This window comes from Phycodurus eques, chromosome 6, assembly GCF_024500275.1.
Source record: "Phycodurus eques isolate BA_2022a chromosome 6, UOR_Pequ_1.1, whole genome shotgun sequence".
NCBI classification, from domain to species: Eukaryota; Metazoa; Chordata; class Actinopteri; order Syngnathiformes; family Syngnathidae; genus Phycodurus; species Phycodurus eques.
This window is the reverse complement of record NC_084530.1, coordinates 24815248-24928712: the sequence shown is the minus strand read 5'-3', so window position 1 is coordinate 24928712 and position 113465 is coordinate 24815248. Positions and strand designations below refer to the sequence as shown.

At 41.4% G+C, this 113465-nt stretch overlaps 5 protein-coding genes and 1 long non-coding RNA gene across 10 annotated transcripts; 2 read left to right on the top strand and 4 right to left on the bottom strand.

The window, feature by feature from the left end:
* Positions 1-3909: 3909 nt before the first annotated feature.
* Positions 3910-57115, top strand: npnta (nephronectin a). Of its 3 annotated transcripts, none has more exons than XM_061680106.1 (13): positions 3910-4192; positions 13009-13109; positions 25044-25136; positions 30551-30634; positions 36352-36471; positions 39778-39897; positions 42333-42467; positions 42897-43019; positions 45084-45512; positions 50031-50114; positions 50918-51016; positions 52977-53236; positions 53528-57115. In XM_061680106.1, exons 1-13 carry the CDS (start codon positions 4119-4121, stop codon positions 53636-53638), a joined length of 1833 nt encoding a protein of 610 aa, XP_061536090.1. In that variant the 5' UTR covers positions 3910-4118; the 3' UTR covers positions 53639-57115. The 3 variants fall into 3 exon arrangements, with proteins under 3 accessions (XP_061536090.1, XP_061536089.1, XP_061536091.1); XM_061680105.1 differs by having other exon boundaries at positions 30548-30634; XM_061680107.1 differs by lacking the exon at positions 30551-30634.
* A 919-nt stretch (positions 57116-58034) lies between these two features.
* On the bottom strand, positions 58035-69932 carry LOC133404085 (arachidonate 12-lipoxygenase, 12R-type-like). Of its 2 annotated transcripts, none has more exons than XM_061679690.1 (14): positions 69752-69932; positions 63276-63480; positions 63104-63185; positions 62901-63023; positions 62493-62596; positions 62128-62294; positions 61863-62006; positions 61229-61432; positions 61045-61131; positions 60791-60960; positions 60443-60564; positions 60217-60317; positions 59955-60125; positions 58035-58792 (listed from the first exon to the last, which is right to left on the bottom strand). In XM_061679690.1, the coding sequence occupies exons 1-14, from the start codon at positions 69890-69892 to the stop codon at positions 58613-58615; spliced, it is 2001 nt and encodes a 666-aa protein (XP_061535674.1). In that variant the 5' UTR covers positions 69893-69932; the 3' UTR covers positions 58035-58612. The 2 variants fall into 2 exon arrangements, with proteins under 2 accessions (XP_061535674.1, XP_061535675.1); XM_061679691.1 differs by having other exon boundaries at positions 69815-69932.
* A 4985-nt stretch (positions 69933-74917) lies between these two features.
* On the bottom strand, positions 74918-86034 carry LOC133404469 (arachidonate 12-lipoxygenase, 12R-type-like). Of its 2 annotated transcripts, XM_061680386.1 has the most exons (14): positions 85858-86034; positions 84209-84413; positions 84038-84119; positions 83854-83976; positions 83446-83549; positions 83087-83253; positions 82822-82965; positions 82188-82391; positions 82000-82086; positions 81746-81915; positions 81388-81509; positions 81166-81266; positions 80904-81074; positions 74918-78622 (listed from the first exon to the last, which is right to left on the bottom strand). In XM_061680386.1, the coding sequence occupies exons 1-14, from the start codon at positions 85996-85998 to the stop codon at positions 78443-78445; spliced, it is 2001 nt and encodes a 666-aa protein (XP_061536370.1). In that variant the 5' UTR covers positions 85999-86034; the 3' UTR covers positions 74918-78442. The 2 variants fall into 2 exon arrangements, with proteins under 2 accessions (XP_061536370.1, XP_061536371.1); XM_061680387.1 differs by lacking the exon at positions 80904-81074.
* LOC133404470 (uncharacterized) lies at positions 78401-84633 on the top strand. The gene is made up of 3 exons (XR_009768833.1): positions 78401-78481; positions 78569-78645; positions 84509-84633. It is a non-coding gene; the product is annotated as an uncharacterized LOC133404470 (long non-coding RNA).
* A 4974-nt stretch (positions 86035-91008) lies between the features above and the next one.
* Positions 91009-99403, bottom strand: LOC133404138 (arachidonate 12-lipoxygenase, 12R-type-like). Its single transcript, XM_061679776.1, has 14 exons — positions 99263-99403; positions 97360-97564; positions 97189-97270; positions 96975-97097; positions 96727-96830; positions 94354-94520; positions 94080-94223; positions 93163-93366; positions 92972-93058; positions 92728-92897; positions 92347-92468; positions 92127-92227; positions 91865-92035; positions 91009-91188 (listed from the first exon to the last, which is right to left on the bottom strand). Exons 1-14 carry the CDS (start codon positions 99401-99403, stop codon positions 91009-91011), a joined length of 2001 nt encoding a protein of 666 aa, XP_061535760.1.
* A 7444-nt stretch (positions 99404-106847) lies between these two features.
* On the bottom strand, positions 106848-113095 carry LOC133403736 (polyunsaturated fatty acid lipoxygenase ALOX15B-like). Its single transcript, XM_061678927.1, has 10 exons — positions 113072-113095; positions 111027-111221; positions 110741-110884; positions 110053-110256; positions 109856-109942; positions 109612-109781; positions 109255-109376; positions 109050-109150; positions 108788-108958; positions 106848-107028 (listed from the first exon to the last, which is right to left on the bottom strand). The coding sequence occupies exons 1-10, from the start codon at positions 113093-113095 to the stop codon at positions 106849-106851; spliced, it is 1398 nt and encodes a 465-aa protein (XP_061534911.1). The 3' UTR covers position 106848.
* Between the last annotated feature and the right edge of the window lie 370 nt (positions 113096-113465).

Here is a 113465-nt window from a genome sequence, read left to right as displayed (position 1 = left end):
ATTTTCACCAAAATGCCTTCGGCCAACAATTCTTACTTACTTAGACTTATTAACTTGCTACCAAACAACCATCAAAACTACAGGTGTTTTCTTTATCTAGGTTTTCACTGCAATTTGAAAATTAATGGTATAGGTTTTGCATAATGCTGCTACTTGCTAACAAACAACAATGAAAATTACAGTATGTATCATATCCATATTGTTATCTAGATGTAGATTGATAGATGAGGTACTTCATTAATCCTGTGAGGGAAATGAAATAATGTAAATTTAGCGGAAATTGGTTGTGTAGTTTTTGCGTAATCCTGCTAACTTCCAGAATGACCGCAGTTTTATCCGGACATGTAATTAAATATGGGTTCTTGATCATATGACAACTCTCCAAATAATTTGTCTGAAAGGCAATGTGGTAGCTCTGGCGTAATCCTGCTGCTAACTAACAAACAGATATCTAAATTGCAGTTTTTCCTCGGGCTGCATTTTAATCCGAATTTAAACAAAAAAATTTTTTGAAAAGCAGACGTGAACCACAGTCAACACTTGAAAAGTGGTTGTGTCAATGATCAAAACTTACACTGGCTTTATTCGCGTGCCACATTTTTGTCATAAAATGAGCCACAACGCAATTTTCTTCCATGTGGTTTTGCACCAAATTTGGCTTCACAAAATCAACCGGGAATCGATGTTGTGGTTTTTGCTTAACCATGCTAACTAACTAAAATGTTACTTGAAGTAAGCAGACTCTATACTTCAGGATCGCAATCAGCGTTAACTTCCAAAATTTCTAATGGGAAAATTATTTTCAAATGCAAGCGCAAAAAAATTATTTTAATCTCATAGTGTATTTCTAGCCTGGTCTGTATTAATTATAGTAATTGGGTTGGAATTATTGTCTTTATCTTCTATTGTCTGCTGTAGCTCTAAATGTAAAAAACCCCAAAACATTTCCCCTCCCCCTTGAGGCTTCATTACAAAGGAAGCGTTCACCCAAATACCAATATACACCAACGATGTTTCCTCAGTTTTTTCCCTGTGAGAGTTGAAATCAAGTGCTGATCCAAAATAACCAGTACGTGATTTCCGGGGACACATGGCAGTGATTTTGAGTTTCACAAATATCCATCGTAATGAGGTTTGCACCAGAAATGTCAATCAGCCTATTTTGAACCAGTAAGTTGATCAATTGCATTAGTTGGTTGAATAAATCACAATGCACATTGAGTCTGGGCGGGTGATGAGATGTCTCATTATACACAAATGGAATTTCTGGATTTATGGTCATACGTGTCATATGTTTCAAATGACTGGCGCAAATGTCAGCCAGGAGAACCTTTCAGCTCCATTACTGACACTCACTATCGTCTATTTATTTCTGCTCTTGTTACTTCTTTGTCTTAGTACCTGGGAAATAAAAGATGAAAACTCTCAAAATTGGGAGATACATGCTATTCATTGGATAGCAGCACTGTATTTTTTATGTATTTATGTGGGCAACAAATGCTAGTGTTATATAATATATGATAATTATAATTAATATAGTAATATATAGTCACTGATGTTGTAGTGGTACACTCGCCAGACTTTGGTGCAGGCAGTGTGGGTTCAGTTCCCACTCAGTGACTGCGTGAATGTGAGCGCGAATGGTTGTCCGTGTCTATATGTGCTCTGCGACTGACTGGCAACCAGTTCAGGGTGTAGTCGACCTTTCGCGCGAAGTAAACTGGGATAGGCTCCAGCGCCCCATGACCCTAAACAGGATAAGCGGTGTTGAGAATGAATGAATGGACGGACGGATATTAATATATTTAATATATATCATTAATATATTTGATTTATTCTTGGTGGCACGGTGGTCGACTGGTTAGAGCGTCAGCCTCACAGTTCTGAGGACCCGGGTTCAATCCACGGCCCCGCCTGTGTGGAGTTTGCATGTTCTCCCCCGTGCCTGCGTGGGTTTTCTCCGGGCTCTCCGGTTTCCTCCCACATCCCAAAAACATGCATTAATTGGAGACTCTAAATTGCCCGTAGGCATGACTGTGAGTGCGAATGGTTGTTTGTTTCTATGTGCCCTGCGATTGGCTGGCAACCAGTTCAGGGTGTACCCCGATGACAGCTGGGATAGGCTCCAGCACGCCCGCGACCCTAGTGAGGAGAAGCGGCTCAGAAAATGGATGGATGGATGATTTATTATTTAAACGGCGGCACGGTGGAGGACTGGTGAGCACATCTGCCTCACAGTTCTGAGGACCGGGGTTCAAATCCCGGCCCCGTCTGTGTGGAGTTTGCATGTTCTCCCCGTGCCTGCGTGGGTTTTCTCCGGGTACTCTGGTTTCTTCCCACATCCTCAAAACATGCACGGAAGGTTAATTTTACAATTAGGTTATGTTTAGGTTATGTTTACAATGTTTAAGAAAAGTGAATTTTAATTTCAGTGTGTGTGGAAAAATTAAACTTTTTTTTTTTTAAACAATATTTTTAGCAATTGCAGATGGGTCTGGAACATATCCCCTGCGGTAAATGGGGATTCACTCTATATAGTATTTTGGTATTTTATTCAAATGCATTTTTTTGGGTTGTTTTGTATTTAAAAAAAAAAAAAGATCCCCAAAATTCACATTTACATGCAAAAATCGTGAGCAATTGATATATATATATATATATATATATATATATATATATAAATAAATTGTGAAGATGAAGGTCAGTGAAAGTGAAGTGAAAAACATTTTTCAAAAATGTTTTCTTTACATTCTATTTCATTGTTAGTACTGTATTTTTACACATATAACAATGTTTCTGAAACCTTTACAAGCCAGGAACACTTAAAAAATATTTCACTCTCAAAGTACCACCATAGTGACAACATTCAAATACAGTAGTTTAGTAGGCCCAAATGTTCATCAAAAACAAGGCAGAGATTTTATTCCCAAAAAGTATATAATTGTAAGCCACTGTAACATGATGCAGTTCAAACAAAATTTCAAATAATTTTTTGTACTTTTTACTAATGTACATGTTTTTACTAAAATTGCACAAAAAATAAATAGTATACCTAAATAAATGTTTGAAAACAAACAGTTTTAAAAATGTTATGTAAAAAGGTCAATACAACTGAACTGTACTGAACAAATGTACTGTACTATACTGTATTTATTATTAATTTATTTTTTATTTTTTTAGTTAAAGCTATGGAAACTGTTCCCTTAACAGTTCCGCTAGTTTAATGCTAACATAAATGGAAAATACCGTTGACATGCTAACTGTTAGCATTGATAGTTGCGGTTTCTTCAACCCTTTAAGCAAAGGATATTTGAACACAAATGGTGGAACAACACACGTAGACAGCTAATATAACAATACTCAACAATACATATTCTTTATCCTCTACAAAAAAAATTAACTATTACATCAATTTATTGAGTACTTGTAGAAGAAGTCTATTCTTCGTTTGTGTCTCTATGACTGTATTATATAATGGTGCAATAACGATAATGTTTTTATAAAAGACAATATTACAGAGTGATATTTTTCCTCGTTGAAAAACAAAAATACAAAAAAATAATTTTTGTGGAACAGATTAATGGCATGTGCGTTCATTTCAATGGGGAATCATGATTTGTGATCACGGAATGGATTAAACTCACATCTCTTCTATTGTCAACGGAAATGGGCCAACTCATGTCTTAATTCCTGAAATCTTTATTGTAATTTATTCTAGACAACGGAAATTCTTTATTTCCGTAGCATCATGCTAGCTATGTTAGCTAACAGCTTCTCTACCTGGGTGGTCGCACGCCCGCGACTTTTGGCACCTCGCCCGTGACGTCACTCTTAAAGCGACAAGCGCACGCACGCCGGCCACTTTATAAGGTGCGACTGCCTCAACTTGCGAGGAAGAGGAGGGCGAGGGAGAGGCACGCACGCACGCACGCACACACAGAAACAGACTGCGAGAGAAAGGAGGCGCAGCCTGTGCGCTCGTTCTTTCTCCCCGCTCCACACACTTTGATATATCGCACATGAACACACAAGGCGTGTGGTTGTTAGCGCAACACCGAAGAAGAAGACGCGTCGGTTTGGTCTTCTCGTGGACGGACTAGCGAGCGGGACGAGGCGTCATGGACTCCTGGATGAAGTTCATCTTCATGGTCGCCACCTTCTGCTGTGGAACGCGAGCCGAGTTTGACGGCAGGTAGGTGCACACGTTTCGGATCTAATCCCGTACAATTGGTTTGTTGGGTTTCTCCTTTGCGTGAATGTTCATATCACATCCGTTTGGATGTGATATGATCGGTCTCCGAACAAGTTGCGTTAGTGACCGAACGCACCTGAATGCATCTTTTTTAGTCAACTAAGTTGAATGTTGAAAGTGAAAATGCATCCACCACTGTATATATATATATTTTTTAATCATAAGGTTTTTTTTACGACATTATACAATAAAAAGTATTGTCTCATAGGAACTAGAAACTACAAATGATCATAGAAATATTGCATCTGAACGTATCATTTTGTTCACTAAGTTAACATGCATTTCTGGTTATGGGTAATTAGAAATGCGTATCTTTGTAATCATAATGTAATGTATTCTAAAACATAAGACGCAAGACGCTTTTTTTAACTTCTGAATTAAAAAATGATCATAGAAATATTGGTCCTAAAAAAATGCATCATTTATAACCATTTTGTTGCTCACACATGCATTTGGATCTACCTATTCACCATGTATTTCATACACACACACACACGTATCATAATACAGTGGTTTTGTCCAATTTTTATACTGCTGCTATTATTAATATACTACAAAAATGCTTTTTGAACTTCTGAACTAATATTCGTCTTAAAAATATTGCACCTCAATGTATAGTTGATTTATCTACAACCAGGTTGTCTCTTACCTGCCATTGGAGTTTTAAAAATCATAATACACTTGTTTTCTACAATATAAAACTTCTATTTGGACTATATTATAAGATACCATTTAGTCCTAAAGTCTGAACTAATAATGATGATAATTATGGAACTATTGCACCTATCATTTTTGTTGCATTTTGATATAAAGGCAAGTAAAAATTTATCCACTGCATCTAACCGGACACTGGATTGTTTGGATTAAAAAAAAAAAAATTATTATGCTTCCATTTTTTTTACAGGAAGAACTAAGTTCGGAGGTTCTGTCCAATGAAGTCTCTGTTTTGTTTTATGCCAAAAACTCAAAAGATTTTTCATCATTTTGTGGCTGATTATTATACTGTATGGAACAAATGAAACAGCCCACATGCGTCAACCCCAAGCAGTGATAGCACAAAAGTAAGCATCCAGCCGTCCATTTTCTGTGCAACCTTTCCTCATTAGAGACGGGTGTGCTGGAGCCTATCCCAGCTGACTTTGGGTGAGAGGTGGGATACACCCTGAACTGGTCGTAGGGCTAGGACACATACAGAGTCTTTGATGAATTGAACATGCATGTCTTTGAAATGTGGGAGGAAGCAGGAGAAAACCCAAGCAGGCACGGGGAGAACATGGAAACTCCACACAGGGAGATTCAAACTCAGAACCTCTCGACTGTGAGGCAAACAAACTAACGACCATGCAGCCGGAAGTAAATGTTACATAAATAATACAAATATAAAATTTAAGGTGCAACGATTAAAAGACAACAAATCGATTGTTACATTAATTGATAACTTTTTCGATCGATCATTGGAAAACGTACCACGTAAAATTGTCCAAATCATCTGAATTTCATCCTCTCAACAGTAAATATTAATAATTATGTTTATTATTATAATACTCAAGCAGTAGATATTAACAATTACATTTATTGTTAAAACAAAGCTGACTTATCTTTGTGTGTCATCAAAATACCACATTTGCTTTTACATTGGAAAACAATTATCAACATTTTTGCCTAATTTTTTACGTTACGGACCAAACCAGTAACTTAAGTGACTTAATTATCAATTTATGCATTTTCTGCACTGTTTTTGAATAAAGGGTTAGGTCTCTGATCAACTGTTCCTGTCGCAGCAGGACGCGTTTTAAAATGATAAATCAAATTAAATTGGAGGCATAAGATGGGCCAGAAAAGGATGGTTTTTCAAAAGATAATTTTTCATACAGACAGTTTTAACATCTATCCAGTTTCTGAGCCGCTTGTCCTCACTAGGGTCGTGGGCGTGCTGGAGCTTATCCCAGCTATCATCGGGCAGGAGGCGGGGTACACCCGGAACTGGTTGCCAGCCACTCGCAGGGCACATACAAACAAACAACCATTCGCACTCACATGCACACCTACGGGCAATTTAGAGTTGTTAATGAACCTACCATGCATGTTTTTGGGATGTGGGAGGAAACCGGAGTGCCAGGAGAAAACCCACGCAGGCACGGGAAGAACATGCAAACTCCACACAGGCGGGGCTGGGGATTGAACCCGGGTCCTCAGAACTGTGAGGCAGATGCTCTCACCAATGGTCACCGTTCCGCCAGTTTTAACGGTCGACGAAAAAGTGTTTTGTGTTTTCAACTGCAAACCCCACCTTTAATGCTAACAATGCAAAACACCATTGACAGGCTAACTAAACTAGCATTAATGTTGCAGTGTTATGCAATGGATATTTGAACACAAATGGTGCAGCAACACATGCAGATGGATAATCTAACAGTCCTCACAGGCGTATATTCATCATCCTATGTGATTTATTACTATTTTTATTTATTATTATTGTTAAACGCTTCTTCATGTGTACACGTATGCATTTATTACGTTCCATGATGGCCCATGTGCACACACCAGAAGGAGCAGCATGTTTTTTTTTTTTTTTTAGTACAATACTGTACAGTGCTATTTTTCTTATAAAAAAAAAAAAAAAAAAAAAAAAAAAACTCATTACACTTTTTGTCAATCATTTGAATGGAGGAAGATTATTTGAGATACAAGTGTTTTGATTTACGAGCGTTACTTGTAAGTAAAGGCACCACTAAAGTAGGAAAGAAAAAGAGGCCTGATTCTGATCTGAATGAACTGGATCTGAATTATTGTCATTTGAACCGTGGCGTGCAAATCCCTCCTAAGTGTTACTGGGGAGGATTGTGGACCTCCAGAATTTACGGATGAAAGCGCAACAAGAGTGTAAATTGTAACCCAATGGGGTTATATATATATAATGACATATTTGCTACATGGATAAAGGAGATTTGCTTTTTTTTAGACCCGTGCCAATATCTCTTTAATTATTACTATTAATATTATTAATAATAACACACACATAACAAATTAAAATGTGACTGGTATTTTTTCCCATACACAGTATGTCTCCGAATGCAAGGTGTCTCATGCGGACGCAACAACAACAATCTGGCGCCGACGCCGTCGTTCATGTTCAGACACGAAGCGTTATCACGCAAGTATGGAAGACGCTGCGCTGCATCCCAAAGAATGCGTTCGACCGAGATCTCCATCTGCCTCTCCATAGCTCCAGTGATGGATGATGTTTGTTAGTTGTTGATGTTTGTTGTTCATGATATCAAAAAATGAGACCAAAATAAATAATAAAAAAAAAAATTTCCACCATAAAAATATCCTTTGGATATGGATATATTTAAATACATCCCATTGGGTCGTCACAGGGCTTTTACAGGGGGCAACACCGAGGCGCTCTAAAGCGGCTACGATAGCGTGTGAACAGGGTCTTCACGCTGGCCATCCCAACTGATATTTTTTATTTTATTTTATTGTTGTCCCTCGCTCTTCTGCCTTTTCTCCGTGACGTACAGGCACTCATGGCCGACGACGAGGCGCTCTAAAGCGGCCACGCCAGCGGACTATCTCAAGGCAACGTATTTTTAGGGTGTAGGCATCGCTAGCTAGGTAATTTCACATTGCAATCGTGCTGGATAACCGCTGAAGGTGCGCAAGTTCTTATATACGGGGGAGGGGCGACTCATACCGGGGTCAAGGTGCATCACTGGGCCCTGTTTTAGCCACGCCCCAAAAATCTGGAAAACCAAAATGGTAAAAAACACTAACATTATACTGTACCTCCACAATTGAGCACGTTGTCAGCAATATCTTCAAACGTGTAATGTATTAAGAAACATATGTCTGAATTCACTTTAGTGTTTTTAAAGTGTCTTAAGCAACAATTGTTGCAAGTCACTGGATAGAGTTGTATGTTTAGTAGAAGTATTAGTATAGTAAGTAGGATAATAAATAAACCCCCACATACAGACATTTAAGAGTTTACTGCTGTGCCTGTTTGAATTCTTGCTAACCAAAACAGCAGCACCTATTGAGGCATGTAAACAGTCTCTCAGTTTAATTAATAGGTAGGTTTTTAAATGTATGTTGTAAATGAGTTTCTTGTGTAGTTTGTCTTTAACGAGGTTTAGCGTTCCAGTAGATTCTTACTAGTGGTCGCGTCACAATGTTGTGTCCTGCTCTTCACTTGACATTCTCATGGAAATTTTCCAAAAGCAGGCTGTTAGACGGTGAAGCAGTACGTCTCTTTGAAGTTATTTTTGAACGCCCAGTTCCGAGTATCATTTAACAAATGTATGTTTGTGGCTCATGTTTAGTACAAGTGGGACAGCAGCCGCTGTGTTAGTCAGAAGACCTTGTGTACTGCATTCCGTGCGTCTGCTCTGTACAACTTCTCTTTTTATGCCAGAAAGGAACACTCTGTGTTTCCCCGTGTTTATTACAGTTGCCTTACCCCCATCTGCAGTTGAGTAAATAAATACAATACATTATCACTGCTCCGTCATCGTCGGCTTATTTTCACCCAAGACTTATTAAAAATGAAAATGTATGTGGAAGCGAGGGAACAGAGTGGAACACATTCTAATTAATTTCCGTCCGTCATATTGTTTACGACACATCATCTGTAATCACCATGGCGACCGGCGGCGTAATAACACTGAAGGATTTCTTGCATTGGCCACGGTGCGCGCATGTAATGATCATTTATGTACGCCGCCATATTGTACGTTATTAACGCCGCGGCTGACTGAGCGGTCTGTCGGCGTGCTCATAATTTGCCCTTTTTTACGGCTCATGTCTGATATGAATTCATTGAGACTACATTCCCCCTCCTGTGTGTGTGTGTGTGTGTTATTACTTGCTCTCCCTCGCTTATTGCCTTTTGGAGAGCGCTCCTAACAGGCTTATCCTCGTGGCCCTGAAAGGTCCTTCACGGCCCACATCATTTTGCTCTGGCACATGCACCTACACACATGCACAAAAAAAAAAAAAAGGCCGCCGCTTTTCATTCCACCCCGGGCAGTGGTGACAGCTGATTTCCTGTCTCGTTGTTTTGCCGTGCAACAACTCTACACCAATAAGACGACGACCCCCGCCGGGTAATGCTGTTGTCGATATACGGCACGTTTGGGCTTTCCGAGGTGGAGTATAATTATGCAAAAAGGAACTATTAGAACCTGTATGTGTGGCTTGAGAGGCAGCGTGACGCTCCAAAAAGTTTTAGCACTGAAAGTTAGAGACAAACAACTATTCACAGTTATTCACACCTATAGACAATTTACATTCTTCGATTTTTGTCGAGAGAAGTGAGGTATAGCCTTGGGGTTGAACCGACTAGTCGATGCGTCGACTTTACCACCGTGCAATGACAAATGAGCTTGAAATCGACTCGAATGATGCGTTTTGGCACCAACACGGACGCCTCTCACAAAGCAAACTAGCAGCGGTGAACTATTTTATCTAAAATGACACCAGGAGCATGGTCACTTGCAAAATATTCAAGTGTCTTGCCCCATCTAGGGATGTCCAAGATATAACATGAAGGCAGGGTCCCCAACTCCTTCAAGTCCCAAGCAGCCACTGAAACACTTACAGTATCTTTGTGGCCCTGTGGACCCTTCGGTGATGGCATCGCCAAATGCACCTGTGTTGTGAATCCTTTTATATGCTTATGTTATTTGAGGGTCCCCATCAAATGCTGTTTTTGTCTTGTTTTTTCCCCCCTCTTTTTACTTGTTGGTTGTTCCTATTCTTTTTTGTTGACATAATTGTGAATATGACTGCAGTGACAATGTAATTTCACTCACGGGCTGAGTGAAGTATCTATCTAGCAAGCTAGCTATCTACTTAGCTGAATTCTCAAGAGAATTGCAAGGGAGTATTTGAGAAGTGTTTGTCATTAAAGAGGTCGTACCATCGAAGCCCCACCACTTCCTCTCCCCACCGCCGTCACTTTTCATCCTTCAGGTTTTTTTTGCTCCCAAGCGACGTGATTGGCAGCTGGGGAGACTGGGGGGCTCTCATTAGCAATTCATCATGTCGCCATAAAGAAACTTGCAGGCGTCCTGAATGCTGAGTGACAGTCGCACTTGGCTGCGCGCCACAAACAAAGTGGCTTTTGTCTTCCGGAGCTATATAAAGACGACCTGGTGGTGGATTAGTGTTTGCCCACTAAGGGCTAAGTGACAAGCGGTACCCTTTTGCATCTTGCAATGGAACATCAAAAACTAAATTAACGTCCCTAAAGTCAGAAATCAGCATGTCCTGCTATACTTCATTACAGTGAGCAAGTGTTGTGCTGTTTATTTGGGGCTGCTGGTATCGAATGATTTTTAGAATTGACTATGCTGTGGCTTATTACATCGATGAACATTTATTTTTGATTAAATTTGATTGCAAAACCTCTGAGGCTGCTTCAGTTCAACTACATGTAAATTACAGGTTATTCATACTACTACCGCAAATAACATAATACTGATTATTTTTTTCCATTAATTGATTATGATTCAGTTACTGGTAGGGTCCATCACGTCAGAAAATAAGGAAAAATTTTTATTTTTTATTTTTTATTTTTTTCCAACTAAAAGCAGATGTTTCCAAAGGTTTTATTTTGATTGAACACAGGTAATCCATCTGCTTTCATTGAGGACTACAAAAATCTAATTATTTAATGTCGAGTGGGTGAAACTAGAGGATTTGGACAATTTTAAGTTAAACAATGGCTCTAAACGATTACTTAATTATCAAAATAGTTGTCGGTTAATTTGATCAATAAGTTGTCAAGTAATCGATTAATTGTTGCACCTGTAATTTTGTCTGGCACCACTGACAAAACTGAGTTTGACGACATGCGTCTCTGCTCAATACATTACAGTATGGCTATTACCGTATTTTCATGACCATAAGGAGCTCTTAAAAGTCTTAAATTTTCTCCAAAATGGACGGGGCGCCTTATGTGTGCACCAAGTTCCAAAATCTGTAAATGTTGTGTGATTTTAATGAGCGCTCCGCTTGACTGACTGGGAGCATTTCCTGCCGACATGCTGCTTATATAGAGGAAGGCAGACGTGACTGCGTACAGCATGCGGACGTAAAGGGGGAAGGGTGCGTGTGACAGAGGACGCTAAAGACACGGATAAGGACCCCCGAAAATGGCACCTACGAAGAGACACGCTCACGAAGCACAGTTTAAACTGCAAACTATTAGTTACGCGGAGGAACATGGGAATCGAGCTGCCGCAGCCACGAGAGAATGCAAGTGGAGGAAGCAGGAAAACGAGCTTCGCCAAGTCAAGAAGACGAAGCTGAGTTTCCGCGGGAATAAAAAGAAAAACTAAACGCGGAAACAAGGCGAGGTGGCCCCAGTTGGAAGACCAACTCAAGCAATGGATTAATGAGCAAAGAACAGCCGGGAAAAGCGTCTCTACAATCACCATTCGACTGAGTGCAATAACTCGGAGCTTTCCATCATTCCGGGAGGCTTGATGAAGGAACTCCAACCGCTGGACATCGGTGTAAACAGGGCGTTCAAAGTGAAGTTGTGAGCGGCGTGGGAGCCATGGATGACAGATGGCGAACACAGCTTTACTAAGACTAGGAGGCAGCGCCGGGCGAGTTGCGCCACCATATGTAAATGGATTGTGGATGCTTGGGTTAACGTGTCTGGTTGCACTGTTGTTCGAGCTTTCGTGAAAGCCGGCATTATTCCTGAGGAGCCGCACGGCAACGAGACTTGACTCCGACAATGACGAGAGGGAACCTGGCGTGTCTGATGGAGAACTTGCCCAGCTGTTCATTTCGGATACTCCCAGTCAGCTTTAGAATAGATTTTAAAGTTCTGCTACGGGTCTATAAATCACTAAATGGTTTAGGTCCTGAATACATGAAAGAAATGCTAAACCCAGTAGGGCTCTGAGATCGACAGACTCAGGCCAAAGCAAACACGCTGAGACAGCATTTAGCTATTATGCCGCACACAAATTGAATAAGTTGCCAACAGAAGTGACGTCAGCCCCAAGTGTAAATGTTTTTAAGTCCAGCTTAAAAACTTTTTTCTCATTCTTTTTAGAGCGTTTTGACTTTTAAATGATATTTGTTGAGAATTCTCATTTTAAATGTTCAAAAGCTGTTTTTTTCTGTTTTTAACTGCTTTTAATCATGTAAAGCACGTTGAGTTACCTTGTGTATGAAATGCGCTATATAAATAAATTTGCTTTGCTTTTGCTTTGCTTTGCTTCTTTTTACAGCTACAGTATTTACAATACCCAGGTTACACTGGATTAATTTATTTGTCTTTTAAGGAAATCGACATAAAAAAAAACTAAACCTATTGGGGACTATCTGGCAGTGCAATTCCAACCCCCACATCTTTTATCAACATTTTAAGTTTAGATCAGCGGTAGTCACTCATCTTCTACCCCTCGGAAGTACTCTGGCGCCTATTGTTAACAAACATGATGAAAGGTTTTTTATAGGGGCCTCAACCTACAAAGATATTTTTCCCTTGTAATGTCTGGGGCTCCAGTTTCTCGCTCTGGGAAAGCGAAAACACGAAAAAGCATACAGCTGTAATGTTATCCTTTCGGTACATAATTGACATGTAAACTGACTCGCTCTGGTTCAAAAAGACAAACCCAAAGTACCGTGAGCATCTGCCTAATGGAATAAAAGCATGGACAAACCCCCACTGCCCCATCCACACATCTTAATTGGCGCCAAGCTCATCATGTGGCCTCGTTTTACAGGTGGCCACGGCAGATGGCGTCGTCCAACGGGCTGTGCCGCTATGGCGCCAGGGTGGACTGCTGCTGGGGATGGACACGCCGATCTTGGACTCACTGCCAGCGTGAGTGCCGCGATAATGCCTGCTGCTGCCATTGTTGGAGGAGGAGGAAGGGGTTGGGCTGGTGAGGTGTCAAGCTGGGTGGTAAAAAACAAAAACAAACAAATGGATAATATGAATGAAACGTGAGGTGGCTTTAGCGTTAATACTGTCAATCAAAGGGCTTGGAGAGGCACAGGTACATGCTCAATGGTGTTTTTAAATGGAACAATTGCCGCTTTTCCACTGCAGGGTAACTATTGGCTGTGACCAGAGGTGGCAAACGTACCCTGACGTACAGATAATTACAAAAAGAAAAAGAGTGGTAAAAGCAATAGTCGTGATTCCACTCCTGTGTTTAAGTAAAAATTATGTACAACATAGCGAACCCCTGCATTGTCGCGGTTCAGAATATGTTAATGATTTTTTTGAGGGGTAAATTATTCGCTGAAAAACTCACCAACAGTATTTGTTTTTTTGTGCACTGGCCAAAGCCATGTCTAATATTAAAATATTACTTTGGCGCCATACAGTGGCATCTTGTTGCCAAGTAACTGTGTTGAACTGAGGGGAGGAGCTAGCCAGGGCATAGACTTGCTGTCAATTTGTGGCATTTATAAGCAATTACAAACCTTTTTGCTATCTGATTTTCGCTATGCGCGGTAAAAAATTAATTTAAATTTTCCATTTTTTAATTAATTTTATTACCGCTTGTACTGAGAAGTAAAAACATTTTAAATCACGTCATATGTTGTTATTCAAGATCCAGTAATACAAAAATTCTGCATTAGATAATAACTGAAAAAAATGCCTTATTTGTATGTGTGTGCGTGTTTTTTTGTTGCTGGTTTTCTTTTCTTTTTTTTTTTTTTTTAAGATAAGACAGAATTTTTGAGCGCTAGAAGAGGGTGGGGTTTATACACTGGCACAAATCATTCTTGTAACTGACAACATCAAACAATTCTCTTGAATAAGGCCATAGATTTGGAATATCTTGGCTCTCTGAATCTGTCGTTGTCGTTAATGCTGCCTGGTTTATGTTCCTTCATGGCGCTGCTATCAATGTTTTTTTTTATAAGAGCACAAGATGACAATCAATCAATCACTCAATCAAGGTAGTAACTGCAATTGACACTACCTCTCTATTTAGATCTTTTCTGAGGTTGGAAAAAGTAGCGTGCCTATTTTTACAAAAAAAGGACTAGGAATTAAATGTAGGGAGTAATCGTGAAAAATCGTCAGCAAAATGAATCTTCAACTAAACTACAGATACCTAAAAATCTGCTTACGTACCGTAGCAAAGTATTTGTACTTGTTACTTCCCACCACTGACTGTTGCATAACCCTGAAAGCTACACCGCTAGAAACGACCAAAATAAGCACACACTCTAACGTTGGCCATCCCTGTCACTGCGGTATTATAATTCGCAGTTTCTGCTTTCCTGCAGCGACTGCAGTCTCCTCGCGAATTAACTTGAGCCCCTTATCCTCAATTGTTGTTTGTTCCCTCGGTATAATTCTGAAGTGGAAAAGCGGCATTACTGAGTAAATTCCAGTTTCTCCACCAATGGTAAGGTTAGAAATTGCACACTTAAAATATCCTTTGAAATCCGTTACAAACATTCACTAGTGAAATCAAATTCTAGCTAGCGAGCAGACGCACATTTTGGCGACCGGTTGTTGATAGTCAGAAATCAGTCATTCGAGGCTCAAAGGCAACTGAATAGAATTACAATTTAGGGTCCGATTGTGCTAAGGACATTTAGCCTGAAATGGCACAATTTGGATTATCAGACATGTTTATTCATACATGTTATTGTCACAAATATTACTGCCCTGTATTAAATGTAAAATACATACAAGGGGGAGAAAAATTATGGACTGTAGAACATGCATATGGTAGGTTGCTAGCATTGTTTTGGTGGGGTTGAAGCTTAGGCAAGACTGGGGTAACACCAGTTAGCCTGCAACATCAACAACAGTCCATAATGTCGCCATTAATGCCTGAAAGTGGCACACACACACTGCAGTATTCACCTGTGCTCTCTGAAGGATCTAGATAGTGTATCCTTCCGTAGTTTGACGATTCTAGCGCTAATATGCTAACATGCTAATGAAGACTGTATGGTGTTGCTGCTTGGCGTGTACGGTGCTCTGCTCAACCTATAAGCCTTCTTTACTGCAGGAAATGAACAACATGAATGAATTGTTTGTCTTAGTTGCTTAGCAAAGTAGCTTCACTTAGCATAGCTAGAGGTAAAAGGTCTAAATGTGGTGGAAAAAATGTTCACTTCCTGTGGTGGGGAAAGGCTTACAGGGTTCATAGCGCTGCATGTTTTTTTTTTTTTTTTTTTTTTTTTTTAAATCCATTCCATTATTTTTATGTTGATTGAATTTAATTTTGTGTACATGGGGAAAGATTTGACACACTGCTGTTTGTGGTCAAAAGCTGGTCTCGTTGATGAATTTGTGGCGGTGGGCCGTCCTCTGGCTTGAAGAAAAGAGTGAACTCACCCTGGCCCCGTTCAGTTTTACATTCTTTTGGTCTTTCTTTTTCGTCCAGATTTAATTTATGGTCCTTCCAAGACAAATCTGCCTTTTTAATCCTCACCCTGCACCCAAAACAAAGCATGATGTCCCCTTTCTTCACACTTGGCATAGAACAGCTCTTCCTCGTGAGAATTTAGTTAGAAATGTCTCCAAAATAAACAAACAACCTATTAGTTTGTGCGTTGTTCTTGTTGTATCATCATTTCTCATGAGAAGGTGTTGCTAAAAAGTATGCTACTATAATTATTCATTATCCTTACATCTGCCCAAAGGAATAGATATACTTTATGAGATTATTAAGGAATTAACAAAGCACTCCTCAGGATGACCAGTAAAACAGCAGTGTGTGACTCTCCATGCTGTTCCGGAGTCGCATGTGTTCCTTATTGCTCTCGTCCATCAACAGAGTTCAGTGGGAGGCTACAGTCAGTATATTTTTTTTCTGCACTACAACAGTGATTCCCAACCACTAAGAGATCAAGCCTGCCGTGGGGAATGATCCAATTTCATTTACTTGGTCAGAAAATGTGTATTTATTTATTACAAATAATGCATCTTTGTTTATCCATCTATGCCAGCGGCATATAGTGACAAGCAGGAATGTTACGTGCTATCCACACTTGATCATTATTTCAGTATACAGTGAACCCCCATTCAACGAGGGGAATATGTTCCAGACTCACTCGCAATTGGTGAAAATCAGCGATATAGAGAAACTGTATTAACATTTTTCTTTTAATACATTTAGACTTACATTTTAAACACATTGTCAACATATTTGAGCACACACACGAAATTAAAGCAAAGATATACAAAAAATACTGTACGTATTGTAGTATTTATGCGTATGATATGTGCCTTTAAGAGGCGGGGCCTGGTGCGGTGGCGTTTAACGTCACAGGTTCAGTGCTGAGTGTTTGGGCGTGAGCTCCTGTGTGAGTGTGCACAATGTGTTTGTGGTTTACTGTTCTCAAGGCGTTCAATAAAAGGCTAAACAGTGCACTGGGGACAGTGGCTCTCTATTCTCACATGCAAAGGCATTACAGTAAGTATATTGCAAAAAAATAAAAAATACAATCGCTATGAACAGCAGATGCAATATAGCGAGGATTTTCATGACAGGCAAATACAACACAAAAAATCTTGGGTATAGTGGGAGGAACAATAAACCACACTACTCTTTGATCTTGTTTCAATTTACTCACAAAAGTATGTACTGTATGTATGTAAAATCCAAGCCTGTTAACACAAAGCTATTATTTTGTTGTATGTATAGCTTTGGATGGATGGATATACAGGTTTATTGTACCTTCTGTCATTGAGTGGAAGAGCATTGAATTGTTCTGCTTGTCATACTGGCATAGATATACATTTTTTGTATTTAAAAAAAATAAGTGAAATTGGATAATTTCCCACGGCACACTTGATGATCTCAGTGGTTGGACATCATTGCTTTAATTTGTACGCCGCATCACAAAGTTTGACAGAAATCCTGCGAACTAATTAACGAACAAAAGGCAATCAAGACCTGTTGGTTCAATAAATGTAACTTTTTTTTTTTTTTTTTAGTAAAACAACTTTTTAAATTTGTTGTTTTTGTGTAACTGAAATATGATGTTTTGTTAGTGTGGACATGGCCTGACATCCATTCACTTCAGACATGTATCAGTATTCCTTGGAAGTCCAAGAAAGAGGAAAGAAAAGGAGAGCACTAATCACAGCAGTGCGTACATGACAAGCTGCTGCCGAACTCCACCTCTGATGACGAGCTAGTCTGTTCATGCAACTCCTCTACCAGGATAAAATGGATCACCTTTTTTTCATTTCTATAAACTAAAAAGAAGGCAGGAGAGAAGAGTACAAACAAAAGAAAGTGAAGGGAAGGAAGCCCGAGGTGTAAGATTTAGAGGTTTAGCGCACAAGAGACGGAGGAAGACGAGCTACCGAAATCCTTTGGCAAGCTTGAGCTTCATGTTTAATGTTCAGACGCTCCGGAAGCCGCGCTTGGAGCTTCTTATTCCAACCAGCTGCTGTCTGGATTATTTGACCGCAACGGAACGTTTTGAATGAAACTTTAGAGGAAATCGTCCAAAGATTAGCACAGCGGAAGCTCTGATGTCCAGCTTAATCAACGCCTTCAGATTTGTTGGGATTCAGAAATCATTTTCCTTTTGAGAAATAATGGAAATAATCTGTTCCAGATAAAAACTTTTAACTGTATAGATATTTTTTAAGTTGCATTTCAGCCTTTTTAACTGTCACACGTATAAAAAAAATGAGTAAACTACTGTAGTACTACATTAGCTTTAAGGGCATTGTGTTGGAAAAATGATGAGCGTGTCTGCCTTACAGTTCTGAAGTTCTGGGTTTGAATCTGTGTTTAGGTTTTCTCAGAGTACCCCGGCATTCTCCCGTGTTTCAAAAACATGAGTGTTAGTTTAATTAAAGACCCTAAATCAAAGATGTCAAACTCAAGGCCCGGGGGCCAGATCCGGCCCGCCACAGCAATTTAGGTGGCCAGCGAAAGCAAATCATGTGCGTCAACACCCGTGATTCTTTTTAAAATTTGTGCCAAAATTTCAAATTGTCATATGTAATAAATAATGTTGAGTATTTTTTGTTGTTGTTACCAAACCCCTTTTTACAGTAACTTTGACAATAGCTAAACAAACTATTATCCTCGACTTCTGATTAGTAGTTATCAATTTGTTGTGTATATGTAATAATATGATAAGGTGTAGAAACATTATATCGTTTTGCAGTCATACCAGGACCCTCTAAGGGAAACCATAACTACAGTGTGGCCCGCGACAAACATTAGTTACAGGTTCTTCTCTAAATTGTCCATAAGTGTGAATGTGAGTGGGTATGGTCATTTGTGGATATGTGCCCTGCGATCAGATGCCGAACAGTCTAGGGTTGACCCCACCTCTAGTCCATAGTCAGATGGGATTGGCTCCAGGTCCGCCACGGCCCTAATGAGGACAAGCGCTATGGAAAACGGATGGCTGGATAAGCATTAGGTAACCACTGGTAATATTAAAATGGAACTTTAATGACAAAGGCATAATGTGACGGTGACTCATGAAGCTGAATTTTGAATTAATTCAGTGATCATAGTCTAATAAAATTCTTATTGTCTCACAAGTATTAAAAGAAGCTAAGCACTATGAAACGTGAAAACAATAAAACCGTTAAAAGGAAATGCGTGCCACGGAAGGTTGATTTTGGAGGTGCGTATTATACTCGAGAGTTTATTAGACACGAGAAATTACGGTATGTTAATTTTATAATAAGTGACAGCACATATGGATACGCTGTAATCTTGTTTTTTTCTTGAGGCCCCATTGTTGCGGCTGGTTCTTCTTTTGGAATGTGTGTCCTGAAAAGGCCAAACACATGCAAGTTAATCATTTGATTTGTGGCTATAGATTTCTTTTTTATGAGGATGTTGGCCAAATACCAATTGTGCATTCCACTGAAGGGTTACATTATTTGCAATAAGCCAAACCATTTACCAACGGTCGCAACTTTTCTTATACCCCTGGTCACGTGATCCCTTTGTTGTCGGAGCAAAAATCAATTATCGGTCATTCTAACCGCGTCCTATCCATTAATGTCACTCCACTGTTGTGGTTACAGGAAAAGAACACTAGCAGGTCCAATATCAATATAGAGATGAATAATATTGACCCGTCTGTAATGGTGGTGTAACCACACGTAGGCGTATTAGAATGAGGTTAATTTTCGTCCCAGACAGGCCACATATTGGTTTCCTGGTGGGCTCCAAAGCTACTGGGACCAGGATTTTGTTTGACTGGCTTTGTTTGGACACACACAAAGATTGTGTTTCCACCCGGTCACTTGAGCTTTGAAAGCAGTGATTAGGAAAAATGAAGAAAAACCAACAATGGGGAAAGCGATACTGTTTTAGTTTCACTTAGTCGTGATGATCTGTGGACGGCCTTTTTATCGCTTCATTTTTCTCAGGTTCCACTTTAAAGTGTGTCCGCTGCTAGTAATGATAAACAGAACAAATGGGAATAGGGAGATCAGTGTTGGAATAAACCAGCACGTTTATATTTACTCTTGCGACCTTTCGAATGAATAAAATAGTCGTAGAGCCATCCCTGCCAATTAAACAGTTAAAATCAAATCTCTTTATGTACAAAAGTCATGATTTATCAATTAAGAAAAAATATAAGAAGGTGCATTGCCAAGTCTCAAGGGAGGTTATGAAATAAGAAGGCACACCAGAAGCTAAGGTACTGTAACGTAAAGCACCTGCAATATTAATGATGATGTAGTGTAAATGGGTCTGTACAAAGCAAAAAAAAAAACAACTACTTCATAAAAATGATGATGATAATTAAATCTGCGAGGGGTGATGAACGCACCCTCGCACCCCTTCTTTTCATGGCGAATCCTCAAAATGATCATCGAACCAACTAACGTTGTGCTCCACCCACGTTACATGGCGTTGCCATTTCACATCGTCTATCTGCTTCTGATTTCAGAGTACAAATCCTGGAATTCGGTCAAAATGGCTGCGTCAAACCACAATGGCCGACTTCCTGTTCAGTTTCATTGCTGGGTCCTGCAGACTTTTTCGTGTGCCCTTTTATGATAGAAATGTTCACCCAATTTCAGGTTAATCAGTGAAACTAGTATTGAGGTATCATTTTTTTCTCACTTTCCAGGGGGCTCGACTAAATGAATTTTGGTAGCAGTCGTGTTCTGGAACTCTCTGGAATCAGCGTTGTTGGCCAAGTATGCAACAAGACACAAGGAATTTTTCTGCGGTACTTGGAGCGATTCTAGTATCACAGCAAACAGCCACTATGACAAAATCTACTTTTAGGACATAAAAAAACACTAGTATGGAGAGTCATTGAGCAATGAAAGTGTACCACTAGTGTGGTGATACTGATATAACGGCAATTGTGCAAAGCATAATGCACGTGAAAATTTGTGAGTTTTCAGGAATGTTGAGGTCCCCCAAAAAGCTGGTTTGAAAGATTAAGATCATGAACAACAATTTCAAGAGGGCCTTTGCAGTGCGTGGTTAGGTCACTAACAAAAGGTGCGTGGTTAGGTCACTAACAAAAAGTAAAGCTCGACAAAGTTAATGTACATCAAGTTATGGTTAATTTTGTGAATAATGTAAATTTGTCCGTAAAGTTTTACAGAAGTCTGTGTTGTTTTTACATAACCATGCCAACGAACTAACACATGTGACTCCAGAACTTTAAGGTTATTTTTTTGTTTGCTTGGGGGGGGAGAGTCGCGTTTCCACTGAGCACAATAGTTCGGTTGACAAAGGTGCAGTTTAGACTGTTAAAAAGTAATTGTAATACTATTTATGCTAAGGCAAGTCTGTCCGCCTATCAATGCAATACAGCTTGTCTAGCTGCACCCTGTTGGTACTGTTCCATTCCAGTTAGTACTAGGGATGGGCATGATAGTCTATTAATTGTTGTAATTGTGAAACATTTGGTCAATTGAAAACAACTGAGGCACAACAGTCATCCACCTGGCTGCAACCTACTATTCATTTAATTTCAACTAGTTTGTCTTCTAAAGAACAACATGACATTCACGTAGTCCAAGCTATGGCATTACTTGTTGCCATAGCTGATTAAGAAATTTTAATCAAATGCCCATGCCTAGTTGATACCTCAAAGAAAGTGTGTTGAATGGTATGGCACAAATCATTTATTTGGATACCCAAGTTAACTGAACAGTTTGGTGGAATTGCGGCTTTAAAAAAAAAAGTCACTAAACCTCTCACATCACGTTCAATGCCTGCAACTGTGTTCTTGTCTGTCTGGCTGTTTGTCTTGCAGCTCCCTTCGCCTTAACTCGCAGGCTAGTCGGGATAAGATGCCAGCCCCAAGGTTAGCTCCACATGTTGCTTGGTCGTATGATGGCTGAGGGAAGTGGGGGTTGGGGGACACACGTCCTCTGAATCTTTATTTATAGATCCAAAGTCACCCCGATCACCTCGCCACTTAAACTCTTTAAACCCAACCGTAGTGGAAGTCCCAAAGTGTACTGGATGGCTTGACACTGAACTGTCCTGCACTATCAATGAAACACTTAAGTGGGGAATACATAATTTAGTACAATGCATTTCAAGTGAAACTGGAGTTGAAAACAAAATTCTGAAGGATCATCCCCATGGTTGCACACAACATTGTGAAGCAATCAGACCAAAGTACTGGAATGCGAATTGTGGCTAAAGAGAGTGTCTCAACAAAATGGAAGATCATTTTTAATACTGCACAGGGAACACATTTACAGCAAGTCTCCACACTTGTATCCATAGGAGAGACTGCTTGCATGCTTCAGTGCTGCTGTTCAGACTTTCAAATTTGGGCTACGTCACTGTAGAAACGAAACTTGGTGGTAAACCAAGAATCCCCTGTACATCTGTTGCTGATGCTTTGAGGATTCTGATTGGCAGTTGTCAATTTTATTTTTGTACATCATTTGTAAAAAAGCGTAGTTTTAAGTTTGCATACCGTTTGCCGATTGAATATCTTTTACCGCTGTTATTTTCCATCCATGCCTTTTCGATAGCGCTTGTCCTGACTTGGGTCGCGGGTGAGCTGGAGCCTATCCCAGCTGACTTTGGATGAGAGACAATCGCAGGGTACATACAGACAACCATTCACACTCACATTGACACATACACTATGGACGGTTTAGTCTTCAATTATTTTAACATGCATGTTTAGTGAATGTGGAAGGAAGCTGGAATACCCGGAGAAAACCCACACAAGCACGGAAAGGACATCCAAACGCCTAACATCAGGACTGTGAGGCAGACCTGTTAACCACGACTACACCGTGCTGCGCTGTTATTTACTGTCACCTAAAAATGGAAATGAAGGACTGATGATCTCCAAACCAAAAATAGCCCTTGTTCAGTCTGGTATTTCATTCCTGTATCGATCACACGCTCACTTAACCTAATCAGGATGTTACCATAGTTGTAAAAATAATGGCCAAACAGTCCTCCCCGCACCGCCCAGCACAGTGAAAGTGTGTCACCACTTGGATGTTGGTGTTAATGGAACGTCGGTCCTATGCGCTATCTTTGGCCTTCCAGCTGTTGAAGCAGCTGCTTTTTTTAAAGTCCCCGCCATGCTTGATCAACGCTGCCGGCCTCCCTGATCCCTCCGCCGGCTCCGACACTTATAAATACTCTCGGAGGCCCTGCCGATGGCCACCTCTGATCTGACTTAGCATTCCTCTGCGTTGAGCTAACTCAGTGGCAGAGGTTCCTTTCGTTTGACCTGCTAACAGAGTGCTTGGTTCCAGGTGACTTTCCAACAGCACCTTGATGGTCCACTGGACATTTCAAGCACATGAAGTGTTCATCAGTCTTTGTGTTTACGCAAAATCAATGACAAAATGAACCAATTGAACTTGCTAAGCCGCACCCCCCAAACGCAGACTTGCCAATCAACAGCTCTCATTTGTGTTTTTGTCCAATGCATGCGCCCCATACACGAATCTGCATAGTAACTGGCAAGGATAATTTAGCTGCTGGGTAATGAAGTGCCGCATCCTCTCATTACTGTTTTAATGGGAGCTCGTGCGCACTGGACATTTCACACCCAGTTTTTCGATTACAAGCTCAGCAAGTAGCTCCTCCCCTAGTCGTCATGGTTACCTAAGCCATGCTCACAATTGACATTGCAGTAGAGGGATGGTGGGGTGAGCAGTGTCTCATTTGCGTCTGAGTATTAAGAAAAGCGCTATACAAATCTGATTTATTAGTTATATGAGACAGGACCGCCACTTCAAAACAGGCTAATTTAAGCGAGGCTAGAAAAAAAGAGTAAAAGTGTACTGTAATTACTGTACTATTACTGAAATACTGTAAATAGTGTTTATTAAAATCATTCATTAAATTATTCAATTTATTATTATTAATTTTTTTTTCATGTAATAAAATATTCAAAATATACCTCCCTTAAATGACAATTATGCTTATATTATGTGCTTGGAGCACCCACAAAAGTGTTATTTGGAGGGTTTTTTATGTTGTTTGGTTTTTTTGTTTTTGTTTTTTCCCCAAAACTGATAAATTAAGAGTCTGGATAAAGCTAACTTCAGCTTGTGGAATCTGTCAAAAATCAGGCGCACATTTGTCTTCTCCAAGGTAAGTAAAGTACTCATTTTAACCATAAAATAATGTTGTGCTGTTCTTAGCGCATTAAGCAAAAATGCTATGCCACTAACTCAAGGTCTTGTTGCCATCTGTGGCGCTAGCAAGCTTAACCAGCTAAACTATCGGGGCTAGCTTCAAGCGTCTGGTTGCATATTTGTATAATTTTAGTAATAAGCAGAAAGCTCTTCAGCCTCAATGATGTCCTTTAGATTACCATCTTTTTTTTCTAAAAAATATTTTCACATTCCTTTTCAGACAAATAAAATTTCAAAATTAAGAGATGCATGCTTTTTATTGGACAGCAGCTATACTTATATATATATATATATATATATATATATATATATATAAATATATATATATATAATGTAACCTATAAAAACAAAAACATACCCTTTTTTATCATTGAACAAAACATACTGAAACAGAAAAATAATTAGCTGAGCATTCACGCTCTCCCACCACAGTTCTAATTAAGCCTCCTGAATAGAGTGTCTTTGGAAACGTAGCAGTTTAAACATCAGGAATCTAAGACTTACGTTTAAATAATAATAATAATTGATCGCTTCAGTCGGCATAATAATCAATTAATTGATCCTTAAGAATTAAATGTTTTTTTAATCACATCATGAAGCAATTGTATCAAATTAGAGTACACCACTTGCCTCCTGCAGCGGTGCTGTTGATTCAATCTCAGCTGGCGTGCTGTCGAAAGAAAAGCAACATGACGTCAACAATGGGCAGCATTATCCTGTACGATACGATACTGGTGTGGAAACAGGAGTTCAGAACATTCAGATATATTCTCCACTCCAGCTGCAAATAATACTTTAAAAAGCTAATTGGTTAATTAAAAGCGTGTGATTTTAGGTTGAAAATCCTCATTCATTTTGTTAAAAAAGACAAAACTTCAATGACTCGCTGAAAATGGAAGAGTCCATATTAAAGCACTTCATTATGCTGGATGGTCTCTTGCTTTTATGACAGGTGGTCTAATAAATTTAAGCACTGTACTGTATGCTCCTAACCTCTAAAGGTGTCAATAGAATTAAGCATTGTACCCTTAAATGTCCATCAAACCACTATAAACTAGTTTACAGGATTAAGTCTTGTCCTCCATAATTGCGCCGTACTGCTGTTTTACTGCTGTAAAGTGTCACGCTTTTAAAAGCCTGGGTGATGAAGCGGTATAATGAAACTCCTCTTCCGCTCTGAATTCCCCTCAGCGCTTTGCCAGTCGGGTTGCAAACACGGAGACTGCGTGGGGCCCAACAAGTGCAAATGTCACCCCGGATTCACGGGGAAGACCTGCAATCAAGGTGAGTGGGCTGAGCCCTGCATCATGTAAGACTCACTACAACCAAAGCAACTACATGGTTCAAGTGATGCAATTTGGATTATTTCTTTTTGTCCACCCCATGTAGCCCGGTTCTGGTAACACAATCAGTAAGGCCAATTTCTTTGTGTTTGATGAAGACTGAAGGGGTTTTATTTTGATAAAAAAGATGAATATGAGACAAGAGATCAACATTTCAGTTTATATTTCAAGGTGTTTCTATTTGGACCTGACACAACTTAAATAAGACTTTATATTCAGTTACAAATCCTTTGCTTGCAGCAACTGTGTCAAGCTTGTAACCAATTGACAACGTTTTCACCTGTCAATTTCAAGACTTATATCCTATAAAGCATTCATTTTATCTGCAAAAGAGGAGACTGAAGGAAGTAGCCACCAGAACAATTACTAAACTAATCTCTAAACTTAAACAAAATAAAGCATGAATTTTACCTGCAGCAGAGAATACTGACGGGAGTAACTCCAAAACAATTTAGATCTCCAGACATAAACCCAACAGAAGATGCATTTTGCCTGCTAAAGAAACAGACAGGAGTAACCACCAGAACAATTTTAATCTCCAAATTTAAACCCAATAGCGCATGCATTTTACCTGCCAAAGAGAAGACCGAGTGGAGTAATGACTACAACAATTTCAATCTCCAAACCTAACCCATAGAGAATGCATTTTATCTGCAGAAGACCCCCAAAACTATTTGAATCTCCAGACTTAAATCATATAGAGCATGTATTTTACCTTATAAGCAGACAAAACTATAGGGAGTAATCCTCCAAAACAACAGTCTCTAGACTTTAACCCTGTAAAGCATGCCTTTTACCAGGGGAAAAAAAACTCAAATGAAAGGAAGAGACCCCCAAAACAATTCAACATTCTCCAGAGTTAAACCCTGCGCCGCATGCATTTTCACCTGCTCGAGAGAGAGGAGACTGAATGGAGATACAGCCAAAACGTTCTCAATCTACAGACTTAAACCCAATGGAGCGTGCATTTTACCTGTTAAAAATGAGACTGAAGGGAGTTACCCCTAAAACATTAACAATCTCTAAACTTAGACCCTAGAGAGCATGCATTTTGTAGTCGGCCTTGACAATAACACACACTCCACATCATAGGAAAACCTCTCAAGATAACTTTTTAGAGACGACAACTGTGTCCTAGCTGAATTTGACCGGAAGAGAGCAAAAATGCCCAAGTTGGTCCTGACTATCACTTAATGCTGTCCTGGTAACGAATTCTGTCATCGTGGGTCTTAAAGTCCACAGCCTCAGTGTGGTAGTGTTTGCTCACTGAACGAAACTGTCTTTGTTTTTATCACAAAAGTGTGGCAAGGAAATGCTGATTGGATTCAAATGGAAATGAGTGTTTCCTCTTTCCCACCAAGATAAGATCTCAATCACTGATCCCTCATCTCAACCTTTTGTGCACTTTTTTCGCTCTCTCCTCACTGACATGTTGTAAGAAAGAAACTTGCTTCACGGAGGAATTTACGCCCTCAGACGGGAAAAGGTTAATGTGTGTCATTAAAAGCCAAGTTGGCTCGAGGGGGGGAGATGTTCAGCTCCTTTTCGGAATGTTCCCTGAGTCATTGTGCATGTCAGGCACATACAGTAGATGGCTCCCCATCCAGATGGCTCGTGCTAATCTAACCAAAAGGATCTCATGCCAGACCATCGATCCATCCATCTTTTATACCATTTATCATCATTAGGGTCGCAAGTGAGCTGGAGCCTATCACAGCAGACTTCGGGTGAAGGATGGGGTACACCCAGCCAATCACAGAGAAAAGCCACACACGCACAGGAAGAACATAAAGAGTTCAAACGCAAAGGCCATCAAGCTCCATATAGACAAAAATAGAGCCACGGCTACTAGCAGACTGCCTATCATAGCATTTATCTTTTGAACAGCACATTGTTACGGCTGTTTGTTTTGTACAGTTGCTCTATTAATAAAGTTGAGTTCAGTTTTACAATATTTCACTATTTCCGTAGCATTCTGTGTATGTACATTAAGAAAGCAATATAAATAATGCATATTGTACAGTATATAAAATATTTTTTATTTATTTCACACAGAATTTGGTGATAAATTATTTGAAGCAACAAAACAATTTATGGGCCACTTGGGCCTAAAGAAGCAGCTCTCCAAAAAGCCCAACTTCCAGTCACTACTTTGGTGAGGTTAGTGTTAAGTGATCAAGTCCGCAGATTCTACCAATGTTGGTCGCATTTAAGTGGGTCGACAGGATCTGGAGGATAGCAGCAATGAAAATCGATAACTGACTCTGTGCAATCAATATGACTTTTCTCTCCCTTTGAAGGGTTTGAATTAAGTGTTAATCTAAGTCAATGTAAATTATGGCTTAGTTTAAGAGATTGTAGTTTTTGTATACTCACCTGTTAGTAATTTTTATTCTTTTCATTTCAAAGCATAATATCATTTCAGTGTAATTTTATAATTATGTGAAATTTTGGGATTGTCTGTTTTTAAAATGAATAATTTTCTCGGAGCTGTCTGGTTTTGCAATTTAATGACATCAAAGACCTCTTTCAATAAAAGTTAGATTTTATCCAAATAAGCCTCTTAATTGCTTAATACATATTAACTTAGAATACTCCAATTTAAAATGATTAGCCTTAACCTGGAATGAATCAGGAATTAAAAAAAAAAAAAATGTCATTTTACTCACTTTACAAAAATTGGAATTGTCTGCTTTTTGCATTTGAACTCTTCACACGCGAACTCCACACAGAAAGGCCGGCGCCCAGACTCAAACGCCCTACCTTAGATCTTTGAGATCCACTGTGACGCTCAAGGCCAGACCGTTTAATCGGAATAACTCACTGAATCCACGTGCCATTTAATTTCTGGAGACAACCTCGGGTGTTTTGAGCCAGCACACAATATGGTAGGGGAGTGAATTATTCATGAGCCATAGATTAAACTGGCTCATTTACATGCATGCCTTCATTAAACATTGATTTGGGGTTTTCGATTGATGTGCGTCGCAGCCTGCGCGCCCCTTATCAACCCAAGCGCTGTAAGTCACCCAACAGCTGGCGCGTGCCAGTAAAGGAGGTCAAAATGTTTAAATCACATGATGATCTGAGAAATGAAACCGTAGCTAAGAGCCTTGATCAGTAAATGCAACTGAAACATGTCTGTAGTGCACCTGCATTAGTAAATGGACACGCATTCCTGTGCTTTAAGTGGGAGGTGAAGACAGACACATGACCCTGCAGGCGCTCTGACCAGTAACGCTGCTAAACACTCTGCAAACGCAACACAGGAAATGTTGAGCACTTACGCCTCACACACGTGTACCAGATGGGCTGGATTTTTTACAAAACGTCATGGGCTGTTAGATAAGAACTAAATTATCTCATTGAAAACCATGTGCTTAAATACTGTGCTCCCTACCAACTGCTTATGACTTGGGTCAAACATTTTAGTATTATGTAGTATTTTAATGATTTCCCTACAAAGGCCTACAATCGCATTCAGCCTCCCTTAGAGCCTGTCATTATGCATGCCGAAATGCCTTTTTTTTACCCCAAGTCCTATCTTAGTATTTATACGACTTCCTTTGCTATTACTGTGCTCACCGTCTAGATGGGATTGCATATAAATGAATCGTTAAACAAACGGCTGTCAGGATCCTCCTCCAGATGCCTGCAAGCATTTGAGGATTTTAATCACACCGCGTAAAAAAACCTATCACCACGATAATCTGTGCCGACAGTTTGGCGTCACGGACCGGTGATAGAAGCGAACCTTCTAATTAGATGATTATTGCGTGTAGGTGACTTTAATGAGGTTGAGTTGAACCCCTATTTAAAGACTTTGCTGGAGGCGCCATGTCTCCACCTCCATCTTGAATGTGGCTTTCCAAATCCCTGCCTATTGTTTACAGTCAAACACCTGACAATGTTTCACATATATGGTGGGCCAAAAGTTACTTACTTACTTAACGAAAGAAGGAAGAATGGAATTTGAAAGGATGGATAGATACAAGCAAACAAGGGTGGCGTGAAAGGCGCGAAGGGATGAAGGTAAGAAGGAAGAAAACCTTTCCTTTTAAGAACAATAACTTTTTGGGAACTGAGGAAACAAATTGTTGAAGCTTTGTCGGTGTAAATCTTTCCCATTCTTACTTGATGTACATCTTCAGTTGCTCAACAGTCTCCGTTGTCGTATTTTGCATTTCATAATGTGCCACTCATTTTCAAAGGGAAACAGGTCTGGACTGCTGGCTTGCCAGTTTAGTATTTACACTCTTTTACTACAAAGCCACGCTGTTTTAAAACGAATTTGGCTTGGCATTGTCTTCCAGAAATAAGCAGGATGTCCCTGAAAAAAGACGTTGCTTGGATGGCAGCATATGTTGCTCCAAAACCTTTATGTACCTTTCAGTATGAACGGTGCCTTCACGGATGTGCAAGTTACCCATGCCATGGGCACTAACACAGCCGCATAAAATCACCGATGCTGACTTTGGAACTTTACACTGACATTGTGACATAGTTTTCTCAGTTTAATTCAAGTACCTGCCCACTTGGTGTTTAGTACCTACCCACTCTGCTCAGCTAGATGACAACAGGGCATTTCTAAGTTTTCAGAGAGCGAGTTTCAGCCGCTGCTGAGCCGTTAAAATACAGTCGATAAAGTATACAGATGTTATGTTTTACAACAATACTTAAGTTGATTAATAATTTATGCTATAACAGTTGTGGATGGAATAGCGAAGCTTGCATTCATGACACTCCTGTCACTCTTACAGAACAGCGACCTGGTTAATGCGGTGTAAAAATGCTCTTTTTCAGGTAGTATTCTCTATATTTGGAATGATGGAAACTAGTCACTTTCCACGGGTGTTTGTGTAATCATTGGTGTCCAGAGCAGTCAAGTGTAGCACTATCGTCTTCCCTGTCCATACAAACAGGTGTATGGTGCCCGAGGAGAACATAGTTTGACAGGGGGAAAGCAGAATGCCTCAAATTCCTCGGGCTTAAGCGTTTGTCGTCAGGGTGATGATTTTCTTCTTTAAATGGAAGTAGCGGTCTTTTAGCCTCCTGATGCGCTTTACTGAAGGATGGTACAAATCCGTAAGATACTGTAATTCCCTCAGATCCTACTACAAAAAAAGGAGTGGATGAAGGGCTGGCAGGAGAAAGAGACCACTTTCTCCCAAATGGCCTTCTTCCATGTGCATTTCCACAAGTGTAATCCTCTTTACTGCATAATGTTCCTCTTTACTTTCCAGGAATGTGGCGGTCAGAGGTGTTCTAATCCATTGCCTTCTAATTCTCTTGTCCCTCCACCACTCTCTTTTAAATTACCTTCTTTCTTCCTAAACCATCTTCTTTTGCAAGAAGAACAGCTGGACTATTTGACTCCACCGATGTGGTCCAGTCACCTACCCATTTATCTACCGGAGGACCATCATCCGGTGACGGAGGGTGAGATTTATCTTTCCGACGTGCTGCATGGTGAAGGAGTTGACGTCACTCCCCATCTCTACCCCTAAAGTCCCCTTCTTTGAGGGGAGGTCACAAGAAACATCAATCTAGAACCAAATTAGAGGAATGCCCGCATGAAATGCAGAGCATGTGTTGATCCTAAGCCTTCTCCTTTGTCATCTTGCGCTCCTTAAAGGCTATTCTCAACCCTTGGATGCCGCTTGCGACCACTCCTTCACCGTTAGAACAGTGCCTGGAGAGCTAATCCTTGAGAAAAGGAGCCCATTGCTGAGATGTTTGTCTGTAGGGAATGCAGCACGGCATACCTCAGTGAGACTTGTTTCCCCAGTAAATGACTCCACTTCACTTCCAACCACATGGCAAACACCTTATGATGGGCATACACTGTGAGAATTAAGACAGATTATAGCTCAACTCACTTTCGGTATCTGTTTTCCAGTGTAGTCGGTATAAGAAGTAGTACGACTGTTGGTTGAATTTGTAGTACAGTGAACCCTGCCTATTCTCTGTTTGCTATTCACAATTATTTTTCTATGAAACCTATGTTTGGTTATTCGCTGAAAAACTGTTGTGCTCTTTCTGTAATTCTCAAAGATGCCATAACAAGGCACCAAAGCCCAGGATAATGGGAAAGTAGTAATTGTTGTCATGGAAGAATGTTAAAGTGATGCATCTCTACTGAGAGACTAACATCTTTGTATGATGGGGAGGAGTTTGGCGAGCCTTGAACTTAGGGAGAGTCTTCACTGCATGTGATGGTACTTGGATACTTGAAGATTTGAAGAATGATTTTTAATATAGATATTAGGTAGAAATGGTCCTTAAAAGCATATTCCTTTGTGTTTAAGGAATCTCGATAATGAGTACATACACCTGTATGTATGCATTTAAGCGTTCCTTTAAGTTTTTGGCACAATCATGGTACAGAAAGTTAATAAAACAATTTATTTTTGTTGTTTCTGTTTTACCATATCCTTTTTGGCTGCTTAGTCATGCAGTATTGTGGATCTGTGTGCCTTATCATGCCAGAAGAGCATTGCTGTGAAACACAAGTGTTTGATATACTCCCTTTTGTTATTATTAGCATTGAGATATTTATTGGAAATGTAGAAGGAGGTTTGAGAGGGAACAGACAAAGATAAACAAGCGAATGGAACTAAAAACAACAATCGTATAAGACAACAATAACATTGTACGGGAGTTAGAATTTATCTGTATCTGAACTGGGAATGCACCCCGTAAGAAAGGGACGCGATGAGTAACAAATACTGGACAGGACATGGGTAGTGAGCTACCAAGAAAGCACTGCACCTGTGAAAGAAGGGATGCGGCAAGTAGCAAATAGGGAAAGGAAAAAGGGGTGAGTTGGCCAGGCAATGCTACACCGTGTGAGGAAAGAGACACAACGAGTAGCAAAAAAGACAGGACAGGACATGGATTGTGAGCTTGGTAGTGTTACTTCCTGTGAAGGAGGGACATGATGAGTAGCGGATGGGACATAACAGGAGCAGGCCAATACCTTGGACACTGCGGTGAATTGGGATATGAAAACAACACTTGTAAAATGGTACAGTGTATGCCCCCCGCTTTAGAGCTTCACCACCACCCTCCAGCCGTGAGGTATCACACTTGTAGACTTTTCTCTTTGTCACTTGTATCACAACCTCTTAGTATCTTATTCTTTTCTCCTCAAAGGCTGTGTTTGGCATGTTCTCTCCATCATTATTGGGGCAAAGGCCCTTTTAGATTGGCTTCATTCTTTTTTTGAAAAATGACAACAATCCTGAAAACTCACCAATTTTTGCACACTGTGTGCTGATGAAAATCTATGTATCATAGGGATCTCCAATGTGATGCTTCAAACAATAGCCCCCCCCCCCCCCCTGAAATGTAGAAAAAATATATATTTATATAATAATTATAAATGTATATACATTTAAAACATAATAACAAATTATTGACATGAAATTGGAAGGACATGACTGTCATAACAGGATGCAGACTCATGCCCAAAATTGAAAAGAAAGTCGGTCATTTTGGTTTGAAGCAGACATTATAGGCAAATTGCAGAGCTCATATTTTGACAAATACCTACGAAATGATTTGCCCAAATGAGCCCCAAACAAAAGCAAGTACTGTATATTGGTCATGTGGTCAAGGTTTTCTCACATAGGCAGAGGATGGCGTCAAAGTTTAACGATCATTTAGAGCAGTGTTTCTCAAACTGGGGTCCAAGTGCAGTAGCTAGGCGGTTTGCAAAATAATTTGCATTAAGTTATTACGTAGGCGCATTTTAAAAACTGGATACCCTACTTATGGTTAATGACATGCCAATAAAACAAAAATAATAATAATTCGTCCCTACCTCAGATTTGGGCCAATTAAAAGCTCCGATATGATTGTGATTTATCACATAAATCTGACATCCCTGCATGATTTAGCTGCTGGGGTGGAGTGGTTTGAGAACAAAAAGCATATTTTTTTGAGAATATATTCCTATTTTTTAAAGCTGTGTTTTTCTGAATAAAAAGGTTAATGGTATGAGAATTCAGTATTTTTTAAATCCACTGGCTAAAATATTACTTTCTTCTCTCAAACGTTGACATTAAATGCATAATATTATGACTTTATTTTAGAAAAATACGACTTTATTCCTGTAAGATGTTTTTTTTAAAATCCTGACAGTCTGTTTGTTCTTGTAAAGTAAAATATTTTTTTCTTTCTCGAAAAATACAACTTTATTGTCATTAATCATTTTCTTTCCTCAAAATAGTGATCCGTCATTTTACAAAACAAAATTCCTCAAAAAGGTTTAATTCCTATAGCAACCAGGGGTACACGTGGTGTTTATGTTTAACTGGTGGAAGGGTTACTAGGGGATCCTTTGAAAAATGTCTCCCCTGAAACAGGTACCTGTCCCCAATAAGTTTGAGAATCCCTGATTAAGAGGATTTGCCATTTAAAAAAAAAAAAATAATAATAATAATAAAAGTGTTGCAAGGGTCCGTTCAACATTGTTTGCAGCTTTAGTTTCAGTTTGTTTTGAGCTCGGTTTTCAGCGCCACGGGCAAGCAAAGACCCCGCTGGACGGCGTCGCTTTTGGTTCTCAGTTGTCACAGTAATGAGAACACCCGCCGTCAGCTTTGCAAGAAACGCGCGTTCCTTCGGTGGGCAGACGGCGCTAATTAAAAAAGTGAAGAGTGAGGTTTTTATTTTTGACGTGCATGAGTGTGCACAGGTGTAGAGCGTTAAAGATGAAGCTGTTAAATGTTTCCCACTGACAAGGGCAGGGCAGCGTTCATATGAAAGTGCAGGTGAATTATTTTAAGGGCTTTAAAAACATAGGTGTTGTGTGTGGCCCTGCAGTATGATTTATTATTGGGAAAATATGACCTGTCGTTGACCTGTTACTATTTGTTATACAAATAAAGCAGTAAAGTTCTACTCAGTTTTCTCATGCAAGCCACGAATAAGGGTGCAAACAAAATGGTTGCTCATGCTTCCACTGGTCAACTGTTTCACTTATTGTAATTGTTTAAGGAGTTTTACTGAGATTTGACAGAAACGTCACTGTAACTTAATGAAAAAAAAATTATTTCAGGCACTTTGAATTTTTTTTTTTTTTTTTTGCTTTGCATTTCTTGCGACTGATATGGTTGATGTTTGCTGAAATGCTGCCCCCTATGTGTTTGGAGTGCAGACAAGGAATGCATTCCACAGCTGCATTCAAAGCTTATGCCAACTGTAGTCACCCATTATGCAGCGAGGCTTTAGCAAGCTGCTATTAATAGATGTGTTCCATCATATGTCCAAATGAACCCATGGTTTACTAAATTTAGACGGTATGCAGAAGTCCCACCAACAAAGCACTGCGCACGTGTCCTTTACAAAGCATTCATCTGACCCGAACACCTTGTGATGATGGAATCTATATGAGCCCATGATACTCTATCCTAGATAAGACTAATTTTTTTTACTGATGTCATGGAGACCACTGTTGATGTTCTGTTTGCTCCCAGTAGATCTTGGGACTGCGTACACTTTGTGAGCATGTGAACTATCCCCTTAAGCTCTTCTTATACGCTCCATAGAACTGACTGAAGAAAGCTAATTGGCTCTCCCTTTACCAAATCTGCTGAAATAATAGTCTTAAAATGTAAGCCCTTTAATTAATGGAAAAATATCATTATGTACTTCCTTGTTGGACCTGTGTGTCAATGTAAGTTATGTTCAACAAAGAATCCTCACAATGCAGTTTAAGTATTGGATCTGGGCAAGATGCAGAGGCTAAGTCTGGCAGTTTTATTTTATAAATGTTTTTAATATACATATTTCTGGGGTTGAAAAGCTCGGCTTTATTACATAATATAGCATTTTGAGGGAGGAACTCAAGAAATATAGCCCTTAACGGATATATACACTTTTCTACCAAATCATGTCAGGAGGTCATGCTGGTTTGTATCCAAGTTACTGTAGTTCCTCACAATATTGTGTGTGTCAATGTCTATGAAGCCATCCCCCTTAAAAGCCACTTCCCCATCTGCAGTTGAGTAATTAAAGCCTCCAATGCAATTTACGTTTGTAGGGCACGATTATGCTGCCAGTTCACTAAGGAGTTAAGTTATCAGGCCTATTAGTCCCACCTGTGATTTTTCACACTGGGAAATGTCAAAATCATCCTCCACCAAGTCACCCTGGGGGCCGTTGGCCATAAATAAGGAATAAAGCTGTCACATTTGCCTGGTTAAAGCATTTAGGAATCAAGCGTAAGAAGAAAATGAAGTTGTATCAAGATCGTTTCTCAGCTCGGTGACAGGTACAAAGCAGCAATGCCAGTGACGCGATTGCAACGAGGGAATGAAGATTTATAAAGTTATTAGCTCCACCTGTGCTCCAGTTGTCAAGAAGACCTAGTGAAAAAACCGACTAATTCTTTCTGATGGGCTTTTTTACACGCCCTATGGGTGGCCTGTCAACATGAAAGAAGCCAAGAATGACACACTGCTTCTATGAAAGACAGCTGGATGGCGTCCTGGTGAACTTGAGTCAGCGGGATTTAATAACATCTATCCATTACATGCAGCTCGGTTTGAAAAATTCAGTGAATTTTCGGAGTTGGAAACTTTCTATGCGAAGCAATGGAAATAATCCAGCAATCCCGCCCTAAATTAAAGGTTAGCTCTTAATAGGGAATTTAAATATATAGTACCTGAGTAATATATATTTTAGCATAATCCTGACTAAAACAACCAGATTCCATGCAAGTACACTTGAATAGGAAAGTTTTACTTACAAATCTGTTGAAATGTAGGATTTTAAGTTGCATTATTGTACATGGATGTCTGCTTATGACAAAATACAATGTTTATATTTGGTTGAATATGATACCTGTCCATTCACGCTTCCAATATTTTAAAAGTTCCCTATCTTAACTTCCTAAGGAAATTTAGCAGATATTTACCGGAGATTTGATTTGCAACCTCCTTACAACCCTACTTGTCGCTGACTTTCTTCCTTCCTGTCGATGGTGAACTTCGAGGGCATGTACAAACATGTCGTCGTCCCCCCCCCCCCGCTCCTTCTCCACAAACATAGACAGCTCCACCTGAGTAGATCCAACCTCTTCACCTCTGCCCACCCTGACTAATTTCTGCTCCTCCCTCATCCTGCTTATGCCGTCCCCGTCTTGTCTGCAGATTTGAACGAGTGCGGGCTGAAGCCACGGCCCTGCAAACACAGGTGCATGAACACCTACGGCAGCTACAAGTGCTACTGCCTCAACGGCTACATGCTGATGCCCGACGGCACCTGTGGAAGTAAGTATGTCTCATAAATGTGAGGCTAGTACAATATGTATCTGGGATAATACAATACAATTTAAGCAATCCCAGAAATTACGGGATAACCGCAGCAAAGTGGACAGCAGCACCACACAAGAATATCCAAGAACTGAACAAAATGTATGCATAAATTTACATCAGCTACTGACAGCTGAATTCTCCATGGAAACTGTACCTAAATACTGTAAATGCTATACAGTACTTTAGATATAAAGAAATCAGTGATTAGCAGCAACAATAGTCAGCAGCATTGTATGTAGTGAAACAAACTGTACATGTATTAAAAAATACTTATTCAATACCACACTATGCATATGTTAATGTATATACAGATTTCAATGTCAACAAAAAGTACTGAGTACTAAATATATACAAGTAAATCTGAGCAGCAGTGAGAATAGTCATCAATGACTCAGCATGGAGCAAAAATACTCTACCAGAATGTGAACAAAAAAGCAGATATAGTCAACAGAATTTTATGTAGAAAAAAAATTAGGTCTCCAAAAATAGCAGCTGAAAATTAACACCAGCAGTATTAACTCTGACAATTATGAATAATGATGTATAGAAATTGAATGCTTAAGTATGCATACTATACTGTGCTGTATATGCAAATGTGAATATTAACAAAAGCAGCACAGTTAGTCTGCAGCATGACGTATTTTGAATAACGCAAAAGTCTTGTCTATGTTGCCTTCTTTCTTGATAAATCCAATATGTAGCTCAATTTAGTGCAAAAGTAGTGGTAGCAGTGTTGTGTGTAGATCAGTAGTGCTGTATAATGATTGACACATTAGACATTACAGAGATCATTTGAGCAGGGTCTGAAAAGCTGACACAGTACAATCAGATCATATAGGAAAGCAGGACTTCGAAAAGCAGCTCGTATGAGGAGGTAAAAATAAAAAAATTAAAAACTCTTCTCACCGAGGCACTGTCCTGACTGAGATTGTTAGATTGTAATCGGTATAATATTTCCAACACAGTGTGTTCGAATACAATCCATCCATATAGGAGTGTAAGAAACCCAAAACCTTTAGGGACAATGCAATCTTATTGGCTGCCCTGTGGTGTTTCGCAGCAAGGTAGTAGATGCCTGTGCATGTCTCTTTATAAATTCCGTCACATCGCTGAATAAACATTCTCTCCTCGTGTTCTTCCACCTGAGCCTCCTGTCATTTCCAGTGTCTGAGTTGTTTTTTTTCAACGCTAACCACTTGAGGCTGTGTTCTGAAGTGCTGCGTGAAGGACGGTATTAGAATTGTCTTGGCCGTTTGAGCTCTGATCAATAGATAGCGCAGCATTTAATCAGCCTGCTCCACCTTCCTCAAACTGCGAGACGTCGACAACCGCTCTAGCAGAACAGGCCTGGCTTTTCAATTTTCTCTTCACAGTTAGAAGTTATTGAGATGACATGAGCAAATTCCATTTGATCGTGTAATCGTTTTGTAGGGATTCCATGCTTTTGATGTGGACACTATGGACCAACAACGTCGAAGCTGATGTTGACGATGGGCTGGAAAATAGTCAGTTGTAATTATAGATTAGGTGTAGGGTAGATTAGATTATGTTGTAGGCCACATTTCAAACCACTGGGCCACAGCTGCCCTGTTAAGTGTTACAATTTTCTGACTGAGAAATTAATCCAAGATGCAGTGCTGAAAGCGCCAAATGCTAGGCAGTAGATAAAAATAGAATCTATTTAGAATCTATGGACAGACAGACTGATGATTCGGTAGGTAGGTAGCTCGGTAGGTAGGTAGGTAATTGGATGGGTATCTTGTTAGGTTAATAGGTTGTTCATTCAGTAGTTGGTTGTTGGTTGTCTTGTGGTGCTGATAAATGATGGAGAGGTAAGTAGGTGGTGTAAGTAGATAAGTAAGTCAACAACCAATACATTTGCGTTCGCTCACTGATGAATGAAGTATATGTTGATAGTTTTGGTTATGGTTAGTTGGAAACGGTTGGTTGGTTTTTTGATAAATTCACGGATTGATAGGTGTTAATATTAGTTGGTTGATCGACAGGCGGTCATTAATCGTTGTCCTGAATGATGGATAGGTTGGTAGGTACAGTTAAGGTTAGTAGTGGACATTCTGAAAGTTGTACTGATAAATAGGTTTGTAGCTAGGATTAGTGTTAGGGCTAATGCAGCAATTGTTGGTCGACTGTTAATTGTACTGATAAATGATAGGATAGATTGGTCGGTTGGTAGGGTTAGTCAGTTAATGGTTGATCGACGGTTGATTGACAGTCAGTCAATGGTCAGTCAACAGTCAATTGACGGTTGGCCATTTTCTCTGACGATTGACTGCAAGGTCAGTAGGTAGGGTTATAGTTAGTTTTCAAAAGTCTGTCTACAGTCGGTCAAACAATCAGATAAATAATGGACAGACTGATAGGGTAAGGGCAAAGGTTAACAGTTGATTGTTAGTTGGTTAACAGTTGGTCGGTCATACTGATTAATTATGGACAGATAGATTTGTAGGTAGGGTTAGCAATAGTCAGATGACGGATGATCGTCAGCTAGTCAACAGGCAATCATTCTGACAAATGATGGATAGGTAGGAAGGTTATTCTTGGGATTAATCATTTACAGTCTCAACGGTTGGTTGGTCACAATGCTAAATGATGGATCGGCTGGTAGGTAAAGTAGGATTAGGGTTGGTGTGTTGATGGGTGATTGACAGATTATTGACAGTTGGTCAAGGCTCAATCAACAGTCAATTGAAAGTCAGTCTGTCCATTCTGATAAATTACTGATAGGTCTGTCTGTAGGGTAATGATTAGTTGTCAACATTCGGTTTACATTGGGTCGATCGTTCAGCTAAAAATGGATAGGTAAGTAGGTAGGGCTAGGATCGATTGTCGATTGTCAGTTGGTGAATGGTTGGTTGGTCGTTCTGATAAATGGGTTAGTCATCAACATTCAGTGGATGGTCAGGCATTCGTTCTGATAAATGATTGGTGAGGGGGGCAGGTAGGAACGGTTTGTGGCGATAGTCAATTGTCAGGCGGACAATGGAAGGTTGATAAATGTTGGATGAATGAGTATGTAAGTGGTTAGGTAAAATAGGTAGAGAGATACAATATGTAAGTAAGTTGGTCAAAGTCGATAAATGCAATTGTGGTTTGAGCACAGTCGGTCTGTGAAGCACAAGAATGTAACAATGTCAGTGTGTTTTGTTCCTTTGTTTGCGCCCCACAATCAACCTTATCCTGTGTGGGATAGTCGTGAGAGCACTTTCTGTTTGGGCTGTTTTTTTCCTTTGTAACTACCAGACCTTCGCACTTGCGGCATGGCCAACTGCCAGTATGGCTGTGAGGTCCTGAAAGGAGAGGTCCGATGTCAGTGTCCGTCGCCAGGGCTACAGCTGGCTCTGGATGGCAGAACCTGCGTGGGTAAGTAACGTCACCGTCTTTATTTACCTCCTTTGGCTTGAAAGTTGAGCCGCTAGCTGCTCCTCCCTCTGTAGAACGACTCAAGCAATACATCACCAACAGGAATGCTGTGTTTTTCTCCTGGGTTCTGAGAGAAAACATTGTTTCATTTCTTTTACATAGCACGGCATATAAAATAATAAAAAGGGATTAGTAGAGCAGAACAGGCAGCAAAAACAAATCAGATCTGGACGTCCTCCAAAATAAAGGCCAGAATTTTTCACCACAGCATTTAAAGAACTTGATCAAGAGCTTGAGCTACCCTACCCTGTTCTTTCAGTAAGTTCCCCCTGACTAGTTTTCATTTCTGCCCTACGGCCCCATATAAATTTCGGGTTGGGTAATTGTAGGACACGGAATGGACATCAGTCATAAAGACAGGGCGAGGCGAAGCAAAGCCTGCTGCAGGTGTTGCATGGGATGAGCATGAGCAGCTTCCCCTCTCAAAGCTTTTACGGCTGGGTTTTATGACGTCCCTGTTTTGTTTCAGGAGAGACCGTCCACCAGAGCTCATGACAAAGGTCTTTGTTTCGATGGTTCTATTTGGCAAAATTGGCTGGTTCTTAGCATGTGAACCTCAAAATATGAAGTTTCTGGCTTTGAATTGTTGAACGTACTCCCCTAACAAAATGTATGTTAGCTTCAGTGAAGACTCTTGATCAATGTTGTCTGCCTCTTTTGCTGAATTTACACGACATGGTTTAAGTGACACAATTAGGATATGATAAAAGATGTCATAATACAGGGGGCAAATGCATTAAATGCCCTGCCCTCAAATCGGAAACAAGCTCTCCAGATTGTAAAGAATGGATATCTGCCAATGGGACTGCAACTTAACCAGACAGATCATATCTACCCCGTCAATATGAGCCTGACGGCATAGATCATGGATATTATTCTTGTGGCTCTGCCTAAGTGCCTTCTCACTCTGGGAAACCACTAGCCACAGTGGCTGGTAAGCAAAAAAAGTTAACTTCAAGTCCTGATTATATCATTCTACCCATCTCTGTAGGCTTTAGCATTGTAGAACCTGTCTATTGAGGCATGAGATGTTCCAGAATTAATATTTTATGCCTTTTGTTGTTACAGTACTCTGCAAGCTCGACTCCCAGCAAATCTGTCACAAATGCTAAGCTATAGGTTAGCAACGTGGAATCTTCTAAATTGTTTACTTCTGTGATGTTGCTGCCCAATGTTGGCATATTAATATTATGAAGTTGTGTGCAGTGCTCCCCCTCTATAGCACAGATTCTTTTATGGAATGTATCTACTTATGTTGTAGAAATCCCTTTTATATTGGGAAAATTTGCAGTTCTTATTGCGATTGTTTTAATGTATTTTTTGCATCTTTTTACATTACAGATTACATTACAGATTCAAAAACAAATTAAAAAATTAATGCACTAAAAAGTCAATATAAAATAATGAACATTTAAGCAGCCGCACGGGATTTACATTCTCTTTCGCTCTGATTGGCTGCTGATTACATCATACTGGGCTTTCTCGGATAGAAACATGTTCAGCTTTGTTTTAAGTCCTATAATGGCCCTCAAGAATCCTACATCTTCGAAGGCTTCTGGTAATTAGCCTAAGCACCAGAGGAAGATCCTGACCATTCAGGAGTTGATAAAACCCCTGGATATGATTCGAAGAGTTATGCTGCCGTTATATTGAGAGCGCTTTATTTCCATTCCATAGCAACTGGCTATGGAAAGCCATATCTTAGGCATTACAGCCATCTATGGGTATTCACAGCACCCAGCTCTCATCAATACTAGACAGTATTTTCTATATAATGTGTTTTAAAAAGTGTGTTTCAGTTTCAATGTGTTTAAAGTGTGAGGAGGGGTAAAATTAGAGGGAAGAAATTTTTATATCGTGACTTTGGGTCTGGAACGTATCTCCCACGATAAACGGGGGTTCACTGTAATGCATTTTGGGTGGATGTTTTCAGGTGTTTTGTAAATGTAAACAAAACAATTCCAAATATGAGTCACCTAAAAATACATGTAAATAGACAAAAAAAATATTGCAGGATAAGTGGTTCTGGAAAAGGATGGATGGATGGATGGTAAGATTGACAAGGGAGGGTTGAAGTTCAAGCAGAAAGTTGTATACGAGAGAGGAGAAAGTGACAGGGGCCTCACAGTGGTAACAGGAGCTGTGACTCTTGGCACCGAAAGCCACACCACGAATATTCTAAGAACAACATGTGAGGTCCATTCCCAGACGAACCCAGAATACAGTCACTCTAATTCGGACTCTTTTGTGGCTGCGTGATAACATCCTCACGTCTACAAAAATGAGACGCTCGCGTCATTGAAAAGAAATCACAATGAATGTCGGGTACGAATGAGTAATAGAGATCATTTATCCTCTTGTCGCCACTTTTGCAGACGTGGATGAGTGTGCGGCCCGGACCGCCGTGTGCCCCAGGTTCCGGAAGTGCATCAACACATTCGGCAGCTACATCTGCAAGTGTCATGATGGCTTTGACCTGCAGTACATCAACGGGAAATACCAGTGCATCGGTACGCGTCACTCACATTATTGTTCTGTAATAGTGATAAGGTGGACATTGGGATCGCCAGCACATTCCAATGCTTGTCATCAGTCATTTGGTAAGGATAAAAATCTACAAATACGTCTATAGTGCACCATACCATAGAATTGGATTTATCAAGCTGTCCATCACAGAAGCATTAATACAGTCCGTTAATTCAGTTGTAGCTAAGGCTTTAACAACACAAACAGCTTGAATAAGCATGTTGGGCTATTGAAAGGATTCCTTGAATTTAATGGAAAATAACAAACTCTATGTTGTTGAAAAGGCTTTCGTCACACGTCAAACTTTTGCCTTTGACGCCATCGTAGCTTATCACAACTGGCCAGCTACTAAAGCCTCTGCAGTCACGTCACGATCGCTCATTCAATGTCGCCCCTCCCATATTTCCTTTCAGACGTGGATGAGTGCTCTTTGGAGATCGGTCGCTGCGGTGGCTATGCCACCTGCTTCAACACGCCGGGCTTGTACAAGTGCAAGTGCAAAGACGGCTACAGGGGGACGGGCCGCGACTGCAAACGTAAGACAACACATGAAAATGCGCTGGGATGTTTTCTTTGGGGAGGTATAGCCTCAAAAGCCGCCCCCTCGCTCCCCAATAAAACTGCGAGATTCTTTTCTTTGTAAGGGTTGCCAGTCACTGCCTATAGCCCCCCTTTTTATTTTTTTTACAGCCTTATCACATTTACCCAGAATGTTGCTCTTCTATTCTGTCTATTTTAATTGGGCCAAAGAGTCATTGAGCTTGCAAAATGTATTTATTTTACATGGGAGTTTCTCCCGACTCTCGCACAATCCATTAGTTCCTGGAGAATTATAATCATTGAGTCCTTCGACAGACAGTAATGGCGTGGCAGTCCAGTGAGCAGGAAGGACGCACCACGTCTTTTCCCCCTCATTGAGGGCGTCAGGTTGGGTGTTGGAAGTAGGCTGGGTTGGGGGGAGGGTCTTGTTGCAATATCCAACGTGGGCATCACATATCTAAGTAAGATGAGGTGACAACTAAGGTACAGAGCTTTTGTCCACACACATTCCACACACGTGAATCCCGGATAAAGTGCCCCCACCCCACACACACACACAAACACACACACACACTCTCCCTTACCCAGACATCACCACAGACCCCCATCTCGCCTCTTGATGCAAAGAATGTGCAGGAGAACAAAAGGACAAGGTCCATGACATCATCACGACTTGGGTGCATGTTGCCTGTGTCCCAGAGGTGGGAGACTTATGTCGACAATTTTAGGAATTACTAGGCTAAAATTTACGAAAGACTCGACTTCACTCTGACGTGGTATTCATGACTCTCTACTTGACTTGAACTTGAAGTACATGACAAGTCTAGCCTGTTTACATTTAAAATCAGCATTTTCTAGATAGTGTTCAATAGTTTTGTTTTTGAAAGAAACTTTATTTTTTGAGTAGTGCTCGTGAACCTGGCAACAGACCAGTCGGCACACCGCTTCATGAAACGCATATAATGGAGTTAGCTACAAACTGTATATTGTTAAATTCGGAATGAAGAATTATGTTTTTCATAAAATCAGGAAAAAGAGAATCAACAACAGCTAACATCAACCATCACTACAAAACTGCTACCCTAACTTCACCGTTTAGCTCACAGACAGCTAGTTAAACATTAACTAAGCTTCAGTCAGTTAGGCATTTAATTGAAAAGAATATACTTTTCAGAGACTCTTCTTGGTACCATTGGAAAAAAACTGTGATTGTGAATGGGTAAGTTTCGCTAACTAACTCAAGTAGAGATACTGAGTGCAAAGTGGCTAATGTACAAATATACAGGGTTTCTCAAAAGTCACAGCACAGTTCCTTTTTTCTGTTTCATTTCAGGTATCATTCGGACAGAAGTGAGACCATCAGCATTTGACAGATTAGGCATTGCAGTTTTTGAAAGCATATATTTTCCTTGCCCATGGCTCGCAAATAGGTATATTGGAGCAGCTTTGCAAAATTACCACCTGGCCACAAGTTTTTTTTTTTTTTTTTGTTTCTGACTGCAGTTCAGTGTCAGCTTGAGAAGCTTTATGGCCATCACACTGCTCCAATACATAGTGCAGTTTACACTATCCATGGCAAGTTTCTCGAAATAGGATCGTTTTTTTGATAAACAATGCCGCAGAAGAAAAAAAACGAATCACTGTTCTATGTACATACAGGTGCAAATCAATTAATAAAAATATTTGGGAAAACTCCATTTAAGTAGTTCAATTCGAAAAGTGAAACTCATATATTATACGGATCCACTCTACACAGAGGGAAATATTTAATGTTTAATGCCGTGGCTGCGACTGTGACTGTACCCTGCTTCTTTCGCCAAAAGTCTGCTGGGATTGGTGCCAGCTCACCTGTGACTTTGAACAGCCTAAGTGCTATAAAACTGCCCATGGCTGTGAGATGTGCCACTTTAGTTAGAGAGTCATTTGAGGGGCATCACAGGTTGGAGGAAGTGATTCGATGCATATTAAAAATGTCGTTATGACACTTAATGGCCAATTGTCTGCCTCATTACGTCTTCAGTACTTGTTAGCGCTCCATCTGCACTTTCTTGTCATTCCAGCCATTCCCAAGGTGGCCATAGACCCGCCGAGGCCGGGCAAACTGCCTCCCAGCTACCACAACCACCTGCCTGATACTGACCAGAGGAGAACCACCACCACGCTACGGCCGCCGGTCACCCATAGGAGGGTGTTCACCGTCGCCCCCAAAACCACAACAACCGCCGCCCCAACAACGACGACTGTGCTTCCGAAGAGGACGACGATATCCCCGCGCAAGCCATCAACTCCGACCCGGAAGCCCTTCGTCCCCACCAGGAGGCCACCCCCACATACTCGCAAGCCCTACGTCCCTCCAAATCCGGTGACCCCCACCAGACGAACCCCGACAACGACCCCGACAACGACCCCGACAACGCCATCTCCGCGGGTGACCACTGTGGACAACAGCATCCACAAGGACGTGACTAAGCAGCGAGGAGACGTGCACAGTAAGTTTTTGTTTTTGTTTTTTCGCCCACAGCATGAATAAAAAAACATTGTGCGGCTCTAAGTGGAATTATAGACCATTTAGCAAATGGTGTTAGTGGATTTTATGACCGTTCAGAGGCAGCACGAGGCTTTAAAAGCTACTTTGTGATAAAGGTTATACATATGACTTTGAAAGCACTTTCAGATACTTGGATATGTTTGAGAGCGGTTATAAAGCACAGTTTGGGCAAATACTCTCCAGTATTATTCATTTTAGAAGACTGAGGAAAAAAGACAAAGTAAAAACGCTCAGTGATGAATTCCTGACTTTCAATCATGATGTCCTCATTCAAAACATAAGTGTTGGATCCACAGGTGCATCGCAATAGATTACAATATTATTTTAGGAGTTCATTTCCACCCAGGAAAAACTCTATTACCATGTCAGAATTTGATACAGTTGACCAAAACACTGTAGAGAAAAGGTTCAGCAGCTGAAGCCATCAATGAGTTGTCTTGACTCAATACCATCTGACTTTTTCAAAGCTATTGCGAAGTCTGTGCGAAGTCTGATTTGCATTAAATAATTTGATTTGCATTAAATAATCAATTGCTCACTTCAGTCAGGCGAGTTTCCTAAAGCTCTTAAAGTAGCTGCCATTAAGCCTTTGCTAAAAAATAGAACGCTGGACACTTCCATGTTAGCAAGCTATAGACCAATCTCAAATCTCCCTTTCATAGCCAAGATTGTTGAGTAAGTTATTTTTAATCAACTCAGCAATTTCTTGAACTTAAATGGACTTTTTGACAAATTTCAATCAGGGTTCCGAACTCATCACAGTACAGAATCTGCTCTTATCAAAGTGCTAAATGATATGAGGTTGAATACTGACTCGGGAAAGGTGTCAATTCTGGTCTTGTTTGGCCTCAGTGCGGCTTTTAATACGGTAGATCATAATATACTGCTGAACAGGTTGGAAACGTGGGTAGGACTAAATGGAACAGTCCTTAAATCGTTCAGGTCCTACCTCGAGGAAAGGAGTTATTTTGTAACTATTGGAAGTGTTCAATCTCATCGAATGGCAATGACCTATGGGGTGCCTCAAGGGTCAGTTCTTGGACCCCTTACCTGCACCTTTGTTTTAAAGGTTTATAAGCTGTTTTTTCTTTGTTTTTAATCATGTAAAGCACATTGAGTTACCGTGTGTATGCTATATAAATAAATTTCCTTTGCTTTACATTTAACCGTTTGTGTATATCAAATAATTTGTTGTAATTTATTGAATTATAAACAGTTACATTTAAAATAATTATTCTATTATTCAAATGATTTTTTTTTTATCCAATCTATAAAAATTACCTGACCTATCTGTCCAATTTAAAAAATCAAATGTGGTCCTTGAGCACAAATGTTTTCCCACCCCTGTAAAAAGGGAGCTCGTCCAAAGCAGCCCTAATCAGAAATGACAGATGTGCGACACTAAATTATAAAACCTTTCTATCTCCGTCGTCTAATGTAGTTGTAGCAAGCCCTCAAAGATTGATGATCCTTTTGAGGGGGTTGGCAAAAGGGCCCGCTGAGCACTGCTCGTAGCTTTAATTAAAAATTTTATTTACCTCAAATCACCTAACAAAGAATGGAATGGCGTGAGTATTGGAGTGAGGCCGATACGAGCTGCACTCGAAATGCGTTCAGCTGCAAAGTTGGGTGTCGCAGGTGAGATGTTCGCACGGGCAGATGGCGGCACATAATTACAAATTGCGGTGGTGGAGGCGAGGCTGTAGGAACGGAGACGATTTCATTAGCACCTGTCTGCAAGTCACAGCTTCCAGGAGCTGCTTTGACGAGGTAACTCCCCCCACTGAGCAATTATTTATATAATCGCTCCCAAATGAAAAGAAACGAGCCTCAAGCATCCGTGTGTGAGGATATTTACAGATTCATCGTTCAGTGCAAATTGTCAAAGCTATCTACACTATAATCTTAATGCAGACTGATCAGAGCTAATGTTAGCGTCAAGGCTAGTTCGTCTCAGTGCTGAAAGAAAAAAATGTGCTCAGTTGCCGAGTGTGTCCTCCATTCTGATTGTTAAACACCGCACCCCAAATGAAACAGTCGAGGAAATAGACGCAGCATTTAATTTAATGCATTTCCTCAAACAGTTTTCTCCATTCTAGTAGTAGACACTGTAGTACCAATTAATGTCTCTGTGGATTATCCATTCTAATAGATAAACAATACTTTTTACCATATTTCCCACAGTAGTGGCCTCCACTCTTATAGGCAGAACTCCCTAATTAATTGCTGAGCATGTACTCTTCGCCACTAAATAAACACTGCCCCCCCCGAAATGAAGTCTCTCCAGTTGGGCAAATACACACAGGATTTATAGTTTTACCATATTTCCTCAAATGGTGTCCTCCACTGAGATATTGTTATAATCAGCTCTTGTAGACACGGCAGCGCTGATTAATCACCAGGTACGCCGTCCACTCTAACAAATTGCTCCCCAAATGAAACACCGGGGTTTCTCCGCAGTTGAGCAAATAAACACTGGATTTGTAGTTTTACTTTGTTTCCTCAAACACTGTCCTCCATTCTAATAGACGCCGTGGCCACAATTAATCACTAGGTGCATCATGTACTGTAATAAATAAATGTCACGCAGCTAATGCCTGATAAATTCTGCAGTTGAGTAACGAAATGCAGCATTTAAAGTTTTGCAATACTTTTTAAAATATTGTCCTTTGCTGTCATAGAGGCAGTACCCCAATTACTCACCAGGTGCATCGTCCACTCTACTGGTGTGCTCTGCTCTTATAGACACCATGCGCCATCCACTGTAAGAAATTAAACCTGCGGCCCAAATAAAACACCTGCTACTCAAGTTCAGCAATCTAATAACATTCAGTTTTACCATATTTCGTTGAATGGTGTCCTCGGTTTTAACGCATTGGATCCAATTCGTCACTAGGCCCCACTGTCTACTCACACTAATAAATAACAAAAACACTGCACTCCAAATAAAACGCGTGGTACTCAAGCTGCTTCAATAAACCCAGCATTTATAGTATTACCGTATTTCCACGAACAAAAGATGCCGTGCCCAAATTCATCACTGGGTGCATGATGAATTGACATCAGGGTGTGTCCAAATATTACAAGTAAATCTCCTCAGGGGTTGTCCATTAGAAAGAGGATAAATATGTGCACACGTCTAAAATAAGAGGATGGGTGTAGGTCTATTTTCAGCTTCCTGACTGAGTTCAAGTTGCACTTTCGTTAATCAGGATCATTTTATTTATATGTTTTATGACAGGATGCATGATACCCAAGTAGGAGGAGGGGGCGGGGGTGCTGTGGTTTGGGTACATTCCTGCAAAGACCATCTGCATGTATACACACACGCACACGCATACACACACGTTGAGCCCAGGATGCCAGGGATCGCTGGAGGTTCTGGTGCGATCGCGTCCGGCCTCCACCCCCTCCTCCACTTGAATGCGTTTAGGCATTCAGACGCCCTGCCAGCTTCTGTGACTCACTTGTTGGACCCAATGGAGGTCAGTTGAATCTGAAACGAGCTCAGTGTACGGAAGGCCCAGAGTTTGTATTATTAGCTCATTAAATCACGCTGAAAGCTTGAGCACAATTTTGCATCTTTGATTACTTTTTTCACAGAAGTTTGAAGGTTTTAAAATGTAAACTTATACAGTGGTGCCTTGAGATACCAGTGACCCGACTGTAAGTGACCGAGATATGAGTCGTCATTTGGCCGTTTTGTTTTTTTTGCTTTGATTTGTGAACTCGAACTTTATGTTGGCAGCCAACTCAATTCAACTCACTTAAGCAGCACTTTGGCAAATAGTGAACAATTTCTCAAAAGAGGTTTCAAGATGGGCAGTACCAGTCTCATTTGAAGTTTAATGTCAAACTAAACATCAAACAAAGAGAATTACATGATGTGTATTTAAAAACCAGCAACCTGTGTGGCTTTAAGACCAGCCTTTAGATCAACCAACTAAATGCTAACATAAATGGAAAATGTCATTGACATGCCAACGTTGGCATCGATAGTCACGCTTTTACAACCCTTTAAACAATGGCTATTTGAAAACACATGGTGAAACAACACATGTAGACAGATAATATAAGAATATATATATATATATATATATATATATGACTATAGTCACAGGCATATATTCTTCTTCCTCTACTGAAAATTAGTAATATTACAGCAACTTTAGTTAGTAGATTAGTCGTACAGAACAAGTAGTCGACTGTTCTTCATTTGCGTCTGCATGACTGTTATTATACAGTACTGCCACCCGGTGGCCAAGGTGGGCACACCAAAAGGTGCAACACACTGAATTGGATTGCAACATTTAATCATGTTGCACAAACTACTTAATGCTCTACATTCTATTTCATTAGTTTATCAATCTGTTTTTATAAAGTATAATATCATAGAGTGCTATTTTTCTGTTTGTCTTTTTTTTCCCACATATTCATACAGCTCCGTTTGTTTCCTCAGTCCCGCGGAACCACAACCACAACACGGTGCTGGACTTTGACATCGAGCTGGGCAACACGGCCGATGAAGCCAAGGACGACGCCGGTAAGCTACTGCACGTCACGCATTTTAATGAGTCAAATGTGCAGCGTTCGTACTGAGTCACGTATCGCAGAAAGCTCTTTATACTGGCCTCAAAAGGCAAGTTAGTGAAAATGTTACTTTGAGCTTCTGCTGCTGGGACAAAAAAAATAAAAAATCTGTTCTTGAGTCATATCATGCATTAACTGTAAAGGCAATGATTTAAATAGTGTGTTTCACTGTTATCCAAGTGTAAAAAGTACAAGTCTACAAAGATTTTCACCGCGTTGATGTAATAGGATAAGAAAGGAACCACAAGCCATTACATTTTATTCTTGCATGAAAGAGGACAAATAGGGCAACTGTGAAGAATGCAGGATAGAATGCATTATATCTTCTGACCAACAGAAGAAAAAAAAATATTTTTTCAATGAAATATATATTGATAAATGGATGGGTAGAACTTAACGACTTGGCTTTTGCGTTCAGGTTTGTGTCACTGGACATTCATTTAGTTTAATTTACCACTTTTGTAAAATAGAAATAATTTTTTTATAATACTGTGAATTTATTCTCATAACTTTCAAACTTCTGTTGCATTAAAATTTGGTAGGGAAATTTGACACCGATTTTGAGAGATTTGTCTTTTTTTTTTACTCCAGATAAATCTTTTTTTCTTTCTTTTCTGTTCTGTAAAATAAATCTCTCAAAAAAGAAAGGGATTATTTTTCTTGTCCCGTTGTGACTTTATTTTGGTATATTCACAACCTCTGTCTCTCTTTTGAAGTTCTGTTTTCTCAAAAGTTGTGCGTCTTCCTCCTGGTCAGATTCAGGCTTCCTGAGCTGCTCTTTCGACGACGGCCTCTGCGGATGGATCAGAGACAAAGACGGAGACGTGCACTGGGAGACCACGCCGGACCCGGCAGGTAATGGAAGGCCAGGGACCTTGTTAAGCAATGTAAACAATACATCCATCTTGGACTCTATGGCAGGAGACAAGATGGAGACTCTGGGATGCCACTGAGTGACACTTTCGACTCAAATTACCGTCATTTTTGTTCTTTAGCTTTACATAAGGCGGACATGTTTGAACTGTGTTGACGTGAGTCAGTGGTGGACAAACATGAAGTTACAGTGCCTGGCGTCCTCGGAATGATGGATTCAATTCTGCCAGACTGAAGCGTGCTATTTTAAAGTCGCACTTTAAATGATACAAATAGTCTTTTTTTTTTTTTTTTTGCTCTCTCCCAAAAGTTATATTTTTTCCTAAAAAAGAAAAACCAAGAAAACATATTGTTCCTAGAAAAATATATAAATTTTCTTGAAAAATACACATTTACTAATGGAAAAAAAAAAAAAAAAAAACACTTTTGCAATTTATGGCTTTATTCACGTAACTTTCTGATTTTTGTCTCTTGTGTGCAAGTTCATGTCAGAATTGTGATATTCACAAAAGAATACAACCTTTTTTCCGCAAATTGTTTGTCATCAAAAACATCTAAAAAAAAAAAAAAAAATACACCTGTTGTTAAATTCAACTGAATAATTGAATTAAGATACGATATTTAAAAAAATTATAATATATCCCCAAAATAGTAAAAACACTTGTTCTCAGTTGTTGATTCCAACTTTCATCTTTCAACTTTCATCTAACTACTGTTTAATCCAGTAAATGACACTTTTCTCTTGGGGGGGAAAAAAATCCCCAAATATTGTCCATCCATCCATCCATTTTTTTATACCGCTTGTCCTACAGCTGGTTTTGAAATCCCAAATTAACATTTTTATTTTTTTTTCAAAAAAAATTTCTGAGTAGTTTGAATTTGAAAACCTACCTTTGTGATTATCTAATCACGTTCAGGTCTATGTAGGAATTATAACATTTTCTAACGTTGCAATTTTTCCTATTTCTCGATTCAAAATGAACTTCAACTTATCTTCACATACAAAAAAAAAAGTGTTTCCTTATAAAAGACCCGAAAAAGAAGATGGTTCACATGAAAACATATTTGCAGACTGTCAAACACATGCCAAAGTAACAGGTGGCGCCATAAGCTTTCTAACAGTTCATCCATCCATCCATTTTCTGAGCCGCTTCTCCTCACTAGGGTCGCGGGCGTGGTGGAGCCTATCCCAGCTGTCATCGGGCAGGAGGCGGGGTACACCCTGAACTGGCTGCCAGCCGATTGCAGGGCACATAGAAACAAACAACCATTCACACTGACAGTCACACCTACGGGCAATTTAGAGTCTCCAATTCATGCATGTTTTTGGGATGTGGGAGGAAACCGGAGTGCCCGGAGAAAACCCACGCAGGCACGGGGAGAACATGCAAACTCCACACAGGCGGGGCCGGGGATTGAACCCGGGTCCTCAGAACTGTGAGGCTGACGCTCTAACCAGTCGCCCACCGTGCCGCCCTTTCTAACAGTTCGCCCAGTGATTCTCACTGTTGTATGGGTACAACTAGTGATACGCAGGCTCCCTCTAGTGGTAAGAATCACTGCTTAAGTCGAGTTCAGTTGTATTTAACTTAAGTTAAATACATTTTCATTTAATCTTAAATAGCTGTTTGTTTTGATACAATTATTATTTTTTTTTTTTAACTTGAATTTGCAATACATTTGAATAAAACAATTTATGTACATTTTTATCTTCCTATATTTCAGTGATGTGTTAATGTACAAACTGCGCATAATGTTACATTTACTTACAATCATATAAAATATGTTTATATAATTAAAACATCTCTCATTTTTGGTGAATGCAAATATTTTGTATGTGGTACTTCGTGTAAAAAGTCCAAGAACCATTGAGTTCGTCAATCAGAATCCTGAAGTTTCCGCATGTTTTATATGGACTGAAACATGCCGTTTCACTGCCCAGGCGGTCTCTACCTTACCATCCCCGAAGTGGGCAACAAGAGGACGGGGCGGGGGGCGAGGCTGGTCCTCCCGTTGGCACCGCCGTGGAACGAGGGCAACCTTTGCCTGTCATTCCGCCACAAGCTGGCGGGCCACCATGTTGGCATGCTGCAGGTGTTCGTGAAGAAGGGCGCCCGCTACAGCCCGGCCGTGTGGGGGAGGACGGGCGGCAACAGCTGGAGACACACCCAGATAACGTTATGGGGAGCGGGCCTGGAGAGCGTAAGTCTTTAAGGCTTTAATCATTTGTCACGCTTGGAGGGGTTGAACGACTTTTTATAGTTGACGCTAAGGTGATAGTTGTCAACTCGCTGTGCACGCCTCCAAACACAATTTTTGTCTTGTCACATTGTTTTTTTAATGTTGCTTTCAAAATTGTGTGGAAATTCTGACAACATTTTGAAATGTGTACTTTTGGCTTACAGTATTGCAAATTTCTTACTGCAACTAAGGACTTTGGTACCTCCCCGTAATGACTGCGATGCGCTGCAACTGTGACCGTGCTCCCAACAGGTGGTGCTGAAGGGCGAGCGCGGACGGGGACGAAGCGGAGAGATGGCGGTGGACGACATCTCGCTAGCAAAAGGCTCCTGCACGGACGATCGCAGCCCAACGAGTCTCTGACGCGGCAGCTCAAGGGAGAAAACAATTAGAAGATTATCTCGATGAGACGTGACCCCTGTTTGGACTGCTCTTCTCATTTGGCGCCCCCTTGCGTCCGAACCAGCAAACAGCAGCACATTGTGCTTCTCGAAATGCAAAGACTGAACTGGACTTCAGCCTCGTCTGATTTGGAGGCCCGTGCCCGTGTGGTTGCCATGGTAACGTCCGCCAACAACCCTTCCATCCCACTGCTGCCCGTTTAGTCGCTCTGCTTGTCGCAGGGGTCATACCAGTGGTGGCCACTTGGTTTCTTTTCTTCATCTGATTAGATCAACAATACAATAGAGTATCAGGTCCACGAGATGAAAACAAACTAGAACAGGTCGAGTTAAGCTGTAACTTTGACAAAAAGTAATTGTACATGAAAAAACGAAAATGCGGCTGTAATTTTATGACAAGTAATGTTTTGAGAATCAAGTTGAAATTTAATGAAAAAAGTACAGTTTATCTTATTTCTGTCCCACACGTGGTAGGTGAAAATCTGCAATACAGAGAAACCATACAAAAATTTTTTTTGTTTTTTAATAGTTTTACCCCTCCCATATGCTTAAAACACACGGATTTATTACAAACACGCTTTATGGAGTATTCCTTAGCCCCTGTCAAGAATTGGGAGACTATTGTAGAAAATCACTTTGAGGAAACGAAAAGATGCACACTTCTCCAAATAAGAGGCTGTTTATTTGTCACTCTCCATTGGAGTTTACTATAAATCTGACACAAAAACATTGTATATTCAAACAAAATGTTCAACCAAACCACTAAACTTCGCTAGCTTAATGCTGACATGTAATGCAAAACGCTACAGATGTGCTAATGTAGATTAGCATAGATGTTACAGTGATTATAAACCTTCAAACAACTGCTTCTTTAGCAGCAACACATACAAACAGAGCATCCAACAATATTCACAGGCTTGTATTCTTTCTGCTCTGTGAGAACAGCAACAATTACTTCAACTTAGTAGGGGATCTTTCTGCCTCTTCTTGCTCCTAATTTCGCGGAATCTCCATCCAGTAAAGGGCAGTGCCACCCGGCACGTTGTAGCACAAAGTGGTACTACTCCGAAGGCGCGCAACTCTAAATTGGGACTTGTCTGTATACTGTAAAAACCGACCGCTTCAAAATCTGTGACATCTGCAGAGGCGTGAAAGTTCAACTGCGATATTGTGGAGGTTCACGCTACAGTATTTTACCAGAGAATCTAATTTTAAAGTTGACATTTCACCAGAACAACTGTGTGGAGTTTGCATGTTCTCCCCGTGCCTGCGTGGGTTTTCTCCGGGCACTCCGGTTTCCTCTCACATCCCAAAAACATGCATGGTAGGTTAATTGAAGACTCTACATTTCCCTTAGGTTTGAATGTGAGTGCGAATGGTTGTTTGTTTGTGTGCCCTGCGATTGGCTGGCAACCAGTTAAGGGTGTAACCCGCCTCCTGCCCGATGATAGCTGGGATAGGCTCCGGCGCTCCCGCGACCCTAGTGAGGAGAAGCGGCTCAGAAAATGGATGGATGGAAATTTGTCATTTATGTGGGGAAAAAACATGAAATATTGCTGAAACAATATCATGGTTTGCACAAGAAAATGTAATATTGCAAAAATAAATTTGACATTTGACCATTAAGTTGATTTGTTTTTGGGGTTTTTTTTTCCCCCGGAAAGAAGTTGCAGTATTGCTAGAATTAAATTATATTTTTACATTTAAAAAAAAAAAAAAAAGGAAAGTTACAGGCAAAACGTTGGGGTATTGCTGAAATGAAGTCGCAATCGAGATTAAAGTTGCTGTTTTATGTGGGGGCAGGGGGATTATTATTTTTTAAGCATGAAGATTATCACACACAAAAAATATGAGAATAAATATGATATTTCATATGAACCAAGTTTTTATTTTGCAATGATAGTAATTTTATAAGTAAAAGAGAATTAGGTCACGAGATAAAAATTTATGCGGGAAAAAAATTGGATATTGTGTGAAGAACACTATTTTTTTAATTAAAATAGTAATTTTACAAAAATGAAGAAAAAAATGGGCATTTGCTTAAATGATTCCAGGAGTTTATGAGAAAAGGTTTTACAAGCAACAAGTTGAGTTATACTACGTCTGAATTTTACGATGAAAAGTAAAATGAGAATATAATCATAATATATATTGTTGAAGTCTCAATAATTTCTCCTCGTAGAATTTCACGTATTCTTCGAGTTTTACAACTTTTTTCCCTATGAAATGACGCTTGCCTCCTTGTGAAAATTTACTTTTTCCAGTCAAATTTTATTCTCAGAAAATTGCAACTTTTTTTCCCTCATAATGAAATCTGTGACTTGATTCTCTTCATATTGTGGTCGTTTTCTTGGGAGCCTTGTTACTGCTATTATCATTTTCCCTATGAACCGTGCAGCTATTCCCATACTTGCCTGTCCCAGTATTTCCGACAAAAACCTACCAGATTTATTTTTTTAATATTTTTGTCCTACCCGTCATGAGATCAAGCCATTGATTTAAACTGTATGCTATATTGTACAGGCGGCACGGTGGCGACTGGTTAGAGCGTCAGCCTCACAGTACTGAGGACCCCCGACTGTGTGGAGTTTGCATGTTCTCCCCGTGCCTGCGTGGGTTTTCTCCGGGCACTCCGGTTTCCTCCCACATCCCAAAAACATGCATAAATTGGAGACTCTAAATTGCCCATAGGTGTGACTGTGAGTGCGAATGGTTGTCTGTTTGTATGTGCCCTGCGATTGGCTGGCAACCAGTTCAGGGTGTACCCCGCCTCCTGCCCGATGACAGCTGGGATAGGGTCCAGCACGCCCGCGACCTTAGTGAGGAGAAGCGGCTCAGAAAATGGATGGATGGATGGATGCTATATTGTACAATTGTTATCTATAAAGTGCCGTTTGTTACAGACAACTCTTAAGGCTTTTTCAAATTCTGTTATTGTAAATACTCAAATACCACCATTCGTTGTGTGCTTCAGACATACTGTAAATCTGCCCGTGTTAAATAAGCAAACTTCAAATTGCTTGTGATACTTTTTTAATTGAACACCATACATTCTTGAATTAATACATTTTCTCAACACTCCCCTATCCTGTAAAGTACATTTATTGTCTGCCATGATGATGATGAAGGGCACTGGATGATGGAATTTCTTTTTTTTTTTTTTTTTTACATTACATCATATGCATGTTCACCATATTTAAAATTAACGCAGAGCAGAATGTAAATAAAACTCGTTTGTCTGACAAAACACAGTTTGGAGGTCATTAACACCCAGCCATCCCTTACATATCGACTGTTGACTGACTGAATTTTTCCATCTCTGAAAAATATCGTGGCGCGTATAGTGTGTGTACATGGTACATTTCCGTGTGTGGTCAACGTTTGGGGAGTTACAAAATTGTTTAGGGGGGTTTAACAGTTTTAGTGGGGCTATGATTGTAAAAATCAAAATCATTTTTGGGGGCCTTCAGCCTCCCCCTAAAATAGGCCAAGTGACGCCACTGCTTTATCTTGAGGTCACGAACTGATGGCCGAACATTCTCCTTCAGGATTTTGTGTTCGACAGGTTAGATTTAAGTGATTTCTTGATTAAACGGGTCTGGAGGTAATCAGGCTCGGATGTGGTCAGTGAAAATGAACTCAGCTTCCCAAAAAAAGGGACGAGCGACAGTTGGGGTGGGGCCGGCCAATTACTTTTTCACACAGGTGTTCCTCTTAATAAATCTATTCACCATTTAAAAACTACATTTGTTTGATGATCTTGAATGTTAAAGTGGGTTAAAAAGGAGAATTTGACAAGGGAGCAAAAAGTATTTTTCACGGCGCTCTTTGTGTATTAAAGCAATCCGACTGTAACGCGCCATCGTTTACGCACAAATGAACTTTGACTGAAGAATGAGCTCCAACTGGTTGTTAAATAATCATCTTTCTTAATGCTTGACATATTCAAACTTATATTCAAACAGACTTTTTAATGACTACTCTGCTTCACTACGCTCCCTAAACCGTAAAGCAATTGAAGTTGGCACAGTGCAAAAATGTAAATAAAATATTTTTGACTGACAAATTTTAATATGTAGCCAGTATTCTACTCTAGTAGTGAGCATGTGACACACATTAGCTGCAGTATAAAAGCCAAATCGCACTTTCAGCGGAACCTCCAAAGTCAAGTGAGTCGCTCAATTTAAAGATCAACCAAAATCATCCAGAAAAACATGCCTCAAACTTCAAACAAGATGCCAGCAAATTGTATTTTACTTTCGCTCAGTGAGCATCGAAAGGATTAACTTCACAAGTGTGTTTTGCATTTTCTTTAGTAATTTTTGGGGGGGGGGGGGGGGGGGGGGGGTTCTGTGATGGGTACAAGAGCATAAAATGGAACTGACAAAGGCATAGTCTTTGAGGTGTCTTAAATGGTCAATGGGCTTTCACTTGTACAGCACTTGTCTATCTTTAAGGTACTGAAAGCGCTTTAACAATTGTGAGGTAAACAACTTTGGGTTCAGTCCTGCTCAAGGACATTTCAACATGGTCACAAGGCCTCAGGGTTGAATCTGCAATCAAGGTTGGGAAATGACCACTCTACCACCAGTGTCTTGTCACCCCCTATTGATTTATTTTATTTAGTTTTACTTCATTTTACTTCAATTTTGTTCACATCTCTTTACACGTATGACGTTGTTACTTAAAATGGGGCCTGTATAGTTAATACAGGTTTTATGAGAAAATTCATTGACTTATTATTTCCCCAAGAAAATTTCTTTAGAAATTAGATCAACTTGGAAGTCAACCACTCTCACAGAACAGATTGGGTTCAACTTTGGAGGTTCCCTGTGTTATTTTTTTTTTAAATCGGATGTTAAATAATACTATAAGCTTAAAAGACACACATTTATGATTCATTGGATTCTCCCTTTTGATTGTGACTTTCCGAGGTTTAGATGGCCACACTGTTCTCGATCATCTTTGGATTCAGGTAAGTGTAAGGAATTTCCAGACCTTTGTTTCTGTTGTTGATTGTGATCGACAACCTGTCAAGCTCAACTTTAAACTCCTTTTGCAGCTGGCGGGGGAACTCCTCGGTGAAATGTTCTTCTGGGTAGTGTCCGAGGGTGACCTGTTGTCACAAACAATATACGTGATTAAAGTGGAAATAACACACCTACACACACCTGCCAGCCTAACCAGTTAACATGGATATTTGACTTCTAAAGCCGTCAATGGCAGTGAATCTGTTAAAATAGCAGGTTTTCGTGAAATTAAAAAGAATGTGACCAAAAGAAATTATTTCTAAACTTTTTCCATTCTTAATGTGACCTATAACCTGTTCAACCCAACTGAAGGAAAAAAATATATTTTTGAGAGGGGAAGTAAAAATAATAATAGAAAATGTGGTTGCACAAGTGCGCACAGCCTCATTTACCTGGTGATGTGGCTGTGTTCCAAAATAACCAATCACATTTATGCTCATGGACAATAGCAGTTAGCACATACAGTACCTGCCACCATCAAGTCCATAAATACCAAAGATTATTTTCATTATGTTTTGAGAAAGATTGTGTCTGTTTAGGGAAGCACGGTGGACGAGCGATTAGCACGTATGCTTCATATTTATGAAGATTTGGTGTTCGAATCTCAGGGCTTCCTGAATGGAATTTGCAAGTGATCCCAATGCTTGCGTGTGTTTCCTTCTTGTAGTCCAGCTTCTTCCCACATTACAAAAACAGCATCTTAGGTTAATTGAAGCTAGAGTCTAAATTGTCCATCGATGTAAAAGCGATTGAATGCTTTATTGTCACACTCACAACCCCGGTTGATAGAGCTGAAAATTGATAGAATAGCTATGTTCCTAGCTCTAGCTTTGGGTAGTAACTGAAAGGACAAGATCATAAATATGATCGGTTGATGCTAGTTTCCTTCATAGGGGAGCTACGAGTTCGGTCATCGAGGAGGGACTCTGATCTGTCGGATCTCCAAGCGCCAGTTGAGGTCGCTCAGGCAGCTATGGCGGATAGCCCCCAGATGCTTTCCTATAGTGACTGATGTTCTTGGCATTTCCGATTTGAGGGAGATTCAGGGGAAGGCCTAGGACACGCTGGAGGTATGTCTGGCAAAATCCCGTATTGCTTCGTTGGAACTGGAGGAGGTGGCTGGAGGCAGGGAAGTCTGGGCTTTGCTAATTAGATAATTTCTCTCGCAACCCAGATCCGGATAATTGTCATAATAAAATACACTTTTCCCCAACAAATATTTTGTCATGTCAAGTTTGGTGTACTTACAAAGTCTGAGCTCTGCGTGCTGAGCACCCGAACTGCAACCATTCCCCGAACAGTCACGTTGATAGGGGGCAAGGTCTGCAGCATTGTGGCCTCACTTGTTGTACCCTTTGCGGTGGGGGGAGGACGTTGCAGGGTCGGGGGGGTGTTGGGCATCCAGCGACCATAGTCGTACTGCAATGAGGGTTTGCCAAATGTATAATTTCATGCCTGTTTAGACCACAAGTAATACAAGGTAACGCTGATGTTTATCAAAAGGATTTACCTGTCCATTGTTTACAGCCGCATGCTGGCCCGAGCTATTGAACAGCAGCATGGTGACGAACTTGATCAGCTCTGGCACGGTAGCGAAAACCTGAGGGATTCCTGGAAAGGAGAATAAGAAAACTGCAGAACTGCTAGCACAAGATATTTGTGCTACTGGGCAGCTGCTGGCGAGTAAAAGGTGCACTAATGTTGCAACATGTGGCATCACTCTCTGTAAAGATCACCTGTTTGTGGCTCGGAAAGAAAGCCATAATTAAATATGTCCCAGATCCAAGTCTGCAATTCTGAGTCTTGCTGGACCTCATCGTCACTTTTGTAGTAGTACTGTATCACTCCCTGCACATATCTTTTAAGAGACAAAACACATGCATTTTGCTAAATACTTTGAATTTATTCGCAGCTGGTAATAAAACAATTCCTGATCGATGCACAATTGTACAGATTCTCATGAGAATTCTATTGGTCCTCCCTCAGCCCATGGATTACCACTCTACTGTAAGCTTTGTAGAAAGAGGTATGGCAGTAGGTTTTCATGCAAAATTCGGAAAATTCAGCAGTTCAGTTTATCATACTTGAAGATGATGTTCCACAGTTGGAGTCCATCATCCCTGTAGTGGAAGTTTGGCAAGTCCTGCATGTCACGATCAGCAATGTTGTCGGGGAGGCAAAGGGACCTGTAGGTTATCGAGGACATCGAGCGTGCCATGATCTTCATCAAAGCCTCTCCACCAGAAGCTGCCGCCTGAGGAACATTAGATCGAAATTAAGATCAATAGTCCAATACATAATATCAACAGAGGATCTTCAACTTTATTTTGAAAACAACCTTGGTGAAGACTCCATTGGGTCCCACCAGCTGTGTTCGACTTAATTCATTTATATGCAGAGTGTAGCGAGTGTGGGGTATGAGGAGCTAAAGGGATAGATGGAAGGACCATGAAAATAAATCTTGAGGCAACAGAGGTATAAATAAAAACACTTGGTTGAAACCAAATTGGAAAAGCAGTTACCTTGTACAGGGGATGCACCATGGGCACGTTGCGCAGCAGTGACACCACAAAGACCTCTGCCAGTAGGTGAGTGCGCAGCAAGTGCGCGTTGATTTGGTGCTCTGCGAAATCGGCACTTCTCACAAAAATCTTAGCTGTCAGCCAGTCGTACGTAGAGTCAGTTGGGAGAAAGATGGGGTTGTCCTCAGCTGGAGTCTGCTTCAGCTGAGGGAAGACGAGGATATGTAATTAATGAGCATGTCTTCTCAGGCTGGTCATTTCAAATTCAAGGCGACCAGAGGGAGAATGTGCTAACACCTTTAGTTTTAAGCCTTGAGCCTTGTGATATAGCTACAATATCAAGGTTCAGATTCACAATTAGACACTTTAAGGTCAGAGTGTCTTTGCCACTATGGGATTTGAAGTCCCTCTGTAAAACGATGGAGTCCCCTCGGCACAAACTACAGTCAGAACCTTTTCCTGACTAGGAGGCACTGAGGATACCAGGGATGACTCCAACACAGAGCCAACAAACTATTAACAAGCTCCGAGTTCACTAAAGGCAGCTGCAACGTAATGCAAAATTCAAGCCAGACTACGGCTGGAACTGCTAACTGATTTTCCCTTTAGGAACATTGGAGTAAATTAATGTCACCTGGATGGCAATAGGCATCAGCTTGTCGTCAGGTCTTTTGTGAAGCAAGACGAGGGGCGCCATTAAGTACTGCTGAATCCCTTGGATAGTGTTGGCAGGCATTCCGTCCAGGTTCTTGTAGTCACACAGGTATATGTTGCCTTCCTGTTTGAGGGCAAACAAATCTGGTGCTGTTGTGCTATTGACAAAATGGGTCGACTGTATACCGACTATATTCAAATCAACAGTCAAACTAATGTGAAGAAAATGTGAAACAAACTGTTACCTTCAACTCCTGAGACAAGTTTGAGCCATCAGGGATGAAGACCATGTCATCAGTCACAGGGAAGTTCTTGGGTAGAGTCTTGCAACGTTGAATCAAGGTGGGATGGACGCCATTTAGAAACTGGTATGCAAATAAACCATCCTCCTTCCAGTGTTCCTGGACGTAATCTGACAGAAGAACAGTGATAAACTTCCTTCACATGCCTTGTTTTTAGTCAAACACACACTGGTTTACTGCTACTACTACAACTACTACTACGCTGGTATTAATGCACTTATTTTATATTAACTCCTAGAAACACTTGAAAAAGTCCATTGAAGACAGCACTTTGTGAAGACGGAAGAAACAATTGACGATACCGGTACCTGAAATGAGGGTGCCTTTGAAACGAAATATGTCGTTGATATTGTCAAGACTTTCCCAATTTTCCCGGTTGTCATCCAGCCCCTTAAGCTGAAGCTCAGCCAACCTGGGAAACAAAACAAGCAGCTTTTTCTTAACAAATAGCAGAAATGTTGAGTAAAAGACTGTGGAATCTCAAAAGTCAAACAGCCCTGAGGCTGTACAATGGAATTAATTTACTTAAATATATATCTTAAGTTGCACAAAATTCCTACTATTAATGACTTTACACAAGTCCTCAATTCAGAACAAAGGAAAAACTTTGCACATTTATTCTACTTTTTCTTTGACTTTTGTTGTCATAAAGAAGGAGCAGCATCAATGTTGTCAGCACTGGTTTTATCAAAAGGTAAGGTTTGGAGGGCTCTTACCCTGTGACTGCTGTGAATGCAAACTCTGTCGTCTTGGTGAAGGAGAACTGGAGCTCATTCGGCAGGCTAGTAGGACCATCTGCCTTAATGGTGTAGGGGATACCTGAGTAAAACAAATTCCACCTTTTGGGGTGTTTTTAGGTTAATGTTCGACTAGCAATGTAACAAATCAAATATTTGAGGGATACACAGTGAACTCTCACCCATAGTCCACACTTCGGTGGATCAGCTCCTGCTTCCTCGCGTGCTGACCAAGAAAATTGCTTTCATCAAAGATCCTCAGAGCTTTCAGAGCAAAACCACAAACATATTGCATGAGGATTATTTGAAGGTATTTAAGTACACGACGGCAGACAAGCACAGAAATCATCAAACCTTTGCCTTCTCTGAAGCGGTGAGTCTCACTGTTATTGATCCAGCAATAGATGGGAAAGGTGTAGATGTCTCTCTCTGGTGATTTGATTTCCACTTTGTCAGGGAACCAAGCATCATCGGGCAAAAGGAAGAATTGTCGTTTGTCTAGTTCTATCAGAACCAGCTGTCCAAGGGAGTTTGGGCAGGAAACAAAATAAGTCGACACCTAGAAAAATAACAGGAAATAATGTGTGTTGAAATATCAGTTGCACAGTTATGTTTTAGGGACACTACTTTCATCTTCTGTTCATTCCATTCCAGATGAGCTGTTGGATACTGTGGAAAAGTGGCCTGAAGACCTAACCTAGCAGCAGGCACAGCATGGAGAAACGGAGACTTATCACTGCAGCGGAGGAGTTTGCTGGCAGTTCGACCTGCCGAATCCTGCCACGCCCAAGGTGGCTAGTGACAAGGAGCCAGCCATCATTTGACAAGCAGTGGTGGGTACTCCTTCTCCTGTCATTTTGAGATCCTGCAAATACCGGTGTACTACCATGTTAGCAAAGCACCAAGTGATAATGACTGCTATTTCTTCTCAACATGCCGCTGCCTGGACACGGAGGGATTCACTGTATCTGCTGCTTTGTAGCCTGCCCCAAGATGTGGAGCATGAAAAAGGAAGGTGCCGTTTCTCTTGGAGGTGCAAGTAGACAGCTGAGTCTTGACCGTTTGTGGTATTGTGTATAGATGGGTTTAAATCAGTGATTCCCAACCAGTGTGCCAGGGCACATTAGTGTGCCGTGACCACTCTTCGGGTGTGCCACAGGAAATTATCAAATTTTACTTAATTGCTCAAGAAATTATTTATTTCCAAGAAATAATGTATCTTTATTCATCTATTTATGCTAGTGAGGCATAATGACAGACGGAACAAATAAATGCTCTTCTATTAGATGGCAGGAAGTACTTATAACAAATGTATCCACTTTTTGTGACATTTATGTTTGTGGGTGTGCTGTGAGATATTTCAATTGTAAAATATCAAGTCATTTAGGCGGGACATAAGAACTATTTTAGGGGGCCAAGACAAAATATTTGACCTAACCACGAACAGCGAAATCATATTGGGGGTGACTTAAGAAAATTATAGGGAGGCTTCAGCCCCCTAAAATAGGCCTAGTGATACCATTGGGCCAGTTCCTTTTCGAAACAAAATAGTAAAATCTATTTTGCGGTAAGACGATAAATAGTGTGCAAGAACCCATATACTTTTCAAAATGAAAGAAAGTTGCAGAAAGATATAATGAATAGACTCTTCACTTATTTTGATGGTAGAATGTATAAACCTAAACTGTAAATAAGTGGGAACTTAATTTTTTGTGGAAATTCTGCTTGGAAAAAGTAGTCGTCCATGTTTCAACCAAAATGCTGTGCACCATTTTCTCCACAATAAAATAACCAAAGTCGACCAAGCACAAATGACGATTTCATGACATTTGTTTGAGAAATGTACTTGTTTGCTGTAGGCGCCGCTCAAGCATACCAACAGATTTGTTTGAAAACACTGAGTTTGCTTTCAAAAGCAGCAGACTACAGTATACTACAAAATACTCATTTAACTCATTCACTGCCATTGACGGCTGTTTAATTCAAATATAGGTTGATTTTAAATTTTAAAATATTCAAATTGACAGGCATTCAACCATCAGTGAGTCAAATAATCATGCAAATTATGAAAATGTCTTCTTTGTTGTCTGAGAAATTGAGAAAAGCTTGCTTTTTAAAGTGGCTGTACTTATTTGCGTATATTGAGCACTGCGTACCGCATTCACTGTTGGTCTTCCTAGCTGTTTAAGTATAACTGCAACACAGTAAGTGCAATGTGGCTTCCAAATAATTAAAAAAGCTAAATTCAAATGGACAATAAATTGTTTTCTATTTGCACTGATGATTTAATGTTATAGGGTTTGTGAGGCAATTGGTTGGGAATAAATCAGCTTTAAATTTTGTTTCAACATACAGCGGGTACCGAAAGTATTCAAACCCCATACATTTTTCACTCTGTTGTTATATTGCAGCCATTTGCTAAAATCATTTGAGTTCATCTTTTTCCTTATTAAAGTACACACTGCACCCCATATTGACAGAACAAAAAACAATTGTTGAAATTTTTGCAGATTTATTAAAAAAGAAAAACTGAAATATCACACAGCCATAAGTATTCAGATCCTTTGCTCAGTATTTAGTAGAAGCTTTTGAGCTAATGCAGCCATGAGTCTTTTTGGGAATGATGCAAGAAGTTTTTCACACCTGGATTTGGGGATCATCTGCCATTCCTCCTTGCAGATCCTCTCCAGTTCTGTCAGGTTGGAGGGTGAACGTTAGTGGGTAGCCATTTTCAGGTCTTTCCAGTGATGCTAAATTGGGTTTAAGTCAGGGCCCGGGCTGGGCCATACAAAAACAGTCACAGAGTTGTTGGAAGGTAAACCTTCGGCCCAGTCTGAGGTCCTAAGCACTCTGGAGAAGGATTTTGTCCAGGATATCCCTGTACTTGGCCGCATTTCCTTCGATTGCAACCAGTCGTCCTGTCTGTGCAGTTGAAAAACACCCACAGCATGATGCTGCCACCACAATCCTTCACTGTTGGGACTGTATTGGACAGGTGATGAGCAGTGTCTGGTTTTCTCCACACATGCCACTTAGAATTAAGGCCAACAATTTCTATCTTGGTCTCATCAGACCAGAGAATCTTATTTCTCACCATCTTGGAGTCCTTCAGATAGTTTTTTTTTTTAAAGCAAACTCCATGCGGGCTTTCATGTGTCTTGCACTGAGGAGAGGCTTCCGTCGGGCCACTCTGCCATAAAGCCCCGACCAGTGGAGGGCTGCAGTGATGCTTGACTTTCTAGAACTTCCTCCCATCTCCCGACTGCATCTCTGGAGCTCAGCCAAAGTGATCTTTGGGTTCTTCTTTACCTCTCTCACCAAGACTGTTCTCCACCGATTGCTCTGACAAGCGATGTGAGCTGTAAGGTCTTATATAGAAATGTGTGTGGGTTTCCTAATCAAATCCAATGTGTATAATCAAACACAGCTGGACTCCAATGAAGGTCATCTCAAGGTTGATCAGAAGAAATGGACAGCACCCGAGTTAAATATGTGTCACAGCAAAGGGTCTGAATACTTTTGGCTGTGTGATATTTCATCCATCCATCCATCCATTTTCTACCGCTTATCCGAGGTCAGGTCGCGGGGGCAGTAGCTTTAGCAGGGACGCCCACACTTCCCTCTCCCCAGCCACTTCATCCATCTCTTCCGGGGGGATCCCGAGGTGTTCCCAGGCCAGCCGAAGGATGTAGTCTCTCCAGCGTGTCCTGGGTCGTCCCCGGGGTCTCCTCCCTGTGGGACATGCCTGGAACACCTCACCAGGGAGGCGTCCGGGAGGCATCCGAATCATATGCCGCAGCCACCTCATCTGGCTCCTCTTGATGTGGAGGAGCAGCGGCTCTACTCTGAGATCCTCCCGGATGACCGAGCTTCTCACCCTATCTCTAAGGGAGAGCCCGGACACCCTGTGGAGGAAACTTATTTCGGCCGCTTGTATCCGGGATCTTGTTTTTTCAGTCACGACCCACAGCTCGTGACCATAGGTGAGGGTAGGAACGTAGATCGACCGGTAAATCGAAAGCTTCACCTTTCGGCTTAGCTCCTTCTTTACCACAACGGATCGATACAAAGTCCCCATCACTGCAGACGCTGCACCGATCCGCCTGTCGATCTCCCATTCCATTCTTCCCTCACTCGTGAACAAGACCCCAAGATACTTGAACTCCTCCACTTGGGGCAGGATCTCATCCCCGACCTGGAGAGGGCACGCCACCCTTTTCCGACTGAGGACCATGGTCTCAGATTTGGAGGTGCTGATTCTCATCCCAGCCGCTTCACATTCAGCTGCGAACTGCTCCAGTGAGAGTTGGAGGTCACGGCTTGATGAAGCCAACAGAACCACATCATCTGCAAAAATCAGAGATGCAATACTGAGGCCACCAAACCGGACCCCCTCTATGCCTCGGCTGCACCTAGAAATTCTGTCCATAAAAGTTATGAACAGAATCGGTGACAAAGGGCAGCCTTGGCGGAGTCCAACCCTCACCGGAAACGAGTCCGACTTACTGCCGGATATGCGGACCAAACTCTGACTCCGGTCGTACAGGGACCGAACAGCCCGTATCAGGGGGTTCGGTATCCCATACTCCCGAAGCACCCCCCACAGGACCCCCCGAGGGACACGGTCGAACGCCTTCTCCAAGTCCACAAAACACATTTAGACTGGTTGGACGAACTCCCATGCACCCTCGAGGACCTTGCCGAGGGTGTAGAGCTGGTCCACCGTTCCACGGCTCCTCCTGAATCTGAGATTCGACTTCCCGACGGACCCTCCTCTCCAGCACCCCTGAATAGACCTTACCAGGGAGGCTGAGCAGTGTGATCCCCCTTTAGTTGGAACACACCCTCCGGTCCCCTTTCTTAAAAAGGGGGACCACCACCCCAGTCTGCCAATCCAGAGGCACTGTCCCCGATGTCCACGCAATGTTGCAGAGGCGTGTCAACCAGGACAGCCCTACACCATCCAGAGCCTTGAGGAACTCCGGGCGAATCTCATCCACCCCCAGGGCCTTGCCACCGAGGAGCTTTTCAACCACCACGGTGACCTCAATCCCAGAGATAGGAGAGCCCGCCTCAGAGAACCCAGACTCTGCTCCCTCATGTTGGTGGAATTGAGGAGGTCTTCGAAGTATTCTCCCCACCGGCTCACAACGTCCCGAGTCGAGGTCAGCAGCGCCCCATCCCCTCTATACACAGTGTTGATCGTGCACTGCTTCCCCCTCCTGAGACGCCGGACGGTGGACCAGAATTTCCTCAAAGCCGTCCGGAAGTCTTTCTCCTCCCATGCACGAGTTTTTGCTTCAGATACCACCAAAGCTGCATTCCGCTTGGCCAGCCGGTACCCATCAGCTGCCTCAGGAGTTCCACACACCAAAAAGGCTTGATGGTGTCCACCAACAGGTTCGGGGATTTCCGCCACGACATGCACCAACCACCTTACTGCCACAGCTCCGGTCGGCCGCCTCAATAATGGAGCCACGGAACATGGTCCACTTAGACTCAATGTCCCCCACTTCCTACGGAACATGAGCAAAGTTCTGTCGGAGGTGGGCGTTGAAACTCCTTCTGACAGGGGATTCCGCCAGACGTTCCCAGCAGACCCTCCCAATACGTTTGGGCATGCCACGTCAAACCGGCATCTTCCCCCACCATCGGCGCCAACTCACCACCAGGTGGTGATCAGTTCACAGCTCCGCCCCTCTCTTCACCCAAGTGTCCAAGACATGCGGCCGCAAGTCCAATGACACGACCACTAAGTCGATCATCGAACTGCGACCTATGGTGTCCTGGTGCTAAGTGGACGTGTGGACACCCTTATGCTTGAACATGGTGTTGGTTGTGGACAAGGTGTGATGAGCACAGAAGTCCAATAACAGAACACTGCTCAGGTTCTAATCGGGGGGGCCGTTCCTCCCAATCACGCCCTTCCAGGTCTCACTGTCATTGCCCACGTGAGCATTGAAGTCGCCCAGCAGAACGATGGAGTCCCCAGTGGGAGCGCTCTCCAGCACCCCCTCCAAGGACTCCAAAAAGGGTGGGTACTCTGAACTGCTGTTTGGTGCATAGGCACAAACAACAGTCAGGACCCGTCCCCCCACCCGAAGGTGGAGGGAAGCTACCCTCTCGTCCACCGGGGTGAACCCAAACGTACAGGCGCCGAACCGGGGAGCAATAAGTATACCCACACCTGCTCGGTGCCTCTCACCGTGGGCAACTCCAGAGTGGAAGAGAGTCCAACCCCTCTCGAGAGGACTGGTACCAGAGCCCAAGCTGTGCGTAGAGGCGAGTCAGACTACATCTAGTCTGAACTTCTTGACCTCGCACACCAGCTCGGGCTCCTTCCCTGCCAGAGAGGTGACATTCCACGTCCTTCTGTAGCCGGGGATCGGATCGCCAAGGTCCCCGCCTTCGGCCACCACCCAGCTCGCACTGCACCCGACCCCTATGGCCCCTCCCACATGTGGTGAGCCCATGGGAAGGGGGACCCACATTACCCTTTTGGGCTGTGCCCGGCCACCAGACGCTCGCCTACGAGCCCCACCTCCAGTCCTGGCTCCAGAGGGGGGCCCCGGTGACCCGCGTCCGGGCAAGGGAAATCTGAGTCCATTTTTTGTCGTCATCATAAGGGGTCTTGATATTTCAGCTTTTCTTTTTTTTTTTAAAATCAAATCTTTTTTTCTGTCAACATGGGGTGCTGTGTGTACATTAATTAGGGAAAAAAAGAACTTGAATTATTTTAGCAAATGGCTGCAATATAACAAAGAGTTAAAAATTTAAGGTGGTCTGAATACTTTCCGTACCCACTGTAGTGAGCTGTTTTCCACACTTACTGATCCGCTGAAGATGACCAAAGACCTCAGCCATGTGCGCTTACTCTCGCCATCTGTGCCCACCAGTTTAATGTGCACAGGGTTCCAGGTGGTGGAGTTAAGTCGGTCGCCAGTGTAGACGGTCACCTCGTAATCCACCATTGTTATTCCACAATGATGAGGAATCCTAATCGGAGAAACACGGTTCTTCTTTCAACTAGAGACAGCAGGCCACAGCTGCTTCTCATATACCTCTACTGTATATGCTAATAGGTGGGAGGTACCTGTGGGAGGTTTTGGTAAGGAATGTTATACCTGCATAAGCAATGACTCAGTCATGATGGCAAATGTAAATTTCTCATGATATATTCACATTGATGCAAAATGTTTGAACACAGAGAAGAATCATTTCAATCTGATGTGCCAAGTTGATTTTGATGTTTTTTTGTGCAACGGCAAAATGACCAGACAAAAGGCAAATACAAAGCATGTTTTGTTAAGATTAGCTTTTATTCAACAAATTAGAAAACCTTTTCAACCAAGAACAAAGGATGCAATGTCTCATGATGCAAAACAGGGGGGAAACAATACACAAAGTAGGCAATTTGAATTATATTTTATTTAAATAAATGGCAACTGAATACTTTATTTGATGAAGTGGAAATTGGAAAATTTTCAGCATTAACGTCCTAAAATTGCCCCATAAGTAATATTGGAAATACAAATGAAATGATCTCATGTCGCTGATATTTCTGTTACACTGTACAGGTATGCCTCTACATTAAACGAGCAGCTGCCATGTTTTTCCGTCTCCATACATATCAATGGTAACTGTTCTATATGTACATCCCCAACAAATTGGAAAACCTTGAGTTTCCTTTCAGAATCAATATTTTCTAGGAACACTATACTTTAAAATATTTCCTGTCGCATATGTGAAGTCAGCTCCAATTAAGTCAAGTACGCTTAGTTTTATATTAAAATTGACAGGTATTCAACCAGGTGAGTCGAATAATCATGGAAATTCAGAAAATTTCTCGTTCGTTCTCGGAGAAACTTTTTTGAACTCCGAAACTGGGGCCAGGATCTCATCCCTGACCCGGAGAGGGCGCGGTCGCAAATTTGGGGGTGCTGATTTTCATCCCAGCCGTTTCATACTCTCCTGCGAACCGCTCCAGTGAGAGTTGGAGATCACGGCTTGATGAAGCCAACAGAACCACATCATCTGCTAAAAGCAGAGCTGCAATACTGAGGCCACCAAACCGGACACGTCAGCTGCACCTAGAACAGAATGAACAGAATCGGTGACAAAAGGGCAGCCTTGGCACAGTCCAACCCTCACCGGAAACGAGTCCGACTTACTGCCGGCAATGTGGACCAAACTCTGACACCAGACGTACAGGGACTGAACAGCCCATATCAGGGTTTTGGTAAGCAAAGCAAAGCAAATTTATTTATATAGCGCATTTCAAAAACAAGGTAACTCAATGTGCTTTACATGATTAAAAGCATTTAAAAACAAAGAAAAAAAACAGCTTATAAACACTTAAAAAAAATGAAAAAAATAAAAAATACAACCCCAATTCCAATGAAGTTGGGACGTTGTGTTAAACATAAATAAAAACAGAATACAATGATTTGCAAATCATGTTCAACCTATATTTAATTGAATACACTACAAAGACAATATATTTAATGTTCAAACTGATAAACTTTATTGTTTTTAGCAAATAATCATTAACTTAAAATTGTATGGCTGCAACACGTTCCAAAAAAGCTGGGACAGGTGGCAAAAAAGACTGAGAAAGTTGATGAATGCTCATCAAACACCCATTTGGAACATCCTACAGGTGAACAGGCTAATTGGGAACATGTGGGTGCCATGATTGGGTATAAAAGGAGCTTCCCTGAATTTATCAGTCATTCACAAGCAAAGACGGGGCGAGGTTCACCTGTTTGTGAACAAGTGCGTGAGAAAATAGTCGAACAGTTTAAGGACAATGTTCCTCAAATGTACAATTGCAAGGAATTTAGGGATTTCATCAGCTACGGTCCATAATATCATCAAAAGGTTCAGAGAATCTGGAGAAATCACTGTATGTAAGCGGCAAGGCCGAAAAACAACATTGAATGCCCGTGACCTTCGATCCTTCGATCCCTCAGGCGGCACTGCATCAAAAACCGACATCAATGTGTAAAGGATATCACAACATGGACTCAGGAACACTTCAGAAAACCATCCATCCATCCATCCCATCCATTTTCTGAGCTGCTGGAGCCTATCCCAGCTATCATCGGGCAGGAGGCGAGGTACACCCTGAACTGGTTGCCAGCCAATCGCAGGGCCCATACAAACAAACAACCATTCACACTCACATTCACACCTACGAGCAATTTAGAATTGTCAATTAACCTACCATCCGTGTTTTTGGGATGTGGGAGGAAACCGGAGTGCCTGGAGAAAAACCACGCAGGCACGGGGAGAACATGCAAACTCCACACAGGCAGGGCCAGGGATTGAACCCCGGTCCTCAGAACTGTGAGGCAGACGCTCTAGCCAGACATCCACCGTGCCACTTCAGAAAACCAATGTCAGTAAATACAGTTCGGCGCTACATCCATAAGTGCAACTTGAAACTGTACTATGCAAAGCAAAAGCCATTCATTCATCAACAACACCCAGAAACGCCGCCGGCTTCTCTGGGCCCGAGCTCATCTAAGATTGACTGATGCAAAGTGGAAAAGGCTGAGGGTGAAGAGCTGGTCCACTGTTCCACGGCCATGACGAAAACCAAACTGCTCCTCCTAAATCTGAGATTCGACTTCCCGACGGACCCTCTTCTCCAGCACCTGCGAATAGACCTTACCAGGGAGGCTGAGGAGTGTGATTTCCCCTGGTAGTTGGAACATACCCTCCAGTCCTATTTCTTAAAAAGGGGGACCGCCACCATAGTCTGCCAATCCAGAGGCACTGTCCCCGATGTCCACGCGATGTTACAGAGGCGTGTCAACCAGGACATCCCCACAACATCCAGAGTCTTTAGGAACTCCGGGCGAATCTCATCCACCCCCAGGGCCTTGCCACTGAGAGGCTTTTTAATCATCTCGGTGACCTCAACCCCAGAGATAGGAGAGCCCGCCTCAGAGACCCCAGATTCTGCTTTTTTATGGGAAGGCTGTCTGTGAAATTGAGGAGTATTCTCCCCACCGACTAACAACATTCTGAGTCGAGGTCAGCAGTGCCCCATCCCCACTATACACAGTGTTGATGGTGCACTGCTTCCCCTCCTGAGACGACGGATGGTTTTTGCCTCAGCGACCACCAAAGCTGCATTGCGCTTGCCCAGCCGGTACCCATCAGCTGCCTCAGGAGTTCCACAGGCCAAAAAGGCCCGACAGGACGCCTTCTTCAGCTTGACGACATCCCTCACCACTGGTGTCCACCAACGAGTTCGGGGATTGCCGCCACGACAGGGACCAACCAGCTTACGGCCACAGCTCTGGTCGGCCGCCTCAGCAATGGAGGCACGGAACATGGTCCACTCGGACTCAATGTCCCCCGCCTTCCCCGGGACGTGGGTGAAGTTCTGCCGGAGGTGGGAGTTGAAACTCCTTCTGACAGGGGATTCTGCCAGACGTTCCCAGCAGACCCTCACAATACGTTTTGGCCTGCCATGTCAGACTGGCATCTTCCCCAATCATCGGAGTCAACTCACCACCAAGTGGTGATCAGTTGACAGCTCCACCCCTCTCTTCACCCGAGTGTCCAAGACACGCAGCCGCAAGTCCGATGACATGAAGTCGATCATGGAACTGTGACCTAGGATGTCCTGGTGTCAAGTGCATGTATGGACACCCTTATGCTTGAACATGGTGTTCGTTATGGACAATCCGTAATGAGCACAGAAGTCCAATAACAGAACACCACTTGGGTTCTGATCAGGGGTAGGTGTTCCTCCCAATCACGCCCTTCCAGGTCTCACTGTCATTGCCCACATGAGCCTTGAAGTCTCCCAGCAGAACGATGGAATCCCCACCGGGAACGCTAAAAACAAAACAAATGTTTTTTTTCCCCTTCTTTTTTTACCTGCTTATGTTGTGCACTGTGTACAACGTTCACCCTTGGTCTCTCAACCAGGTTAATTCTAACTGCAACACAATAATTACAATGTGGCTTCAAAATAATAAAATTTTAAATGGGCGATGCATTTGTTTTCTAGTTACATTGATGATTAATGTTTTAATAATTAATAGGCCTTGTGAGGCACTTGTGTGGCAATCATGAGCTTCTGTTGCTTCCAGTTCAAAAAAGGTATTTCAGCATAGTGAGCTGTTTTCAACAATGACTGATCGTCTGAAGATGGCCAAAGACTTCAGGCACTTGCGCTCACTCTCATAATCTGTGCCCACAATCTTAATGTGCACATTGTTCAAGGTGGTGGTGTCAACTCAATCGCCAGTGTAGACGGTCACCTCATAAACCAGCATGATTATTCCGGAATGCTGAGAAATCATGATAGGGGAAACACGGTTCGTCTTATTATTAATTACTAGGAAGTACCAGTGCCAGCAGTCTTTCCAAAGAACTTCAGACGTGATAAGCATTGACAAATTCACAGTTGTAACTGTAGATTGACGAAGAAAGATAAGCACTTTTACACAGGTCTGTTTTAAATTCACATATCGTAAAACAAAGAAGAATTGGATTCATCTATTGTGTCAAGTTGATGGGTTTATGCCTTTTGCGCAGCAGTATGAGGCAAGTCAAAGGCAAATAAAAAATTTGTTTTGTTCAGATTATCTTTTTTTTTTCAACTAATTAAAAAACACCACATACAACCAAATCATTTGGGGGGCAATTATTTGATTAGCGACAGTTTGGGTGGGAGCGGGCATTTACTTTTAGACACAGGGCCAGGTGCTTTGAATAGGTAGCTTTTTTTCCCTTCTTAATAAATAAAATCACCATTTAAAAACTTAATTTTGTTTGATCTTGAATATTAAAGTGGGTTAAAATGAGAATTTGAGAAGGGGCCAAAGACCTTTTCTCGGCACTCTACATGTGGATGAGGAAATAAATTAAAGCAATCTAACTAACGCGTCAACGTTTACACGCGTATGGCACAATTGTACTTTGACAGAAGAATGAACTCCAAGTGATTGTTAAATAATCATCTTACTAAATGCTTGAGATATTCAAACTTTTATTTGCATACTATCCAAACATACATTGTTCAATTAATACTCGGCTTCACTACACTCCCTTAACCGTAAAAGCAATTGGAGTTGGCACAGTGCAAAATGGAAATAAAATATTTTTGACTGACAAATTTTAATATGTAGCCAGTATTCTACTCTAGTCGTGAGCATGTTACTCACAGTAGCTGCAGTATAAAAGCCAAATCGCACATTCAGTGGAACCTCCAAAGTGAGTTGCTCAATTTAAAGTCTAAAGTCAAATGACTCGTAAGTGGCTCAATTTAAAGATCAACCAAAATTGTCCAGAAAATTTCCAAGTAAGATGTTAGCAAATCATGCCTAACTTTAGTTCGCTCATTGAGCATCAAAAGGATTAACTTCAAGTGTTTTGTACTTTCTTTTTTTTTATTTTTTTCCTCTGATACCACACAGAAGGGGACAAGAATGCAGCCCTATGGGGGTATAAGCCAGTGCAAACTGTAGGCCAGTCCCAAGAATTTAATTAGAATTGAATGTGGGGACCTTGAATGTTGACAGGAAAATCTCGGGAGTTGGTTGACATGATTAGGAGAAAGGTTGATATATTGTGTGTCCAGGAGACCAGGTGGAAAGCCAGTAAGGCTAGAAGTTTAGGATTAGGGTTTAAATTATTTTACCATGGTGTAGATCAGGGGTGGGGAAACTACGGCCGTGGGCCACATCCGGTCCGTTGATCATTTCAATCTGGCCCGCCAAAGTTTGGTACAGAATCGCTCAAATCACATCAAAATCATGACTACCTTAATTTGACCTTGTCCTGTAAGAGTGGAAGAGTGTTGTGCGGCTTTTTGGAAAGAGGTGAGATAGGCACTCGGTGGACAGGAGGAGCTTCCAGAAGACTGGACTACTGCAGCCAATGTGATCAGAGAGGCAGGCAGGAGAGTACTTGGTGTATCTTCTGGCAGGAAAGGAGAGAAGGAGATTTGGGGGTGGAACCTCACAGTACAGGAAATCATACAAGGAAAGAGGTTAGCTAAGAAGAAGTGGGACACTGAGAGGACCAAGGAGAGGTGAAAGGAACACATTGAGATGCGACCTAGTTCAAAGGTAGAGGTGGCAAAGGCCAAACAAGAGGCATATGATGACATGTATGGCCAGATTGGACACTAAAGAAGGAGAAAATTATCTATAAAGGCTGGCCAGACAGAGGGATAGAGATGGGAAGTATGTGCAGCAGGTTAGGATGATTGAGGATAGAGATGGAAATGTGTTGACTGGTGCCAGTTGTGTGCTGGATAGATGGAAAGAATAATTTGAGCAGTTGATGAATGAGGAAAATGAGAGAGAAGGAAGAGGAGAAGGGGCAAGTGTGGTGGACCAGAAAGTGCCAATGATTAATAAGGGTGAAGTTCGAAAGGCATTAAAGAGGATGAAAAATGGAAAGGCAGTTGGTCCTGATGACATTTCTGTGGAGGTGTGGAAGCATCTAGGAGAGGTGGCTGTGGAATCTTTGACCATCTTATTTAACAGAATTCTAGTGGATGAGAAGATGGCTGAGGAATGGAGGAAAGGTGTGCTGGTGCCCATTTTTAAGAACAAGGGTGATGTGCAGAGCTGTGGGAACTATAGAGGAATAAAATTGATGAGCCACACAATGAAGTTTTGGGAAAGAGTAGTGGAGGCTTGACTCAGGACAGAAGTGAGTATTTGCGAGCAACAGTATGGTTTCAAGCCTAGAAAGTGTACTACAGATGCATTATTTGCCTTGAGGGTGTAGATGGAAAAGTACAGAGATGGTCAGAAGGAGCTACATTGTGTGTCTGTAGATCTGGAGAAAGCCGATGACAGAGTACCCAGAGAGGATCTGTGGTACTGCATGCAGAAGTCTGGAATAACAGAGAAGTATGTTAGAATCGTACATGACATGTTTGAGGGTAGCAGAACAGCGGTGAGGTGTGCTGTAGGTGTGTGTGTAGGTCTAAGGTGGAGGTGGGACTGCCTCAGGGATCAGCCCTGAGCCCCTTCCTGTTTGCAGTGGTGATGGATAGGCTGACAGATGCGGTTAGACTGGAATCCCCGTGGACCTTGATGTTTGCATGATTACATTGTAATCTGCAGTGAAAGCAGGGAGAAGGTGGAGGAACAGTTAAAAAGATGGAGACATGCACTGGAAAGGAGAGGAATGAAGATTCGCTGAAGTATGGCAGAATATATGTGCATGAATGAGAGGGGTGGAGGGGGGAGAGTGAGGCCACAGGGAGAAGAGATTGCAAGGGTGGAGGACTTTAAATACTTGGAGTCAACAGTCCAGCGCAATGGTGCGTGTGGTAAGGAAGTGAAGAAACGGTTCCAAGCAGGTTGGATTAGGTGGAGGAAGGTGTCAGGTGTGTTATGTGACAGAAGAGTCTCTGTTAGGATGAAGGGCAAAGTTTATAAGACAGTGGTGAGGCCAGCAATGATGTACGGATTAGAGACAGTGGCACTGAAGAGACAACAGGAAGCAGAGCTAGAGGTGGCGGAAATGAAAATGTTGAGGTTCGCTCTAGGAGTGACCAAGTTGGATAAACTTAGAAATTAGCTCATCAGAGGGAAAGCCAAGGTTAGATGTTTTGGAGACAAAGTTAGAGAGAGCAGACTTCAATGGTTTGGACATGTCCAGAGGAGAGATAGTGAGTATATTGGTAGAAGGATGATGAGGATGGAGCTGCCAGGCAAGAGAGCTAGAGGAAGACCAAAGAAAAGGTTGATGGATGTCGTGAGGGAAGACATGAGGGCAATTGGTGTTAGAGAGGAGGATGTAGGAGATAGGCTTACATGGAAAAGGATGACGCGCAGTGCTGACCCCTAACGGGACAAGCCGAAAGGAAAAGAAGAAGAAGAAGACACAGAAGGGTACAAGAACATGCAATGGAATTGACAAAGGTAGAGTTCCCTCTCCATTTTGTGTCTTTTAGGTATCTTAAATGGTAAATGGGCTAATAGCACCTTTCTACTTAAAAGGTACTGAAAGCGCTTTAACATTGTCTCCTCATTCATCTACTGACGATGCAGCATCAGAAGCAACTTTGGGTTCAGTCTTGCTCAAGGACACTTCAACATTGTCACAAGGGCTCAGGATTGTACCTGCAATCAAGGTTGGGCGATGCCAACTCTACCACCAGTGTCTTGTCACCCCCTATTTATTTATATATTTATTATATTTAGTTTGACTTCATTTTAGTTAAATTTTTTTAACATCTCTTTACATATATGACAACATGTTATGTTACTTAAAATGGTGCCTGTACAGTTAATACAGGTTTTATGAGAGCCCAAAATTAACTGATTTCATATTATATTATTACCCCAGGAAAATTTATTTAGAAATTAGATCAACTTGGAAGTTAACCACTCTCACAGAACAGATTGTGTTTAACTTTGGAGGCTCCCTGTGTTACTATTTCTTTAAAAACCGTATGTTAAATAATACTATAAGCTTAAAAGACACATTTATGATTCATTGGATCCTCTCTTTTTATTGTGACTTTCGGAGCTTTAGATGGCCACACTGTTCTCGACGTTCTTTGGATCCAGGTAAGTGTAAGGAATTTCCAGATCTTTGTTTCTGTTGTTGATTGTGATTGACAACCTGTCAAGCTCAACTTTAAACTCCTTTTGCAGCTGGCGCGGGATCTCCTCGGTGAAATGGTCCTCTGGATAGTGTCCGAGGGGGACCTGTTGACACAGAGAATATACAGGTGCTGGTCATATAATTAGAATATCATGAAAAAGTTGATTTATTTCAGTAATTCTATTCAAAAAGTGAAATTTGTACTGTATAATATATACACATTCATTTCACACAGACTGACATATTTCAAGTGTTTATTTCTTTGAATGATGATGTTTATAACTGACAACTAATGAAAACCCCAAATTGATTAGCTCACAAAATTAGAATATTGTGGAGAGGTGCAATATTGAAGACACCTGGTGCCACACTCTAATCAGCTACTTAACTCAAAACACCTGCAAAGGCCTTTAAATGGTCTCTCAGTCTAGTTCTGTTGGCTACACAATCATGGGGAAGACTGGTGACCTGACAGTTGTCCAAAAGACGACCATTGACACCTTGCACAAGCAGGGCAAGACACAAAAGGTCATTGCTAAAGAGGCTGGCTGTTGACAGAGCTCTGTGTCCAAGCACATTAATCGAGAGGCGAAGGGAAGGAAAAGGTGTGGTAGAAAAAAGTGGACAAGCAATAGGGATAACCGCACCCTGGAGAGGCTTGTGAAACGAAACCCATTAAAAAAATGTGGGGGAGATTCACAAAGAGGGGACTGCAGCTGGAGTCAGTGCTTCAAGAACCACCACACATAGACGTATGCAAGACATGGGTTTCAGCTGTTGCAGTCCTTGTGTCAAGGCACTCTTGAACAAGAGACAGCATCAGAAGTGCCTTGTCTGGGCTAAAGACAAAAAAAGACTGGACTGCTACTGAGTGGTCCAAAGTTATGTTCTCTGATGAAAGTAAATTTTGCATGTCCTTTGGAAATCAAGGTCCCAGAGTCTGGAGGAAGAGAGGAGAGGCACAGAATCCACGTTGCTTGAAGTAGAGTGTAAAGTTTTCACAGCCAGTGATGGTTTGGGGAGCCATGACATGTGCTGGTGTTGGTCCATTGTGTTTCCTTAGGTCCAAGGTCAACAGAGCCGTCTACCAGGAAGTTTTAGAGCTCTTCATGCTTCCTGCTGCTGACCAACTTTATGGAGATGCTGATTTCATCAGGACTTGGCACCTGCACAGTGTCAAATCTACCAGTATCTGGTTTAAGGACCATGGTATCTATGGGGTACTGTGAAGAAGAAGCTGCGATGCGCCAGACCCAAATTTGCAGAAGAGCTGAAGGCCACTATCAGAGCAACCTGGGCTCTCGTAACACCTGAGCATTGCCACAGACTGATTGACTTCATGCCACGCTGCATTGCTGCAGTAATTCAGGCAAAAGGAACCCAAACTAAGTATTGAGTGCTGTACATGCTCATACTTTTCATGTTCATACTTGTGCGCACAGCCTCATTTACTGTAACTGGGGATGTGGCTGTCTTCCGAAATAACCAATCACATTGACACTCATGGTCAATAGCTTTCAGCACATACCTGCCCACCACCAAGTCCAGAAATATAAAAGATTATTTTCATTATGTTTTGAGAATGATTTTTTTCTGTTTAGGGCAGTAGGGTGTACGATACGGTTAGCACGTCTGCCTCATATTTCCGAAGGTTTGGGGTTCGAATATCGGCTCAGGGCTTCCTGTGTGGAGTTTGCAAGTGCTCCCCGTGCTTGTGTGCATTTCCTTCTAGTATTCCAGGTTCTTCCCACATTACAAAAACAGCATCTTAGATTCATTGAAGCCAGAGTCTAAATTGTCCAGCCATGTAAAAGTGAGTGAATGCGTGTTTGTCACAGTCACAACCCCAGTTGATAGAGCTGAACATTGATAGAATAGCTATGTTCCAAGCTCCAGCATTGGGTAGTGACTGAAAGGACAAGATCATAAATATCAATCGGTTGATGTTAGCTTCCTTCATTGGGGAGTATGATCACCGTCCTTACAAATAGGGTGAACAGTTCGGTCATCGAGGAAGGACTCTGATCTGTCAGTCAAGGTGGCTCAGGCAGCAAGGGCGGATACCCCCAGATGCTTTCCAATAGTGGATGCTTTCCAATAGCGGATACCCCCAGATGCTTTCCAATAGTGACTGGTGTTCTTGGCATGTCCAATTTGAGGACGATTCAGGTGAAGACCTAGTGCACGCTGGAGGTATGTCTGGGAAAATCTTGTATTACTCCGTTGGAACCGGAGGAGGTGGCTGGAGGCAGGGAAGTCTGGGCTTTGCTAATTAGAGGGTTTCTCTCGCAACCCAGATCCGGAGAAAGAAAATGAATAATTGTCATAATAAAATGCGCTTTTCCCCAAGAAATTTCTTGTCAATATCAAGTTTGTTGTACTCACAAAGTCTGAGGTCTGCCTGCTGAGCAGCCAGACTGTGGCCATTCCCTGAACAGTCACATTGATAGGGGGCAATGTCTGCAGCATTGTGGCCTCACTTGTTGTCCCCTTTGCGGTGGGGGGAGGACGTTGCAGGGTCGCGGGAGTGTTGGGCATCCAGCCACCATAGTCGTACTGCAATGAGGGTTTGCCAAATGCATCCTTTCATCCCTGTTTGGACCACAAGTGATACAAGGTAACTCTAATGTTTATCACAAGGATTTACCTGTCCGCTGTTTACAGCCGCATGCTGGCATGAGCTAGTGAACAGCAGCATGGTGGCGAACTTGATCAGCTCAGACACAGTAGTGAAGCCCTGAGGGATTCCTGGGAAGGAGAACAAGAAAACTGTAGAACTGCGAGCGCAAGATATTTGTGCTGCTGGGCAGCTGCTGGTGAGTAAAAGGAGCACTAATGTAGCAATGTGTGGCATCACTGTAAACATCACCTGTTTGTGGCTGGGAAAGAAAGCCATATTTAAATATGTCCCACATCCAAGTCTGCAGTTCTGAGTCCAGCTGGATCTCATCATCGTTTTTGTAGTAGTATTGTATCACTCCCTGCACATATCTTTTGAGAGACAACTTGTATTTTTACACATGCATTTTGCTAAATACTTTGAATTTATTCGCAGCTGGTAATGAAACAATTCCCGATCGATGCACAATTATACAGATTCTCATGAGAATTCTATTGGTCCTCCCTCAGCCCATGGATTACCACTCGACTGTAAGTTTTGTAGAACTAGGTATGGCAGTAGGTTTTCATGCAAAATGTGGAACAGTCAACAGTTCATCTGATCATACTTGAAGATGATGTTCCACAGTTGGAGTCCGTCATCCCTGTAGTGGAAGTTTGGCAAGTCCTGCATGTCACGATCAGCAATGTCGTCGGGGAGGCAAAGGACCCTGTAGGTTATCGAGGACAGTGAGCTTGCCATGATCTTCATCAAAGTCTCTCCACCAGAACCTGCAAACTGAGGAACAATAGATCAAGATTAAGATCAATAGTCCAACAGATGATGTAAACGGAGGATCTTCAACTTTATTTTGAAAACAACCTTGGTGAAGACTCCGATGGGTCCCATTAGCCGCATTCGACCTAATTCATTTATATGCAGAGTGTAGCGAGTGTGGGGTATGAGGAGCTAACGGGATAGATGGAAAGACCATGAAAATAAATCTTGAGGCAACAGAGGTCTTGATAAATAAAAACACTTGGTTGAAACCAAATTGGGAAAGCAGTTACCTTGTACAGGGGATGCACCATGGGCATGTTGCGCAGCAGTGACACCACAAAGACCTCTGCCAGTAGGTGAGTGCGCAGCAAGTGCGCGTTGATTTGGTGCTCTGAGAAATCGGCACTTCTCACAAAAATCTTAGCTGTCAGCCAGTCGTACGTAGAGTCAGTTGGGAGAAAGATGGGGTTGTCGTCAGCTGGAGTCTGCTTCAGCTGAGGGAACGCAAGGATATGTAATTAATGAGCATCTCTTCTCAGGCTGGTCATTTCAAAGTCAAGGCGACCAGATGGAGAAGGTGCTAACACCTTTCGTTTTAAGCCTTGAGCCTTGTGATATAGCTACAATATTAAGGTTCAGGTTCACAATTAGACACTTTAAGGTCCAAGTGTCTTTGCCACTATGGGATTTGAAGTCCCTCAGTAAAACGATGGCGTCCCCTCGGCACAAACTACAGTCAGAACCTTTTCCTGACGAGGAGGCACTGAGGATACAAGGGATGGCTCCAACACAGAGCCAACAAACTATTAACAAGCTCCGAGTTCACTAAAGGCAGCTGCAATGTAATGCAAAATTCAAGCCAGACTACGGCTAGAACTGCTAACTGATTTTACCTTTAGGAACATTGGAGTAAATTAATGTCACCTGGATGGCAATAGGCATCAGCTTGTCGTCAGGTCTTTTGTGAAGCAATACGAGGGGCGCCATCAAGTACTGTTGAATCCCTTGGATAGTGTTTGCAGGAAATCCATCCAGGTTCTTGTAGTCACACAGGTATATGTTACCTTCCTGTTTGAGGGCAAACAAATCTGGTGCTGTTGTGCTCTTGACAAAATGGGTCGACTGTATACCGACTATATTCAAATCAACAGTCAAACTAATGTGAAGAAAATGTGAAACAAACTGTTACCTTCAACTCCGTAGACAAGTTTGAGCCATCAGGGATGAAGACCATGTCATCAGTCACAGGGAAGTTCTTGGGTAGAGTCTTGCAACGTTGAATCAAGGTGGGATGGACGCCATTTAGAAACTGGTATGCAAATAAACCATCCTCCTTCCAGTGTTCCTGGACGTAATCTGACAAAAGAACAGTGATAAACTTCCTTCACATGCCTTGTTTTTAGTCAAACACACACTGGTTTACTGCTACTACTACAACTACTCTGGTATTAATGCACTTATTTGATATAAACTCCTAGAAACACTTGAAAAAGTCCATTGAAGACAGCACTTTGTGGAAACGGAAGAAACAATCGACGATACTGGTACCTGAAACGAGGGTGCCTTTGAAACGCAACATTTCGTTGATATTGTCAAGACTTTCCCAATTTTCCCGGTTGTCATCCAGCCCCTTAAGCTGAAGCTCAGCCAACCTGGGAAACAAAACAAGCAGCTTTTTCTTAACAAATAGCAGAAATGTTGAGTAAAAGACTGTGGAATCTCAAAAGTCAAACAGCCCTGACGCTGAACAATGGAATTAGTTGACTTTCAAATATATCTTAATTTGCACAAAATTCCTACTATTAATGACTTTACGCAATACCTCAATTCAGAACAAAAGAAAAACTTTGCACATTTGTTCTACTTTTTCTTTGACTTTTGTTGTCATAAAGAAGGAGCAGCATCAATGTTGTCAGCACTGGTCTTATCAAAAGGTAAGGTTTGGAGGGCTCTTACCCTGTGACTGTTGTGAATGCAAACTCTGTCATCTTGGTAAAGGAGAACTGGAGCTCATTTGGCAGGCTAGTAGGACCATCTGCCTTAATGGTGTAGGGCATGCCCGAGTAATACAAATTCCAGCTGTTGGGGTGTTTATAGGTTAATGTAGACTAGCAATGTAATGTACACAGTGAACTCTCACCCATAGTCTAAACTTCGCTGGCTCAGCTCCTGCTTCCTCGCGTGCTGACCAAAAGTGTTGCTTTCATCGAAGATCCTCAGAGCTTTCACAGCAAAACCACAAACATATTGCATGAGGATTATTTGAAGGTATCAAGTACACGACGGCAGACAAGCACAGAAATCATCCAACCTTTTCCTTCTCTGAAGCGGTGAGTCTCACTGTCATTGATCCAGCAATAGATGGGAAAGGTGTAGATGTCTCTCTCTGGTGATTTGATTTCCACTTTGTCAGGGAACCAAGCATCATCGGGCAAAAGGAAGAATTGTCGTTTGTCTAGTTCTATCAGAACCAGCTGTCCAAGGGAGTTTGGGCAGGAAACAAAATAAGTCGACACCTAGAAAAATAACAGGAAATAATGTGTGTTGAAATATTAGTTGCACAGTTATGTTTTAGGGACACTGCTTTCATCTTCTGTTCATTCCATTCCAGATGAGCTGTTGGATACTGTGGAAAAGTGGCCTGAAGACCTAACCTAGCAGCAGGCACAGCATGGAGAAACGGAGACTTATCACTGCAGCGGAGGAGTTTGCTGGCAGTTCGACCTGCCGAATCCTGCCACGCCCAAGGTGGCTAGTGACAAGGAGCCAGCCACCATCTGATGAGCACTGGTGGATACTCCCATTTTCCTACAAATACCGTTGTCCTACCATGTTAGCAAAGCACCAAGTGATAATGACTGCTATTTGCTCTCAACATGTCGCTGCCTGGACACAGAGGGATTCACTGTATCTGCTGCTTTGTAGCCTGCCCCAAGATGTGGAGCATGAAAAAGGAAGGTCCTGTTTCTCTTGGAGGTGCAAGTTGACAGCTGAGTCTTGACCGTTTGTCATATTGTGTATAAATGGGTTTCAATTGACGGCAAGGCATGTTCCATCAATTCTTGATCGAAGGGGTATTTTGATGAAAGCAAGTCAAAATAAGTATCATGTATATAATTTATTTTATTTTGTTGAAAATTGTAATAAAAAAACAGTTGCAGAAATATATAATGAATAGACCCTGCCCTTTTATTTTGATGGCGGAATGTATAAACCTAAACCGCAAATAAGTGGGAACTTACGTTTTTGCTGCTTGGAAAAAGTAGTGTTTCAACCAAAACCAAAATCTTGTGAAACATTTTTTCCACAATAACATAACCAAAGTTGATCAAGCACAAATAACTATCTTTTCATGACATTTGTTTTAGAAATGTACTTGCTTGCTCACCTTTGTTGTTGTAGGTGCCGCTCAAGTATACTAACAAATTTGTTCGAAAACTGTTGAGTGTGCTTTCAAAATCAGTGTACTACAGTATAGTACAAAATACTCATTTAAATAATTCACTGCCATTGACGGCTGTTGAATTCAAATATCAATGTTAATTTTTAATAATAAAAGAAAATCAAATTGACAGACGTTCAACCACCAGTGAGTCAAATAATCATGGAAATTATGAAAATTTCTTCTTTGTTGCCGACAAATTGAGAAAAGTTTGTTTTTCAAAGTGGCTGTACTTGTTTGCGTATGTTGAGCACTGTGTACCACATTCACTGTTGTCTTCCTAGCTGTTTAATTCTAACTCCAACACAGTAAGTGCAAAGTGGTTTCCAAATAATTAAAAAAGCAAAATTAAAATGGACAATACATTTGTTTTCTATTTGCACTGATGATTTAATGTTATAGGATTTGTGAGGCACTTGGTTGGGAATAAATCAGCGTTTGGCTCTTTCAGTCCAACTCGTAGGACCACAAAAAAAAAAAAAAAGTTATTTCAACCATGATCTGTTTTCCACACTTACTGATCCGCTAAAGATGACCAAAGACCTCAGCCACGTGCGCTCACTCTCGCCATCTGTGCCCACCAGCTTAATGTGCACAGGGTTCAAGGTGGTGGAGTTAAGTCGGTCGCCAGTGTAGACGGTCACCTCGTAATCCACCATTGTTATTCCAGAATGATGAGAAATCCTAATAGGGGAAACACGGTTCTTCTTTCAACTAGAGACAGCAGGCCACAGCTGCTTCTCATATACCTGTACTGTATATGCTAATTAGTGGGCGGTACCTGCGGCAGGTTTTGTTAAGGCGTGGCAGACCTGCATGAGCAATGACTCAGTCACGATGGCAAATGTAAATTTCTCATGAAATATTCACATTAAAGTAACGTCCATCAATCCATCCGTGCCGCCTTGAAGTAACATTCAAATGCAAAATGTTTGAACACATAGAAGAATCATTTATTTTATTTGATATTTATTTATTTATTTATTTATTTATTTTGTCCTGTTCGGCTGTTAGGTCAAGCAGAATGAAAAATCTGTATCCCTTTTATGCCGGAAAAGTTTTACTGTGTTACAGTGGAGTTTTTAAGCTTCCACTGTGGTATTATAGTTGAGGTTTATTGAGAATCAGACTTGATCAGTCGAATAGAACAAAGTTTCTAGAAGGGAGAGAGAAACAAAGACAAAAGACAAAGCACTAATTGTGAACAGGATGAGTGAAGTAAATCATTACATTATCTACAACAATGAAACATTAAATATGAGCGTTGCATGGGGCTGTAGTGCTATACCCTGTGAGGGAAGGGCAGGACAAGATAGAACAGGACAAGGACAGGAGAAGAAGCATGCAGGACAAGGGTCATGAACCCGGCTGTACAACTGAAGTGTGGTGGCATTAATTATGTAAATTATCAAAGTCTACAGGACGAGAATATAAGTGAGGGGATACACAAGCGATTTGCATATTCATGAGTTTTTTGTTGCAGTAAGTGCGTGACCCCACATCCAGTGAAAGAGTCCTAGGGGTGTGTGCCTGTGGATACATGCAAATAAATTGGTACCGTTTTACATGTACAAAGACTGACAGAAGTGTCCTGTAATTTCTGTGGCCGCACCGCGGCTGAGGACCCCACCCAATCAATCGAGGGGCGGGATCAAGCCCAGGGGTCCACCCGAGAGCAGCCCGGCGAATGGGACACGTCCCACACCGAGGGACCCAGGGCGGTCCGCCGGCCCCATTGAGGGGCCCTGACAACCGGCCACCCAGCGGGGGCGGTGGTTGGGTGGGCGGTTGACCCAATGCCACCACCCACCCAACCACCACCCCACACGCCCCACCATCCCAAACCCGCCCTCCACCCCCAGGAGAGCCAGATGCCCCCCCCCCAACCCACAGGGCCCATGATGCAGCCAGTCCCCGCCAGCCCGAGGGCGGGAGAGTGTCCCTTGTTTGTTGGAAAGGAGGGCGGATTGGGGCACCCGACAAGGGAACGATAAGGGGGGAACCCAACGAGCAGCCGCGGACCATGAGAGGTCAGCCCCAACACCAAGCAGTCATCCAGCCCGGGAGCCCGGTCCTCGGGAGCACCGCCATACAATTAAGTGAGACCCACCTCCCCCCCTGTTACTATGACTGCCAGCCAACTGGCAGTCATTGGCCCTACCCCGTGTATCAGTGCCCCCCCCCCCCCCCCCCCCCGAGTGGTGTGGTGCATTAAAATCTGGATAGGTTAGTGAGCAGAGGGAGTGGGGGCAGGGCTGCCAGGCACTACTGCGTAACAGCCAACCCCCCCCCCCCCCCCCCCCACGACCGAACGGCCCCCAGAGATAGGTGTATATGGTGCATTAAAACATGGGGAGTGTGTGTGATGCATTTCAAATCCAGGCAGACGTGCTGAAACCCAATCCGACACCCACACCCTCCTGATCCCATACCAGTCCCCCAGGAACCCTTTGATATGTGTATGTGCCCATATATATATATATATATATATATATATATATATATATATATATATATATATACACACATACACAGTGAATGGTGTGAGTGTGTGCTAAGTGAGTGATTAAGAGGCATGGCTCCCACAGGTCGAGCCCATTAGGCCGGACAACCACCGACGAAGAGGGCCATCCCCACCCAGACCCGCAGCACCAACCCCGCCCCCCCAAACCAGGCAGGGAAAAGAACCCCACAGCAGGCCCCACAGCGCGCAGGGGACTGCCCGTCACAGACAGTGTTTTTTGTCATTCTAAACGTATTGTTACAAATCTGTATGCAGTAGCAACGGTCAGCAGACATGGAGAGGTCTTCTTCCCATTTGGTGATTGGTAAGTGCATTGATTTAGTACAAGAAATTAATTTATAAACTTTTGAAAGATTTATTTTACTTTGCGGGAGAAGCTTCATTATTTGCTTGACAATCTCCGGCAGTTCGAGGGTGCTCTGGAGTGTTGGTATTCTTTTTTTTTTTCTTTTTTCTTTTTTTTTTTTTTTTTGCTGCTTTTAATTTATTGTATGGAAGAAAGTTTCCGGCAGTTATTTGGAATTCTTGGAACAGTTCATCACGTGTCCTAAAAACATTATTGTTAAATAGTTGTTGTAGGTGGTTAATTCCATGTTGTTCCCATGTACTAAAATGAAGGGGTATATTATTAATTTCAAAATCTGGATTATGACAAATTGGGGAAAGCATACTGGGAGCTAATTGGGATCCTGTCGATTCTAAACTTTGCCACCAAGCCGTCAAGATGGATGTGATTATTGGATTCTTGAAACATTTATGGCGTTTAAGACTAGTAGAAATAAATGGGAGTTTTGGCAGTTTGATGTTGTTGCAGTCTGTTTGTTTCAATTCTAGCCAAGAATCACACTCCTCACTGTGTTGCAACCATTTGATGAGGTGTTGTAATTGGTTAGCTAAATAATAGTGTTTAAAGTTGGGAGCATTTAGGCCTCCCTCCTGTTTACTTTTCTGAATAATACATAGACTGATTCTATTTTATTATTTTTTGAATAAAAATTTATTACAGCAGAATCTAAGGTTTGAAACCATTTAAATGCAGGCTTCAATTGAATCATTGAAAATAATTAATTTATTTAAGGTAAGGTTTTCATTTTTATTATAGCTATTCTTCCCAGTAATGAAGTTAAGCAAGTTATTCCAGCGTCTTAAATAAACTGAGTTTTTCCAGAAGTAGTGTGTAATTTAGATTGGTTAGCTCTGTGAGTTTTGACGAAATATTGATAATGTTTCCTATAGGAATAGGGTACTCTGGGATTTGATCTGCAGGAGTCCATGAGTTTGCTGTTATTGGGAGTATTGTTGATTTTGTCCAGTTAATAGAGTAGTCTGATATTTGTGAAAATCTTTTAATGAGATTGAAACTGCCTGAAGAGAATACTTGGGTTCCTGTAAGTAAAGAAGAATATCATCAGCATATAGATTGATTTTGTGAGCAGATACCTTTAATATTAGCATTCTGACGTATAGCGGCAGCAAGAGGTTTGATAAATATTGCAAATAGCATTGGTGAGAGTGGACATCCTTGTCTGGTTCCTCTTTGTAATGTAAAACTCTCTCCTATTTGTGGTGACCGTCGCTTTCGGCGAATTGTTTTAATGTTGCTATCCAATTTATAAATGAATCTCCAAAACCAATTTTTCGAAGTACTGCAAACAGGAAAGCCCAGTTAAGTTTATCGAAAGCTTTCTCTGCGTCAATTGAAATGATGATTGCGTTTAGATTTTTACGCTGTGACGTGCTTATTAAATTCAACAGACGTCTGACATTATTTGTGGAACTTCTACATTTAATGAAGCCTGTCTGGTCATAGTGGATTATCAATGGAAGTACCTTTTCAAGTCTCTCTGTGAGGGCTTTCGAGATAATCTTGATATCTACATTAAGATAGAAGAATCATTTCACTTTGTGCAACCGCAAAATGAAGTCAGATCAAAGGCAAATACAAAGCAGATCAGCTTTTATTCAACAAACTAGAAAACATTTCAACCAAGAAAAAAAGATGTATTGTCTCGTGATAAAAAACAGGGGGGAAACAATACTCAAACTAGGCAATTAGAATTTTTTTTTTTTAAATAAATGGCAACTGTATACTTGATTTGATAAAGTGGGCATTTACATCCAGTTTTTGTTTCTAAAATTTTACCATAAGAAATATTGGAAATACAAATGAAATGATCTCATGTCGCTGATATTTCTGTTACACTGTACAGATTTGTATCTACATTATATGAGGAGCTGCCCTGTTTTTCCTTCTCCACACATATCAATGGTAACTGTTCTATATGTGTTGCATAAACGGTGTATCACGATATTAATGTGGCGAAGTATCGCAATAATATTTTATTGCAAGTTTCTTCACGATTCAGAGTTCCATGGTCATCATCATATTTATAATTACAATCAATTTGACTGAGATGCATCTTTTGATACCTTATTTGTGTGGGTATGTAAAACAGTGCGGCCTTTATTTTGGAAGGAAAAAGCGGAATAATAATAAAGGATGATAATAATAATAATAATAATAATAATTAATCATGTATAATAAGTAAGGGATGACGAATAACATTACCACAAAGCACTCCCACTGTGAGGGGTGCTTCAGCCACACAATGGCAGGTCTGGTGAGTGATGTGGGTGTCAGCGAATGAGAGTGTAGCATTGGCTGTTGTTGGCTCAGGCTACCATCTGGCTGTTAACTGGCTAACCGTTAGCCAGTCTGCAAGTTGAGTGCCTGGGCATCAACTGTGGTCGTGCAGCTAGTGTAAAAATATGCTGGTTACGCGTTTACTTTGTTACCGTTTTTTCAATAAAGCAATTGAAAGTGTACCGGCATCTTTGTCTGTCGGTGACCACCTGTGAGGCACGAGAATACGTTCTAAGTAACGGTAGTAGGCTATATTGATTAGTTAACGATGTTCGTCTATAAAACCAATTGGCGCCCCTGGTGTTACTTCATTTTAGTTTCATTTTGTTGGCATCTCTTTCCACTTGTATGACAGTTAATACTGTCGCAAAGCTACTGAAAATGGTGCCTTTAAAGTTAATACAGGTTTGAGCCTTTAAGTAATTGAAATACTGTAATTTAAGCACAAAAACATATTTGCAATTCATCGGATATTCGCTTTCAAGTATGACTTTCTGAGGTTTAGATGGCCACACTGTTCTCTATGTTCTTTGGATCCAAGTAAGTGTAAGGGATATCCAGACCTTTGTTTCTGTTGCTAATTGTAATGGACAACGTGTCAAGCTCGGCTTTAAAATCCTTTTGCAGCCGGCGTGGGGTCTCCTCGGTGAAATGGTCCTCTGGGTAGTGTCCAAGGGGGACCTGTTGAAACAAATAATACACATTATTACAGCGGATATTCAAATGCTTTGTGACATAACAGTGATACCAAGATAAATCGTTAAAAGCATTTTCTCCTGTTAATATGACCTATAACCTGTACAACTCAATTGAAAGACAATGCAATCTTTTCGAGAGGGGAAGTAAAAATAAACAAATGGTTGCACAAGTGTGTACACCCTCTTATAACTAGGGATGTGGCTGTGTTCAGAATTAACCAATCACATTCAAACTCTTGTTAATTCTGAACACAGGAAGATCACAAATGAAATTAGTTTCCTCCGTAGGGTGGAAATAGGATTAACAGTTTGGTCATCCAGGAGGGCCACTCATCTTCCGGATCTCCAGATGCTGGTTGAGGTGGCCCTCACGTTTATCTCGGACGCCCTCCAGACACCTTCCGAGTGAGGTGTTCTAGTCATGTACAACATGGGGGAGACTCTGGGGAAGACCTGGAACATGCCGGAGGAGCTATGCCTCATAACTCCCCCTGTTAAAACTAGAGGAGGTAGCTAGAGACAGGGAAGTCTGGGCTCTGCTACTTAGACTGCAACACCAGTAATCCCGATCCAGATAAGGAAAATACATCATCGTAATAATAAAAGTGTCTGCTTTCATACCAACAAATATTTTGTCATGTCAACTTTAGTGGACTTACAAAGTCTGAGGACTGCCTGCTGAGCAGCCAGACTACAGCTATTCCATGAACTGTCACACTAATAGGTGGCAACGTCTGCAGCATTGTGGCCTCGCTTGTTGTCCCCTTTTTGGTCGGGGGAGGACGCTGGAGGGTGATGGGGGTGTTGGGCATCCAGAAACTATAGTCGTACTGCAATGAGGTTTTGCAATATGCATAGTTTTACATTTGTTAAGACCAGAAGTAATATAAGGGAATGCTGGTGTTCATCGCAAGAATTCACCTGTCCGTTGTTTACAGCTGCATGCTGGCACGAGCAAGTGAATATCACCATGGTGGCGAACTTAATCAGCTCAGGCACAGTGTTGAATCTCTGAGGGATTCCTAGTTAGGACAGCAAGGAAACGACATCACTGCAAGATGTTTGAGCTATTTGGCAGCTGATGGTGAGTAAAAGGTGCACTCATGTAGCAACATGTAGCATGACTCTGGGTAAAACTCACCTGTTTGTTGCTGGGAAAGAAATCCGTGTTGAAAAATGTTGCAGATCCAAGTCTGCAGTTCTGAGTCTCGCTGCACCTCGTCATCACTTTTGTAATAGTACTGTATCACTCCCTGCACAAATCTTTTGAGAGGCATTTTGTATCACTACAACTCCATTGTGCTAAATATGTTATATATAGATAGATAGAGATTCTCTAATACAGGGTGAAAAGGTCAAATAGAATTCTCATATCTGCACATTTATCTAGATCCTCGAGAAATTTTGATAGATTTTCTTCTCGACCTAAGTGCCACCCTTTTTCAAAGTTTTGTAGAAACTGGTATGACATTAGTAGTTAAACCAAAATATGAAACAAATATAATGAAGAAGCTTATCGTACTTGTAGACGATGTCCCAAAGTTGGAGTCCATCATCCCTGTAGTAGAAGTTCGGCAAGTCCTGCATGTCACGATCAGCAATGTCATCGGGGATGCAAAGGGACCTGTAGGTGATTGAGGAGAGCGATCTTGCCACGATTCTGTTCAGAACCTCCCCACCAGAAGCTGCATACTGAGGAACAGTACAATACATGATGTAAACAGAGGATCTTGAATGTTCTGTTGAAAGCAAAGACTGGCTTTTACCTTGGTGAAGACTCCAGTGGGTCCTATCAGCTGTGACCGAGCTAATTCATTTATATGCAGAGTGTAGCGAGTGTGAGGTATGAGGAGCTAAAGGAATGGAAGGAGGGACTATGAATCAAAACCTTCAGACAAAATAAATATTGATGAGTAACAACACTTGGTTGGAACCAAATGGGGAAAGCTCCTGTTACCTTGTACAGGGGGTGCACCATAGGAAGCTTGCGCAGCAGTGACACCGCAAAGACCTCTGCCATCAGGTGAGTGCGCAGCAAATGCGCATTGAGCTGGTGCTCTGTGAAATCCGCACTTCTCACAAAGATCTTTGCCATCAGCCAGTCGTACGTAGAGTCAGTTGGGAAAAAGATTGGGTTGTCCTCAGCCGGAGTCTGCTTCAGCTGAGGGAAGACAAATGAGATGGTACTAAGTTAAGGATTGATATTTGACTTAATTCATGTTGTTCCTTATGACATCAGATGCTGCACAGATGAGACTGTTAAATTGTTTAACCTTCCCTGAGTTAGACCTTGAGATTATTCTCCTGGTCTTCGTTCCCGTCATGGAGGATGCACCACACATTTCTGACTGATAATCATAGCTTCAGATTCCTCCCCAAAGATGCTGAATGTCATATTTTAAAAAAGTATCATAATTACGTCTTCCGCAAAGGGCAGCGACGAGATCTTCAAGCAGCCAAACTCTACATTCTCTCATCTCTACACCTTGGCTTTGCCCGATTGTTGGAACACATCATCTGGTCACCCTTCTTAAAAAGGAGGGCCCACCACCTCTGTCTGACAATCTTGGAAAAAAAATGTGTCACCCACAACAGGTTGTTCAGAGTCCCACAAGTTAGCTACACTTGATTGGGCTCCTTCAGCTAGATGGACACCTTTACCTCTGGGTTTGGAGATAGCCGCCACGACAGGCACCAACAACCTTGTGGCCACAGCTCCGATCAGGAGACATGGAGACACAGAATGAAATATCTGGTACTCTCGTCTGGTACTACGGAATCTGTCTACCCCACCTTCAGGATCAGGCTGCTGGGACATTCACCTTACGTTTAAAAGATTTAATCTTATTGTACAATGGAGTAAACTAATTTCACCTGAATGGCGATAGGCATCAGCTTGTCGTCGTCTCTTTTGTGAAACAAGACAAGGGGCGCTGTCAAGTACTGCTGAATCCCTTCGACGGTGTTTGCAGGGAATCCATCCAGGTTCTTGTAGTCACACAGGTATATGTTACCTTGCTGTTTGCAGGCAAATAAATCAGAATGCTTATGTTGTAGATATTACATGAAGTGCAATGCCGAGCTGTTGACAAAATTGTTCTATAGATTCAGATCTTCAGTGTGATGAGAATGTGAAACAAACTATTACCGTCAACTCTTTAGACAAATTTGAGCCATTGGGGATGAAGACCATGTCATCAGTCACAGGGAAGTTCTCGGGCAAAGTTTTGCAACGTCGAATCAAAGTGGGATGGACACCATTTAGAAACTGGTAAGCAAATAACCAATCCGCCATCCAGTGTTCGTGGACGTAATCTGACAAAAGAACAGTGATAAAATTTTTTCATCCGCGAGTGAGATTTGTGTTTATCAGAAATAAAAGTTTACAAAAATTTCACCAGAAGCAGAGGTGCCGTAACAGAGCAAGAAAACGGCACTACAGAATATTTCCCCTGCTACCCCTCACTCATACACACAAACACAATTTTAGAGAGATTAAAATTATTAAAATCCTTTTTACCATACTACTGCACGCATTTCCGAGCTACGCATATCGACAAATCCACTCACTGCTTCTCATATATGTATGGAATATTGTTTGGAAAATGATTGATCCTAGCCTCATATGTTGATCAGAGTTTTGATTTAAGGTTTTGGTGGGTCATAGGATTTCAAATTGGGCAGACCTTGCACTCGTTGAGAATGACTGGGTTCGTGTTTGGTTCCAAACATGTCAGAAAATAGACAAGAAGGTCGATCACTTTTCTAAAGACTGAAGTCCATTAATGTCTTGTTTTGCTTAAAAAACACAGGTAACTTTGCTTTGCAGAGGACTTTAAATTTGTATTTATATTTAAAAAGTGGTCCATTTTATTTACTATCCTGCAGAAGTTGCTTAATTAATGTGTCTAGGTTTACACTGTAAAAACTAAATCTATATAATTACAAAGTAATTGCGGGCAGAGAAGCAATACTATGCCGTGGATGGAGAATGTGAGGTGCACCACTTTCTGAAATCAATTACTCAATTGTGTTTCATTAAAGACAAAAACAGTTATACAGAATAAATCCACTAACGTAGCAAGCTCCATGCATGAAATGGGAATTTTATTTTGGCCATGATATAGTTGTGACATGCACACAAAATGCTAATATAAGACCACAAAAGAGGTGTAATTTGCGCCCAAAATACTAATTGGTTCGTTTGTTATCATTCCAATTAACACACAAATGGTGCGCACCTTTGGTAGAAACTTCAATTCCTGGTGTCCTTAATGCCTAGATCAGACTACAGGATTTTAGCCCTATATTGGCCGGATTAGCTATCACAGACGATTTCTCAGATCGGGCACGACATATTTTGTCGGGAACGACAAAACTTCTTGTAGTGTGACATAATCCATGACCAACTATTTGGCCCAACGATAGCCCGACGACGGCAAAATGTAAAATCTAGCGTGTAATTTTTGGGATATCTTCCGTGTAGTGTGACATATCAACGACAACTCTCCGATTGTGCACCTTGACATCGACCAATTGAATTGCGTATTGTGACCGGCGCTTCGCCTCCCTTGCTCGCCGTTGTCAACATTTATTCATGCACATGAACCAATGTTTACCAAAGTGTTAGAGCATGATTGGACAGAATGCCGGCTTGTTTACATACAAACATTAGTGATGGCATTAGCTTGCTAGGCTACATAACATTATGTTGCCTGCTTGTAAGCCTCATTGTATTAAAAGTGCGTGAACATATAGTACCTCAAGCTCTCCTTGAATGGACAGCCCACTCCGAGCATCGGTGACGACACCACTCTTTTCCTCTTTTTGTTATTTTTTTCCCCCACCACAATACAATACTTTGCGCGATCCATTGTTGTTATTGTTGCCATGCTAACTGGTGTATCCGTTCACGTTGATCGGTGACCCGTTTTCTGGATCTGCCTCTCCGCGAGCGTTTGATTTGACAAGATAAAGTCCAGTGACCGTAAAAGACGGGGTACGGTGGTGTCAGAATACGTTGTCGTGTTGCCAATCTGACCGAGATACGGCAAGATTTTATGGCAGTGCAGTAGTTTGACATATGGCAATCGTGAAAAACCAAATTGGTCTTGTAGTCTGATCCAGGCATACGGAAAGTGTTTATTCTTATTCTGTTTTCATGAATAGCCTGCAATGCTATCCTAAAGCGTTTCAAACTCTTGCTCCTTTTAACTTTGAGCACCTGCCCCTCCAAAAGTCTCTGCACACCCCTCCCTGCTTTCAAGCGATGTTAATCTTTTTCTCTATAGTAAAAGTATGGAGAGGAGTTTCCAAATGATCTCAGATGTGTCCAATGAAATCGAGTCTCTAGGAGACTCCAAGAGACGTCGTGAAGATGTCTCTGCGACCAACGGACACTCGAGTTGCCATCATGTTGCCAACTTGTCTCCAGGCCAGTAAGATAGCCCCTTAACTACTTTGTTAGGAAAAGCCTGCCCCTTTGTCTGAATGAAAGAAGTTCACCATTAAGCCTTGTTACCTGATATAGGGGTGTGTTTGTTACAGAACACGTCTTTGATATGGTCAAGACTTTTCCAATTTCCGTGGTTGTCATCCAGCCCCTTCAAATGAAGCTCAGTCAACCTGGGAAACAAAATAAGCAGCTTTATCATAACAAATAGGAAAACTGTAGAGTAAAACATAGTGGAACCTCAGTTGTTGCTATAAACAAGTAGCAGCATCAACACTCATTGGTCTCATCAAACTTTATGCCGGGAGGGCTCTTACGCTGTCAATGCCGTGTATCCAAACTCTGCAGTCTTGGTGAAAGAGAACTGTATCTCACTTGGCAGACTACAAGGACCATCTGCCTCAATACTGTTGGGCATGCCGGCATCAAAACAATCCCAGCTATTGGGGGTTTAAAGGTTAATGTCGACGTACACAGTATGTTGTCAATGTAACAAAGCAAATGTCGAAGGCATACAGAGTGAACTCTCACCCATAGCATACTTTTCGATGGCTCAGCTCCTGCTTTCTTGCATATTGACCAAGGGAGTGGCTTTCATCAAATATCCTCAGAGCTTTCAGAATAAATACACAAATTTAGTGCATGTGAATTATTCACAGTTATCAGGAACATGATGGCAGACAAGCACACAAATCAACACACCTTTGCCCTCTCTGAAGCGATGAGTCTCCCTGTCACTGATCCAGCAGTGGATGGGAAAAGTGTAGATGTTTCCTTCGGGTGACTTGATTTCCACCTTTTCAGGGAACCAAGCGTCATCAGGTGTCAGGTGATGATGTCGTTTGTCTAGTTCAATCAGAACCAGTCTTCCAAGGGAGTTTGGGCAGGAAACCGTATAAGTAGATATCTAGAAAAATGACAGGAAATTTGGTGTCTTGAAATATTGGATGCGCAGTTCAGTTTTTTTTTTGTCTGCCTGGACACTGAGGAATTTGTCTTCTGTTTTGTGGCCTGCCCCTATATATGGAACATGATGAAGGAAGGTAGTAGCCATAGCTTGAACTGGAATGCATCATGGGAGTAAAAAAACGGTGTTGTTGCAGGCTCCACCCTCAATGTAAATGGTTGAAAATGCTGCAATAATGTTATTTGAGTTAGATTTATTATGTGCAATTTTTTGGGCTTATATGCTCACAACATGGCATCCATGTGATAGGGATTTAACCAATGACAGAACAATGCAGTGGGTTCAAAAAGTGTCCAGACTTTGTTTTCTATGGTTTTGAGTACAATAACATGGTTGCGCAACAATGTAGGCTGAAGAATTTTAAAAGTACTGCTCAAGCTGCATTTTTCCCCTTACGTGGTTCTCCTTTACCAGAGCTGTGCATTCAGTAAAAAAAAAATAAAAAAAAAATTACAAAAAAAAAAAAAAAAAAAGATCAATTTAGATGATAGACTAATTTCATTCAGCACACTTATCTGTTGCTGGAGGTAGCTCTGTCTCTTCGTCAAGCCACAAACACGTGATTAGCGACTCGGTGATGTCATGCTCTAAGCGTCCTTGTTGAGTAGTTAAATTGACTAGTCTGTACCATCTTGTAGGGGCTCGTGTGTGCCTCGCAGTTCAGTGAGATTTGTGGCAAAACTGCAGCCACCACAAGCTCGGCCCCGAGTCGTCATGGTAACAAAATCTGTGGCCCAGCATTATATAGGGCTGGATGAGGGCCATTCCCTTAAACATGCTGATTTCAGCAAGCTAAGAAATAGCATGTGCTATAATTCTTGATCTTTGGCGTATTTTGACAAAAGCATATATAAAATAAAGAGGTGAAGAAATAAATAATAAAAAGACGCTGTACTGTTATTTTGATGAACAAGTTTATAAACATAAAATACTTATATGTTGTAAGTTGTTTTTTAATACATTTTGCTCGAAAAGAAAAATATTCGCAGATGTTTTAACAGGAGATTGTGAACCCTTTTATTATCCGCAATAACATAACCAAGGTTTATCACACATGAACAACTATCCTTTCATGGCATTTGTCTTGGAAATGTACATTACTCGTTCACCTTTATTGTTGCAAGTGCCGCTGGTGTACATCCCCAACAACTTGGAAAACCTTGAGTTTCCTTTCAGAATCAATATTTTCTAGGAACACTATACTTCAAAATATTTCCTGTTGCATAAGTGAAGTCAGCCCCAATTAATTCAAGTAAAGCTTAGGTTTATATTAAAATAAAATTCACATTGACAGACAACCAGGTGAGTCTAATAATCATGGAAATTCAGAAAATTTCTTGTTTGTTCTCAGAGAAACGTTTTTTCTTCTTTTTTTAACCTGTTTATATTGTGCACTGTGTACAATGTTCACCATTGATCTCCCGATCAGGTTAATTCTAACTGCAACAACTAATTACAATGTGGCTTCCAAATAAATAATATTTAAATGAAAGATATATTTGTTTTTTAGTTACATTGATGATTAATGTTTTAATAATTAAGAGGCCTTGTGAGGCACTTGTTTGGCAATCAATGAGCTTCTGGTGCTTCCAATTCAAAAAAGTTATTTCAGCATAGTGAGCTGTTTTCAACACTTACTGATCCTCTGAAGATGACCAAAGACTTCAGCCACTTGCGCTCACTCTCATCATCCGTGCCCACCAGCTTAATGTGCACGTTGTTCAAGGTGGCGGCGCCAACTCGATCGCCAGTGTAGACGGTCACCTCATAAACCAACATGATTATTCCGGAATGCTGAGAAATCGTGATCGGGGAAACACGGTTCGTCTTTCAATGAGAGACAACCGGCCCCAGGAGCCTCTTATATATGTGTACTGTGGATTGTCATCACAAGGAAGTACCAGTGCCAACGGTCCTCCCAACGAATTTCAGACGTGGTAAGCATTGACCTTTGTAACTATAGATTGATGATGAAAAATAAACACTTTAGACAGGTCTGTTTTAAATTCATATATGGTAAAACATAGAGGAATTAAGAGGCTCCCACAGTCTCCTGGGAGCTGACATCTCAGACAGGTTGCGGGCAGGTCAATTATACATAGATTTTCACAGGGTTCACTCTATTATTATATTATCACTCATAAAAATAATTCATCATAAACAAGAAATTGTAAGGTTAATTTACAAGCATTTCCCTTGACCAAAGTGCTGACACAATTTTCAACTTCTCCCGTAAGTTTGTCTTTGATTGGGTAATATTCTTCAAAACAGTGACAAATAATACAGGATTCCTGGCAGTGGTGAGGGTTTGAGTCTAGAAATAATTAACTCGCTTAACAGTATTTACCCAGTGACGATTTATTTGGAATTTAGATAGACAGCCTCACTGAACAGATTGTGATCATATCAGTTTCATTGCATTACCTGTTTTAAATTACGGAAATTAATACTATTACTACATCAAACACAACTTTTTAAAGAAGCATATTCTTTATAACGGGTTTGGTCATAGCTTTTCTAATGTATTTATTCTTGCGTTTTTGAATACTCTGCTATATTTTATTGCTCATTTTGTATTTCTGAATTTTAAATTGTTCTTTTAATATTTGTAATATTTTAGATATATCATCATCATCAGCCATTATCTATCCACTGCAGGATGAAGGCCTCTTCTTCACTTTTCCAACTACTATGACATTTTGCAATTTGCAAGTGTATTCGGGTGTGTTTAATGATTTCATCTATCCATCTAATTTTAGATTTGTGTCCAGAGGTATCCAAGTGATTATTTTTTAATAAATTCTGCTCGAAAAACAATATTCGCAGATGTTTTAACAGGAGATTGTGAACCATTTTCTCCGCAATAACATAACCAAAGTTTATCATATATGAACGACTATCGTTTTATGGCTTTTGTCTTGGAAATGTACATTACTCATTCACCTTTATTGTTGCAAGTGCCGCTGGTGTACATCCCCAACAACTTGGAAAACCTTGAGTTTCCTTTCAGAATCAATATTTTCTCGGAACACTATACTTCAAAATATTTCCTGTTGCATAAGTGAAGTCAGCCCCAATTAATTCAAGTAAATCTTAGGTTTAAATTAAAATAAAATTCACATTGACAGACAACCAGGTGAGTCTAATAATCATGGAAATTCAGAAAATTTCTTGTTTGTTCTCAGAGAAACGTTTTTTCTTCTTCTTTTTTTAACCTGTTTATATTGTGCACTGTGTACAATGTTCACCATTGGTCTCCCGAGCAGGTTAATTCTAACTGCAACAACTAATTACAATGTGGTTTAAAAATAAATAAAATTTAAATGAACGATACATTTGTTTTCTAGTTACATTGATGATTAATGTTTAAATAATTACGAGGCCTTGTGAGGCACTTGTTTGGCAATCAATGAGCTTCTGGTGCTTCCAATTCAAAAAAGTTATTTCAGCATAGTGAGCTGTTTTCAACACTTACTGATCCTCTGAAGATGACCAAAGACTTCAGCCACTTGCGCTCACTCTCATCATCCGTGCCCACCAGCTTAATGTGCACGTTGTTCAAGGTGGCGGCGCCAACTCGATCGCCAGTGTAGACGGTCACCTCATAAACCAACATGATTATTCCGGAATGCTGAGAAATCGTGATCGGGGAAACACGGTTCGTCTTTCAATGAGAGACAACCGGCCCCAGGAGCCTCTTATATATGTGTACTGTGGATTGTCATCACAAGGAAGTACCAGTGCCAACGGTCCTCCCAACGAATTTCAGACGTGGTAAGCATTGACCTTTGTAACTATAGATTGATGATGAAAAATAAACACTTTAGACAGGTCTGTTTTAAATTCATATATGGTAAAACATAGAGGAATTAAGAGGCTCCCACAGTCTCCTGGGAGCTGACATCTCAGACAGGTTGCGGGCAGGTCAATTATACATAGATTTTCACAGGGTTCACTCTATTATTATATTATCACTCATAAAAATAATTCATCATAAACAAGAAATTGTAAGGTTAATTTACAAGCATTTCCCTTGACCAAAGTGCTGACACAATTTTCAACTTCTCCCGTAAGTTTGTCTTTGATTGGGTAATATTCTTCAAAACAGTGACAAATAATACAGGATTCCTGGCAGTGGTGAGGGTTTGAGTCTAGAAATAATTAACTCGCTTAACAGTATTTACCCAGTGACGATTTATTTGGAATTTAGATAGACAGCCTCACTGAACAGATTGTGATCATATCAGTTTCATTGCATTACCTGTTTTAAATTACGGAAATTAATACTATTACTACATCAAACACAACTTTTTAAAGAAGCATATTCTTTATAACGGGTTTGGTCATAGCTTTTCTAATGTATTTATTCTTGCGTTTTTGAATACTCTGCTATATTTTATTGCTCATTTTGTATTTCTGAATTTTAAATTGTTCTTTTAATATTTGTAATATTTTAGATATATCATCATCATCAGCCATTATCTATCCACTGCAGGATGAAGGCCTCTTCTTCACTTTTCCAACTACTATGACATTTTGCAATTTGCAAGTGTATTCGGGTGTGTTTAATGATTTCATCTATCCATCTAATTTTAGATTTGTGTCCAGAGGTATCCAAGTGATTATTTTTTAATAAATTCTGCTCGAAAAACAATATTCGCAGATGTTTTAACAGGAGATTGTGAACCATTTTCTCCGCAATAACATAACCAAAGTTTATCATATATGAACGACTATCGTTTTATGGCTTTTGTCTTGGAAATGTACATTACTCGTTCACCTTTATTGTTGCAAGTGCCGCTGGTGTACATCCCCAACAACTTGGAAAACCTTGAGTTTCCTTTCAGAATCAATATTTTCTCGGAACACTATACTTCAAAATATTTCCTGTTGCATAAGTGAAGTCAGCCCCAATTAATTCAAGTAAATCTTAGGTTTAAATTAAAATAAAATTCACATTGACAGACAACCAGGTGAGTCTAATAATCATGGAAATTCAGAAAATTTCTTGTTTGTTCTCAGAGAAACGTTTTTTCTTCTTCTTTTTTTAACCTGTTTATATTGTGCACTGTGTACAATGTTCACCATTGGTCTCCCGAGCAGGTTAATTCTAACTGCAACAACTAATTACAATGTGGTTTAAAAATAAATAAAATTTAAATGAACGATACATTTGTTTTCTAGTTACATTGATGATTAATGTTTAAATAATTACGAGGCCTTGTGAGGCACTTGTTTGGCAATCAATGAGCTTCTGGTGCTTCCAATTCAAAAAAGTTATTTCAGCATAGTGAGCTGTTTTCAACACTTACTGATCCTCTGAAGATGACCAAAGACTTCAGCCACTTGCGCTCACTCTCATCATCTGTGCCCACCAGCTTAATGTGCACGTTGTTCAAAGTGGCGGCGCCAACTCGTTCGCCAGTGTAGACGGTCACTTGATAAACCAGCATGATGATTCCGGAATGCTGAGAAATCGTGATCGGGGAAACGGTTCGTCTTTAAATGAGAGACAACCGGCCCCAGGAGCCTCTTATATATGTGTACCGTGGATTGTCATCACTAGGAAGTACCAGGTCCAGCGGTCTTTTCAATGAATTTTAGACGTGTTATGCATTGACTAATTCACGGTTGTAACTGTAGATTGACAAAGAAAGATAAGCACTTTTACACAGGTCTGTTTTAAATTAACATATCGTAAAACATTGAGGAATTGGCTCCATCTGTGGTGTCAAGTTGATGGGGTTATGCCTTTTGTGCAACAGTATGAGGCAGTTCAAAGGCAAATACAAAATGTGTTTTGTTCAGATTATCTTTTTTTTTCTTTCAACGAATTAAAAAACAGTTTCAACCAAAAGCTGAGGATGGAATATCTCATTGTGCACAATGCTAAAAAAAAAAAAAAATCTAACTCGGTCATTTCTCATCGAAAAAAAGCCACTGTAGATTTTATTTGTGACAATTAATGTGGAAAAGGGAAAACTGTTTGGCATTATTGTCCAGTTCTTATACGCTTCAAAATTGTCTCATCAGAAATAATGGAAGTATAAATTATGTCAAGTCGTTGATACTGTATGGCTATGCTTAATATATATTTGTATAGATGTTTCCTTCTCTACGTACAACTCCAATTCCAATGAAGTTGGGACGTTGTGTTAAACATAAATAAAAACAGAATACAATGATTTGCAAATCATGTTCAACCTGTATTTAATTTAATAAACTTCAAAGACAATATATTTAATGTTCAAACTGATAAACTTTATTGCTTTTAGCAAATAATCATTAACTTAGAATTGTATGGCTGCAACACGTTCCAAAAAAGCTGGGACAGGTGGCAAAAAAGACTGAGAAAGTTGAGGAATGCTCATCAAACACCTGTTTGGAACATCCCACAGTTGAACAGGCTAATTGGGAACATGTGGGTGTCATGATTTGGTATACAAGGAGCTTCCCTGAATTGCTCAGTCATTCACAAGCAAAGATGGGGCGAGGTTCACCTGTTTGTGAACAAGTGCGTGAGAAAATAGTCGAACAGTTTAAGGACAATGTTCCTCAACGTACAATTGCAAGGAATTTAAGGATTTAATCATCTACGGTCCATAATATCATCAAAAGGTTCAGAGAATCTGGAGAAATCAGTGCATGGAAGCAGCAAGGCCGAAAACCAACATTGAATGCCGTGACCTTCGATTCCTCAGGCGCCACTGCATCAAAAACCGACATCAATGTGTAAAGGATATCACCACATGGGCTCAGGAACACTTCAGAAAACTAATGTCAGTAAATACAGTTTGGCGCTACATCCGTAAGTGCAACTTGAAACTCTACTATGCAAAGCAAAAGCCACTTATCAACAACACCCAGAAACGCCGCCGGCTTCTCTGGGCCCGAGCTGATGGATTGATGCAAAGCGGAAAAGTGTTCTGTGGTCCGACGAGGCCACATTTCTAATTGTTTTTGGAAATTGTGGACGTCGTGTTCTCCGGGCCAAAGAGGAAAAGAACCATCCGGACTGTTATGGACGCAAAGTTCAAAAGCCAGCATCTGTGATGCTATGGCTGCATTGCATTAGTGCCAATGGCATGGGTAACTTACACATCTGTGAAGGCAGATGTGAAAGGTACATACAGGTTTTGGAGAAACATATGCTGCCATCCAAGCAACGTCTTTTTCATGGAAGCCCCTGCTTATTTCAGCAAGACAATGCCAAACCACATTCTGCACGTGTTACAACAGCGTGGCTTCGTAGTAAAAGAGTGCGGGTACTAGACTGGCCTGCCTGCAGTGCAGACCTATCTCCCATTGAAAATGTGTGGCGCATTTGAGGCGTAAAATACGACAACGGAGACCCCGGACTGTTGAACAGCTGAAACTGTACATCAAACAAGAATGGGAAAGAATTCCACCCATAAAGCTTCAACAATTAATGTCCTCAGTTCCCAAACGTTTGGGATGTTGTTATGTTGTTGAAAGAAAAGGTGATGTAACACAGTGGTGAACATGACCCTGACCCAGCTTTTTTTGAACGTGTTGCAGCCATAAAAGTTAATGATTATTTTCTAAAAACAATAAAGTTCATCAGTTTGAACATTGAATATCTTGTCTTTGTAGTGTATTCAATTAAATCTAGTTTTGGTCATAACTTTTCTCATGTATTTATTCTTATGTTTTAGAATACTATAGAATACTCTGTATTTTGTTGCTCATTTTCTATTATGTAAACTGTTTTGCTATATTTTATTGCTCATTGTGTTCTTTTAATATATGTAATATTTTATATATATCTCGACAATTGACGGCCAATAATAATTACATTGAAAAAAAAGGAAAACAAATTCAATCGTAAAAATTCTTGAGTAAGCGGGGATTATCCGCCAACAAGCGTTTTCGTTATTGGTCCATCCCATCCCCCACAAAAAAACAGAAAAAAGACAAATAAAATCCAGAAGAAAAAGATTAAACAAGCAATACTCACAAGCATATATTTTTTATCATCTGCAAGAAATTGCTAACAGACAGTACTTGCAACTTGTGACTGTCTTGTGTGTCTGTATCTACTGTATTACACTGCTTGCTGGTGGCCAAAGTGCACACACCAGAAGGAGCGGCAGAAAGCTTTCCCATTCATTCCAATAAGGGAAGATGATTAGACGAGTGAGTGGTTTGCGTTACGACCGTGGTCGAGGCACCACTGTATATTGAAGTGTCTTCTCATGCGCAGTGTGTTGGTGGATGGGGACACTTAGATATGGATGATGGGGAAACCAGATGAAAGAAACCCAACTGTAGCGCTCCATCGTTCACATGCACGTTGTGGCACAATTGTACTTTGACAGAAGGTATAATGAGATTTCCAAATGCTTGAGATGTTTCAACTTTTATTTGCACACCATCCAAACATTAAACAACACACGGCTTCAATATGCTCCCTTAACCTGTAAAGAAATTCAGATTGGCACTGAAAATAATTAAAATGCTTTGATGATAACTATAGAACAAGAATTGTAATGAACTGCGTCATTGCAAAGGTTCTGGCCCCTGTGCACAAAATGAATAATACATCCATCCATTTTCTACACCGCTGATCCTCACTAGGGTCGCGGGTATGCTGGAGCCTATCCCAGCTAACTGCAGGCGAAAGGCAGGGTACACCCTGAATTGGTTTCCAGCCAATCGCAGACCACATATAAACAAACAACCATTCACACTCACATTCACACCAACGGGCAATTTAAGAGTCTTCAATTAACCTACCATGCATGTTTCGGGGATGTGGAAGGAAACAGGAGTACCTGGAGAAAACCCACACAGGCACGGGGAGAACATGCAAACTCCACACAGGCGAGGCCGGATTTGAACCCGGGTCCTCAGAATTGTGAGGCAGATGTGCTAACCAGTCGTGCCGCCTGAATAATCCAGTTGATTAAATCTCAATTACATACACAAATTAATTCTACCAAGCAATAGACGTACACTACACCAACACACACTAACAGTAGTTCCAGGAATACCAATAAATGGCCAAGAGGTGCCAGCTTTCTGTTCCTTCTCCATTACATATCTGTCAGGTGTCTTAATTTAACTTTATTTTAGTTGTAATTTTGTTAACATCTCTTTACACTTGTATTACTATTATGACAGTTGTATTAGTATTATGACATGCTCAAAAGAGACATTTGTGATTCATTGGATCATCCCTTTTGATTGTGACTTTGCGAGGTTTAGATGGCCACACTGTTCTCTACGTTATTTGGATCCAGGTAAGTGTAAGGGATTTCCAGACCTTTGTTTCTGTTGTTGATCGCGATAGACAACATGTCAAGCTCAACTTTAAAATCCTTTTGCAGCTGGCGGGGTGTGTTCTCAGTGAAATGGTCCTCTGAGTATTGTCCAAGGGAGACCTGTTGACACAAATAATATATGTGTGTTTATGAGTTCTGTTATCAACCAATTATCTTGTCATTTCAGACATTGGACCAACTGTCTACTCTCAGGCAGATACAGGCGGTTGCATGAGAATTTCCCCAACCAATTCTCATGTATTTTGTGTACTATGTGATACAAGCCATTCAGTCCCTCTATAATTGGAGTAAGAGCTCAAGAGGTCAAGCTGTTTAAGGTCAAATGAACAGTTTGTAGGGATTGAGAGATTAGTTGCCCCATATTTACAGTAAATAAACGCAAAAGATTATTTTTGTTTTGTTGTTTTGATTTTAACAAGATTATGTCTGTTTGGGGAAGCTGTGGTTCATACGTCTGCGTCACAGTTCTGAGGTTTGGGGTTCGAATCTCCGTAGGCATGACTGTGAGTGCGAATGGTTGTTTGTTCCTATGTGCCCTCCAATTGGCTGGCAACCAGTTCAGGGTGTACCCCGCCTCCTGCCCGATGACAGCTGGGATAGGCTCCAGCACGCCCGCGACCCTAGTGAGGAGAAGTGGCTCAGAAAATGGATGGATGGATGGAGGTTCATTGAAGACTTGAGTCTAAACTGTGGTTTGTCTCACCCACAAACTTAGTGAGGAAAAGCAGTCTAGAAAATAAATTTAATATTCAGTATTGGTACAGCCAAGACTTAAAGAGTGTCTAGTAGCCTGAAGAGCTCATCTATGCTATTTGCAGATGATGTCGTTCTGATGCCTGGGGTGGTTCATGACCTAGAGGTTAGCACGTCTGCCTCACAGTTCTGAGGTTTGAGTGTCAGCTCTATTCACCCATTGTGTGGCTTTTCTCCTGGTACTCCAGCTTCCCCCCACATTCCAAAAACATGTATGTTAGGTTCGTTGAAGGCTAATTTGTCCATTGGTTTGAATGTGAGTGTGAATGATTGTTTGTAAATGCAGTATCCTTTCCTGTGAGTGACTGGCGATTAGTCCATGTTGTACCCCGCCTCTCGCCCAAACTCAACTTGGATAGTCTCCAGCTCACCCGTAAACCTAATGAGGAGTGCCATAGAAAATGGATGGATGGATGTCTAGATGGATGGATGGATGTAGTGGTTAGAAGCTTCCACGATGAGAGTTGGCACCTCCAGATTGAAGGCCATGATACTAAATTAGAAAGGGGTGGATTCTCCCCTCCAGGTTCGGAAGTGCTGCTTCAGGTGCAGGAGTTGAAGTACCTCTGAATCTTGTTCTCAAGTGAGGCAGTTGATCGTACGATCAACAGACATATTGGTGTAATCCGTTTGCGTTTGTCGTAGTGATGACAGTTACATTCCTTCCCTCACCCATAGTCCCTAGCTTTGTAGTGACTGAAAGGACAAAATTATGTAAACAAGCAGCTGAAATGAGTTTCCTTTGTAAGGTGGCTGAGAACATCCTTTCAAATAGCGTGAACGGTTTGGTCATATAGGATGGACTCTGATCTTCTGGAACCAGATGCCATTTGAGGTGGCTCAGACATCTATCCTGGATGCCCCCGAAACACCTTCCGAGTAAGGCATTCATGTCCAACTTGTTGGAGTGTCTGGGAAGACCTTTGACACCCTGAGCTAACTATAGAAGGTGGCTGGAGACAAGGTAGTCTGGGCTTCGCTGCGTAGACGTCTACCCCCGGAACCCAGATCCAGATAAAAAACCAAAAAAAATTGATAATCGTAAAAATAAAAACATATTTTTTTTCCAACAAATATCTTGTCATATCTAGTTTGTCGTACTTACAAAATCAGAGGACTGCCTGCTGAGCAGCCAGACTGTGGCCATTCCCTGAGCAGTCACGTTGATAACGGGCAACGTCTGCAACATTGTGGCCTCGCTTGTTGTACCCTTTTTGGTTGGGGGAGGACGCTGCAGGGTGGCTGGGGTGTTGGGCATCCAGCCACCATAGTCATACTGCAATAAGGATTTGCAAGATGCATCGTTTTATGCCTGTTTAGTCCAAAACGAATACAAGCGAAAGCTGGTGTTTAACACAAGGATTCACCTGTCCGGTGTTTAGAGCTGCATGCTGGCATGAGCTAGTGAACATGACCATGGTGGCGAACTTGATGAGCTCGGACACAGTGGTGAAACTCTGAGGGATTCCTGGGAAGAAGAGACAGAAAATGGCATGGCATGAGATGCTTGAGCTGGTGAGTAAAATGTGCACTTATGTAGTAGTAGTTAGTATCACTCTCAGTAAAGATCACCTGTTTGTGGCTGGGAAAGGAATCCGTGTTCAAAAATGTCGCCAATCCAAGTCTGCAGTTCTGAGTCTCGCCGGACCTCGTCGTCACTTTTGTAGTAGAACTGTATCACTCCTTGCACATATCTTTTGAGAGAGAAATTGAATCAATACCCATTTCTTCTGCTCAAGACTTCATAGATATTTAGTCAGTGATTCTCTAATTAAGGGTGAAATGGTAAAAATAAATTCCTATATGGATACATTCATCCAGATCCTAGAAAATGTGTTTGGTTCTTCCTTGACCTATGCAAAACAAAACGTTTTGTAGAGAATAGTATTACATTACTTTTCAAGTGAAAAATGGTTCAGCTTATCATACTTGAAGATGATGTTCCACAGTTGGAGGCCATCATCCCTGTAATAGAAGTTTGGCACGTCCTGCATGTCGCGTGCAGCAATGTCGTCCGGGAGGCAAAGGGAGCTGTAGGTTATGGAGGACAGTGATTTTGCCACGATCTTCATCAAACTGTCTCCACCGGAAGCTGTAAACTGAGGAACAGTCCAATACATGATGTAAAAAGGGGATCATTAATGTCATTTTAAAAGATCAGGTTGACTTTTACCATTGTAAGGACTCCAGTGGGTCCTATCAGCCGTTGTCGTGCTAATTCATTGATCTGCAGAGTGTATCGAGTGTGGGGTATGAGGAGCTAAAGGGATAGAAGGAAGCGCTATGTAATGAAATCTTGTCATGAAATCAACAGTAGTCTTGATGAATAAAAACACTTGCTTGAAAACAAAGTGGAGAAGCTCCAGTTACCTTGTATATGGGATGCACCATGGGGAGGTTGCGCAACAGTGACACCGAAAAGGCCTCTGCCAGTAGATGAGTGCGCAGCAAGTGTGCGTTGAGTTGGTGCTCCGTGAAATCGGCACTTCTCACAAAAATCTTGGCTGTCAGCCAGTCGTATGTAGAGTCAGATGGGAGAAAGATGGGGTTGTCCTCAGCCGGAGTCTGTTTCAGCTGTGGGACGAGTTATCAACTTAAGGGCGGACACTTAACGGACATTTTTCTTTACTGTGGATGGTGCAGTGAAACATCTGTAGCTCTCATGCTCCATCCTTCACTGAGATAGACATTGAGATACTGTACTTCACCAAAGACTTTTGTGACTGCCAGGAGGCGCCACCCATTTTCGACTGAAAACCATGGCCTCATATTTAGAGGTGCTGATTATTTTCCATTCACATTTTGATCCAGCCATCATAACTACATCATCCTTAAGTAGCAGAGACAAGCTCTTCATGCAACCAAACTCAACACATTATTGTTAAAAAAAACCCAACCCTAAACAGTCCAGAGTCTAAGCTGTTACTAGAGATGAGCCAGACTACGTCTTTGACTGCGGAATCTTTCTACCTCGCCCACAATCTCAGGCTGATGGGACATTCACCTCACATTAAAAATATTTCACCTTAATATACTGACTGTGGTAAACTAATGTCACCTGAATGGCGATAGGCATCAGCTTGTCATTGGGTCTTTTGTGAAACAGGACAAGGGGTGCCATCAAGTACTGCTGAACTCCTTGGATAATGTTTGCAGGCATTCCGTCCAGGTTCTTGTAGTCACACATGTATATGTTACCTTGCTGTTTGGGGGTAAACAAATATAACATATTGTAGATGCTACATACAGTGCAATACCGAGCTGTTATGCCCTTGATGAATTGGTTCTATATATTCAAATCTTCAGCCCAAAGAATGTGAGGACGTTGTGAAACAAACTGTTACCTTCAACTCCTGAGACAAGTTTGAGCCATCGGGGATGGAGATCATGTCATCAGTCACAGGGAAGTTCTTGGGCAGAGTTTTGCAACGTCGAATCAAGGTGGGATGGACACCATTTAGAAACTGGTATGCAAAAAACTCATCCTCTTTCCAATGTTCCTGGACATAATCTGACAAAAGAACAGTGATTAACTTTTCCTGCACACATGCTGTTGTCAGTCAAAGACTCATCCATCCATCCATCTTCTACCGCTTATCTGAGGTCGGGTCGCGGGGGAAGTAGCTTCAGCAGGGATGCCCGGACTTCCCTTTCCCCAGCCACTTCATCCATCTCTTCCGGGGGGATCCCGAGGCGTTCCCAGGACAGCCGAAGGATGTAGTCTCTCCAGCGTGTCCTGGGTCGTCCCTGGGGTCTCCTCCCAGTGGGATGTTCCCGGAACACCTCACCAGGGAGGCGTCCGGGAGGCATCCGAATCAGATGCCCCAGCCACCTCATCTGGCTCCTCTCAATATGAAGGAGTAATGGCTCTAATCTGAGATCCTCCCGGATGACCGAGCTTCTCACCCTATCTCTAAGAGAGAGCCCGGACACCCTGCGGAGGAAACTCATTTCGGCCGCTTGTATCCGGGATCTCGTTCTTTCGGTCACGACCCACAGCTCGTGACCATAGGTGAGGGTAGGAACGTAAATCGACCGGTAAATCGAGAGCTTCGCCTTTCGGCTGAGCTCCTTCTTTACCACAATGGATCGATACAAAGTCCGCATCACTGCAGACGCTGCACCGATCCGCCTGTCGATCTCCCGTTCCATTCTTCCCTCACTCGTGAACAAGACCTCAAGATACTTGAACTCCTCCACTTGGGGCAGGATCTCATCCCCGACCTGGAGAGGACACGCCACCCTTTTCCGACTGAGGACCATGGTCTCAGATTTGGAGGTGCTGATTCTCATGCCAGACGTGCATGGACAATAACTGACGCAGATTTCCCAACAAAGTATAAATAATCACTTTTCACATTAAAGTCTGATTTAAATGCACATATTGCAAGATGCAGAAGAATTGCATCTACCTGATCTGTCAAATTTATGGGACTTTTTTAGTTTTTAATCATGTTTTATTGTTTGTAATTGTTTGGTTTAATTGGTTTATGTATTATGTTTGATTTTTATTTGTGTACAACACTTTGTTTCAGCTGTGTCTGTTAAAGCGCTCTATAAATAAAATAAAATAAAGTTGACATATGCCTTTATTGCGCAACTGTACGATAAAGGGAGATACAAAATGTGATTTGTTGAGATGATCTTTTATTTAATGAATTACAAAAAAATTCAACCAAAAACTAAGGATGTACTTAGGGCTGGGGGTGCTAAGTCGACTTCAAAAATAGGTCGATGCAGAATTTCTGCTTCGAAGCTTCGCCGGGACCAAAAAAAATTAAAATTAAAAAAAAAAAGGAAATAAGTTCCGTCCGATGATCACGCCGCCTCAACCAATGTTTCACACGGACATTTATTGCGGGCGGGCGACCTTTGCTATAAACTACAGAGGAACGTCTGTAAGTTACTTTAAAGACATTATTAGATGTGTAATGTACATATAACATGATGTATAAGTGAGCTGAATGGTATTTAGCTTTTTTTTTTAACCTAAAATGGTAATCGATAGCGCGCTAATGCTAATCGCGAATGCGAACTGTTTAGCAAAACTAAGTACCAACATATGCAGTTTAAGGATATAACTCAGGCCCACATAAATGAGCGGTTCACACTCTAGGTATTTGTGCAACATTAGAGCCATATTCTACCCATTTATTATCACTCTATTAAACTTAAGTAGTTCTACTAAATCAGTAGCTACATGCACAGCATTTTTGTGGGGCTGGGTCCAATCATTTTCATCTACGCTATTTAAAAAAAACTGAATAAGTTTGCAGTCTTTCCCAATTGGTTCAACAGCTCAGATCAGAGGGGAAGGTAAATTCAAGAGCTTGGTGGGTATCAATTTGTTGATCCCTCTAGCCAGGATTCAAACCCGTGGGAAGTTCACCTTGACAAGGTGTGCCGCCGCCATTCTCATGCAGTTTCCCTGCCAGAAAATGACCAGGTTACGCAACAACATTCTTAAAGAGCAACATTTTTTGACTTGTAGTGCTGGTGGGGGCTACTCTCTTTCGTGGGAGGAGTTACTTGCGATCACAGTGATGAGTTTCTTGTAAAAACTTCATGAAGTCAAAATAAAAGGTAAAATATGCAGGTCTTTTATTTTGAAAACAGTTCTTTCTTTTTGACACGTGTGTATGTGGCTGGTACAAGCAAGCAAGACTGCAAGGACTTGTGTCTGCCTGGGAGGAAGCCAAAATCTTAAAATGACAAAACAACAACAACGCTTCTACCTGCAAAGCATCAATGGGCAGAAATCACCTATTTAACACTGCTTTCAT

Coding starts and splice junctions, on each gene's coding strand:
- LOC133404469 (XM_061680386.1), bottom strand. CDS start 85,998: ATGGTGGATTACGAGGTGACCGTCTACACTGGCGACCGACTTAACTCC. Junction 84,120..84,208: donor CCGCTTCAGAGAAGGAAAAG/GTTGGATGATTT, acceptor TTGCTGTGAAAG/CTCTGAGGATCTTCGATGAA. Junction 83,550..83,853: donor GCATTCACAACAGTCACAGG/GTAAGAGCCCTC, acceptor TTTGTTTCCCAG/GTTGGCTGAGCTTCAGCTTA.
- npnta (XM_061680105.1), top strand. CDS start 4,119: ATGGACTCCTGGATGAAGTTCATCTTCATGGTCGCCACCTTCTGCTGT. Junction 30,635..36,351: donor CCATCATCCGGTGACGGAGG/GTGAGATTTATC, acceptor TCTTGTCTGCAG/ATTTGAACGAGTGCGGGCTG. Junction 42,468..42,896: donor CGGGAAATACCAGTGCATCG/GTACGCGTCACT, acceptor ATTTCCTTTCAG/ACGTGGATGAGTGCTCTTTG.
- LOC133403736 (XM_061678927.1), bottom strand. CDS start 113,095: ATGGCGGCGGCACACCTTGTCAAG. Junction 110,885..111,026: donor ACTTGTCTCAGGAGTTGAAG/GTAACAGTTTGT, acceptor ACCCCCAAACAG/CAAGGTAACATATACATGTG. Junction 110,257..110,740: donor TGATGCCTATCGCCATTCAG/GTGACATTAGTT, acceptor CTCGTCCCACAG/CTGAAACAGACTCCGGCTGA.
- LOC133404085 (XM_061679690.1), bottom strand. CDS start 69,892: ATGGTGGATTACGAGGTGACCGTCTACACTGGCGACCGACTTAACTCC. Junction 61,132..61,228: donor TGGTGCATCCCCTGTACAAG/GTAACTGCTTTT, acceptor CTATCCCTTTAG/CTCCTCATACCCCACACTCG. Junction 58,793..59,954: donor GCACGCAGAGCTCAGACTTT/GTAAGTACACCA, acceptor TTGTGACAACAG/GTCACCCTCGGACACTACCC.
- LOC133404138 (XM_061679776.1), bottom strand. CDS start 99,403: ATGTTGGTTTATGAGGTGACCGTCTACACTGGCGATCGAGTTGGCGCC. Junction 94,224..94,353: donor ATTTGTCTAAAGAGTTGACG/GTAATAGTTTGT, acceptor GCCTGCAAACAG/CAAGGTAACATATACCTGTG. Junction 92,469..92,727: donor CTTTGGGACATCGTCTACAA/GTACGATAAGCT, acceptor GCCTCTCAAAAG/ATTTGTGCAGGGAGTGATAC.